The sequence below is a fragment of the Notolabrus celidotus genome, chromosome 20, assembly GCF_009762535.1.
Source record: "Notolabrus celidotus isolate fNotCel1 chromosome 20, fNotCel1.pri, whole genome shotgun sequence".
Lineage (NCBI taxonomy): Eukaryota > Metazoa > Chordata > Actinopteri > Labriformes > Labridae > Notolabrus > Notolabrus celidotus.
The window spans coordinates 9,294,345-9,425,734 of NC_048291.1; the positions used below are offsets into that span (position 1 = coordinate 9,294,345).

Here is a 131,390-nt window from a genome sequence, read left to right on the forward strand (position 1 = left end):
AGCTCCAGGCCTGTAGGGGGTGCTCAGTAAAACAGCTGTATTATTGACAGGACAGAAAAGAAGACTGTTCTGGATTTGGGTTGTTTTAGCATTTGCTGCATGTTTGAACCGTTGTAAATTGTCTGCAATGTAGCGTGGCGTGTATGTTTACATTTTACAGCCATACTCAGTCTCTGCAATTTTCTCCGTTTCTGAATCTCACAGCACTGCACCTGTATTTCCAGCGACTGTTGCAAATGTTTTTCTTCTCATCTTGCTATTTAATGCAGTAAACATTCTTCTCCTCCTGTTAGCTACTTAATTCAGTTAGCAAACAGCTTTAAGACGCTCTTTAGCCATGATGGAAAAGTGTACTTTTTAAAATGAAACAATATTTGCATTAACTCTTCGATTTTTAATAAATGAATGAATTTTCGAGCATTCGAAAATCATGTCCCATCCATAGACTGTATAAAATATGGATGTAGTATCCCTGAAGTCACCCATCTGTTTCTGAAGCGCTGTTTTGAAGCCAATTGGCTGCAGCAGCCATAATGCTGCTGTCGAGCAATTGTGACGTAAAGAGGTGGGCTTTGAGCCTCCTTGCCAACAGCTACAACGTTCCCGCCTGTCAATCAAGTCAGCTGTGCCTCTCATTGGAAAACTCGTTATCTCAATATCTCCAAGATTGCCGCATTAGAAAAAAATCACCCCCCTTACAGTGTCTGCCGATCGAGAAATGAGCTATCCAGACTACACTGGTCTTTTGTACCAGGCTGTTAGCGTGTATTTCTGCTGTAAAGATCAGCTTTTTTGAATTGGTGTGTATGTGGTTTCCTTGACGAACTGCAGCTTATCGCCCAGGTCGTTATTGCAAATGAGAATTGGTTCTCAATTAACTCACCTGGTTAAATAAAGGTTACATAAATAAATAAATAAAAATCGCACTTCCGCATTGGACTCATATTTTTAGATTGGAGGTTACCGCTTGGTCCCAACCCACACTTTGGGAACCCATGGCTTAATGGACACTGTTAGTGACTTCTCGATCTCCCTCCAACCAGCTGACAATTTATTGAAGTTTTTGAAATGTATACAGATGCATTTTCTCTGTCCACCATCCACTCTTTGTAAAATTTCGACACGAGTGACAGGAATGAAAATAGAAACAAGAAGTAAGAGTCAATATGTCATGTAGTGTCACCTTGCTTCACATTGCATCACTCAGGGGCAATTAGGATACTGACATAGGAAACAATGCTGAGTTTGTTGCTGACACATGCATTGCATCGCATGCTGTTAGGATGCACTGTAAGACCATCTGCAAGAATAATCAGTAGCAGCAGTAGCAGCAGTAACATCACCATGATATCAAAGCTCCTATATGGAACTTTTGAGTTTAGTTGGTTTGGGCGATTTTTCTCTTTGCTGATCTTGTCCTATAAATAGTGTTTTCTGACTTTTTTACTACCAGCTAAAAACCGCACACAAGCTTTAAGCTACTGAGTCTCTAAAATGAGGTTTTGTTAAGAGAAAGTTAATCTAAAAGTGAACAAACAAACCAAAATAACCTCAGACTTTTGATGTGTTATACCTTTAACAGTAACACGTGTAGTGTTTCATTAACTTAAGGCACATCTGTCCAGGCAGATTTTGCATCACCAAAAGTAAAATTTTTTAAGTTAAGTGACACACAAACTGAAATGCTTGGAGACTGAGTTGGGCTCCGACAAAGTGAACCCAAAGAGCTTCAAACAAAGGAGTAAATCCCTCAGATAGATTTTGTGTCTGGAGGTGAAGCTTCACATCTCTCTGCTCCTCTCTCTCAGTCGGGTTATTTTCTGAGTTTCATATGAATCCCTCAAGGATGACCTCATCTGGTCCGAGTGTTTACAGAGCAACGTCAGCGCCCTCCCCCCCTCACTGTGAGCCCCACACTGTGAGCAAGCAGAACAGAGAGACATAGAAAATGGGATTTCCATCAAACCCACATCATTGATATTTAACAAAGTGTCTTTAGAGTCAAATTGGCAGTTTGGTGATTCTGAATGGATAATAGAAGTGTTAGAAAACAAAGAGGTGCAAGAGAGTCTTTTCTTATACTAAATATGTACCGAAAAATACATCCTGGTGTTTCTGACGTGAGCTACAGCAGCATCACTCCACTTAACCAGACGAACTTTTCATTTGGATACAGTTTATATTTTACATATTAAAGCTACATAAATAATGAGCCTAGTGATGCTGCTACAGTGTCAGGTCAAAGCTGCTGCTTTTGTTTTGCTTTAACAAGATTAAATGTTGTCAGGGTAATCATCAACAAAAATTGAGTTATGGTTTTAAGTAAGCTGTGACCCAATTCAGGAGCTGCAGCCTTCAAAGGCCGCATTTTAAAACTGAATGCATCACTGCAGTGCGTAGAAGGCCGTCTCATTTCGAAGGCTCTTCCAAATGCAGCTGATGAATGTGTCCTAATTTTCCATGGATGTATCGGGTGCATCCTTTCAGCCCAACATATTCTGTGCTGCTTTGCGCACCAATTCAAACAAGATGGCGGATTCTCAAACAGCCGAGTAAAACACTTAAATAATAGTATTTAGTTGCAACTCAATAGCTGTTCAAATGTTACGGAAGACAAATGCATCGAAACTTGGAAATATCTTTTAAATGTTGGCGAAGGTGTTAAAGTTACGTGCTAACAAGTTAGCCAGCTAGCAAGCTACAAAGGCTGGGTCCTTCAAAAGCTGCCGCCCCTGGTTTGGGGCACAGCTTTAGTTGTTCTAGGCTAAACATTTGTAAGTTTGTCCTTCTGGAGTTTCGGCTTCTTTAACGTCATCATATAGTTTTTATCTGATGCCAGAAGTGACTTGGTTTTGGACAAGAAGGCAGATACACTTTATTACAACTCTAATTTTAACAGATCCATTACTGTGAGAGCAACACGTCAATCACAGGAAGCCCCGCCCTAAATCCTCCTCTGCTTTGCGCTCCATTTGACTCTAACATCGGACTTCCACCAGATCCGTTGTGGTCCAGCTCCGTGCTCTCTTGTACGTCACCACCCTCAGTAATTACTGAATCAACGAATAGATAGATAGATAGATCTTTATTTGTCCTTAATAAGGCAATTTGTTGTCACCGTCTGTACAAAAAATACATATATAAAACACAAATAAACAATAACATCCACCAAGCCCCACAACAATGGTGCTTATCATCCCACATATATACTTACTTATAGATTATCCAACTCTTCTCCTCATCCATGTTGCCTTAATTGGCCTTTAAAAACCTCTGACCTGTTGACTCCAGGCCTGGCTCCGCTTATCATGACGGTTTGTTGTTATAGTAAAGTGAAATATGAGAAGTGTTTAATTCTGAAAAAATTAACCGGATGTTTTAAATTTGTTTTGGTGTCTGACTTGTCTTGTTTTGCACTTCTGATCCGGAGGGCTCCAACCTGCCAGATCAGATATGCAGCTGGAGCGCAACGGAGCGGATCCAGAGGAAGTGAACACAGTGACTAGATGCAGTAAATAGAAACCTGTCAGATTTGACGCTATGACGGATCGGAGACAGACCGGAAACGCACCTGGTGAAATTTGGCTGAAAATGGGACTGCAACGTACAAAAAGTGCATCATGAACTGAGATGCAGGCTCGTTTTCTAAGTGACTCCTTTTTGTAACCAGTACTTACACAATAAATATATTACATTTACTATATATATTTGGCACTATAAATGTAAATTTACAGAGTGATGGATTGGTTATACGGTAGTTTTTTAGCCTGACTTTCAGGAGGACACTGTACATTAAGGGTGCGGGCAGGAGAACAAATCTGTAGTTAGAGAAACAGAGAATATGTGGTATAAAGGCAGGCATGTTATACACATTATACCTCTATAACTCTGATATAAAGAGAAGGTTGGATATCAGCAAAACTTCCTCTAACTCTGGCCTCACCCTCGGGGCGCTTTCCATTTTAGCCCCTGTGCTGGCAGGCCTCTGAAACATGTGAAATATATCAATATGCTTGGCAAGAAAATCTCAAGTCAAGTTCTATTTATCTTTTGACTCAGAGTGTTTTTTCTGTCTGTATCTGAACACCGTGTTCCAGAGAAAATAGTTCCTTTGTTTATCAGCCAGCCTTTCACCGCTTTGTTTTCTCCAGGTTAAATTTTATCCTCTCTTTGTGAGCGCCTGATGTTGGCCATCATCTCTGTTTGATTTCTGCAGAGTGTCTGAAGCAGCTTCGCATTCAGACTCCCATTTCTCCTGATTCTGACGCCAAAAGCAGCAAGATGAGCCGCTTTGTCTCTCGGTTTGTTTGTTTTAGTTCTTCTGTGGGAGAGGAGGCGACGAGATCTGCACAGATGGCAGTGCGTGTGTTTGTATGTGTGTGTCTCTTTGTACACCCCTTTCCATATGTGCTGGTGTATACCTAGGCGTTGCGTTGAAGACTTGCAGTATGCTGGCCTTATGCTGCGTCTTTGTAAACACACACACTCACACACACATGCACACACAGGTTGTATTTTTAGCTGGCTTGGATTCTGACACTGTGTTGGAGCTTAAGGAACAGATAGGAGGAGCTGAAAACACTACTTGTTGTGTGATTATAATTTTGGAGTGCTACATGTGAGTTTGGCAGCAGTCTTCATCTTTAGTAAAATGTCTTTTTAACCTCAGAGTGACGTCAACTCCCCCAGATAAAGTCACGTTTCTATCACAGTCTGCATTGAATGATCAACACCTCTCTCTTGTGTCAGAGACGCAGTGCTGAGTAATTTCTTTGTTCTTGGCCAGTGTTATGAGTTTGTCCTGCATTGCACTGCATTGAAATCGTATATGTTATCCTCCCCTGTCACTATATAAGAGGATTAATTAATAAACAAGATTTGTAGCTCATAAAGACTCACCAACAGTTTGTTTAACACACACACTTGTGTTGTGAGAGGACACAGTGGAGTCCTCTCTTGTTTAACAGCCATTGATCTCACTCACACTGAGAGCTAAAGGACAAACACAGACTGCTGCTGGTTCTCTGTGTCTGTGTGTGTATGAGCGTCTATTATGTCTGTGTGTGTTTGCATATTTTAACCCTTTGTAGTTTGGACTCCTTTTCCCCATTCATGCACCATTTATAACTTCGCTCTAATTCATATGCTCTGAGGATCAAAGCACTGAGCCGTGACTCTGTGTTTTCATGATAACCTGAGTTGTGACAGTCTACCTGAATACTCTGTGCCGACATACCTAACAAACCTGGGCTTTAAAAGAAATCTATCAAACATTAAATACCACGTGTCTCACTCTGATTCTAGGTGTCCTGGATAGGATGTTTAAGATCTCTGGATTTCTGGAAGAATTAAATAGATATCTGACTCCATGTTTGCCAACACAGCACTATTTATGTCTGTGCCTTGTTCTCAAAGGGGTTGGAATCTGAGGCATATTTCTGCATATTATTTGGAGTCTAGACAGAAGAATAATTCGACAAGAATCATTTGGAAGGACTTAAGTAATCAGGGTTAGATTCTGTTTTAATATTCTACCACAGTGAAAATAATGAACAAACAACATTGTTGTATAGTGACTAGTTACTGAATCAGATTGAGCTATCACAGAGCCATGAATTCATGCCATGACTGCACGATGGTACCAACCAATGATCACGGCCAACATAGGCTAGACTACACCCGGAAACACAAATGAATGTTACTCATCAGTTTGGTGAAGTACGTCTGCCATTTCTCTCACTAATATTTCTCCTTCTTCAGTCTGTCCTCGTTAAATCGCATGTTTAAAGTTCAATTATTTTACATTTAAAAACAGTTTTTAAGCCCATGCAAACAATGTAGAGCTTTCACTCTAGTGTCTTTATTTCAGAGTCAAATGAATGCAATGAAATGTACTTTGTGATCTCGTCCCCTAGTTTATTATTCAAATAAATGCTGCAGTGCTCCACCAGTGTCGTCTGAAACAAGTTCAATTATTTTACATTTAAAAACAGTTTTTAAGCCCATGCAAACAATGTAGAGCTTTCACTCTAGTGTCTTTATTTCAGAGTCAAATGAATGCAATGAAATGTACTTTGTGATCTCGTCCCCTAGTTTATTATTCAAATAAATGCTGCAGTGCTCCACCAGTGTCGTCTGAAACAATGACTGAGAGATAGGACACAGCTTGTCACCCATTAAGCAAGCGCTGTGGTTAACTTCTTCGACTTACTTTTGCCCACATACTCCAAAATAATTCTCTGCTAGCTTTCTTGGTGCCCACTGACTTCAGTCTGATTAGCAGCACCTGTATAGTTAGCTTGTAGGGGGTAACTCAAACACACAGTACTTCTTTTATATCTTAATTCTGTTTGACACAAAGTGCATAAGCAGTGTGGGAGTTTTTAAAGTGAGATTTGCCATTCAAAAGTGCAGTGGTGTCGGAATTTTCCATCACGGCATCAGCAGGAAGAAGCAGGATGGCACAGCAGTGACTAAACCATTGTTGTCAGGGTGGGAAACATGGTGGAAGGAGGACCCAAGTGCAGGTTTAAAATGAAAGGTTTTAAGAAACAAAAGGTACCAACAAAACATACTAAAAACTTCCAAGAATTAAATCCAAATAAAACACAGAGAGAACACAAGATAAGAAACACAGAGAGAACACAGTAGAGACAAACAATGATCCAACACAGGACAGGGGATCACAGGGACTAATTACACAAAGCCATTAACACAGGTGTGGAACACAGGACACAGGTGAAACTAATCAGGGTAATCAAAAAATGCACACAGGAAGTAAAACTAAACTGGAAACACAGGGATCAAGAACTACAAAATAAAACAGGAATCACAAGGCTAGACTAATGGCCCTTTTCCACCGGCCCGTCTTTACCCTACTCTACTCGACTTGACTCGTCTCTACTCGGTTTGTGTTCCGTTTCCATGGGTGCGGTACCTCGTGTCAGATACCAGTTTTTCGTAGCTGCTCTGCTCTGGTTCGAAGCGAGCTGAGCCGATACTAAAAGGTGACGTCAACGGACTGCCGGCCACTGATTGGTCAAAGAATGTTGTCACCGAAGAGTCATGAGCGCGACGCCCAATCGCGCCAAACACAGGAATCAAACACGCCATTTTTAAAAAATGACATCAGTACTCTTTTGCTCTTCTTTTGCTTTTCTCTCTCACTCTGCCTGCGACAAAAAAGCCACAGACCGAGCAGCAAGTACACCATTGCCTCCATGTCCTCCATTGTTTGTGATTGTTGTGTTTGTGTTGTGTTCAAATTGACGTGAACGCAGTTTCGCGCAGCTTTGTTTATGACGACCCCTCCCAGCGTGAGTCGGTACTCGGGCTGGTGGAAAAGAAACCCAAACTGAGTAGAGTCGAGTCGAGTCGAGTCGAGTCGAGTCGAGTAGGGCTGGAACTGTGTAGTGGAAAAGGGCCATGAGAAACACAAATACAAGAATATACAACACTAATACAGAATAAACGCAGAGAGTAGGCAAGGCATGAAACACAAGCGAAAAACTAAACTAAGCATCAACTCATGACAATTGTGTGACAAAAGGGACAAAATAGCATGCACTAAAAAAAATAATTTCAGAACTTACAATTAACATAGCATAACAATTAACGCCTTAATGCTGACAGCTCTAATTTTAAATATTTTCAACAATATGTAAATAAAAAAGATAAAGAGATGCTTTAGATCTTGAGCAAACTTTATAGTTCTTCTTAAAAATGCAGACATTATTCCTGAAAGTTCTTCCGTACATCTTTTATTTCTCTCTGTCTTTCTGTGTTTTCCAGCAGACAGATGATTCTGCACAGACAGACAGTCAGACATCATCACAGACTTTACCTGAAAGCACAGACAGCAAGACCCAGCCCAAGAGACTGCATGTCTCCAACATCCCCTTCAGGTTCAGAGACCCAGACCTCAGGCAAATGTTTGGTGTAAGTACAACAATGTGAAACCTTATGGTGTGTGAGAGATCCTTGTCAGGATATTTGGGATAATAGTAAGAAAATATATCAACATACAATATTTTAACGATTGCTTTAACAGGATTGTTTCTCTGTTTGTTTCTTTGCAGCAATTTGGCAAAATCTTAGATGTGGAAATCATCTTCAACGAGCGTGGCTCTAAGGTAAAAGCTTTGTGTTGTTGCTGTTCATTGCATGTCTCTAAATGTATTATGTATATAATTTATATATATCTTTCTAAGAAATGTTTACTACTATCTTTTTAAAAACAATAATTAATCAAAAACATGTATTTAAAGAGCATAGCTGTTCCTGCTTCTTTGTGTTTGATATAACCCTGACCTTTGTGCATAAAACTGAAATGTCTTCTTTCATTGTTGGGCCCCTACTTGATCAGTATGAATTGTTATGAATCCATATTATACTTCAGACCTTTCTCAATACAGTTTTTACAAAGTTTGAGGTCCTGCTGTTAGGAATTTAATTTCAAAAGTTGAACCTGGGATTTGGACTGACCACTAAGTTCAAAAAGTTTTCCAGTTGTTGTAGATTTCTTCGGCTTGCAGCAGTGAACCAGGCTGTAATAGCTCAAATGTAATCATTTGGGGTAAATTCTCCCCATAATTCTCTTTTTTTTTTCACTGACAGGCTTAGATTGTTATTCAAAGGGTCTGACAACATTACAGAAATGATCCCTACAGAGATAGATAGATAGATAGATAGATAGATAGATAGATAGATAGATAGATAGATAGATAGATAGATAGATAGATAGATAGATAGATAGATAGATAGATAGATAGATAGATAGATAGATAGATAGATAGATAGATCTCCCTCTTTGACAGCAGAGTTTCACTTTGTAGGGATTCTTTCTGTGATTAAGAGATTCCAAAAAACAACATTTGAGCGTTTCAGTGAAAGAAATTAACTCTTAGAGAACGAACTTTAATTGACGTCTTTTATCCCTAAGGATTATATTTCAGTAGGCATCATTCCGAGAAAAAAGACGAAATTCACAACAACAACAACAACAACAACAACAACAACTGCAATTTTATGGTTTAAGAACATTTGCAGAACAAAATTGAAGCTCACATGTATTAGGTTGTCCTTCACAACCTAAATTCTTCTCCACCAAAACTTCACCCAAGTCAGCTCAAAGTAATCCTTCATTAACTGGGAGAAGCAAGGACACTTTATTGGGCTTTACAGGCTCAATCTTAATTTAAAGAGCTGGTGACTGAACAAGGACATGAGAAGAACGATTGAGAAAGGCCTGATATTCAAAAGTTATGCACAAGATATGCTCTGTCAATGATTTTTCACATGATTAATGAGGCAAAATTAGATTTTGATATCGATAGAAATGTTGCAGATTGATGGTCAAAGTTAATTAAGCATCTTTGTTCTCTGTTTCATTAACAAACCAGAGAGTCACGCCTGATCAATACTGGGCTATTAAAACGCCCTCTTTAGAACAACATCCTTCTTTTATACTTGAGCTGAAGTCATTAAGTCCTGTTGAGAGGTTTCTTATGAGATTATTTGCTGTTTTGTGCCTTTAATTGTGTAAATACATACTGCTCTATGTTATTATCTTGGTTATTTTTCTTATCGTTTATGCCATAAAGAAGTTAATTTTCCTTTCACTCTTTTGGTACTTTTAATATGCTACATTATGACTTCATCAGAAAAATCTAATTGCCATACCACCCTGCAATAAGGGAGCGCTGCAGTACATGATTTATGTCCAACTACATTGTATGCAATTAAACCCCTGCTATTAAAGTAGGCATTTATTATTGAGGCATGTTATTAACCCTGGAGGCCTGAATATACTGAAGGATGTAGGTAATAATTTGGAGAGTACATTAAAAGCCTTCAATTCCAATAACTAAAATCTTTGTTTTTTCTATTTCTTGACTTCCTAACTCACTTACGTTGATTTATGTTCCCTGTGAATTCTGTGACCGTTAATTAAACCTTGCCTGAGCAGCTATTGTCCAATCCTTCCTGAGCAACCGTAACATGTGATGACAGGCCTGTCAAGCTTTTTGATTCCTGTGTGAGACATAACAGTACGAGGGCTTACCTGCAGTAGTAAACCTGCATTACAGCCTTGTAGAAAATAATTGCCTATAATATATTGTGCTGTGTCCACTGAACAAAAGCTGGCTCTGAATCATGTTATAACAGATGGCAGGCCAAAGATGTGATCAGACCAAAATCTACACTGCAAAAACTCAAAATCTTACCAAGTGAAAGTGTCTCATTTTTAGTCAAAATTTCTTATCCCACTTAATTTAAGATAAATGTACTTTTGAGCAAGATAGAGGGACTTGTTTTAAGACATCTTAAATATTGTGTTAAGTCAAACAATCTTTAAATAATCTTGTTTTGAGTTGTAATTTAGAAGAAACAAGGTTTATTTTACATTTCATACATTTTTCAAGCGGAGATCTTATTTGTGGAAGACAGATAATCTTGATTTAAGACAAACACTTTACTTGATTTAAGTAAATGCATTTTGTTGGAGAATCTATCAGAAAACAGCTCCATTGATAAAAGAGAGAAAGACATAAAAGTTGTTTTTTTAAGGGTGGGTTACAGTTTTCAGGCACTGTTTCTTCTAAATCAGATCAAAATATACATCCTCAAACACTATGTGAGTAGAGCTGGCTTTTCTTAAAAAAACAACATGACTGAATATTAGTATATCCAACTCACTATGATAACACATTATATCTCAAAATGCTCAAATTAAATTTTGTAATCTTATTTCAAGTACAAGATGGTCTTAAACCTAAAGAAGTGCCGCTTTAATACAACTCAAATTAAGGTGAATATATCTCAAATGAAGAAGTTGACATGAAATGTATTAGTGCAAAAATTTATTTTTGAGTGAAAATTTGCTAAATGTTCGCATTCCTGGTTTATTCTGAGACACTAAGCTTTAAAATACTGGTAACATATTGCTTGAAATAAGTTTTCCCTGCTAATTTTAAGATCACAGTTTTCTAAATACTACATCTTAATTTAAGAAATCTCACCAACCAATTGTTTTGCTTATTTCAAGGTAAATATTTGAAATAAGTTTTTACTTGTTTTTGGAGGGGCATTTTTTCCAGTGTACTAACATTTTTCTGAGGGGCAGGTTATTTATTTATCATTTATTATTATTTATTTTTTTTCTATACATATTCTTGTTGAAATTCTTGTACTGTACACCTTTTTGTTTGCTGCTGTAACTCCATGAATTTCCCTGTTATGGGACGAATAAAGGAGTATCTTATCTTATCTTATCTTATCTTAATACGATACAATGCAATACAACACAATGCAATATAATTCAAAAGGATACCATTTGACATGATACCATACATTATTATAAGATACAATACAAAACAATACGGAACAATATGATACAATTGGAAAAAATGACAAGATAACATTTGTAACATTGCAATATAATACTATATGATACGAAACAATATGATTCAATCCAGTATGATACAATAAGAGGCAATTTGATACACTCCCATACAGTACTGTTCTTTAAAATTCATACAGTCACAGTTTATGGAGAGGGAGGGAGATTAACCAGACAGTATACACAGGGACAAGTACTTGCAGGTTGTAAATATACATGTGCTACACCACAGCAGAAAGCTTGGCAGGCATAGCAAAAGTATCTGAGAGTGAAAGGCCATCAGATGTGTTCCTAGATGTGTTATTTTAATGCATACTGCAACCAAAGAATGTTGAAGAAGAATATGATATTATACTCTGTGCTACTATTCACACAAGCCTTTGTTCCCTGAAATGTTAAGCATAAACTGTATGAAATAATGTGCATGTCCTCTCTCCGTCCTGCATGCAGGGTTTTGGGTTCGTAACGTTCGAGCATAGCGTGGACGCCGACAGGGCCAGAGAGAAATTACACGGCACCGTGGTAGAAGGCCGTAAAATAGAGGTGCATGTTCTTAAATATTTCTACCTCCTTCTCCCTGTCCTCCTCTTCCTTTGTGTGTTTGTGTGTGAGTGTGTGTGTGTGATGTTCATGTATTTGTGTGTGTTTTTGTGTGTGAACATTTGTCAAGTCTCATTCCACCTTGTCATCTTGCATCAAACTGTCAAGTCATACAAGCATCATCATTACCCTTTCCTTGTGCTGTTTTATTAACCCTAACAAAATAAATCTCTACATGTACCTACTCAAACATTTCTGTATGTGAGAGACTTGTTCAGTTTGGGTTTATTTACTTTTTTGTTCTTTTTTTCTGTTTGACTTGATTTATCAAAGGTTTACAAGTGAAAATTCACTCTGCCCAGCATTTTTCAGTTTTAAAGATGTTTATGTTGAGAAGTTTGCTTTTGAGCTTGTCTTTAAATGCCCAGAAGAAAATATGAAGAAGAAGCTTTCCCCCTTGATAAGTCCTCCTAACTTGCTGATCCACGGACTGATTAGGAATTGGATAAAAGCTGGAGAGAGAAATGCAAGGTTCACATCTAACTAGAGTAGCATGATAGCAACCAAATACTATTCCAGTGTGTTGTGTCCACTCAGAGAAACAGCATGTGGACACCACCGGTCTTGAAGCATAACTCTGTCCATTTCAATGTGACGAGCTTACTAAAACCATGACCTGAATCCTCATCGTTGGCCCTATTGTAGGGTCTACAAAGCTGATATTAAGACATATCAGGAAACCCAACATGGACTGCCCAATCAAAGTGGATTGAAGGTTTTGGGTAGAACTTTGATTTATCATAATTCTGGGCTGTAAAGAATCATCACATCATAAAGCTTCACTTAAACCACTTTTGGTTTTGCCACCATGCATTGCAGTTTACGTAGATCTTTCATTGTTAATCCTTCACAACAAGCAGGAACTGGAAGTAAGCAGTAGATGTAGGATTGTTAGATATATGAATCACATACCAGAACACCTTGTAGACGAGTACAAGAGTGTGAAATCAAACCACAGGGCAGAATCGAAGGCCTTATCTTTACATTTCAAGACGCTCATTCCCTCCCACCAAGGCCTCTTTCCATCCACCAGCCCCTCCACACTCCTGTGACATTCTCACAAAGGCAGCTGCAATTCCCTATCCACAACGAGCTTGTCCTTGACAAATTATGCAAATGTATTCAACAAAGAGGACATATTCCAAGAATATTTGTGCTTCAGATGTACAGTACCTTGTGTCCACAACAAATGTTCCCCCTGTCCTTGCTTTCTTTGATTTTTACCGTCCACACTGCCATCCACAGCTCACTGTTGTTAGAACAGTTTATTCCCTTAGTTAGTCTTTTCTGATTCCAGACTGTTGGCACCTTTACAACCCTTTTTCATACCACACATTACTAATTGAATGCCATCAGATGTAATGGACCACAACTGAAACTGCCTGACTACATCTCTACTCTCTCAAGCTGTCCGTCAGAAGAGTAGAGATGAGCTCTTTTGTTCAAAGGACTAGAGAGAGCACTGACAGCAGGACCATACCAGATGAGATATCTGTTCCCACAGGAAAAGTTCTAGGTTTGCTCTAGATTGTCCAGAAACCTCCAAAGAGAGGAGCCAAGGATGCAGGCCATATATTCAAACACCCACAGCTGGCTCCTTTCCATGCCAAGGGGCAAACAAAGTCATTCATCCATCCATCTGTCCATGAATGTTTTCTTTTATGGGGTTCTCAATTTGTTCCCTGACCAAATAAGATATTTATTTCCTTAAGAATACTATTGATCTCAAAACCAGATGCTCAGAACACCTTTGCTGACTCCTTTCGGCACAAAGGACTAGGCGCCGTCCTTCTAGATCCCTTCAGATGTCGGATCCTCTTACCTTTCTCCATCCATCCATTCTCATTCTCTTTTCTGGAGTAGGGCCAAAGCAGCATATGCTTCATGAGGTATTTCAGCATGCCCTCTCCCAACCGATGACTCTCAGGAGCATTCCCAGGTCAGATGATCTACATATTCATTCAGACAAGTTCAAGGTCCACCCTGATGTAGCCACTAATCAAGAGCTGCCCTGAAACCTCCAAAAGGACGCACCCAGGAGGAGACAAAATCAGATATAAGCTGGCTTTTTTTTAATAGAAAAGAGCAGCAATTATACTCTAATGTTCTTTTGAATGCCCTACCCCCACACCTCATCTCTTAAGCTCTGCAAACCACATTTGAATGAGATCTCATCTGGAAACGGCATGCCATTGGGACTTAAGGTTTGACCAAGATGTTCAGGTGCTCCCTCAAAGCCCAATTGAAGGAGCTTCTTTTTGGAAGTAAAACATGAAGACTCTTCCAGCCTTCTACCCAGATTATTGTTCCCAGCTCAGCTGACACTAGAAGAACTGAGGAGCTTGACCATCTTTCCATCCAACCATCCATCCATTTTTCCCCATACAGGATAGTCGGCTGCATGCAGAGAAAGGTTTTCAGGGGATTCCCTTTAACCAGCAACTATTTCCAGGTCCTCCTATGTATCCCACGGTTTTTGTAACCAAACATCTATCTGTAAAGCTCTACCTATCTTGTTTGCTTGTTGCAATTTAGTCCCTCTAGCTGCAGGTTAGTGCCATGAGGAAAAAAAGGGGATTAGCTAAAGTACAAGGTTATCTCTCAAAGCTGCCCCAGATGCAAAGCTATGGGTCTCAGAAACAATACTAAAAGAATGGGGCCCTTAATTTGTGGGAAAGCTTTACTGCCTTCATGGACAAAAGCGTCCCTTCTGTTTCTTTGTAGTTTGATCGAGTATCTAATCCAACGTGATGAAGTGAAGTTTTGGAGTATTTGTGTCTTTGGCTCAGTTAAGGATAAAGAATTTGAGTAGAACCCTTATCAGCCTCAGCTCCTCTAAATCTCTATCTATTTGCATGATGTGAGATAAGAGTACATACTTTCCTGCGTACCATTTAAGACCAATCAAACGACGTGTTAGAATATAACCCACTCTCTGTGCTGTCAAGAGTGCTCAATGGTTCCACGGGACTCTATTTGAGGGCAGAGCCGATAAGTAGTTATCCTCACAGTGCACAGAAAATGGTCCGAATCAATCAGTATGGTTGGAGAAGACAGCTTGTCTGGACAAAACGGTCAGAGTTATGCTTCAAGACACCAGCCAGCTGATGTATAGAGAGAGCTGAAAGAGAGAGTTTGTGCAGTGGAATGATTGCAAAGTTTTCTTTGCCACCTGAGTAAGATGCTGCTTATTCCTTTCTCATCCCCTCCTTCCCCAACATCCTTCCAACGGTAGCTTGTTTAGGGCCCCATCCAACACAGTTACAACCGTAACAGTACACAAACAAGTGGGCGGGGCCTAAAGGTTTGGGAATGGTAAGTGTGGGCGAGCAAGCCATTCTGCCAGCATTTCCTCTCTCTCCTTCTCTCTCTTTGGAACGTTTGCAACGCTGAAACTCACGTGACATTTCTTTTTGAATTGTGGTTGAGTTGATGCTGTACATGGACATACATATTTTCTTGCGTGTTGGCGTGCGTGTCCATTCACTAAGTGTTCTCCTGAAGCTGCGTGTGCGGGATACTGACTATGATATGAATTCGTTTGCACATCTATCTAAGATTGTTGGAAACCCATTTATTAATTTGTTTTATTTATTATTTGAAGACAATGCACCCTTATTTTGATTTACCCTGATAGCTATTTTTTGGATTTGGAATGACATGATTGGTTGATTGACTGACTTGGTTGGTTTATTTGAGTATATCTGTTTTATTTGGTTGGTTTTTCGATCTTTTTAATCATTCTTGCAATGAATTAGAGAGGCTGTTGTCTGAGTGTGAATGCCTTGTGTTGCTTTTGTCACAACAGTTCTTCTCACGTTTTAAGGTTGACTTGATGTTGCATAATGCTCCCAACATCTTCTCCCCTTCCCCAATGACATTTTCTTTGTTGTTTTTTTTTTCTCCTCCTCCTTCTCCTCCCCACCGCATGCATCTACACATTTACAAAACATCACTTTGCCGAGTGCATCTGTTGTTTCTTTTGTCTGTGCGTTATTGAAATGTCACAATAACTGGGAAGAGCATGCTGGAAAACCTCATAAGATGGAAAATATGCAAATGAGAAAGAAAACTGATTTGTTTCGGATGTGTTTTTAAGTGTTTCTGAATGCAATTTTGAAAACACACAAACAACATGGATGTTTGCCATGATACAGTGTACTGCTTTCTTTGTTTACAACATGAGGAAACTATGCATGCAAAATTACTGTAAGAAATGAAGCCTCTACTGCTAAAGCATAAATCTCATAACTCATGGACGTGTCTTTATCTGCTGTAGGTCAACAATGCAACAGCCCGAGTAATGACAAATAAGAAGACTGTCAACCCATATGCAAATGGTAAGCTGGAGTCCCTGTTTGCAGTACACCGACAGAAAATATATACATCTTTTATTGATAGGAAGATTGAATCAAATGGATTTACTACACAAAAGAAGATACAGGTACATGCAGCTACACAACCAGATGCATCATGAATATAACTGCACACATACTTGACCATGCACAACGCGTCTTACTGGAGAATACATCTAGAGAGCACACCAGAGAGCTCAGGCGATATGCAACTACCACATTTACAGGATGTAAACAAGAGACTTGACAGAACTCCTTCCTGAACCAGCTCAGATGACGGATGACTGGTGGACAGAACACAACATCAGAAGCGCTCTGTCTCAGTTTTTCCCCATTATTCCCCTCCCTGCTCAGAAGTAACAAAACTTCTTCCCATGGATTAAGACTCACACATTGAGTCTGTTCTGTGTTGAGTCTCAGTCTGAAGCTGGCTCAGACCTCTTAACACCCCTGCAGGGTGCCCTGAGCTATTGTGAGTTAAAGAGGTGGGCCTTTAGCCTTTTCGCTAACAGCTACAGGATGCCTGCCTGTCAATCAAGCCAGGCATGAACTTATTTAGGCAAAACTAGAAGTGTTATCTCCCAAAAATACAGATTTATAAAAAAATTCACCCCCCACAGTGTGTGCTGTTAGATAAATTAGCTATTCAGACCTAAACCGTTTTTTGAACCAGGCTTTTGAATGGATGTGTATGTGGTTTCCGGTGTTTCTGCAGCCAGCCTCAAGAGGACGCTCAATGAACTGCAGTTTTTAACACTTCCACATGGGCTTCATATTTTAAGTCCAAAGATTGCCACTTGTTTGTCTACAAAGCTTTCTGCCATTATTGTTCCTGCTAATGTGTTGACTTTGCACCATCCCCTCTGCTTCTACACTGCCCCTCCTGTTAATGTGCATACTGCATCTTGCGTCTCCGTCAGTTAATTTTGAAGACATGCACAGCCAATGCACCAATCAGATGCAGCATTAGTACAGCCTTGGCTCCACAAAAAGTGTTGAAAGTCTGAAGCAAAGATGATCAAAAACACACCATACCATATCTTATTTCAAATGGAAATACTTTCTCATCAAATGCAGACCTCATGTCTTGTATTAACTGTGACCTATATGAAAGTTTTAGGCGGATAATTAAGTCCATCTCTGAGTGCCAATCAAGGAAGTGATTAATACCCATGGCCATGTGCCTGAGCATCTCTTGAAATCCACATAATTTGGTCATTAAAAACATCCCTCCTTACTTTTTGCTCAGGTGTTGACATCACATCACCGTCACCCACATCTCAGGTTTCTTCAGTAATCTGTATAGATTGGGTGATGTGCTCATTGACAGCCACTTCCCTTATTAAAGAAAAAAAAAGGAGCCACTCTCGGGTTTGGAGACTGGATTAAAAAATGAGACGCCATCTTTCTGTGCCAGAGTCAGATGGATTTTGACAGAAAATGGCTACAAGGCAGCGAGCGTGGGTCAGATCGACAACAATGTCAGACTGGATAATGAAGTGTTGAAAAAATTCAGTCAGGCAGTCCAGTCTGATTATCAGGCTAGGTTAAACACGCACCATCTCGCATGTCTTAGATTATAATTTTGACTGACTGATTTAGTTTTAAGTGTACTTTTCTTTGTGGTGTTAGAGGGAGCCTGAGAATTAATGATTTCATCGTGAACAACTGGTCTAGGAACAGAGTAAGTTAAAGGAGCTGATCTGGCCTCCGAATTCCCCAGATCTCAATCCAATTGAGAATCTGTGGGATGCACTGGACAACAAGTCTGATCCGAGGAGACCCAAATTCCCGGACTTAAAGGATCTGCTGCTGACGTCTTACTGTCAGATACCACAGTACCAAGACTTCAGAAGTCTAGAGGAGTCCATGTTTGTCAGGGCAGGGCTGTTTTGGTCCTGACCTGATGAGCAGGCAGGGGGCCATAATGTAATGGCTGATTGGGGCATACCGCTGAAGTAAGATCTTAAAGCTTACCTTATAAAACAGATTAAAAGCATAGACTGTATAAAATATGGACGTAGTATCCGTGACGTCACCCATCTGTTTCTGAAGCGCTGTTTTGAGACCAATCGTCGGCGTGAGCCATATTGCTTCTGTCGAGCCAGTGTGACGTAAAGAGGCGGAGTTTGAGCCTCCTAGCCAACAGCAACAGTGTTCCCGCAGGCAGCTGTGCCTCTCATTGGAAGACTAGTAATCTCAATATCTTTGAAATTGCCACATAAAAAAAAATTCACCCCCCTAACAGTGAGAGCACATTGAGAAATGAGATATCCAGACTACACTCATCTTTTGTACCAGGCTGTAAACATGTTTATTTCTGCTGTAAAGATCGTCTTTTTCCCATTCATGTGTATGTGACTTCCGGTACTACCGGAGCCAGCCTCAAGCAGATCCTCAGTGAACTGCAGCTTTCTAACACTTCCACATTTTTAGACTGGAGGTTGCTGCTTGATTAAAAGTCAAGAAATCACAACCATCCTGCAGTGTCTTCCAAAACTTTAAACGTTAATTATTGTAGCTGCTTTGTTTTCGTCGTTCTTTTAGAAAATGGACAACATATAAACACATGAACAATAGAAATTAAGCGTCATGTAGTGTACTTCATGCCTTCTTGATATGACACAAACTCTAACTGCAACTTTGTCTGTTTTAACTATCTAAATGTATTCCCAAGTAGATGAGCTCACAAAGCAGGCAGTCCGATCACAATCATGTCTCTTTTTTTTCACCGGTCTCTCCGTCTCTGTCTCTCGTGTGTCTGTTTTCAGGCTGGAAGTTGAATCCAGTGGTCAGCGCTGTCTACAGCCCCGAGTTCTATGCAGGTAGGAGGACGTGCCCTTCTCCATCTGTCACCATCTCCTTTGTCCTTATCTTCCTCCTCCTCCTCCCTTTTGTTCTTCCATTTCTTCGACATATTCATTTTCTCCCAACCCCCTCTTTTCTCTAACCTCTGTCACCCCTCCCTCCTCTGCTTTCTTTCTGAGCAACATGCAACCCGGCAGAGTCTGTTTTTAGCCTCAGAACTCTGCTGAGTCGCTCGAACACAACATCAGACTGTCAGATCTGCTGAAAAACAAACATTCTGCAACACAAGAGACATCTTCAATCTCCCCAGAATTCCCCTCAAACCTTCCCTTAACTACCCCCCCACACCCCCACCCTGTCATTAACCATGGCCATTAAGGTGAAAAATACCTGGATTTTGAGATAAGAGACAGATAAAGAGTGTGACAGAGCAGAGGAGGAGTGAAGGAAAGTGGAGGACAGGAGAGAAGGAAATCTAATTGTCCATTTCTACAAGGGCATTAAAAGGTATGAAACATAGTTTGTAAATTAAAATCAATATTTTCAATTTCTCCAGACAGTCGTTTACCTAATTCACCGCCACATTATTTTAATTACAAAATGGTTTTCTATTGATTTACCTTTGTTTCACCTTTCAAGTACCAAAACTGCCATTGGAGCATGTGCGTGTGTGTGTTCAGAGTGTTTATGAGGGGCTTGCAAGCTTCTCAAGGCCTCTTCTTCTTCATTAGTAATCAGTGATGTTATGATATTAACAGGTGGTACTTGGAGACATTCAGGGCAGAGGCCAGGGACCTTATTTGTTGTTAAATGGTTCTGTTGTTTTGAAGCAGAGATTATTAAGAATCAATAGAAGACTCACAGAATACAGAAACAAAAGATTTGGTTGGCAGGCTTTTGTGATTCTCACTCCTCAGAATATTTTGATTATTTGGACATAGAAAGACAGAATCCATCATCTTCCATTAGAGACTCTGCAGCTGACTTTGTATGATAGTTAAGGAATACACAGGACAGGTGAACCATGGTTAAAGACAGACCACGTCCACCTGTCCTGTGTATTCCTTACCCATCAAATAAATACATTTTCAAGTCATAGAAGCTACCAACCTAGTTTCAGTTTTCAGACTGTTTCACTGTTTCAATCTGAAACTGAGACTTTTGAAAACAATGGTGCAGATACCCATGGGCAAAAAAAATGCACAAAGTACTAGGGGTGTAACGATTCTTTTTAACAACGATTCTACTCGTTTCATGGTTCGTGGTTGACGATACGATTAAAGGACAATATTGGTTCATTCAGATTGTTCCGAAACGATTCAGTGACTTGAAATCGATTCAGTAACTTTTTAGCCAAAAATTCAACCCGTATGACTGTGAAATAAATACATTGATACCAAGCGGCAACCTCCGGTTTAAAAATATGAGTCAATGCAGAAGTGTTAAAAGCTGCAGTTCATCGAGGATCCGCTTGAGGCTGGCTCCGGAAGTAGTGGAAGTCACATACACATGAATGGGAAAAAGACGATCTTTACAGCAGAAATAAACATGTTTACAGCCTGTTACAAAAGACGAGTGTAGTCTGAATAGCTAATTTCTCAATGTCCTCTCACTGTAAGGGGGATGAATTTTTTTCTAACGCGGCAATTTCAAAGATATTGAGATTACTAGTCTTCCAATGAGAGGCACAGCTGCCTGTGGGAACACTGCAGCTGTTGGCTAGGAGGCTCAAACTCCGCCTCTTTACGTCACACTGGCTCGACAGAAGCAATATGGCTGCCGCAGCCGATTGGCTTCAAAACAGCTCTTCAGAAACAGATGGGTGACGTCACGGATACTACCTCCATATTTTATACAGTCTATGCTATTGATACTGGACAGTCCTAGATTCCTGTTGTTTCTTGTCAGGGAATCAGGCATAAATTAATTATGGATATAAACAAACAAGTAAACAACAATTAATGGCAAATGCATTCACATTTTATTTGAATAAAGTGCAATCAACACTTCAGGTTGAATTAACAAGAGGTTAACCTTTTACCTTGAGGATTCTGCAGAGCTGATGTTAACTTGCGCTGCTGCTGCAGCGGGAACGCTGCAAGAGGTGCCTGGACAGTCGGCATTATGTGAAATCCCATGGCGCCTTAGTAGGTTGTTGGATAGATTTGTCATGTTGCCGTGGTACTTTACTTGACCTTTACATATCCTACAAACAGTGAGCGACTTATTTAGAACATCTCCGTCTTTGCAAAAGCCAAAGTGTTATATAAAGTCTGCCATGCTTAAATCCAATGTGTTATTTCCTAGTATCGATACAATATATGTATATGTCGTCTGGAAGGCCTACTTGCCGAGCACAGATTGATGTAGTCGGATCATAGGAAGATATATCCATACACCGATGTAGTAGATGAATTGTTACACCCCTATAAAATACCAAATATAAGACAACCCTGATTATAGCATGATCACCCTTCTCAAGACAGATTTTTAGAAAACAATTTTGAGGACCAAATCTTGTTTTTATAAAGAAACTATTTTAACACTAGAACGGTCATGGGGGTCATTGGTTTCACATCTGAATGTAACTTAGTTGAATTAAAGATTACAGTGCTGCTGGTTCCTGACTTTACCTACAGTTGTATTTTTATGTATTTAAAATGTAATTTATGCAAATTGCACAAAAAGAAAACAATTGACAATTCTATTTTGGCAATTATGGCAAAGAGAAGCTTAAAAAGAGAGATGACTGTTGAGGAAGCCTGACAGTTGTTCGCAAGTGATATGTCAAAATAAGAAGCGGATTAAAGTGACTTGTCATGGAAAGTTTCATCCTATATATATTATACAGTATATCCTTAATCAATATTCACACCACTCTCTATATCGGGTATTTATCATAATAGATAATACAATTTGGAATCCGGCAGTCAAAATAACCTCTGGTGGCCTTTCTAGTATAAATGGAATCCGGGCCTTTCTAGTGTTAATAATGATAAAACAAATGTGAAAAAACAGTGAATAACTCCAAATTGAGTTGTCAGATTTAAATGCAAGAAAATGTTATCACATGTAAATGTAGCACTTATGGTATCAGTGTTAAAAAAACACGATAATTATAACAACCTGCAGTCAGTCAGACAGATGATGGGTCTGTTAATGGGTATACTTTTGATCCATTCTTTAGAAACAAACTCGCATTTGAAGACTTTCTTTTCGTGTTCGCTCTCTCTGGACTTTGCACTCTGTGACATCATATTTCTCGGCTGTTTGTCAGTCGTTTAATGTCGCTGCTGCACTGAATACTGTTTTCTTAAGAAAGGCATCACCTCTGCCTCAGTCGTTGGTTAATTAGTCTGACTTTTCGCACAACGTTGTTCCTTGTATCTCTTTATTTTGATCAAAAGGTGGCCTCAGTGGTAAGGGGTACATTTGCTTTACAGATAGGTGACAGTCTGTTGTAATGAATATTGAACTATAATTTTTACTATACAAGTGATTGGGTTCAGCCAAAATTTCTAACTCTTTTAGAGAGCACTACTTGAGGGGCCAAAATATGACAAACTGTTATCAAATATGTTAAAATGTTACATTAGTTAAATGCTGATTAAAGAGCTAGTTATCCAAAGGAAATATAACCACATGTTCTGAAGCATTGCTCAGTCTCAGTCCTCAGGAGTGGTTCTCTTAGAATAAATGCCACCCAGTCCTCTTCATATCACCTGTATCCCCATCAGAGTGGAGTGGCGCTGAGGAGAGTCATCAGTGTGACTTTAAGGTCTGCCCGGCCACTCGCTCCCAAAATCAAGGTGACAAAAGATGAATAGGAACAATTACCTGCCTCACTCCTCTCCTTGTCTCTCTTTGAGAAACTCTTATCCTTTGGCTCAAACCTTCCATTTTTCATCAGGTCAATGAATGATTCACTGTTTCTATTAGCATTTTATTAGATCTCCTTTTTGAAGAGATGTATAATTAGGGCTGGAAATGGCACCTCGATCTCCTTCTCAACCTTCACTCACCCTCGCTCTCAAATTAAGCTTTGTGTCAGTCGTCCCCATTAAGATTAATGATAAGTTAATAACAAAAGCACTGCAATAGCTCACTCCACTCCCACTCCCTCTCTCTCTCTCTCTCTCTCTCTCTCTCTCTCTCTTCAGTCTCTTTCTCTTCACATTTTGTCCACAACATGAAACTGAAACACTTCACACATTCTCTCCAGCAATCAAAAGCTGGTGTCAAATGCAGGTGTACAGCTCTATGTCCAACACGGTGCTCTGAATACTATTCATACTGCTCAGTAGAGTCAGCTCTCTGGAGGTGTTTTGATGGGAACACCGGGCAGCCTACGTCCCTTTACCCCCTTAACAAAACAAGTTACATTCATCTCAATTGGGATCCACCAAAGACTGTCGAGGAGCATTGGACATAGCTAGCCTGAGATCACTTTTTGGTCTGTTGACAACTGTTTAGACTACTGTTTGGGGTTTTTTTGCCAGAAGTGACCATATTTAGACAAGAAGGCAACCTCTGGCCACGAGAACAGTGTTACAAAACTGCAGTTTTTCATATGCGGCTGGTTCCGGAAGTACCGTAAACCACAAAAGGTTGATTTTGCAGCATTAGTTTGTAAAAAATCTCAAAGTGTAGTTTGATTAGTCCCACAAAATGTTTCATTCATACTTCATTTTTTAACAAAAAGTATATTGAATCCTTTAGACCAGTAAAGCCAATTCACCAGTATAAAATGCAGAGAGAGGTACTCTATCATATTACCGTGTTAAAGCTGCGGTTGGTAGTCAGATTTAGATACACTTTTTTTTATACTGGTTAAAATTATGAGACATTAGTTGACGTAGTGCAAAAAAAAAACGATGTGCCGAGGACTGGTCTGGAATCAGTCACGATTATATAGTCGCGAAGCAGCAGCGCTCGTGCATGTGAGTGGGGGCGTCATTTTGGATGGAGCCCTGAGGAAATGCTACATTCAAATTCATGCTAGTTTTCTGTGACTACCAACCCTAGCTTTAACCTTAAAGATGGCGCTAAGCTAGCTAAAGCTTTGTCACGAATGTTACAAATAACACAAATCACAAATTTGTCATGACAACCATTCCAGCCGCCACCCGTTGTACGTAACCTGAAGTGGTTGAAAATTTGTCCCCATTCAATGTGTATTGCAAGCAGCAGTTTAACTGCACCCATGTGGACCCTGCTGGAGGTGCCACTTTTTAACAACTTTCCTCCCTCGTTAGATCATAATCATGCAGCATGCTGTCTATTCAGAATAAAAAGAAGGTATATTACAAAGAGAATAAACCATGTGGAGTGCTGCTTTGACTAAAATGATTCCTAAATTTAAACAAACAGAGACCAGTAAGTATACAGATAGCCTGAGTCCAGGCTAGTTAGTCTCGGTGGTGGGGCTGTCCGTACCTCACAGCTTTCAAAGTCACACTATCACACTGCGTCCTATAAACTGGATAAGCTCATATTCCAGATTAATGGTTTAAAGTAGTTAAAAAAATACTGAATAAGAGGTTGTTGGGCATACAGGCATAAATGTGCACAAAAATATTAGACCAATTGGTCAATGATACGTAGGATTTGCTGTCGACCCCAACACCTCTAACCAGCCTCAAGCAGGAACTGTGTGTTCTTCTCATGGACATCGTGACATCAGGGCAGCTGTGCATCATTCTCTCCTCTGGGTCTCCAGTTCCAGGTTTTCCATACCCAGCAGCCAGTGCAGCAGCAGCAGCATACAGAGGAACCCACCTACGAGGTCGAGGACGGACGGTCTACAACACGTTCAGGGCGGCCGCTCCGCCCCCCCACATCCCTGCATACGGAGGGTGAGCTTCTCGTCATTTCTTCTTCTTCTCCTCTCCTTATTTAAAAAAAAACAGCCCTGAATCTGTGCGCTCAGAGTCAGCGGAGTGCTGCATGCCGGCCTCACCTCACAGCAATAACACACTCCTCACCTCCACAGCATGCTCGACCAATCAGAAAGCATGCTCCGTGACATGTGCCTCTGCAATGACTCATGGGAAATGAACGTCAATCTGGCCTTGTACTGTGGTGTCACTAAGCGGGGCTGTGTTCATGGTGGGATGGGAGGTCCTCCATGAAAATTTGAACTGGGATCAAACCAGTTGCAAAAAATAATTACCATAAAGCAGCAGCACTGACTCAGCCTCGGTGATAAAACATGAGCTGAGCTGACTAGAGCTGGGTGTGTGCAGGTCAGGTCTGATTTTACATTTTTCTGCTGGTTCTTTTTATTCATTTTGCATTTTATGACCACAAGCAAATGGACATTAAGGAGGTTGGCTGAGTGTCTTTTTAAGGAGGGATGGAGTTTTTATTGTGCTCAAAACAGAACAACCTTATCTCCCCTTATCTGCATTTATTAAAAATTTTAGGAGATGAGTGTACTGAGATAATCTGGAGGGGAGATTACTCTGTTAGGTAGCATTACATTACTGCAGGAGACAAAGATATACAACAATATGGCATAGATAAAAAAAAAAGCAGCAAATTCTAGAAACCATGTGCAAAGTGTTGAAGAAGCATGACATTTACATTTGGATTAATGAACATTTTTAAAATGCATTAGCTTGAGCAGTCATTCATTCATTTCTTCTTTCTTGTCATAACTTAATACTGCCATAATAAAAACACAGTCAATCCAGCAGGAATGGAGGAAGTTGTGCGGGTACTTTTTGTTAAAACAGTGAATATTATCTCGGCCCTTCAAGAGTACACTTGCTGTTGGTATCTCCGGCAGCAGAGAGCCCATCACACGGGGTGAGGAGGGTGTTTGGGTGACACTCCTTCGTGGTCCTGTCAGAGAGATTTGTGCCACAGATTGTACTTTCATTAACGCTGCTGCACCGTTTAATTGCCCCGGTGGCAGTCTGATGGTGAATTATTAATGTTAGTCGTGATGTATTTTTATTAAAACTGTCTCGAGTGGTGACGAGCCAACTTTAAAATACATCCTCAAGCACACAGCTTTGACTCTGTGTGTGTGTGTGTGTGTGTGTGTGTGTGTGTGTGTGTGTGTGTGTGTGTGTGTGTGTGTGTGTGTGTGTGTGTGTGTGTGTGTGTGTGTGTGTGTGTGTGTGTGTGTGTGTGCGTTCATATAGCTTTCCTTATGTGTGTCAGAGGTCTATAGTATCAATAAGTCTAAATGTTCACTTAGCTTTGCTGCAGTCCCACAGAGAACATTTTAATGAATCAAACTGCTCTCTGGGCCAGCTTGACATTTGAGAAGTTATTGATTATCAGAGATAACACAGATGGTGTGAGGCCGGTCTATTGGCAGGTGAAATTGAAGCTCGACCCTCTGTGGGGCTCTTCGTGTTAAATGGAACTCCATCCTGCTTGTTTTATTGGAAGCTGGATAAGGATCGCTTCTCTTTCTCACTTGCACAAACATGCATGCAGCGTGCACAGAGAGAGATTTTTAATCTCTGCATGAAATCTCAAGAATCTTATTTAATCTCTTATGGAAGCTCCGTATGTCTGTGGTCATACAGGGCTTTCATATCTGTAGACAATGAACTCCTCATGCACAGGTTCGTTTCACCAGCTGATAACCAACAAAACGAATCTCAAGAACCAAATACCAAAGCACTCAATCAAACAGGCAGGATAAAAAACCAAGCCCCACTTTAGGGTGCTTTTTTTATTTGCACAATTGGAACATGTAGAAAAATTCCCTGTTTTAATTAAGCTATACTAACAGCATTATACAGATTCTCACTTTGATGCACACCGAAAACTTTCATGTGTTTGGATTCTTTTTGGACTGACGCATCAATTTGTGTATCCAAGATGTGGTAAGAGTGACTGAATATGATGTCATTGACATCACCTATCAGTTCTGAAGAGGTGATATGAAGTCTAAAGACTGCAGTTCCCATATTGGAAATATTGACTCCAACGCTTAACCTAAAAACCTGCAACAAGGAAAACCAGTCAATAACAATGATTCTTATACATTTTGTTAAATACAGGATGAGGTAAAGAAAAAAACATTTTTATTTACTAGTCTGTGAAGAAATTTGATTAAGTTAAGCATCCTGACATGGTCCTTTAGTGGGGTTTCCTAGGCTTTCAAAGCAGCCTCAAGTGGACACTCGGGGAACTGCAGTTTTTTTGCACTTCTACATTTACTTCATTTTTCAACACTACAAGTTACAGCTTAGAAAAAACACATAAAATGCACCATTCATTAATGCATTATTTGCTTTATGTCAATTGTATAAAATGTGTGTAAATTCAATTTAAATAATGACTTTACCAGACATTAGAATGTAAGTCTTTTCAGCTTGGGACCTTATTAAACACAATTGAAATTTGAGGCAGATGAAACACACTGCTTTAGTGACATAAACTCCCCCAGAGCAGTGTGCAACTAAAAAAACCTTTATCAACTACTGATTGCCAGACGTTGTCATTTGCATGACCATGCTTCAGCCGACTCAGCTGAAGAGTAAGCTCTGTAAATAACCAGAAGTACAATCAAATGTGGATAAAAGATGGCTGACATTCTGACAGGGTTAGTTCACCCTGAGGTCCCTAAAAAGGTTTTCAAAAGTTGCAAAAATAAGCGTTCTGAATCTTTATGTTTTTGAAAAACTGAACTGCAATATTCTATTTTCAGGTTCAAACCCTGAAAAAGACAGTTTTCAATTTTGCTAAATCTGCAGTGAATTCAATGTTTTTATTTTTGCAAAATATCATAGTTTGTCGAACAAATGGATACACAAAGTAAATTGATAACACACTACATAAAATAATGTTTTATAATTGAGATATTGGGGAAAAAAAACATTTAAAAAGATATGTATCACCCCAGTGGTTTGCATTAGGTTGAGGGGGGTTTAAAAGTTATTTATAACTTTGTTCATATCCACCCAAACAGCATCATAAGTGATGATTGGATGTCAAGTTGTAAGATATATTTTTTAACGTAAACAGTCAGAGTGAATTTGGACCTTCCCAGCCTCCTTACTCAGCCATTAGCGAGCAGAGGGGCTGCCTGCTGAGTATCCTCTCTGCCCTCTCCGTCTTCTGATTGTGCAGACGGGTTGTTAGCTCAGTGCCTGCATGTCAACATGCACTAATCTGGATGTTTTTGTTTTATTGTGTGTCTGTTTGTCTGTTTGTTTGTGTTTGCATCCTCTGCAGTGTTGTTTACCAGGATGGATTTTATGGTGCAGATATTTATGTAAGTATTATTTACTGGAATGACATTGCATGCCACACCGCCATCTCTCTGGTTTCTGCACTGATGCTGCGAACACGCAAGCTCCCCCCGAAACACTCATACATGACTACACAGCCCGCAGCAAAGATGGCCGTTCTGGAAACTGAAGGATACTAACACGAGCAAACATTGAGAGAAAGACACAAGCTGCACTTTAAGCAAGAGACACAAAAAATGTCAACACCTGCAGAAACAGGGAGGAAAAAACGACTAGACTTAAATGTGCGAAGATAAGTAATTTTAACAGTTTGATTCAAAGTCAATATTTGATTCACTCTTTCAGGCTCAAATCACTCATTCATGCTTTTAATATCCTTAATTGTAACGAAATATTACAGGTATCAAAACTTTATAATGTTAAAATATAATGTCAAAGTAAAATCGTTGCTGTCCAAAAGTCATATAAGATGGAAAATAAACCACTCTCAACTCAACCAATCTTTTTTTTTTATTAGTGTTGAACTTTAAAAAAAGTTACTGAGGACACCTGGACAATGTTGAACTGAGCATTTAGTACTTTTAAAGATGCAACAAATGTCTTCCAGTCTTTGATTTCCGCTCTACCTGCTCTGTTCACGTCTGGTCTCACCCTATCAGGATTCTATTTCCCATATCGACCTGCTAAACATGCATTATCCTGCTTATTACCTGGCTACAAACCCAAAATACAAACACACTGTCAAAAAACTTGATTAAGAGATCATTTTATAAATTTAGAATCATTTATGTGTACAGTTTTTTATAAAATAGTCCCAGTGATTTAACATTAAACTGTCCTCATTCAGCTCTCCTTCTTCTCTGAGCACCTTTAAAAATAAACGATGCAAATGTCACAACTTTGAACACTGCTGCTGTCATCACCACCGCTCATGGTTTAAGTTGCACTGTAGTGACCGGTAATCTAAAGTTGCATTCACCTGCTCCACTGCCATGGCTAATATTGCTGGACAGGATGCTCCAACATGAAATGTCTGTAGCCTGCTGATGTAGCATGCCAACCGAAACTAATGCTTTAGCCACATTGTTTACTAATATAATGCGAACGGAAACTAACGATTTTACCCATAGACTGTATAAAATATGGAAGTAGTATCCTTGACGTCACCCATCTGTTCCTGAGCGCTGTTTTGAAGCCAATCGACGGCGGCAGCCATATTGGAAATGCAGAAGTGTGACGTAAAGGGCCGGAGTTTGAGCCTCTTAGCCAACAGCTATGTGTTCCAACCGGGAGTCAAGTCAGTTATGTCCTTATTTGGGCAAAAAATCGTAATCTTAATATCTTCTGAACTGTCATGTTAGAAAAAATTCACCCCTCGTACAGTGTGTGCCTATAGAGAAATTAGCTATGTAGGGCCAAGCTGTTTTTTGAACCAGGCTGTAAACATGTTTATTAATGCTGCAAAGATTGTCTTTTTCCCATTTATGTCTATGTGGTTTCCGGTGTTTTTGCAGCCAGCCTCAAGCGGATTCTCGATGAACCGCAGTTTATAACACTTCCGCATGGGCTTCATAGTTTGAGACCGGAGGTTGCGGCTTGCTTTTACCTCATCTTACGGTCGATGGTGTCAACGAGCAGAAACAAAATGTGCCGGAACTGTTTTCCACGGATTGATTTGACATGGTGTGTGATCAGTTTGCCTCTGGTATTGCTCATGTTAGTGAAAATTAATAACCATGGTCAAGGTTTTTTTTTTTGGTTTTTTTCTTTATCAATATTTGTATTTATTTTTCAAAACAAAAAGCAATACACTCGTACACCACTTATACAACACAAATCAACAAACTCATCAATCACATAAGACAACATAAACTACAACATACAATAATAGACAATAGACAGTAAGGGGGGCGCAGTTCATTTACAGAAAATTCAATCATATAACATTCAATCAGAAACGAGTATCTTATACAGCTGGATGATCAGTAAGATAGCTATGTAAAAATAGCTGATACTAAAATTTAAAAAAACTATCAATATTTCAGTCCAAGATAATAATGACGGCACACATCAAGTTGTTCTTATTTCTGTCATATAGCTGAAACTTTGATGTGTCCTTCTGTTGCTCAGCATTATTCATTGATCCCATGTTCACTTGTGAGTGCTGAATATTAGTCTTTGTTCCATTGTTGTCTGGAAGGTTTATGAAATCATCAGAACTGAGAAATATCAACATGACTTATAAACTGAAAACATCAGTTTGTACACAGAGAAAATCTCACAAACTCTACAAATAACTCAGTCCAATGGTCCCAGACTTTAAAATGTGATGGTTCTAGTTCCCATTTGATACTTTGTGAGTGCTGGACATTAAGCAATCCTAGAAATCATTGCACAGTTGCAGTTTAATTATGTTTCAGTACTTAAATTCCTTTATTGATTTAATATAAAATATCATGGTTTGGATTATTTGGGACTGTTTTACATCAAACTCTAGTCCGAGGTCCTGTGTTGTCTTACACATCCATCTTTGTGCTGGCCAATCAAAATTACGGGGCCCCTAAAGTCCCACAAAGATGATAATTTTTATCTTGTGCATAATTGATGGCAAGTGGAATCATTACTGTTGCATTTGCGAGTTTATAACTTGTGCCCACAAGATAATAACCTGTGCACAAGGTGAAGACGATCCTCGGATGGGACTTCAGGAGCCTTGTGTTAATAGATATATTTTCACTTCATTTAACCTCACCTGACTTTAACAGCACTTCAAAACAAACGAGCAGAAATGACTACTGAGGTGAACCTTCAGAGTCAAGTGTTGGGGAAACTGTCCTCACCTCTGTATTTCAGGAGTTCGAGGTGGGAAGAGGATGGTTTAAAAATGTAGAAAAACACAGATATAGAGCCAGGGCTATATTTTTTAACAGGGTTTCTTGCACTATTACTGCAATGGTAAACAAGCAGAAGCTGAGCACACACAGGTGAGGACAGAAGGTGATGCGGACTAATGATGCAGTGTGTGTGTGTGTCCAGAGCGAACTCCCTTAACATTCAGCCTGCTTACCTCCCATTAGCCCCGTGCTCTGACACCAGGGATTGACTGAAAGCTCCCGTCTGAATATTTAGTTTTATTATAAAAAGGGAACAACAAGCTCTGATGCTGTTTGTTAAAAAGGAGGAAGTGTAAAGTCTGCACATTAAGTGGGATTACCTATTTTACCTGTGACATGTAAACACAGTCTGTTGCAGTCTGCAGTGTTGTCTGAAGGCGGCTCAGCAGGAGTGTGAGTCTGCAGCGCCTGACAGAGGAGACGGATGGACAGACTCACACTCCTGCTCCGCCTCTCTCTCCTTCAGTGCATCAGTGAATGTGATGGATTGTTACGTGTGTGAGAGCGTGTGTGCGGACTGGTCGAACCTTGACCTTATGTGCACACGCACTTTCCTCTCCTTTACACACACACACACAAACAGGCGTACACACATGGAGTTGTAGTGCTGTTATCAGTCACTCAGTCAGCGGTGACAATCCACAGAAGCTGCTGACTAACCCGTTCATCTTCCTGTCCGCCCATCATCACACACACTCAGCATCACTTACTCGCCTCCTCACTCCATAGAGGTAATAATACATCGCTCATGTCAGGACACACACAGCATGGACATACGCACACCAGGCCTGCACAGGATCAGGGAAACGTGGTGTGTGTAACTCACAGTTTCTTTATCTCTCTGCTGGGACCGTTCATGCATAAAGTCATTTGTAGACGGTCCCTGCACACTCGAGTCATGGCCCTCTGTGCTCAGCTGCTAATGCAAGTTGTCCGGTTTAGAGGACGGTTCGTACTGATGGAAATCAAGTTGTAGCTCGATGTCTACCTCACTAAGGGTGAAGAGTGGTGTCACTACAGGAAAGGAATGTCCCGATGATGAGTTATTGAGTCATGAAGGCCGAATCTGTGAATAAACTTTCACTACCTGTGATCTAAAATTGGTTTAACTGAATTGTGCCCACTATACAGAAGCTAAAGTCCTCATCACAGAGGTCGCTGGTTCGACTTCATATGGCAACCATTTGCTGCATGTCTTCCCCAAGCGGCAACCTCCGGTCTAAAAATATCCAATGCGGAAGTGCTAAAAACTGCAGTTCATCGAGGATCCGCTTGAGGCTGGCTCTGGAAGTACCGGAAACCACATACACACCAATTCAAAAACGCCGATCTTTACAGCAGAAATAAACATGTTTACAGCCTGGTACAAAAGACGAGTGTAGTCTGGATAGCTCATTTCTCGATTGGTACACACTGTACGGGGGGTGATTTTTTTTCTAACGCGGCAATTTCGAAGATATTGAGATTGCGAGTCTTCTAATGAGAGGCACAGCTGACTTGATTGGCAATATGGCTGCTGACGATGATTGGCTTCAAACAGCGCTTCAGAAACAGATGGGTGACGTCACGGATACTACGTCCATATTTTATAAGGTCTTTGGTCTTTTCCTGTCTCTCTTCAGCTGTCCTGTTAATAAAGGCAAAAATGCTAAAAAAAAAAAAATACAAGTTTAAGAAAGATGATAAATAAACAACATTTCCAAGATCCTTAGGAAATTACTTGGGATCAACCTTAAAAAATAACTTTCAGGTTCCTTTGAGGGCTTCTTAGTCAAGTCGCTTTTACTGGCAACACACTGTAGGTTTTCAGTGTAAACAGAAAAAACACCAATGGTTATTTAACTCCTTGTTCCTTAAAAGTTAAAAAACACTGAGAGTTTTTGATAAATTTAATCAACAAATGATGTTCTTGAAGTTTTAACCAAAGACAGCTCAACGCACCACAGCGTCTGAAAGTGACACATTTACCATTCAGACAAAATCTGTGCATCAAAGAGAGAAAACTCTGCAGAAAAACTTGAACAACAGAGGTAGACCAAGTCATTATTTAATAATTAAATCAAACACGTATCAGGTCCATTCAAGCCATTAAAATGTCATTTGCAGCTCACAAACATAAGAGCATGAGCAGCGTCCAGAAGGGGACCTACTGAGTCATATTTTCAAACACTGATCGAGGTGTTGTGTCTGCAGAGTTTGGAGTAAGAATAAGATGATACCAAAACACAAAACAACACTGAGTTTCTGCTTTCACCAAAATGTTAAGGAATAAGTCTTCAAGCACTAACCCTTGATTCCACTGCATGCGTTTAGCGCCGCGTTCACTTATGGTGTTTGTAGCAACCAGTTTGCGGCATACCGAGCTTGTGCCACCACAGCATTTGTCCATCATCATGTTGAAAACCATCCATAAAAAGAAAATGGTAAGACGAAATAAACCCTTCTGGGGTGCAGACGCATGCTGTGGAATCGAGCCCTACAAGTTCCTCCTGTGGTGAACTTTCAAAATATAAGCTGACGTTGTTTAAAACTGACTTGTTAGAAATCAAACTATGAGTGCAGGTTTAGTGTTTGCTCTTCGTGTCTGTAATCAAACATTAAAAAAAAACAGCAGCATGTTTCTGTTTGTGAATGCAATAATGTGAACACTGTATTCCTGTGCCTGCTGCTGGCATGTCGGGTGTGTGTTTGTTCCTGCATGTCTTAATGTCTTAATGATAAGTGTGATGAGTGGAGGAGAGAACTGATCCTGCAGTACTTCAGGATTATTTACTCTACAACACTTCTTCATCCCTCACTGACTGTTTTAGTGTGCGGAAATGAAAAAGAGGAAAAACTTTTTTTAACCCTCCGGTTATGTTTGTTTCTGTGGAACAGCAATAATGTTCCTGGGTCAATTTGACCCCGGGGCATATTCAATTATCCAAAAATGTCAGAACCCCCAAAAATCCCAATACACATTTTTTTAATCTAATTCTAACTCCATTACTAACCATCTAAATCAAGATTTGGTTCATTGGTGTTCTTTAATTCTCACAGATCACGGTTCAATGAGGATAACTCACTCGCTTTTCATTTAAATTAATGTTAAAACTTTTTTAAATTATATTGAAAAGACCTAAACATAAATACAATAGTTTTACATTACATCAATTTTTATGAAGTGATGTTTATAAATTAACACGATTCCTCTTCTGTCACATGCTGCCCAGATTTTGATGCTGCATTCAGCTGGTTTGGAAGGCATATATTGCCTAAAATAGACTTGAAAAAGTGTCAATTTGACCCGCAACATAAATGGAGGGTTAAAAAACAAAAAGGTAAAAAAAAAAGTCTCCTTCGTTCTCCTGAGCTCTAAAAATGAAAATATGAAATAATTAACAGAAGAGGGCAATTATTTGCTTTTGGTGATTTTGAAATTCAGCAAAAAAAAATACGGCTTTCAAATAAATAATGTGGAAAATAATTCAACAACTTTTAATTTTTATTACAATACTTATTTTTAAAAAAGCCAAATATAGACAAGATATGTACACCCTCACATTACCTGACAATCCAGATTCTCAGAGGCATAATATGAAGTCATCTTTATAATTTAATGTGTTTCCTTTTCTTTACGTCCTTACGTTCTGATTTTAAACACCCAGACACATCTTATTGAACACTAACCCTGTTTGCATCTGACATCCTCCCCCTCCTTTATTACCCTATTATCAGACTGACCTGAGATCAGTCGGTCAGCTCCCAGCGAGCCTCGACCTCATGCAGGGGATTCTGGGAGATAATTGGTTTATTCCAGCAGGTCTGACGCTAACAGAGAACACTGAGGTCAAGTCCTTATTATGTTTTTTTTTTTTTTACAGTTCATATTTTAAATAAAGTTTAAGAGGAAAACATATTAAAGGATCACACTTCAACAGACGCTTCACAGCCTCGCAGCCTGGTACAAAGATTTACAATGTGATGTAAGAGACGGTTTGGGAATCTGAAACCGGGAAACAAATCTTACATTCGATTCTCATCATGCAGAAAAATGTATACATGAAATATCATATTTTTGAATTAACGTGAAATGTAGGTGATATATATTTCTATATTTTTTATGTTTGTGGCCAGGGCGTAAAATTAACTTCCAAATAAAAAAAATCATGCCTGACACTGTATGATTTAAAATAATACCATACATTTTTATTATGAAAATACAACGTAAGCATCACTTAAAGAATACAGTTATGTACAGATAAAATTAGATTATTGATATTTTATTAGGTTATACTTCATTTCAAGGTGCTGCATCATCATGTATTAGAAATATTCAAATAAATTTGTCAATTTTCCAGTTTTCTTTGAAATGTCGTATAGTGAGATTAATCCGTTTAGCTGTCTGTTCCTCTTCTTCATCGCCTCCTGCCTCTTTGTTTATCGTTTTTGGTTGTGGTGTTTTCACGCCGGGAATGTGTTGCCACATCTTCCTCGAAACGCTCTTGCTGCCGTGCTTATTCAAGCAAAGGGAATGAATAGAACTCCAGTAGCTGACGTCACGTTGTTCCCGAGGTACCAAATCACAACACAAGTACAGCGTGCAGCGAGGGTCAAAATAGCCTGACAGTAGAAATGGGTGAAAGTATGAAAACAAAACCTCACATGTGATACAAAATTTTCCATCAGCCACTGGCGGGTGTGTGTTTTTGTTTTACACACAAAACTAATTTTTTACCCACCATTGGCGCTTGGCTTGTGGTAATTTTACGCCCTGTTTGTGGCTGAATCTTTGGATTAATGGATCAATAATATTTAAGTGTGAAGTTGGCTTTTTACAGCTTTGAGTGAGGAAGAGTTGAAAGTGTGGAAACACCATTTCTACAAAATCGAGCGCCTCATGCACCTTTGTGTTTCTTTTGTTTGTCTGTTTTTGATTTAGCATGAAATGTTTGTTCATTGTGTTTGTAGATTTGCTTTTGCATTGATTTACACTCCTTTATCTGTGTGCATGTTTATTCTGAATCTTCTATGAGAAACTGTACAAAAAAAATGAAAAGTCGACTTTTGATTAGAAAAGAAAAAACAACGTGGGCCAATTTAAATTCTTAGTGTTTTTCAATATCAGTGTAACAGCTCAATGATCTCATAAATGTGAGAGCAACATGTGAAACATTGCTTTAATTGTGTCAAGGCAACTTTTATTTCAAAACTCACCATCTGAACTGATGTTCTTTTGCAGGGTGGTTACGCTGCCTACAGATATGCCCAGCCTACTGCTGCCACAGCTGCTGCATACAGTGACAGGTGAGACGTGAACTGACACTGCTGCATAAGAGGAGTCTTTGTTTCCGTGTTTTAGAATATTGATGACATGCAGAGGTTAAAATAAAACATGTTTGATGTGATCAATGCTGCACTGACTCTTAAACTGCATTAGTAAGGTCAATGACCTGCAGAGGAAAGTGTGTTCAAACACATGATGTTCATGATTCATGTGTTATTTGTCATCTTGGGGTTTTTTAAACAGTAAAGTTGCAGTAAAAGAGAAAGGTGAAATCTAATTGGATACACTTTCTCTGCACACTCCTACTACGATACTCCTTCCTCCCTTCCTTCCCTAGCCCCTCCTCCTTGTCCAGTCCATACACCTATCACATGATTTAGGATTGGGAGAAGCAGGGGGACTTCCTGCCAATGAAAAGTAGGGTCACATTACTACTTTTACTTTCTATGCTACATTTGTTTTGTATCTATGGTCACTGCAATGAGTTGTGTTTCTCTTTTGAACCCATTCCTGAGGCAAATTTCTCCTTGGGAACCATAACTTTATCTAATTTGACCTGATAAGTCTTAGGTAAAATGAAAAATAAACCAGAGGATGAAGATTAAAAGTAATCCTTAAACTCTTTTGAAGATAAAACAGACCTAAAAAAAAACTACAGAAACTAAACCCTGCAGCCTAAACTATCAAATTATTTCCAGAAAATTATACTTTTACGGAATCTGTAGTCTTATCCGGCCTTGTGAGAAAGAAAAGGAAAGTAGATTACGCATTGAATGTATAAGTTTTGTTTTGTAGTTCAAGTATAATAGGTATAGCTGTGTTTTGCAGTTTGTTGGTTACGTCATGTGTCTCTTTTGAACAAGTAAAGATCATGCACAATTCTGTTTTTCTACCCCTTTACTACACAGAGCTAATATAACCACTCTAAAAAATGGTACCACATCTTCTAGAACAGTTTTGAACAGTTTAAACTCTGATAATCATTCAGTTTTAAAGCATCTTCAAACTTCTTTGTACTAAACAAAAAATTAAGCAATTGATGGAAAAGGATAAGAAAAATGTTAGACCAGGACCCTGTTAGGTAGAGCACACAACTTGTGCTCAGAGGCTGTAATATTTGCCAGTTACCTCATGTTTGTCTACAACTCTCGGACCTTTTCGGCATGTCATCCCCCATCTCCCGATATTTACCTTCCTATTCGACTCTTCCATCTTATTAAAGCAAAACACCCTTTAAATGCGAGACAGACAGACAGAAAGAAAGAAAGAAAGAAAGAAAGAAAGAAAGAAAGAAAGAAAGAAAGAAAGAAAGAAAGAAACTCAACTCAACTTTATTCATATAGCACCTTTCATACATAAAAACATGCAGCCCAAAGAACTTCACAGAATAACAGAGACAGAAAACTATTATAAAAGGCAGGATTATAAATAAAATACTTAAAAATAAAATAAAAGCAATACAGTAAAATTAATAAAATAAGTAATAGTGGAAAGAAAACTTAAAAATAAGGTTGTTTTAACATGATCAGATGAATACAAGAAATAAATAGATAAATAAATAATTAAATAAGATAAATAATTTGTTAAAGCAATGATTAAAATAATAATGATTAAAATAATAAAAATAATAAATACTCCAAAAATAAATTACTCCACATTAAAAGCTAGATTAAAAAGATAAGTCTTAAGTTAACTTTTAAAAGCACCCTGAGAGCTCGCCGTTCTGATGTCCAGAGGTAGAGAGGGCTTAGGGGCTTAAAAACAGAAAGCGCTCTCTCTCTGTGAGACACACGAGGAACATTTAAAAGGGAAGCATTCGAGGACCTCAGTGATCGGGCTGGAACATTAAATGAAAGGAGATCAGTGATGTATGAAGGAGCAAGGCTGTTAAGAGCTTTAAAAACAAGTAAAATAACTTTAAAATCAATTCTAAAAGAAAAAGGGAGCCAGTGCAGAGTTTTAAGAAGAGGAGTTATGTGATCAGTTTTCTTTTTCCTTGTTAAAACTCTGGCTGTAGCGTTTTGAACAAGCTGCGGTTTCTTGAGAGACTTTTTGGTCAAACCAGTAAAAAGGGAGTTGCAGTAGTCGATGCAAGAAAGAAAGAAAGAAAGGATCCCATACACAATCTGTCCAACTCCTAAAAGACATCAAGAGACTATAACCTTAACATTGTAGAACTTTAGCAGATAAAGAGACAGGTATGCCCCCGGAGGTGGTGGAGACCAAAAACAGAGATAAAAACGTTAGCTTAAATTCAGCATATGGACACGAACTGTGTCTGCTGGCTGTGCAGCTGTTTGCTCACAAATGATTGTAGGTGTTAATCTATCAAGGGTGGGTTTTTTTTGTTCTGTTCTCAGTCAGTCAATTAATGAAGCAGCAAACAAACCTGAATAAAATCTCTTTGTGGACGCGTCCCCTCGGTCAGGTGTGTGTGTTTGATGACCTGTGTGGACGCGTCCCCTTGGTCCGGTGTGTGTTTGACCTGCTGGTGTACCTGTGCAGCCTCGGTGTGTGCATCTGTGCGGGGACACACAGGCAGCATGTGGGTCATGTTCACACAGCGAGGGTCACAGAGAGAAACACCAACAGCTGCTTTCATCAGGCTCAGAGTGGTTAATGTGACCAACAGGACAAATGCAGAGCAGACACTCATGCAGAAACAGAATGGGCTCTTATATGTTAGCACACATGCAGCACAGATGCTGTTTTATTCAGAGCAGGGACTTTTGATATCAGAAACTAAATGCTGCATTCATGATGACATTTTTAGCAATGAGATCATTTTTAAATGATTAAGATTTGTGTTTTAATGTGTGGAGTGTGAAGATTAGTTCTTCAAGGGTTAAAATATTCATCTTGACATTATATTTCATTTTAAAAACTATTTAAATCAGAAACGTAGGAGTGAATGTTATACTGGAGGATGGCAAGCTTTGTAAGAGGACAGGATGGATAAGCATGCAGGATGATAATGCAGATATGTACTGACAGTTGTTCAAGGGAGATACACTTTGGTGTAGAGACATGAGGCTGCTTTACAATCAAGTTTAAAGGCAAAAAGTCAAAACTACTGACATTTTTTTACCTCCTGTTAACCAAGTTTAAGTTTTTTGTGCATTTTTACCTTCTCATATGTATTCTGTATGGTGATGATCTGCAACGGCCAAAACGCTCTTCATCTGGAGAGACGTGCTGCACATTTAAAATTGATGCACCTGCAAAAGTCAAAAACAAATGCAGTGGCAGAAACACACTACCAATCAGAGGCATTTCTAGCCCATTTTGGGGGGTGCTGAAACCCCTCTAAATTGAATCCAAGCACCCCTAAAATGAGAGATTTTAAAAAAATCTTTACTGTATGTCCTTTTTAACAAGCTAGAAAAGTTTCAAAAAAATGCAACACTTGGTTGGAAACATAATATTTAACAACAAAAATACAGCAGCTCCACCACGCTTTACATGTTGTGCATTGCATTTAAAATGAAAGTCCAATGACTCCAATGTCAATTTTTGATATTTTTGGTACTTACTGAAGGGGGCTGGTTTACTCCAGAAACATACATACTGTTTATGTATATGTTTAGGAGCTGCTGTATCAAAAGGAGGTGTCTTTCCCTAGAAATTAGGGTTACCATATGTTTCTTTCATGATTCCAATCCATTTCTCTTTTGCTATGGCTCAGCATTTAAGTAACCTTTATCAGATTTGATGGATTTAGTCACAGACTTTCCCAAAAAGTGTTATACTCTTCTTTCACAAATGTGGGAATGAAATAGCATTAAAATGTACAAAACAGTGAAATGTATCTTGCCCAGCTCAGCACCCCTAAACATCCGATCCAAAAAGCTGAAACAACTGCATTGACAGCAAGCGTGCTGCAAATATATAAAGAACGCACAAATACAGAAAACAATGCTGCAAATGAGACATGACAGCAGAAGTGCTCCAGTCCTGTAGGAGGGGGTGGGGGTTGGGGTTTCCCAACAGCCTCAGGTATACATCGGTTTTTAGACTTTGAACACGGACAATTTCCAAACAACATAATCCAAAACATTTTCAATACAAAAGGAGATATCTGGTTAACCCTAGAACACTATCACCTGGTGATTTTCACCCAAGCAAACACATTAACATGATTTTCATTATGTAGCGTTTGTCTGAGTGTCATGGGTCCCTGGGTAGCTTCAGCATCATCTTTGACGTCTTTGAAGGCGTGGGTGTTTCCCTACTCCAAAACACGCTTTTTCCTATACTCACATTTCACCTGGCAATAGTGATTTTTAGTTCATCTCTCCTGCAGCTGTTTGTGTGTCAAGGAGACTGTGCCTTCACCAGGGAAGTCAAGTTTCCACTTTCATCTTTTTTGAGGGGGGGATTTTTGGTCCCGCATTCCAAATTTTTCAGTAATTTTGGAGCATTTTTATAGGGTCCCCCCATGATAAATTTTTTTCATTTTGTTAGACATGGCACAGTTTATAATAAAAGAACACTACTCTAATTTGTCATGTATTGTCATATTTTGATATATTTTGATGACATGTACTTTTTATTGGGTATATTATATCAGGTAAAAAACACCCGGCGTTAGTGATGGTGTTACTAATTTTAGCAATAGTGTTCTAGGGTTAAGTCCTATATGTATATCTTTTTCTCTGTTGGTGACACTACATGAATATTAGTATTAAAATTGTTAAAAGGTAGATACGTTCATGGGAAAATGAAAGTGAACATTATTTTCACTTCTTTTCAGACATGAATTGTTTGCTTAGTGTTGAATACAGCAGCTGAGATTGTCCTTTGGGTTATCTTTTTGAATTTAGTTTGAGTTATTTATTCTATTAACATGTTCAAAAAGGATAGCAATCCATCAATTAATCAATCAATCTATGCAACATCGGTGTTAAAGCATAATCACAGTTAGCATGTTATCATACAGATATTAATGTTTAGCTGAGAGTACCACTTGGATTTTCCCTGAGAAAGAGATCAATGTATAAAAAGTCACATTACTTTGAAATAAACATCAAACAGATGTGATTCTCTTCTGCAAAACATCTTAGAGAAAAGATGTCTGTGTTGTCATATTGTAGTTTTTTTTAAATATGATACAAAGAGATTATTTTAGTTGCAGAACTGTGAGCACTGCAGGACAGTTTTTTTACTCAGTGAATTATTCACTCTCCCAGAAAACTGTGTGCATTTGACCAAACTGGGAGCGCTCTGTAGAGCTGTTAAAAATGTTGTTTCCATGTTTATCTGCTCACCTCAGGGTCACTTTAAAAATGCATTTCTCTCAAATTGCATTTGAATTTGTGTCGAAGCTGCAGCTTACCGCACATTCTCCTGCACACACGCACACACACACACACAATGCCTCTGTCTCACACACTCTTACACACTCCCCCTCACAGTGATGATGGGTTAGGGCTCTGTGCGAGGAGATAAGATAGGTCAAACGCGGTGCCGGGCTGAGTGTGGGTGTTGGGGGGGGCCGCACGGTGAATAGCAATGTCCAAAACTAATCGGGATTAACTTCTAATCGCTTCAACCGCTGGGCCGCTATGCAAATCAGCTCAATTATGGGCTCTGGCCCCGGCCCCTGATTGGCTCTTATCACGAGCAGGCGAGGACATGTGAGGGGGAGGGGGCTGCTCACTCCGATGAACACTAAATCTGAAGCTGTACATTTTATTCCCTAAAATAGAAAATTCATTGTTATCAGTTCTTACATCCTTTTCTTATTTAGTCCATCCCTGTGGTTTTTTAAGTCTTTCTCCTTCTTCTTGTAATTTCTTCTGACTGATTCAGAGAATATTTATTCTCAGTCCTTCAGATTACACCATTGAATGGGACTGTACATTCCAGAAAGACACACAATTACAGTAAAATGTTAGATATCTTAACACTCTGCTCCAGAACTGTAACCACCACAACTTCATAGAAATAGGGGAACTATTTCAAATCATTTCAACTTTGCCCAGGCCTTTTTTAGTGGCTTGATCAGAACAAAATTCTGATAATAATAATTAGAGACGATCAATAATAACTAGCTGATTCCCATAATATGTAGTAGGCCTTGATATCATCGTATTTCCCAGAGGATACGCCGTCCACATTTCTGCAGCAAGATGAAATGTCTTATTTTCCTACTTAAACTCTGAACACACTGATAATTTATTTTTCAAATAAGCCTTGACACTTCAAGATCTTGTACATAAAATGTCAACCTTAAAAAAATCAGTCACCTGTATCCTTCACTATCTAATTAATGCAATTTTGTGCCTAAACATGACTAGACATACGTAAATAAAGATCATCTGGTTGAAGAAAATTTAACTAAACTTTTCTTTATTTGCACTTATTGAATCAAAATTTCCAAACACTATCTGGGAGTTTTGATTTAACCCTCCTGTTATGTCCGTTTGTCTGGAACAGCAATAATGTTCCTGGGTCAATTTGACCCGGGGCATATTTAATTATCCAAAAGTGTCAGAACCCCAAAAAATCCCAAACACATTTTTTTTAATCTAATTTTTAGCTCCATTACTAACCATTTAAATCAAGATTTAGTCCATTGGTGTTCTTAAATTCTCACAGATCATGGTTCAATGAGGATAACTCAAACATTTTTCATTAAAATTAATATTAAAACTTTTAATGTACATCCGAAAGCCCTTAATATAAATACAATAGTTTTACATGACATACATTTTTGTTGATTTTATTTTACATTTTGACATTTTGACATTTTTATGAAGTGATGTTGATTAATTAACTCAGCTCCTCTTCTGTCAAATGCTGCCCAGATTTTTATGCTGCCTTTAGCTGGTTTGGAAGGCATGTAGTGCCTAAAATAGCCGCAACATAACAGGAGGGTTAATTTGTTCATGTTGATTTTTAACGCAAATATTCCTTGTTGTTGATGCAGATTTTAATAGTTTGATTTATCTTGACATTTTTTCCTGGTATGATATTCCAAGATTTTTTCCAAGTTTTTACTTGAAATGTTTTCATTTTTACTTTTCTTTCTTTGCAATCTAAATTTGCCTGCGTGTAAAACAAAAAAAAAAAAACCTTAGTAAAATAAATATTTTAAATGAACCTTAACCTTTGCGGAGAGAAGTATTATCACTAAAGCCATCAAGAGTCTTCATAATAAAGTCTTGATGAGCCTAACGAGGCGTGGAATCTCTGAATATGTGCAGACTTTCCACGATCATTGAAGGTCATTTAATTCCTGATGATGTTTGGCGGCATGTTTGTCATCAATCTTGACATTTCTCTGTGCAAATTAAGTGTAACTTCAGTACATTCACTTTAGATATCACTGTTCACCATGGATACATTTTTAAGTAAATAAAGTGGAGCAATAATGAGTCTAAACATTGTGTGTTATTGTGTTTCCATAGTTACGGACGAGTATATGCTGCAGACCCCTACAACCACACACTCACTCCAGCAGCCACATACAGCGTTGGTGCCATGGTAAGACCGTCAAACCTCACACGTTTCCTCTGTCCCAGATTGTGCATCATCCCAAAGTTTCGTTTGCAGAATAACATCTTCACAACGCTCATTAACGCTGCACGGCTCTGTTTCTGTTGGATGTTGTTTCAGAGCTGCACTCAGCCTTCATTTATTGGCATCATGATAGCTTTGTTGAGTGTTTTATCAGCTTCTATGCATGTTTTGTATATATGTATTTTCTACATGCATGGATGGAGCAGTTAGGAAACATTCGGTCCCTTATCATCAACTCTGCGACATCTGGCGTACCAGCCATGATTATAAATTGTACTCGTTGGTTTAGACCAGCACCAGAACTTTCTGCTGAGGCTTCTGGACAAAAAGACTCTGTGCAAAACACCAAAGCATAAATACAGTACATGTTGCATGAGGTAAGTGACAAGCAAAAGACTTCAGAAGTAGTTTTATTTTGCAAACACTGAATACTCAGACAGAATAATTAAACAATATATTCAAACTAAAGAAACGGATTATGTTCACTTTCAGCAGATACTGATTGGCTACGTTTACATGAGACTTTTAATTCCTCTTTAGTTCAGAACAAAAATTAAATCCTCTTTAAAAAGATTAAAAATGACCTTTTAAACACCTAATTCTGAATGAAAATGTCCATTCTGAATTAAACTTAAATCCGAAGTAAGTGGCTGGTTTATTCTGATTTTAAATCCAAATTGAATAATTCCTCGATCATGTATACGTTCATTCTGCTTTAAATTAATTCCGGTCGTTCTGCACATGCTCGTTCCCTTGTCCTGTCGCGATGACGCACATATTCCAGGATGGCCGCCCGAAGCAAGCGTTGGACTCGAGCTGAGACTATTTATTTCATAGGAGCCTTAGAAGAAATTAATATCATGAAAAGAGAGGGATGTGGCAGTGGGCTGAGGTAGAGCAGCCTTTGCACTAACCGTTGGCTTTGATTCACCAAAGTACGGTCTTCCGCCTCCCTTCTCCGGTCCTCTATCTCTCTTCTCCTCCTCAGCTGACGAAAGTGAAACAGTATGTTTGTGTTGAGCTGCTTATTTAAAACTATAATCAAAATCAAAGCGAAAATTGTACTTATTGTGTGGTCTTCCATATTTGTAACCAAAATAAAAGAAGCAGGAACTGGAGTCTGTTTTCTTTTGGTAGACATAAATACGTCATGCCCGCCCCTGTCCAATCAGAACCCTTTCCAACCCCCAGACGTTAAGCGAAATTGAATAAAGACGATTAAACATGTTTTCCATGTAAACCTCAATTCGGAATTACTATTTCCAGGTAAACACGAAGGAGAATACTTTAATTCCGAATTATTTAATTCTGAATAATTAATTCAGAATTACAAAACATCATGTAACCATGGCCATTGATATCAGGAGCATAATAACCAGATGAGGGCCTCAATATATACGTCTAAGCTCCCTCACTTTCAGAAGAAATAGTTGCTGTCTACAGAACATGAGGTGACCTGCAAAAACAAGCAACTAAATCAAGATATTTCACACGTTTAAACACTCCTGTTTACTATCTACAAACTATTTATCTTTGCAAACACTAGAGGTCCTGATTTACATCCAGGTTTTTATAGTTTTTAAACGTAAATGTAATATTCATGTGAGATTCTCCCGAAAGTGACACACTCACTGATCATTTCTACGCAGACAAACAAAAAATGTTCAAATAAGATGCAGAGAATATTTGGAAGTCTTTGCATTCGTCTTCGTCTATTATACTTTAATGCACATATACTTTAAATAGTCACAGTGGTAGCTTCGTATTAAATTTAACCAGCCCCCACCCCCCTCACCCCTTCATTCTTCAGCCAGTGCAGCGCTGACATCTCCTCACTTAAACTTAATTGAATTTGTCTGTGCTGCTAACGGCGCTCCAAATGACACATTAATCCAGCCTGTAAAAGGTGATGAATGTCTTCATGCCTTTGCAGCCCAGTCCATGTTAGTTATTATATTTCTAATTTGGTGGATACCGCCTCACCCCGCACTGCCTGGTAATGAAATAATTACTCATTTTGATAATTAAATCCCTTGTGTTGCTGCGAACGTTGAGGGAGGAGAGGAGAGTGAGAAAGCTAAAGGCAGACTGGAGGGGAAGATTCCGGTTTCTAGCAGATGATGCCTTCAAAGGCAAACAGAAATTCATGCTCAGACACTGAGAGATAAATCAACAAGCCGAGTAATGGAAGTTTATAAAATACAGGAAGTTGCCTGTTTCAAAAGTGTCAGTCAAATTTTATTACATTATAAAAACAACTCTTGTTACAGTTGTCGCATTTTGAACACTGACCATGTGGTCACCACAGTGAGGAACTTCTCTGGACCCCACTGATTGATAACTGAGAAGTTATGTTGTGGTGCGCGCCGAGTTGTTGAGTTGGTGAGAGAGAGATTTTTGTCATGAGTTGTAGCAGAGAAATCTGCGTTGAGATTCTCTTGACATCCTGACGTTACATCAGAAATAGTCAAACTAAACTCCATTCAACCAATCGATCTTTGTTTAAATCACAACAAACGTTTTCTCAAGACACTTCTACACTTCTACGGTCTAAACCGTACTCTATCTTTACAGAGGGAGAGAGGGGATCTCAGTGTGTCTGTTCCCCCAGCAGTCTAAGCCAATAGCAACATAACTAAGAGCTGGTCCAAGCCTGAGCCAGCCCTAACTATGAGCTTTATCAAAAAGGACAGCTTTAAGCCTACTCTTAAAAGTAGAGAGGGTGTCTGCCTCCAGGTCCCTGACTGGTAAATGATACCAAAGGAGAGGGGCCTCATAACTGAAGGCTCAACCTACCATTATGGCTGCACAATTAATGGAATTTTAAACGTGATCACGATTTTGGCCGCCACGATTAAATTAGCCTTATATTCTGCGATATTTATATTTTATGTCAAAATGGGAGAGCTCATAAAAACACATTCACGAGCAGATAACAATATTTCACAGAGAGCAGAGCAGAGCCTGCACGAGTGCGCATGCCTCACTGAGCTCTCTCGGACTGCTCTCTCCGCGCATAGCTGATTTGTGCTCGCACGAATTGTCCTCACCTCACCTCATTCCTCACCTCTGTCACTATGCTTTTATGCGCTAGCAGCTGCCTAAATACGTCCCGGTTTTTGAATTTCCTCTCGAGGACTTCATATCTGCTCATGAATATGTTTTTACGAGCTCTCCCGTTTTGACATAAATCTAACGCTATTATTGCCTTTTCTGTTTAAGCTATAATTGTTTCCATTGAGTTGTGATCGCACTCCGTAATAGCATAATTATTCAGTTAGCCCTTGTTAAATTTCAAATTCTTAGGAAAATTTAATTTTTTCATTATTTGTCATTTATTCTTATTTAAAGTTTCATTTTGCACTGAAAACAGTTCACATATTGTTTGTTTAAAAGTAGTGCAATAAAAAATACAGATGTTTTCCCTATATTAATAATCGTGATTAATAATCGTGATTACTATATTGGTCAAAATAATCGTGATTATCATTTTGGCCATAATTCTGCAGCCCTACCTCCCATACTGCATTTAGAGACTTAAGATGTTCAAAAAAACAAGCATTTAAAAAAAGAATTCTCTTAGTCTGACAAATTTGTTTCAGTCTTTCTCTAAAATAAATTGCATCATGGTATTATTTTAGCATCATTTAGACTCATTCATTCAATCATTTTTTTTCTACAGTTGTAAAAAGTTGAATGAATGCTGGATTTGGTGTTTTAAGTGAATTGCAGTTTCTCCACTCTACATATTTTGGCTTGAATCAACAATGAATGATTCATGTTGTCACATATCTCAGTGTGTTTCTAAAATAACTGCTGCCTAAAAACTGCTTTTGTCTCAATCTAAATCTACCAAATCTGACTCATCTGAATAATCCAGCCTCTTATGATTCACACTTTGTTTATAACACCATTTTCACCACAGACTGTTATAATGGACTAAACCCAAATGACCTCACCCTTTGATTTGTTGACCTCTGTTTCAAGTCGTTGAGTTTGGTATGTTTGAGGTCACCGTCTCTATTCAGGAATTACAGTTGATCATATTCGCAGCACCATGGTAACTGTAGACTTTATAAATCTGACTTTATTGTACAAGCAGTAGTGTCTCCTTCTGCTGGACATTAGAATTCAGGTTTAAGATACTTCTGCATAACGTTGAGTTGGTTGAGTTTTTATACACAGTCTTTTATTTTGAAATAATTTCTGTCTTCATCATTTCCTCCATGTTTCCACGGTTTTATTGACTGCATCTCTTTCACATAGCATTCTGCATGTTCCCGCGGCATGAAGCATGTCGCTGTGCTTGCTGCATGATGATCTCTCCAGTCATTGGTCAAATCACCAACACCCGTTCACACTGGAATGACGGTAACGTAATGTTGGAACTCTGGTTGTAGTTTGTGCAGAACTGAAGAGGCTAATGAGGTCTATGTGTTTGTGTGTTTGTGTGTGTTTCTATGAATATTTGTGTGTTTTGTATTTTTCTGTGTGTGCGAATGTGTGTGTTTCAGAATGCGTTCACCCCACTGACAGATGCCAAAACTCGGAGTCATGCAGACGACGTGGGGCTGGTTCTGTCCTCTCTGCAGGCCAGTATATACAGGGGGGGCTACAGCCGCTTCGCCCCCTATTAGCAGCCCCCCCCACCCCCCCACCACCTTTACTCAAGCTTCCAACGGGACAGAAAGAAAGTGTGTGTGAGCGTGAGTGTGTGTGTTATCAGAGGAGAGGTGTTACTGTGGCCTGGGTTTTGCAATACATGTAGTTTGTGCATCAATTCAACGTCTCCTCAGAGAGAAGTACAAAAAAAAAAAGATTAAAATGACAGCTGATATTTTTCATCTTATACCTCAGATATTTTGTGCTGTGTATTTTGATATTGTGGGTTTTTAATTTCTAAAGATTTAAACCTAGATTATCAGCTGTAGAGGTTTTTCCATGGTACTAATAGAGAGCTGTTAGAGCAGTGATTAGAACACAAAGTGAATATTTATCAGATTGTTAGGGCTGTATAGAACCCTGTAAGATAGATCATAGTCACACTTTAGGGTTTTTATGTTTTGTAAGAGTGTTAAAGTGACTATGGTAGTCAAGTGTTGTCGTTTAACTTCTCTCAGCTTCCTTTGGCACTTCCTCTCTCAGTTTCAAAATATTATTAAGTCTTTTTTTTTAGGGAGGAAGTGAAGAAGCATTGACGTAGACAAAATGTTTTTGAGGTCAGGTTTGGAATATTTCAGAGGCCAAGAGCAGCCATGATTGCTGTTTTCATATCAGTTTCTTACTACAGAGAGAACATATTATTCACTTGCATACTGCAACTTTACTGTAACATGATGATATTTATTCAGTCTAAAGATCAGTCCACTCCTCAATTGAGGCCCCATGAAGTTTTTGTGTTGTACGGAAGCCCTGAGAGGCAAATGAGTAAAAAAGAAAATACTGGTGAGCCCTTTTCTGTGTGTTCCAAATAGTTCTATCTCTTGTTAACAACCTAAAAAAAAAAAGAGAAAGACTTTATTGGATATAATATTTCCAATTTGTACTTTTCATCAGAAGACAGAAAAAGTAAAAAAGATTGTGCCAGTCATAAAAAAAAATACAGAAGGAAAACTTTCTTGTTTTTTGCATTTTTGGAAACAAATGTCATAAGCATTAGTCCAGCATTTTTATTTTTATTTTTAACTTATATTTTTTGGCCTTTTTGCCTTTATTTGACAGGACAGCTGAAGAGAGACAGGAAATGTGGGGAGTAGAGAGCGGGGTAAGACATGCAGGAAATTGTCAACCGGCCGGGAATCAAACCGGCAACCCCTGCGACGAGGACTGTAGCCTCTTAACGTGGGGCGCTTAGACTGCTAGGCCACCAGTGTCCATAGTCAAACATTTTTTAACAAGGGCCAAATAACAGAAAATTCAAATCAAAAGTAGGAAGAATTTTTAATGTTTTATAACTTTTATCTTAAAATGCTTAGAAGTCCCTCTCATTTGATTTAATTTTGAAACAGCAGATAGTTTTCTAAATTATAAATGAATTAAATTGTATTATTCAATTATTTACTCAAGTGTTTCTTTTTCCACTTGAGTGCAACAAGCTGAAAAAAAGGCAATCAAAGCCTTCGTTATAATACATTTTGTCCCCTGTTTCTGTTATTGATCCTTTCCATACTGGCCACAAGAAGCTCAAGTAAACCACTTACCTTAGTTTTAAATAACATTACACAGACTCGTTTCCTTGTGGGTTCAATTTCAAATAAATTATATTATTTTTATTCTGAAAAAAAGACATTACAGCTATGTAGATAAACCCACTAACATGCAGAATAAAGTATGTAACTACCTCGTGTTTCCACTTTTTTTTTTTTTATTATTCATAGATTTTTTTTTTCACTTGCCTCTCAATGCTTCTGTGGAGTTGCTGAAACTTTAATTTACTGTAGCCAGAGTTAATACGAGCAAGGAATAAAATGCAACAAATAGTTCCTGCAATAATGGCATCTCTTCTTTTTTATAGTTTTGTTAGGTATTAAGATTTGTTAACTTTATGATCTCTTCATGAAAAACAAGAACACCACCAGTATTATCCATCATGGCTGCTCTGGGCTTCCGAAAAAAAACAAACATGTTTTGTTTTCAGGAGGAGAAAGATGTGAGTTCTTCAGGCTGTAGATTTAATGAATAATGAGGTTTTATCTTACATTACTTCAAGCCAAAGGTTCTGGTGGACGTATCTGGAGTGTTTATGTGTACAGTCAGGATTCTACATTCAAACATACGTCATGTGACAACGAGAAAAAAAAAACATTGAATGGCAACTAAACTGTTCAACCATTTCATGCTCACTTGAAATGATTTCATGGAATAAATCAGATTAAATGCAAAGTTGTAAACAAAACAAGAAATATATGAAGACTGGTTAAAGAAATTCAAAGTTCCATTACAGAATCTGACTGACATGGTTATTATGGAGACACGTTTTTTGGCACTAATCCTCTTCCGTACTGAGCGGCGTTGGCCATGCAGGCGTAGATGTTTTTTATATAAACTTCCAATGTGTTTATTGGTATAAATGATGATTTTTATATTACAGGAGAGATTTAAAATATATATCTATATCAGCGGCTGAAGCTGCTGTGTCTGTTATCTTTTTGTTAATTTTGTTTAAATTTGTTTTTTTAAAGAATTAAAAATGTAAGGGGATGGGGTAAAGTATAATAATAATCCAACAATGTATTATATTTGACTTGTGCAGTGAAGATGTTCTCTTATATAAAAATACACAATAATGTTCAAATGTTTTAGATCTAGACGAGTAGATGAGCTGTTAGGGCGAGCGGTCTCATTTTCTATGGAATCATATTCTGTTTTTTATTATCAAATCATGTAATCACTTTGTACATAATCTCAGTCATTATCATCTTACTGTCAGCTGTACCATTTTGCACATGCAAACCTGTATTTTCCACACATGTACCTGAGACATATCAGTGCTCCAGATGTAATTTTTATTTGTTTTTTATTAGTTCTTTGGTTTCAAGTCATTCTTAATGTGACCTCCTTTTTTTGGTTCTTTTCTAGAACTTAACCTTTCCTCTTTGAGAATTAACTGTTTGAATATTACAATACTAAATGAATATGAGAAATAACTGATTTGTGAAACAGGCTAAACTATGCTGTAAATAGAAGATACTGGAATAAAATCTGTAGTGTGTTTTAAAGGCGCTACATGGCAGCAGAAGCTCCGCCCACGCTGCCAGATTCTGTTTACAACTCCTCCCAAATTAGTGCTGGTGTCAAATATCTCCTTTTTTATTTATCACAGATTAGACAGGACAAACTCTCAGATGCATCACGCTATAAAAAAGCAGAGTGAGAATCTGTGTGTGTGTACGTATGTGTGTGCGTGCGCGAGTGCGTGTGTTCGTGTGCGTGACTTCACTGAATGTCTGGCAAACACTTTATACGAGCTCTGCTTCCAGTAGGTGTCGTGGTTCAGAACGAGGCTTCCTACCCGCTCATTGTATGTGCATGTACTCTGGTTCTTCCACTAATCAATAACCATCAATAAAGTTTTCTTTTCTCAACTGGTCTCACTGGTTTCCTTTTTGAAATGCTTTCAAAATAAAAGACCCTTAAGAGCAGCTGTGTTCATTACAGCCTTTCAGTACTTTTAATCAGAGGTGTCAAAAGTATTCACAGTCATTACTCAAGTAGAAGTATAGATACTAGGGTTAAAAAGACTTCTGTAGAAGTTAAAGTATCAACTCAAGCTTTTGACTCAAGTAAAAGTGTAAAAGTACAGGTTTCAAAACTACTTAAAGTATAAAAGTTAAAGTAATATAACGGGGAAAAAAATGCCATTAAGGACAAAAGCTTAGGCTGCGCCACAGGGGCCTATAGTGCACTACCCTACCTCCCTCAAAATCATTTTTCCAAAGGCCACAATGACTAAAATGTTATATTAATATGTTAATGTTGAAATATTTGGGTTGCACCTGTTTCAGCTGCATTCATGCCCATTGAAAATGAACACATTTTAGTACAATGCAAATACATGAAAGAACCATATATGTGTACTACTGAGCATTAACGTGTTTCATGGAGCAGAAGATATGATGACTCGTTGCCTATAAGTATTGTAATGGTGCAAAAAAGTCAAACTTCACAGGCATGTTTCCTTTATTGGTAATATGTGTATCCAAGCATCAAGCACCTATACTCATCCGAGAACTGGAACTGCTGGTGTTGACCAATAGGGTTTTGCTTAACACGAAGGCGAGATCGCTTCAAACCATAGACTGTATAAAATATGGACGTAATATCCGTGACATCACTTATCTGTTTCTGAAGAGCTGTTTTGAGACCAGTCGGCGGCGGCAGCCATATTGCTGCTGTCAAGCCAGTGTGACGTAAAGAGGCGGAGTTTGAGCCTCCTAGCCAACAGCTGCAGTGTTCCCACAGGCAGCTGTAACTCTCATTGGAAGACTCGTAATCTCAATATCTTCGAAATTGCCGCGTTAGAAAAAAATTCACCCCCCCTACAGTGTGTGCCGATCGAGAGATGAGCTATCCAGACTACACTCGTCTTTTTTACCAGGCTGTAAACATGTTTATTTCTGCTGTAAATATCGTCTTTATTGAATTGGTGTGTATGTGGTTTCCGATGCTTCCGGAGCCAGCCTCAAGCGGATCCTGATGAACTGCAGCTTTTAACACTATCGCATTGGAAAAGTACAGAAAGTACAGATAATTGCGTGAAAATGTAAGGAGTAAAAGTAAAAAGTTGGCTGAAAAATAATTACTCCAGGAAAGTATAGATACCCAAAATTTCTACTCAAGTAAGGTAATTAAGTATTTGTACTTCATTACTTGACACCTCTGCTTTTAATCCATATAAAACCTAAAACATGCTGAAACAGGGCAAGGATTTTTTTTAAAAGCACACCATGATTTCCTTTGAGCGCTTTTCTTTTCTGTGTCAGATATTATTTAGAGAATTTCCTTTAAAAATACATTCTTCTTTTTTTAAGCAGACGTTCAAATTCTTTTATGTAGATGAAGTTGGGGGATGAATTGCAGATCAGGATTTTTCCTTGGTTTTAAAAGCCTGAGGTTGATATTAAAATTCATTGATTTATTTTGGTGCAGTCTCAGCACATTCATGCTCCGCATTAATCTGTATGAATCATTACTTCAGCTGTTTTAAATGTGCTTTATAAATAAATGTATATCCAGGTTTTTGAGCTTTTTATTACCTGCAGTCTGAAGGAGAAAAATTGTCCATTATTCATCAGCTCGCTCTGTGGAAGTGAAGCGCTCTGGGATCAGGTGAAATATGCATGTCATCAGTGTTTTCTAATTGAAGCAAAGAGAAGAATTACTCTGCAGCTCACTTTGATTGGTGTAATTAGAAAAATTTAGCTGGCGGGTTGTGCAGAAAGATAAGCTATATAAATGTTTAAATGTGATGAAGGGTTCACATTACAGAAGGTAATTATGTCGCGCTGCTGTAGAAGCAGGTGATCAATAATTAATGCAGAGCGGGTCACATGTGAGCGAGATATAATTCAGAATGATTATTAATTCTGCAACTCAGGAGAAAAATGTGCAGAAAGAGAGTCCTTTTTTTTCTTCTATCCTGCGATAACAGAAACACTGAGCTGCTCTGGGATTTGACTTTATTAGAGTTGCTCTTAAATGAACACACTGAACAAATACAAGAGGAAGTGTGTGTTTGTGTGCAATCAATAAAATGAATGTGTGTTATTAACTAGCAGAATTCTGATATAATCTGACCCACAACATTTTTATTTTGCGTAAAAGTGCTCCAATTTGGTCACATTTAGAGATTGAAAACAGTGCAGTGTAATGTGTTAGTATCATGTTAGAATGCATGTTAATTAAAACATACTGTGAAGCTTTATTTCAAATGTCCTGCAGAGATGATGTGGGGAGAAGTAATGTTTTTTATAAGACAAAGTCCAGAGAAACAGAAATAGTAAAACAGAGAATTATTACATAATTAAAAACACTACTAGTTCATTATCTGAAAATGTTTTCTGATGAATGTTCGGGTCCCATGAGAGGCTAGCGTCACCTGCCTTGTTATAATGTGAGAAATAAATAAGTGTCTTTTAAAATGTCTTGTCTGGATTTCATTCCTGTGGTGTGAACAAGGCTTCAAACAGTATTTAGTCTTTCATGTTGGGAAATGACATTTACACAAATTATAATAATGACTGGAAGTCTGTCTTGGTACCTGTGTTGGTAATCAACGACTCTAATCAACACAAATGGATGCAGAAATGTGAGAAACTTTTACCTTGCTTTACCTAAAATGACATTTTTTCTGTCAAGGAAACTTAAGGAAAAGTTCTAAGAAAAAAAATGTAGCAACAAAAACAACACCAAATAGGTGCTCTTCCTTTTAGCCTATCTTCTCCATTAACCCTCCTGTTATGTTCGTTTCTTAGGGACAGCAATAATGTTCCTGGGTCAACTTGACCTAGGGCATGTGTAATGATTCAAAAGTGTCAGTATCCAAAAAAATCTCAACAAACATGTTTCTAATCTCATTATTAACGCCCCTACTAATGATTTAAATCAATATTTAGTGCATATTTAATTCTTACAGATCATAGTTCAATGAGGATAACTCACTTATTTTTCATAAAAATTCATGTTAAAACTATTTTTAATGTACATTTGAAAGTGATTGGGGTTAAATATGTTACATAGTTGCAAAGCAATTTTGTATTTGACACTTCTGACCCCTTTTAGCTTCCACTTTGACTGCAGGGTCAAATTGACCCACAAACCGTAATATAAGTAATATAAACATGCAGGGGGGGGGACATGAGTATTAAACGTTGCACTTAAACAGGTTAAATGAAACACAACAATTTGATTTATATGCTGGGACTTTTTTGTAGATATTGGCAGTGATGCCAAGCAGTGATGTTAACTGCTTAAAGCCCCTGAAAGCAACTTTTGGTTTGCATGAATTTTGGTGCCCTGCATCAAAATATCCTCTGATAGAAGAGACTGAATTTGAATCTCTGGCAGCGCTCATGTTCTGAAATCAACACATTAGCAGCCTTTTCTTCAAGTTTAAAAGACAGGAAGTGTGTTCATCCAATCAGCGGCGATTCATGTCGTCTGCAGGTACCTACCGTTTCCAGTAGACTACTGTTGTTGTGTTTTGTGATTTGTCGTAGTGTTTTGCACTTCAGGGCCACCATAGGAGCAAAATATTTGATGTCTTCACTGATTTTTTTGTCCGGTTCTTTAGCAAGAAATGTTCTCCCATTAAAAAAAATGTTATGCCATGTCAAATGACCCTCCAGTTGCAGTTTTTAAACTTAGTAAATATTAACAGTCTGTCTTTATACTGATGGTCTGGTTTGCTTTTCTTGCTCAAAAAAGGCAACATTCATTTGAATTGGTTTCTTAACCAGTTTTAAGTCCTAACAGGAGATAAAATCAGATATTGTATATTTGGAGTGCAGTGATATTTCCACACCGTTTACTCAATGTTTACTCGTTTGAGAGAGAGGGAGAGAGAAAGAGGTGGAGAGCAGGTTGTGGTATTCTGTGTTGCAGCTCGCCCCAGTGGACAAACAGGCTCATTACAAGTAGAGGTTCAGGTCTGCTGTCTAACAGGTTTAAACATCTTTTTCTAAGGTCCACAGAATGGGAAAAAGAATAAAAAACACCTCTGTATTCAGTCATATATATTTACCACTCTGTGTTACCATGCTTGCTGAGATTGTTAAAGAACGCAAAGACCAACTCAGCTGCTAAGGAAACATATGTCTGCTGCTGTAATATGTAGACTCTGTCCATAAAAGATTAGCCTAAATGAGTTTGTGGTTATGAGAAACATAATGTGTTTGGTGAAACTGCATGCACCGTTACAACACAACATGAACTAAAACATGAACTGCATTATTCCCCAAGTCAGTTGATGGTATGATTAAATATTGTGTATTCTTTGATGAGTTTGTTGTCAATTGAAACGAAACTACAAAAACGACAGCTAATTAGCATCACCACCCACGCACTTTACAACATCTCAACTAAACCTATAAACAATGACGCAAAATGTTGGTTTAAAGATGATTATATTGATTTCTTGGTATGCACCAAGTCATAAATACCCAGTGGTGGACAAAGTACACAGCTTCATTACTTAAGTCAAAGTATAGATACTCAAATATTACTCCAATACAAGTGAAAGTTGTTCTGTCAGATTATTACTTGAGTTTAAGTACTGAAGTACTTGCTTCTAAAAATACTTAAGTATTCAAAGTACTTCTTCAAATATCTCAAAACTTTGTATTATCACAAAGCATGAGTGCAGTCAAGACTACATAGAAATACATTCTGTTACATTATGTTATCTAGAAACCATTACTTGAAATATCTAAACTATACCATAGATTAAAAACAGACACTAGGTTACTCCAAGCACAGACAACTTAGTTTGAAATGTTCATCTGAAATTTAACAAATGTTACGTAGCTCAACACGCTTTCTCAGGTTGGACAGTGAATGTCTGTATGTTTGGGAAGAGTGGGAAACAAGGAGAAAGCTTCAAACGATACGTATCATTCTTCATTTCAAAAACCTCTAACATGGGCTGAAGATATGGCCATGGGTGCTCAGGTGGAGAATTATAGCCATCATTACCACCTCTTAATGAACTGCCTGATCTGAGTGAAATTTGCTCTGTGTTTGCTCCATGTTCAACCGTGGAGACGCACGATAAACCACTGAGACAAACAGAACTACACAAACACATTTTACTGTCTTAGGGATCAGATTTTGGAAAGGAGAAGGAAATTCATAAGCTGACTTCAAAGCAAAAGTAGTGAGTAACTAGAGTATTGATAGAAATGTAGTGGAGTAAAAGGTACAATAATTGTCTTCTGAATGCAGTGGAGTAAAAGTAATAAGTATCCCCAAAAAATAATACTCAAGTAAAGTACAGATACTCAAAAAATGTACTTAAGTACTGTACTCAAGGAAATTTACTCTGTTACTCTCCACCACAGAAAATACCAGGGCACTTATACCATAATAATACCCTGGTACTCAAACTATGATAAGAGTATCAGAGTAACATTTCTTAATGGTTAGGAGGCTCTTAAACCTGGCCCTGAAATAACTGTAGTAACAAAAAAACATCACTATCTTCTCAAAACAAGATACATAATGTAATTAATTTAATCTGGATAATTATACAAGGTAATTATTTTGTTAGTAAACCTTGGGTTAATTTGTTTCTAATGAAGTACATGGAGCAATAACTTGATGCTTTTATCTTCTTACTGACTGACTGAGCGCCCTCGCCCCACTGATAAGGTTTGATGCTTCAATTAAGGACACATGGAAAACATGAACTGAATACATTTTTCTTTTAAATCTACATACAGGCAAACATATGAGTTTTTTTGACTGGGGTCTCAAAGAGGTCTGCTTACACCCATGCATTTATCTTTAGCAGACTAGACTACTGTAACGGTGTCTTTACAGGATTCCCTAAAAAGGCCATCAGACGACTGCAGCTCATACAGAATGCTGCTGCTCGAGTCCTAACAAGGACCAAAAAAGTAGATCACATCACTCCAGTTCTTAGATCTCTACACTGGCTTCCTGTCTGTCAGAGAATATACTTTAAAACCCTGCTGATGGTTTATAAAGCACTGAATGGTTTAGGCTCAAAATACATTGCTGACCCATCTGGACCTCTGAGGTCATCAGGTACTGGTCTGCTTTCAGTCCCGAGAGTCAGAACGAAACATGGTGAAGCAGTGTTTAGTCATTATGCACCACATATCTGGAACACACTCCCTGGAAGCTCTAGGTCCTCTCCAACTCTCACCTCTTTTAAATCAAAGAATAAGACTTTTTTATTTGCCACTGCTTTCCTATCTTAGCTTATTTGAACTCTAACTCTTTTAAATTCACTTTTAATATATTTGAATTGAATTGAATTGAATTGAATTGAATTGAATTGAATTGAATTGAATTGAAAGCCTTTATTGTCATTGTACATAGTACAAATTAGATTTGGGAGAGCAGCTCCTTTAAAGTGCACACACAACATAATATAACAACACAAGAGGTAGATGTTGCACAAAGAAAACAAAGACAAGACAAAAAGGGCAAGACAAGATATCAGTGCAGGGTGGTTGAATTATTAAATAAATGAATAGCGAATATTGCACAGAGAGTGGAGGTAGTTATTGTACGGGGGAGCGTGTCATCAGTCCGGGTTATGTCCGTGCAGGTTTGAGTTGAGTATGGTGACAGCTTTGGGGAAGAAGCTGTCCCTTAGTCTGTTGGTTTTGGACAGTATAGACCTGTAGCGTCTGCCAGAGGGCAACAGCTCAAAGAGGTGAAACTGGGGTGAGTAGTGTCCTTCAGGATGTTCCTGGCTCTGCTATCCTTTTCCTTTCTGTTTTTTTTATTTGTCATTTTAATTGTGCTCTTTTATGTTTGTCTAAATGTTCCAGTGCTTTTAATGTTTTAATGTAAAGCACATTGAGTTGCCCTCGTGTATGAAATGTGCTATACAAATAAACTTGCCTTGCCTACGTTGGTGTTTCAAAAGGAAAAAAAAAACGTTCTTTTTGACAAACTAGTTGAAAAATCGTATAAAATCTCATTAAAATTGGGATAAAAATAAAGGAAATTTCAACCAAGATGCTTCAGCTGACTGTATTTGTCATTTCGATTGTTTTTACTGTACCTCCATTTCTAAAACAGTCACCTCCATTTGTGTGCACCTGAGGGAGATGTTGTCATGTGATCTATATAGACGGCAGCAGGACAAAAAAAACAGACATCAACCTGCACAGTTTGACTTTATTTCATGAATATATACATGTAATAAATTAATACAAATACATGAATAAAAACATGTCACTAAGATGATAACAGTATAGCTCTTTCTGATGCTAATGGTTAGCCCTCCAGCGGGACATGTGAAGGAGGAGCAGCAGTGAGGTTTCACCTGCAGACACTGCTGAGGGATGCAGTGACCCACATGACTATGATGACGATATAAACACTGAGAATATTTTAAGATTACATTGAGAGAATAAGTTGCCCTTTAGTAACAAGATGCTGAGGATTATTAAACACAGGCACGTCTGACAACAAGCAGCTCACTCCAAATCTCTAAGAAACAGGAAAGAGGAAGAGGGGCGGGGATTCATGAGGAAATTCCGGTAACACATGTTTGGTAGGCTACTTTGGTTTTGCTTCTCGTCTATGGTCTCTCCTCCCACAGGGGCAGAGAGACAGGAGGAGGAGAAGGAGGAGAAGGGGAGGATGAGGAGGATGGAAGATCAGCCCCTGGACTCCAGAGACCTGCAGAGAAACACATCATATACACCATTATAAGATGGATTATTGTGAGCAACGGATTGTGAAAATCAAACAAATAAACAAGATTTTATTGGCTGCTTTGAAAAACGTATTCTCTTCTAAAACATGCTGGTCAAGTGGTGCTATCCATGGTCCTGAAAGTGTGATTCAGCTCTGTTTGGATCTCATTCAGATTGCACAGCGGTGCACTTCCATAGCCCTGACCCTAATCATAACCCTAACCCTAACCCAAACCCTAACCCTAACCCAAACCCTAACCCTAATCACAACCCTAACCCTAATCATAACCCTAACCCTAACCCTAACCCTAACCCTAACCCTATTCAAAGCAGCAGGTCAGTCCTCAGTTCTCTTGCTGCTGGATCTGTCTGCTGCTTTTGACACAGTAAACCACCAAATCCTCCTCTCTACACTCTCCTCACTTGGTATCTCAGGGTCTGCCCTCCAGTGGTTCAAGTCCTACCTCACCATGGAGATCTTTTAGAGTATCTTGGAGTGGAGAAGTGTCCAATATGCATGGCTTATCAACAGGGGTACCTCAAGGGTCAGTGCTTGGTCCCCTCCTGTTCTCAATATACACCACATCACTTGGTGCAGTTATCCGCTCCCATGGCTTTTCCTATCACTGCTATGCAGATGATACACAGCTCTTCCTATCTTTTCCACATGACGACACAACTGTCTCAGCTCGGATCTCATCCTGCCTTGCTGACATTTCTAAATGGATGAGGGAACGTCACCTACAGCTCAACCTGTCCAAGACTGAGCTTATTAACATTCCAGCCAGTCCCACTATGGACCCACAGATCAATATCCAGTTTGGATCTCAAAATCTCATGCCCACTAAGTCTGCCCGAAATCTGGGTGTCATCATCGATGACCAGCTAACCTTCAAGGTTCATGTTGCCTCGATTGCTTGGTCCTGCCGTTTTTCCCTCTATAACATCAAGAGGATCAGACCCTACCTGACAGAACAAGCAACACAGCTTCTGGTTCAGGTTCTCATAACGTCACGCATTGACTACTGCAACTCTGTACTGGCAGGCCTCCCTGCATGCACAGTCAAACCTCTGCAAATGATCCAGAACGCAGCAGCACGTCTGGTCTTCAACCAGCCTGAGACAGCTCATGTCACTCCCCTGCTCATTTCGCTACACTGGCTTCCAGTTGCAGCTCGCATCAGCTACAAAACTCTAATCATGACTTACATAGCAGTAACCAAAACCGCTCCAGTTTACCTGGAACCCCTCATCCAAGTCTACTGCCCTTCTCGCCCGCTACGCTCAGCCTCTGAAAAGCGCCTAGTGCTTCCAGCACACAAGGCCTCAAAATCACTAGCTCGACTCTTCTCTTCTGTTGCCCCTAAATTGTGTAATGAAGTGGCCAACTCCATTGATCTGCAGAGTCCCTCTCTACTTTCAAAAGGACAGCTAAAGACCCAGCTCTTTAGGAAGCACTATGCACTTAGCTAGACTGTTCTCCACTGTTGTCCCAGTGGCAGAGCATGTCTTCCAGCTACAGTTGACTCACGCTGTCCTGCTCTACTCTGGGAATCTGTGTTCAGCTCTTGAGTGACCCAGCACTGGTACTTGGTCATTATTGTGGGGATGTTAATTGTTGATGATGAAAACGGAAAGTCTTAAATGGTTTGGTTGCTTCATTGTAGATGTTCCTTATTTTACAAAAAATAAAAATAAATAAAATCCTTATTTACTTTTGTGCATTGCCTTTACACTGCTTGGCAGTACCTGCACCCAAATGGACTTGAAGCACTTTGTTACCCGTTCTGATCTTGATTCCTCTTGTCTAGATCTTTGCTTGTGTTGTTCTTGTTCTCGTATGTACGGCGCTTTGGATAAAAGCGTCTGCTAAATGACATTGTAAATTGTAACATTGTATCATTACCCTATAAACCCTATAAGATAAATAATCTTGAATGGTCATGCCATATGGGTTTTCAGGTGTTTAAGTGTGTATATGGATTTCTGGGTATTATTAACTGAACGACAACGGGATGTTGCTTTAAATTGAAAATAGATGTGTGTGTGTGTGAATGTTTTTTAATTGCAACACAGACTGTGGACAGGGAAAGACTTCGGCTGTTCCGGTCAAAAAGTAGCTCAGTAGGGGGCCCCTGCTGTATGTGGCCCCTCTGACTTTCAGAGTGTAGTGGACCACCAGCTTCAGTAGTGACTGTGTGCATCCTCACGAGTAGCTGGTGTGCTGCTGTCGTCTGCGGGCGCTCTCATCTTCTCAAAGCGAGCCTCCATCTCCTCCAGGACTTTCGGGGTGTAGCGGACCACCAGCTTTCACTGAACCCTGAGCGCCTTCAGCAGCTCCACGGCCTTCTCATGGTGCTCGCCCTCCACACTCTGCAGGGACACACACACACACACACACAGACTCACACTGTGTCCTGTGGAGCTCCTCCAAGTGATTTTTTAAGTGGTTATCACAGAGACCAACACAGAGGAGACATGGATCACAGGACTCCTGTGGACAATTTCATTACAGTGAATCAGGGATTTGCACCAAAGTGTTTCTTTGAAATATTTAGGAGCTGCTTTTATCTGACTTACAAGTAAAATGACTAAAAGAACATGCTTTGGTGTCACTACATGACTGCCCAAGTTAGTTTTGGTCCCTTTTACTTATTAGGTGTCTTGGATCTAAATTTGAGCCTCCTCTTACGCTGATTTCTAACAAACTGACTTCAATCCACCAGAATACAAGACCATAAACATTTTGTGATCTGATATATTAAAGACTTGAAATGAGGTAATCGGCTGCATTTCCACCGCAGCAGCAGTCCACCCTCAAATAAACACTTCAGTGTAAGGAATAATCAGTGTGCTTGTAAGTTAAAGATCAGAAAACCAAAGCAATTATCTGTAACAGGAAGTGGTGAGTAGGAAAATGTCCATTCCATCACAGTGTTTAAATCCATAATGAAAATATAAATTAATTCTTCCCATTGTCTTGGTTTGAGAGAACAATGTCTACTCGGTGTCAATATGGCGCCTAGAAAATGTGAAATAATTTGGATTACCCACTATTGTCCTTTTTTAAAAGTAAATATCTCATTGGAAAGGGCAGTGTTGTCGTAATCTACCATTATGTAGGCAGGAAGAAGCAGCGTCTGCTCTCTACAGTGTGCCAAAGTGGACAAAATGGCATGCAATGTAAAAAATTGCGTCGATTTCAGGTTTTGCATTGAGCTACTGAACATTATGGTTAAACACTGTTTGCGTCTGTTTTTGGGGGGCTTTATCTACAGGTAACAGCAACCTTTTTAATTCTCTATATCAATGGCATATGCAAAGTTTCTCAGGTATTTAAAATAGTACCTTTTGCTGATGACAAACTTAGTTTCTGGTGAAAATTTCCAGCAACTTTTTGATTTAATCACCTTGGAGATCTACAAATTAAAATGTGGTTTGACAAAAACAAATTATCGTTTAATTTAAACAAAACTAAAATCATGGTATTTGGAAAAAATAAATTAAACATTAACATACAAGTACAGATTGGGGGGGGTCAACATAGAAAGAATACATGAACACAAATTCCTCGGTGTAGTAATAGATGAAAAAATTTGCTGGAAACCTCACATGAAACACATTCAAATCCAAGCTGTCAAGAAGCATATCAGTTCTCGCCAAACCATTCTGGATCATAAATCACTACACATTCTCTACTGTTCACTTATTTCACCATATCTAAGTTACTGTACTGATGCTGGTGGAAACACTTAGAAAAGCTCACTACAACCACTGTTAGTACTACAGAAAAGAGCCATCAGAATAATTCATAATGTTGATTTCCGTGAACACAAATTAATTGTTCCTCAAATCCAAAATATTGAAATGATTTGACCTTGTAGATTTGAAGAGATCATTTTGCAAAAACAGATAACTCACTTTTTTTAAATTTAAAAAATGTTTCAAAAAACATATATTTTTGTATTACTAGCTTAAGGTATTATCAATCAATGTAGTTGGGTTGCTTTGACTAAGTCAAATACATTACTAATCAGAGGCATCTTAAAATGTAACTCTATCAAAATCTATGTGAAAAAGACATTTGTTTTTTGAAAATGTATAAAAACTGAGATGTCTGTTTTTGCCAAATTAACTCTTCATTTTAAAAATGCACAAATATGTATAAGGCAAGGAAAAGTCTACTGCCAGGACATATTCAAAGATTGTTCTTTGAAAGAGAGGGGGTTACAACTTAAGGGGGAAGTTAAGATTAAAGATGATGAGTTTTCGGACCACAAGGAGAAGTTTTTGTATTTCAATCTGTGGTGTAAAACTGTAAAACAGTCTCAATATGGAGCTACAGCAATGTCAGAACATAATCCAGTTCAAGAAGAGGTATAAAGAAGTAATTTTCATGAGGTAGAAGGAGGAAGACAAGTGTTGAGAATCACGAGGGGTTTACTTTTGATTGTAGGTGTAAGTATGAAGATACGAGATGAAGATTTGACTTGTGGGAGTGCACTTGTATAATGCCAGAATAGAGTGAATAAAGGGGTAGGATTAGATATGTTTGAACTTCTTCCTACTCCTTTTTTTCACATGTTAAGTCAAATGTTTCAGTGCTTTCTAAAAGATTGATTTTGTTTATTTTGTCTACCATTCCGTTTTTTTTTGTATGTTTGTATAACTATTTCTTCTTTTCTACTTATATGTTTTTTTTTTCTATTTTACTTTTACATGATCGAAATAAAGACATCAAATCAAATCAAATCAAATCAAATCAAATCAAAAAACCTAAGATGTTCTGTTGAGCAGACAGGATGGTCAGTAATGCATTGCTTACCAGCTGAGTGTTCAGTGACTATAATTGCTTTAGGATATGCAGCAGCAGAAATACACCTGCAAGTGGTTTGGTCTTCATATGTTGTTTATTTTCATTTGTTCTTGTAGAAAATGAGGTTTCTGATTAAGTGTTGGCTTCGATCAGAGATTTTTATGTTGCTAAATATCAACACTGATAAAATGTGTGTACAATTTCAGCATAAGTGGGCGGGGCTTCTTACCACCCCGTTGACGGACAGCAGCTGGTCTCCTCTCTTCAGCCCTCCTTGGCGGTCGGCCACACCCCCTGGGATCACTCTGGAGATGTAGATGGGGGAGTTCTGCTCTTTGCCCCCCATTATGTTAAAGCCCAGACCCTCATCCGTCTTGGGCAGCTCCACCACCCTTGGGTGGGCGTGGCCTTCGCTGGCAGCAAAGGCCGCCACTGTGGCCTGGAGAGACAGTGTGATGAGGAAAATTAAACTCCATCAACATATAATCTTCCCTGAGAGGAGCTAAAGTCCCTTCACTGTGCCGAGACATGCTTCCTCACAGCTGAGTCACATTCATCTGTAGTCTGGGAAGCAGTTGGACATCATGGACCTTATTTTAGTGTCTGTACAAATATAAACGCTGCCACTGTTAATTATAACTCAGTAATCTGCCTGTTTATATAGTGGGCATCAGATTAGCAGCCCTCATTAATCCTGTGTGTCTGGGATTTATTTACCACTTTCTTTGCAGTGAAAGAAGGGAGCATGAAAGAGCCAGAGCTCAACAGCCTCTGGCAGAAAAGCAGTAAATAGTCACAGCACAAAGTATGGGGACGTTTGTTTTTGTACAGAACGTTACTTTCACTGAAGAGAGGGAGGATACAGAAGATAAAGAATCAACCTTGAGGGGAAGTGGATGCCTGAAAACTGACTATGAGTTGTGTAGGGGGATTGAAAAGCTCTGCATTGATAGAGCTTGGGTGTGGTAACCCAGGTAATATTACATTTGACTGTAAAATAATCCATCTCCTCCAATAAAGTAATGTACAGTTATTATTCTGCATGTGATACCTTTGCTGTAGCCTGGCACGAACCTCTGGACCTCCAACGATGTCCAGAGTGTCGTACAGCTGCTCGTAAACCTGCAGACAACAGACGGCATGTGACTTTTACAGATGTGATACTGAATCACCACTTTGTACATTCCACTCTACAAAACAGACACCAGTTGTTACAATTGAGGGGTCACACTGGAAAAAAATGCCCCTCCAAAAACAAGAAAAAAAACTTATTTCAAGGTACTTTTTTACCTTGAAATAAGCAAAATAAACTGCCAATAGAACAAGTGAAAATTGCTTGGTAAGATTTCTTAAAAAAGACACAATATTTAGAAAACTGTGATATTAAAATTAGCAGGGAAAACGTATTTTACCAGTATTTTAAAGCTCAGTGTCTCAGAATAAGCCAGGAATGCTAACAATTAGCATTTTTTCACTCAAAGACAGATTTTTGCATTAATAAATTTCATGTCAACTACTTTATGTAAGAATATCCACCTTAATTTGAGTTGTATTATAGAGGCACTTCTCTTTAAGATGGTTTAAGACCATCTTGTACTTGAAATAAGATGACAAAGATTAATTGAGCATTTTGAGATATGTCTTCTCATAGTAAGCTGGATATACTTATAATTAGTCATGTTGTTTTTTAGGATAAGCCAGCTATGCTAAAAAGTAGGTGTTTCATTGAGTGCATGTAGTTTGAGGATGTATATTTTGATCTGATTTAGAAGAAACAGTGCCTGAAAACTGTAACCCACCCTTAAAAAATATCTTCCTTCCTTTTTTTTATCAATGGAGCTGCTTTCTGATAGATTCTCCAATAAAATGCATTTACAAAATCAAATAAAGGGTTGTCTTAAATCAAGATTATCCGTCTTCTAAGATTCTCAGCTTGAAAAATGTATGAAATGACAAATAAACCTTGTTTCTTCTAGATAACAACTCAAAAGAAGATAATTTCAAGATTGTTTGACTTAACAAGATATTTAGGATTGCATTGTCTTAAAAAAAAGTCCCTCTATCTTGCTCAAATGTTATTGTTAAGTAAATGTATCTTAAATCAAGTGGGATAAGACTTTTGACTTGGTAAGATTTTGAGTTTTTCTAGTGCAGAATACACTCTCACAGTGAGTATATGAAATAGTTATCACTAAATTAAACCCTCAGTACACTATGGAAGTGAATACTACAAAGATGCAACAAGCAGAAACACATCCTGTGTGTGTACCTCTCTAATAGCAGCACAGAATTTGCTCTGCAGGACTCTCTGCAGCGCCTGCAGTTTGGGAGGAGGCAGCTCACCGCTCCGCTGCAGCCTGTCCAGTAGCTCGATCACCCTGCACACATCTGACACACACAAACACATTAAACAGGAACACACACATATAAAGAAGTCAAGAGTAAAGCACAGTGGGCTGAGAGGATCTTCAGGGACGAGGCTCACTGTGACAGCCTATCACTTCTGATTCAGTCAACACAGGCCAGAACAATAAAAGCACCGCTCTACCATCACAGACCATGCCTGAGGGGATGTTTACATGTGGGTTCGAAACTCTAACTAACTGTATGTGAGTGAAAATGTTTCTTGAAAACTTCATCGATCAATTCATCTGAGTAAATTGGACGCTGTTTATTCCCAGGCTGCATGAATGTACCAAAGAGGCTGGTGTCTTCTTTGTCTTAGAGTGTTGAAGTGGCAGAAGAACTAGCTGGTTTCAAATGAGGAAATATGTTGCAGTGCAGTATGCAATAAGAGTACCAAGTATTTCACCATATACTGAGAACTACAACTGAGATATGTAGAGGAGTGAATATAAGTTTCAGATAAATATGAAGCTGTGGGAGGAGGTCATGTCACCTTAGTCTAAAACTGCAGCAAGTAACGCTGAGCTAACAGCTGAGTTTAGAAATTGGCTGTTCAGATTTCCTTTTCAGTAACATATGTTCAACGTAAAATGTGTATTTCTCTGATATTGAATCGTATGACTTAAACGGGTGTACTGACTGATTCGGAATGAGTGCATCAAGACTTGAGAGTCAGAATGAATCAGTGAGAGAAAGAAAATTTGAAGATAATAGGAAAATAATCTTGTTTTATAATATAATTTGGGTTAAATTATGGAGTGATGCCAGTATACATTTAAAAGCTTGTGATTCACCTTTGTTGTGTTCATGATTGACTTATTTTTGTTTTTTTCTTACACTTTGAAAGCTGTTATGCTTAATTAGATAGAAAATGTAGGCTAGGCTTAAATAAGCATTGTGCTTCTGCCTTTTCAGTCGTCACTGAATCCCTGTCTGTTGAGCACATGTTTAAATTGTATCTTTATTTGGAATGGATAGGTAGATACAGCAGTGTCCAACATTAGTAAAAGTAAAAAACAAAAGTCCTTCCAGGTTTTTGTTTGTTTTGAGTCCAGAAAAAACACAACATCAGCCATCCTGGAATAAGAGTCTAAAGAAGGTAAGGTCATAGACCATGGATCAGATTTGAATCCTCCATTATGGTGTCCACTCTTCTCTGATAACTTAAATTTCCCCGCAATTGTGAAAAAGGAACAATAATAGTGGATACACAATGACCTCTTAAGGACAGACCAAGTTATACCTTTTAAGGTGGGGATGTAGAAGGTGAGTAAATGGATGAGAGGCAGCCTGAACTCAGCCAGGTGAGCACTTGTAGGTGAGGATTTCTGTCAAAGGACTGGGCAAGGGTTAGGCTGGAAATACATGACATTTGTTGTGGCATGTATCATCATTTTTTAATGCTGCTCATATTTTTTTTAATTACTTGCAGGTATCAATCTATTATAAATTAAGGGCCGGCCCCTCAAAGAACCATAGCTGCACCTGGCTGCAGGTACGGTATAGTCATGACGACATTAAAGACACGGTTTCATTCAGATCTGTAAATACTCTGCAGCATACTGCACGCGGCTCAAGGCCTGCACTCGAACACCTCTGTGCAGGATTAGATGTAAATCCTGTTACAGGACAATAGCTCGCGTGCTTCCTTGTAGAACGGTAACAGAAGCCCGGATCCGACAGACAGCACGAGAGAACCGGACCGGGTTCGAGGTACTGATCGCGCGACAGGCCGAGCTATGTAAACATCTGTTCACCGAATAACTGCGACATCCTCTGATGTTTATCTGAGATACATGATCAGAGGTTATTCTCGTTAATTAGAGAGCGAACTGCGCATGTCAAACATACAGTTTAATATTTAATGGATCACAGTAAACCGGGTCAGCTGGTTCGGTACCTCTCTCCAGGCACAGCGGCTCCGTCATGGCCGCCATCTCCGCCTCCTTGGTCGGATGATAGTAAGAGGACATCATGGTGAGCTCCTCCGCCTGCAGCCTGATCCTCGGGAACTGTGCGTGAGCAGGAGGTGCGGTTTACAGCGATGCGGAGGTCATGATTAAGGATGACAGGATGAGAGGAGAACTGAGGGAGGACCGGGGTTGAAAGGCTAGAACCAGGGACGGAACCAGTACCAGCAGCAGCAGACCAGGCTTCAGTGCGTGACGCTGTGAGGAGCAGACTCAGCATCTTCTGTGTTTAAAGAGCTCACAGGCTGTATGGAGGCTCAGTGGGGCCAAACGAACAAAAAAAAAAAAATCGGTTTTAGACATTTAAATGGAAACCTTATGGTTTTAACCAATGAGAAGATATAAATGTGAAATTATTAAAGAGAAATACTTCCTTAACATGTGCTTTTACCTCTAAAATATATATGTTGAAGACTAAATTGATAAATAGCTAAAAGTTAATTTAAAAAATGAGATTCATGCATATATTATTTATGCACTTGTTCATTTATTTATTTTAAGTATAGCATCTTATTTTCTTTAATGGTTTAATGTTTTAGTATGTTATTATCTTAGAAATCTATTTTATTTTGGTGATTTTAATTTCCTGTGTTGATTTTTAACATCTTATTCTACCTCCAGTGTTTCCTCACTAAGACATCATGAGAGCATTTCCTCAGTTTGTTCAGCAACTTCTTTTTTATTTTATTTTTATTACTATTGTTGCATATACTGTGTTCTTAACCTTAGGATTGCGGGGTGGGTTTGGGGTCCGGGCTGGGATATTTTTCTTAATTTATTCTATTTTAGGTCGTTTTTATGTACAGCTCTTTGTGTAACGATGCCATTGTGTGAAAAGCGGTTTATAAATAAAGTCTGATTGATTCTTTGATTGATATATTGATAACATATAATTACAAAATAGTAAATGTGGAAAAACATAACCGAACCCCTTCCATCAAACACATCACCCCTGTCCTACAATAACTTCGCTGGCTGCTTGTCAAATACCGCACAGACTTCAAGATCCTTCTTCTCACATTTAAAGCTCTCATTAACCTTTCACCTCCATACTTCTCTGATCTCCTACCTCCATGCTCGCTTAACCTCTATGGGATCTTGAGCTGTCAGCCGTGCAGACGCCTGTCTCTGGAACTCCTTATGCCTAACCACCCATCACTCAGACTGTCTTCCAGGTTCCATGTCCCGCCTCAAAACTCACCTGTATAGAACCGCATATTCCCTGTAAACACGTCACATGAAGCGTTTTTATAGTATTTTATTTCATCTTTCCATTCATTGTGTTCTTTTCATATTGTTTATTGTTTCTTTTATCTAGTATTTTTTTTATATACATTAAGTCTGTTTTATCATTGTTACATTTGTAAGGTGACCTTGAGTGTCCTGAAAAGAGCCCATAAAGAAAACATATTTATTATTATTTTATTGAAAAAGGTTTGACAGTAATAATATTAATTTATTGTAACAGTTTCTATTACATGTTGTTTTTAACTAGTTTGTTCTCCAGGTTCATATCTCACATTGTGTTGAATCCATTTAATAGTGTAGTGTTTCAGATGTTCCTCCCCTTTACTGAAGCTCATTCATGAATAGGGTTGCAAAGGGGTGAACAATTTCCAGAAAGTTTCCATGGGAAGTTAAACTGGGGAATTTTGGGAATATTCCAAATTGGAAACTTTCCATGGGAAATTATGGGAATTAACTGGGAATGGAGGGTAATTTGATAGAAAGGTATCATATCCAAGTATAAATATTTGTTTTTGTTATAATATAAGCAGACATCCAAGTAGAAATGTATCAAGTGTTAAATATTTTATTGAACAATCAATTATTTCATTGAAGAACAAAAACATGAATGTTGAGTTAAATATTACTCCTCCCCCCGACCCAACCCATTCAAAAAAATTAACAAAAATGCAATCCTAACAGCCCCATTCAAAATGTTAAATGAAGAGCTCCTCTCCCTCCAAAAAAGTCCCATTCAACATGCAAATAGAAAAGCATCTTCCCTCAAGCCTCTGCATTTTTGCTAAACCCTTTCAGCTCAACTCAACTTTATTTATATAGCACCTTTCATACATAAAAACATGCAGCCCAAAGTGCTTCACAGAGTAACAGACAGTCAGAAAACAACAGCAATGGTAAAATTATAAAAGGCATAATTAAAAAAAGAATACTTAAAAAATAAAAGAAAATCAACACAGTAAAATTAATAAAATAAGTGTGGAAAGAAATGCAGTCCAGGGCGAAAATAAGCTACTCCAAATTAAAAGCTAGATTAAAAGGTAAGTCTTAAGTTTACTTTTAAAAACACCCAGGGCGCGCTGTTCTAATGTCCAGATACAAAGAGTTCCACAGCCTGGGGGCATAAAAACAGAAAGCTCTCTCTTTGTGTGAGAAACATGAGGAAATTTGAAAGGGAAGCATTGGGGCTGGAACATAAAATGACAGGAGGTCAGTAATGTATGGAGGAGCAATGCTGTTAAGCGCTTTAAAAACGAGTAAAAGGACTTTAAAATCAATTCTTAAAGAAACAGGGAGCCAGGTCAGAGTTTTAAGAAGAGGTGTCATGTGATCAGTTTCTTTCTCCTTGTTAAAACTCTGGCAGCAGCGTTCTGAAGAAGCTGCAGTTTCTTAAGAGACATTTTGGGCAGGCCCGTAAAAAGGGAGTTGCAGTAATCAGTGTGGCTTGTAATAAAAGCATGAATTAAAACTTCGGCATCTTTCTGCAATAAAAAAGGTCAGACTTTTGAAATGTTTCTGAGATGATAAAATGAAGTACTTATGACCTTGTTAAAATGAGCATTAAAATTAAAATCTGAATCTAAACCACTCCCAGGTTTGTGACCTTTGATTTAATTTGCCTGTTTAAATCTCTGAGTAGTCTGGAGTTGTTCTGCTTTCGGTCCTAAAAGGCGATGGGCTCTTCTTGGGTCTCATCAACATCCTCCATGTCCAGTTCCTCAACATCCAACTCCGACTCTTCCTCTTCAGTGTCACTGTCCAGTCTTGTTGAGGATGGCTCTGCATAGATACTCAACTGAACTTGCATGAAATCTGGTTGTTTTAGTCTGGATTATGTGAAATACATTTCCCCAACTATATCTAAGTTCCCTATTAAGAGCCAACCTTCAATTTAGTAAATTCCTGATTTATTCGCGTTTATTCCCATGGAAATTTTCCAGCTTTGAAAATTCCCGGAAATTTGCAACCCTATTGATGAAGCATTAAAAGCAGCAGTTATAATAAACACACAGATAGACAGAGTTAAAAAAAAAAAGAATTTATTCCAGAATGAATAAACAGAACAGCCTCTTGGTCACATTACTACACTTCCTTCTATTTCACATACAGAGATCAGAAACTGGGCCAGTAAAATCGAATGGCTTCATAAATCTGGAAGTCAAACAGTCCACACTTTGTCAAAACAAGCTGGTATTTTTTACAGTTCATCCAAAAAAATAAAATGACGTCACTGATCTGAGGACATTTAGTGGCACGGATTTCGTTTTGCGGAGGACCAAATCAGCTGTGAGCGGTGAATTATGCAGACAATAATTATAAAATACGTCCTCACTCACTTTATCGACAGTATGAATGGACTTATTTGTGTGTGAGGAGGTCTCAGTACTCATCTCCTGCTGCCTCTATCTTGTATCCGTTCTCTCCAGAGTTGTAACCGTCGGCTGAAGGCACCGACTGCGGCTCAGTCATCCCGTCCTGGCTGTACTCCTCCATGTTCGGAGGTGCACCCCCCTCCCCCTCCTCCTCCTCAGGGCCCAGCTCGTCCTGGGCGCCCATGTCGTCTCGCAGGTGCCTTTCCTCTCTGCGCTCCCCTTTCTCTCTATCCCCCCTCTCCCTTTTGTGCTCCCGGTCTCTGTCCCTATCTCCCTGCTGCGTCTGTCTCTGTCCCTGTGGCTGCGTCTGCGGTCGCGGTCCCTGTCCCGGTCTCTGTCCCTGCGCTCCTCCACACCCTCCCCCGCCTCTCCATCATGCTCCTCCAGCATACGCTCCCCGCCTTCAGGGGGCCCGTCTCCCTGTCCTCCCTCTTCTCCATCCATACCCTTTCCTCTGTCCCTGTCTCTCTTGCGATCTCTGCTCCTGCTCCTCCTCTTCCTTTCTCGACTCCTCTCCCTGCTCCTGCTGTCGTCTCCTCCACCGCGCTCCCTCTCTCGCTCTCTACGCCTGCCAGTACCCGCCTCCCTCCTCTCCTGCTGGTACTGCTGGAGCAGCTCTTTCCCTCTCTCTGGAACGAGTGCGTCTGCGGCGTTCCCTGGATCTGGACCTCCTGCGCTCTCTATCCCTGTCCCTGTCTCGCTCCCTGCTGCGCTCCCTCCGCTCTCCTCTTTCTCCTCGTTCACCTCCACCTCCACCACCTCCTCCTCCTCCACCTCCTCCTCCTCCTCCTGCTCCTGCTCCCACACCACCAGGTCCTCCTCTCTCTCGATCACTGCAAGGGGGTTAGGAAAACTGTCACCACACGCAGCACGGTATTTCATATTAAAGGACAGATGCTTTCTCAGATTACTCACCCCCCAAGAGGACGATCATCGTAACGTGAAGCATCGTCTCGGCCAGAGTGCTTGATGTTGACATCAGCTCCACCTCTCCTGGTGCCACCCAATCCTCCACCTGGACAACAACATGAGAGATGGTCAAATTCATTTCACAGTGTGTGCTGAAGTCATTATGTCCTCCTACTTGTCCCAGCAGCCATCTTGTTTTCAGAGAGAAAACAACCTTGAGTGCTGCTGCAACAAGATTAAAGATAAGCAGAGGTCAGATACGACACTCAGACAGTGTGTGTTTGTGATGCTGCGTTTTACAGCTTGAATGAGGCTGAAATTAACAATGAACTTCACTTGACTTCATTAATGTGATTAATGAGGACTTGCACTTCACAATACAAACAGACTTCAAGTTCTTTAATTGGCATTAAGTTGAGCCAAACAATAAATATTTCAAGAACAGGGCCATTCAAGTCATGAAGCGTTATTTACTTGTGTGCTACTTTGCTGCTGTGCAGGTTCACTGGACTGGACTTTAACTGGAGAACAGCTGTGAACAATATTTATTATTAATACCTTAGTTTTTAGTACTTTTCAGTCACATGGCTGAAGCAGCATTTAAAACCGACAGATGGCATCCTAACTGATCAGACCAAAGGTAAAGAGAGTTTGGTCAGTGGGATAATTTCTCATGATCAATTTGGCTGAACACCTAGAGTTGCAAAATTCGGGAATTTTCAAAGTTTGAAACTTTCCGTGGGAATTAACGGGAATTTATGGGAATAAACGGGAATAAACCAGGAATTTACTAAATTGAAGGTTGGCTCTTATAGGGAACTTAAAATAAATTGGGGAAAATATATTTTAGCATAATCCTGACTAAAACAACCAGATTTAATGCAAGTACAGTTGAATATCAATGCTACTTCCTCAATCACATGCACATAGCACACTGCTTAGTGCAGGGATATTGAGACCATGCCCCCTACATGCACTGTGCATTCCTCCATCACATGCACAGAATCCTGAAGAGGCTAGGCTTGAGAGAAGATGCTTTTTTATTTGCATGTTGAATGGGGCTTTTTTGGAGGGAGAGGCAGTTTTTACAATTAACATTTGAATGGGACTGTTGGGATTGCATTTTTGTTAATTTTTGAATGGGTTGGGTGAAGATGGATGAGTAATATTTACTCAACGTTCATGTTTTTGTTCTTCAATGAAAGAATTGATTGTTCAATAAAATATTAAACACTTGATGAAGTTCTACTTACAAATAAATCCTGTTTTAATTGTATTATTTGGATGGATGTCTGCTTATAACAAAACAAATATTTATGCTTGGATATGATACCTTTCCATTAGTTTACCCTCAATTCCCAGTTAATTCCCATGATTTCCATGGAAGTTTCCAATTTGGAATATTCCCAAAATTGCCAAGCTTAACTTTCCATGGAAAAATACCAGAAATGCTCCATGCCTTTGCAACCCTAAACACACCTCATGATATTTGCCTTCTAGAAATGTCAGAGGGGCTGCATGGTGCTTTACAGCAAAATCACTATCATGATGCAGATATATGTATATTTGTCGCCTCAGTCTGCAAAATCTACAGCAGACACTTTTCCAAATGCTTGTTTTTAAATGGAGTGTTGTTCGACTATTCCTGACGTCAGGACGTTTGGAGAATCATAACACTAATAGAATTTTGTCAACTTGGGCAATTTCGAATATTTCAGCACCAGGACTTCAAATTTGCAACTAACCTTTGGTCCGAACACACATTCAACCTATAAGCTCCTACATTTGAAGCTGTATTTAATTATTTAATATAAAAAAATTCAGCTGACCTAGCCTGCGAGGATGCCATCCTTTGACAGTGCGCCCTCGCTCCACGTCCACCAGCACTCTCCTGCCGTCAATCTTCTTCCCGTCTGCGTGTTTGTAGGCGGCTGGAGGAGAGGAAGGGGAGAGGAAAGACAGGAAGCTGAGATAGAGAACGAGCGCATCAGTGTGGTCAAAGGAAACAAACAGTGCATTATGATACTGACCAGGAGCAGGCGAGGCCGTGATGGCTGCTCTCTGGGTAAAAGCCGAAGGATAACGGGAGCAGACTTCCTTCCACCCGATGAGTGATTGATACATGTTTATCGACTAGATTTCTTTACACTACATGTTGGACAGAAGTGGTGAACAAAGTGTGGTGCAAAGAGTATAAATGTGTAGTGGTAACTTACTTGTCTTCTTTGAAAACATGTATTCTATGTTATTGTAGTGAACTAGCAGAGCGGCAGGGCGCTCTTTGTGTTGATGAATTCTCACTTCTTGACACAGACAACACTCAAAACATTCAGGTTTAATGTGACAAACTTATCTTTACTCGCATCTGTTTAAGTTAACCCAACAAACCCACCCCTCTGGGACGGCTGATGATGTCGTCATCTGCATTTAAAAGCACTGCCGTTCTAAGACTTCAACTACAAGTATGTACCTGTGCAAATGCAGCGGCACATTACTGATCAGAATAAAGATCAACAGTAGAGTAATTAAATATAAAGTACAACATGGTGTTGTTGTATATCAGTCTGTTACAGGAGCTTTAATGTACTGCTGTATAGTGGTCGTAGGTTATGGAGGAATCTAGATTTTATATTTGTTAAGATTTAGGAGTAAAAAACAAACAAAGCTTGATACCTCTTTTGATGCCAGGTAAAGGAGACATAAAAAAGGGAGGAGTCACTTGTTTTATGTTTTGCAATGTTGCAAAAATGTGGTTAGAAATAAAACAGAAGTACATTTTTGATTTTGCTTATAGGCTCAAAAAGTGCCAGCTAAGTTCAATATGGCTCGTTTCCACCAAGCGGTCTGGTATGGATCAGTACAGTTTGGTACGGGTCGGATCGGTAACGCCTGATCCTGTTTGCGTTTCCACAGCCAACCGTGCCCTACTTGATGGGTGGCTTGTAAGCCGGATGCTGATAGCCGCATCAGCTACGTAATAGCGTGACACCATGGCAGAGCGACACAATGTACCCCTCTAATAAATGCAACGAAGAAGAAAAACGGGAGGGAAGTCTGCACCTCCACAGTCAACCACGGAACGCTGTTTCTTGGCGCCATTTTCCAACAAAAAAAGTTACCTTCCCTAAGTCCACTTGAGATTTAAACATGGCGGGGTTATGTGTTGTTCTTAATAACCGCTGTTTCACGGGAAGTGACGATTCTTTCGACCAATCAAAGGACTGCAGTGTTTCTAGCTCTACCTTCTGGGGTCGGATCGGTATGTCTGGCACCCCAACAGAAGGGTACCAAAAAGTGGAACAGTACGGCTTGGTTTTAGTCAATGGAAACGCCACAAAATGCGTGCCATACCGAGACGAACCAATCTGAACCGCTTGGTGGAAACAGGGCTTTAGTAATCATTATGACCTGGCAAACGCACGTGACAGTGTTTGCATCTCCAAAGAATCCCCCCTCTTCCAGGTTTGTCTAATTCTCTTACAGGTTTCTGGTACACCGGTAGTGCTACGAGTCCCCGGCAAAGAGTCTGCAGGGCAGGACTAAAAGAACACAAAGCAACCAGGTGCTTGTGTCGCAGCCTTGTCTGAATCTCTAAATGTAGCTCTTTATTTCTATCCCGTGTCAAACTTACCCAGACTTCCTGCTTCTTAAAAAGTGGCAAAGTAACATTTGACAACCTGTAAGTAATGTTTTGCATTCAGACGCTGTTCCCAAACCCATCCCAGTATACCACACAACAGTCACTGATCCATCCCGTATGAGATCTCCAGGGCAGCTCATTGGTGATGATCCCTGAACGTACAACCTTTCAGTCCATGAAGAGGGCCTTACCAAAACCCAGCAGTGACAGAACACAGTCTGAGGGTCTTACCAAACTCCCTCAATAGTCTCTACAGCAGAATGTCTCACTCACAGGTCACAATGAAGTCTCTGCCCCACTTTAAGGGCCTTACCAAAGTCCGCCTGCACACACAGTGTCAGCACACCGCCAATGTTCAGGGGCCTTACCACAACCCCTCCACTTCCTGTACTCTGAGGACATCCTTGTCCATCAATGATCAGGGCCTTACCAAACCCCCACCGGAACTACCAGAACTTACCGGCTGAGAGGAAAAACAAGCTAAAAGGAGTGACGGGGCTTCCCTCCTTAAAAGGAGTTTTCATCATCACAACTCTAAGCAGCTAAAGGTAAAGAAACTGTCTGTGTGTGTTTAACTAAGAATTCAGTCCTGATGTGTCCTAGATCTAAACTACTCTGACATATGAGCATGTCTTAAACTGCTGGAGTGGTTTCTTTAAAACATCTAAAAACTAACCACTGTTGTGAAGAAATCTGTGTGGCTGCATGAAGAGTATCTATCTTTGGTTGTGTAGGAGTAAATTATGTATGAACAGCCCGTTTGTTACCAACAACATCACCCTCATCTGCCTTTTCTGTCAAAGCCAGCTCCACATACTGATTCTGTAGGATCCTGCAGCAACACTGTTACATAAAACTGGGTGTGCAACATACAGGAAGGGATTACTTCGATTACACTTTTCTCTTTGTAGCCTGATAGGAATCAAAACTTGAAATGCTGTAAAAGTTAAACATCTGTTTCCTGGGCAAATAGTCAAAGTCTCCTACGAGGTAACAGGATGGTTGTATGATGGAGCAAACAATGAGCTGCGTAACTTCTTCCCTTACACTCTCATGGTTCTTTCCTGCACTCTTATTTAAAACTAAGCTTTTGGTTGCCTCCTCCTTTACTTGTTATCTCTGCCTCTCTCTTCTCTGCTGAAAACATACAAACCAGAGACAATAACAAAAAACAGTTATGGAAACTGTCAAACTTTAAAGTAGGCTCTGTGCACTGACTTTTCTTTTATTGTTCAGATGACTGAATCACTAAAATATTGGCCAGTGTGCAGAGGTGGCTTTCACATAAAGTGCAGAATCATCAGGCGATATTTCACACTGTCAGGGTGCATTCAATGGTCAAAGCCTAACGACAGAGTATTAGAAATAGCAGTGGAAGCAGTTTTCCACTTGATTTATTTGAGATGCTTTAGCCATTGAACGCAGCTCATCTGCCCTATGTAGGAGATGGAGGGTGGAAAGAAATCTTACCCATCATACAAACCCATTATACCAACCATATACTGAGCTGTGGTAGTAGGGTGTAGATGTATCATAACCATCATCATCTGCCAGCCAGCTTTGGCCAATAGCCATCACAGATTGGCGGCTGCAGTGGCAATGAGAACAACACACAGTTAATATAGTGTTTATCCCCACGTCCCCCCTCAGTCCTCCCCCTGCTGAGACTACATGCTGCTGTGATTCAGCAACTCTGGTCTGAACAGCTGATCGCACTAATGTCCCAGAATGGTGTCCATGTGTTAGATGGCACCATTCAGTGTCTAAAGAGACAGTTCTGCTTTAATCTGAGGCATCACCACCTGCTTTAATCTCTACTAGCGATCGTGGTGACGCTGCACTAAACTCAGCATGACCAGGGTTGAAGACCACCAATAAAAAAAAACTGTCAAGACAGGCTCAGAAACTATTCATACAACAGTTCTGGACACATGATTGGTCGCTGCATAGGCGACCATGTGACCTTGTGCTTACCAAGAGAGTCCACCAGAAGAGCTGCTTCTCCTTCACAGAGCTACACGCCTAACAGTTAAAACACAATGTGCCCTTTGACAGGCAAACATGTTCAGCATCAGAGACACACTGCTACCTCTGGCTCCTCCCACTTTCCCCATCATGCCCCCACTGAATGACGCAGTCGACCTCCTCAACCAGACTATTAGTCAACTGACGACACAGACACACACATCACACAACCACCAGACTGGGATTCAACATGCAGACGGTGACATGTCGAAGTAAAGATGTCACCTTCTGGGACTTAAAGAAAGCTGCCCCCACCCCAAAAGTAGAGTTACGCTGGTTTCCATGAAGAATTAAGGAGGGGGCTAAGTTTCTTTATAACTTCACATCACAAACGAGAAAAGTGGAGATTGATGACAGAGGTACTCACAGTGCATGTCCCGCTCATGCTCATACTCAATGAAGGCGTAGCCTCGAGGTTTCCCCGTCCTCTTGTTGTACACAATGTAAATCTGAAACACAAGAGCACACTCTGGTTAAGAGATACACTGATATGGTTTTTTTCAGGGCCGATACCGATTATTAGTAGTCAAGGAGGCTGATAATCGCCATTTGGAGCCGATATTTATGCGGAAGAGCACGTCTGTGTTGCGGTCATAAATAGTGCAAAAACGAACTGACTTTCTGGTGGCAAATTAAAGTGCTGAAAAAATCCAAGGGGGGCGTACACGTAAACAGAAGTGAGTGCTCAGGTTGGAATCTTTCAAAATTTGCTAAATCGCTTGGCAGAAATGACACCCTCTGCAGAAATGGTAGCCTAGCTTTCGTTCCATTTCTCCCTGCAGTTTCTCATTGGCTTATTGGCTGTTTCCTGTGCCATAGCTCTGCGTGTAACCAACCACATGGTGCTGTGGGTGGGACAATGCTGGAGATAGAGTAGTGACAGCAGACAAAGAGGCGTGGCTGCATCAGAGCCAAAATAACCCAGTTTTAAATTGATCGGCTGTTGGATTGTTAAAAAAGGCAGACGACAAAAAGCGTCAAAATGCTGAATATCAGCACAGATAAGCGTCAAAATGCAGAATATCAGCACCGATAAGCCCCAAAATGCCAAATATCAGTGCCGATAAGCCTCAAAATGCTGAATATCAGCGCAGATAAGCGTCAAAATGCAGAATATCTGCGCTGATAATCGGCCCAGTGGATAACCGGACTATCCCTACTCAGGTTGGCTGTTGGATTCAACACTCCACACACACATAAGACTGTTTGAAATGTGTCAGTAGAGAGAAACTCGTGAAGCTGGTTTAATTTAAAAATCCAAAAGTGGGGAAAGTTATACCACAGAAGCAGCCAGAGCTAAACTTTGACATACAGGCTGCAGCTTGCAAGAAATACAGGATCTCAGCATGTCAGGGGATTGCTTTAGCAGCCTGTAAGTGCATCTTTTAATCTGGTAGACAAAGTGAATATCGTCACTCTGTCTCTGTGGTAATTGTTTGATGGAATCAGCAGCTAAGAACATCATATAAGATAACAGAGATCAAGGTAAGCCTTGCTTTGCTTAACAATAGCCTAGACAGTGTAGCTGAGAGAATCCCATATATAGATGCTTCATGTCTTGTGGTACGGACCCACCTTGTCTTCTTAATGGTTCAGAATGTCTGATTTAATGACAATGAGACCTTAAGTCTGGGTTCTTTACATAATATTTCATCTCTTTTGCACCTCAGCTTTCCCAGAAGTTTTAAATTTTCCAAATAGCCCTGACTTTTGCACACTGGGATAAAGAACCTGCACCATGCTTCACTGAGGGTTTAATTCAAGTGTAGTCTGACCTCTCACAACACATGTACCAGTCTGGATAAGAGATATGGTGCGGCTAAACTTACCCGTTTGATGGGGCCATAGACCTCAAACTCACGGCGAAGCTTGGACTCTGTGGTATCGTAGTTCTGTAGCAAAGACACAACTCTGTTAGAAATCAACCGTAAACAGCCCGAGAAAAAAAAATCACATGTGAATATTTTACATTGACATACTCACCACTCGTGCAACAAACAGTGTCTTGAAGGCATCCCCTTGCGCGTTAGGGTCATTATGTGGGTCCCCTGATGAAAACACACACAGAGGAGCAGGATTAGTTGGAACAAAAACAGAAAACAGCTTGTATGTATGTATATATATATATATATATATATATATATATATATATATATATATATGTGTGTGTGTGTGTGTGTGTGTGTGTGTGTGTGTGTGTGTGACTGTGTGTGTGTGTGTGTGTGTGTGTGTGATTGTAAAAACTTACAAAGCTTCAGTTCTGTCTCCATCACAGTTTGCCTCCTCTCAATCTTCTCTCGCCTCTGCAGAGACAAGAAAAGGAATTCATTATCTTGAACTTGACATCAGAAATCTGGCACTTCAAAGTGTTAGTGTTTATTCCCTTTTTAGTATGCAAGACTATTTTGTTCAAGTGTCTGCAAGTGTTCAACTTTGAAATAGTTCATCCATATTAGCCAATATTTGTGAGTACAGGTGAAGCTGATCATGTAATACTGACATTTCCTTATATCGCGGATATGTTCTTGACTTTTTGTAAGTCAAAGCCACATTATAACATTGCATGTTATCAACAAATACTGTATCTTTGTCCAAAGCAACAATTGAACATTGTAATACGATTTAACTTCTAATTGACATCCCCAGTCTGTACTGTCACACAACATGCCTGTGGACGACCATGCTATCTGACTGATATGTCTGAACTGTTATTATTGTTCTTTTTTGAACAGATGTGCAGTCTTACAGTTTGTGGTGTATTGTTCACACAAAGGAAAGATGTTGTTAGGTCACATGTTCTGTCACACATTGAGTACTGTCCGCTTATCTGGTGAAGTGCTGCTGAAAAACATTTTAAAAAACTTCCAAGTTGTACAAAATAGAGCTGCCAGATTGGCTCTTAATTGTTCTTTTCGTACTAATGTGCTTCAGATGCATAAAAGATTATATTGACTAACTGCGGAGGCTAAATTAAAATCACGTCTCCTGTAATTTCTGCAAACTGTTATATGGAATAACACCACAGCTATTTTGTGATAGACTAAAATATTCTGGTTTTAATCACAGGTATACAACACGTCATGTGAGCACTAGTTTTCATCTGTTAACACCAAGTCCTAGAACTTGCCTGGAATCAACTCCCCACTACCATTAGAATGATCAAAAACAATTTTTCTTTTAAAACATCACAAATGCTGATGAATTTTTCATAGACTTTATTATGTAATCCCTGTTTCAAATTGTTTGTTTTATTAATTTTTGGGGCCATATGTTTGTGACAATTTTGTTTTTGTTTCCATTGTTTTGTGGTTTAATGCTACTCATTGTTTATTTGATCAGATACTAAGTTTATTTTTCATTTTCATTCTTGATTTTTATAATTGGCTGCTATTGCATCTTTGTTTTATGGATAATGTGTGATTTTAAATAACTGTTTTCTTGTTTTTCTTGTTTTGTTGTGTGGACCCCAGGAAGACTAGCAATCACAATGTGGAAGCTAATGGGGATCCTAATAAAGAAATACAATGAATAGGTGCTTTATCTTGGCGGTATCTCACCTTTCTCTCCAGCCGCTCCTCTCTGGTCTCAGCTCGGGTCGGAGGTGGGGCATCTCGTGGGTCCTGATTATGAATAACAGTCATCATAAAAAATGGGGACAATTTAAAAAAAAAATGTGTTTGGATACGTGTTTAAGTTAAAATGTGTGCAGAATAAAGCCAAACCTCGAAGTGCCTGATGAACGGAGCAATGCCGCTGTATGGCTGGTTGTGATGCTTCTCATGGGGCAGCTTCGCAAGCTGAGGCAGGAAGGGAATAGGGTCCCGTGGGGCAAATAAAGCCAACAGGTTCGGGGGTAGAAACTGCGTCATCTTTCACCTGTACAAACACATATAAAATAATTATTAATAAAAACAGTGCACAGAGAATAACAGTGTGAACCAGCAGGAGGCCAACCCTGGGGCGGAAGCTTGCACGCTTGTCAGCTGAATATGCTAACTGTTGTTTTCATATGGAGACTCATCCACCGTTAATACAGTACTTAAATACAGCCAGATTCCACATTATTAATGCAAATGATAACACAATACTTTATATTTGTATTCAATCTCTCGTCTAACCAGCGTTGGTGCAGACTTTGGTCGAGCCCTGTGCATTAGCCCTCCAGCTAGCATGCTAACACGCTAACACAAGGCTAACAGGGTTAGCCTGGTTCTTACCTTCTCTCCTCCGCTTTACAGACAAAATTCAGACCATGGACCGGAGGAAGGACCGGGCTGTGTCTGCAGGTCTCCGGGACCACCTCTCTCTGAATAAACCAGTTCAAATTGTAGGTAAAACACACACCGCGTCTCGGGGCCCCGCGCGTGCTCCGAATAATACCTGTCTGCCGCTAGCTTAGTGTTACTGTGATCACAAAATAAAATGGCGGGCTGACGTAAACTGAAGACAAGTGGTGTAAATAGCATCGGGTTGCGATTTACGACAACACGTACCGTCGTCATCATTGAGACGTCAACACATGTGTTTACACAAGTCTATACAGCCTGAGTTTTTGCAATATTGTTGTAGAAATCAATTAAAAATAAAGTGAAGAAAATGCTTACCATACAAGTATGCGTTTCTTTAGAATTTTGATCTCATAATTTTGACTTTATCAATAGTTCTTACTTACTAGAATAGAACAGAATGTACTTTATTCATGCCCTAAGGGGAATTCAGGTGTTTGGCAGATAAAATTATAAAAATCACATAAAACAAGTAATTCAGGTGTCTGGCAGCTCATCTCCCATTGGCTAGAGAGTTATGAAGCCTAATGGCTGCAGGGATGAATTAATTTCTGTATCTCTCAGTCCTGCAGCACAGAGAGATGAGCCGTCCACTGCTGCTGTTTCTCTGGTCCACAAAGAAGTTGTGAAGTGGATGATCTGTGTAATTTAGCTTCTTCTGTGTGCATCTCTCCACCACAGCCCCCAGTGAGTCCAACTTGGTTCTAATCACAATGCCAGCTCTTCTCACTAGTTTGCAGACTGCAGCATAGAATAACACACTTGCCACCACAGACTGATAAAACATCTGCAGCATCTTACTGCAGATGTCCAAGGATCCGAGCCTAACTCAAGAAAAAGAGGCGGCTCTGCTCATTCCTGTAGAGTGCATCTGTGTTTAGGGACCAGTCCAACTTGTTGTCCAGGTGTACACCTAGATATTTGTAGGTTGGCACCACCTCAATGTCCACCCCTCGAATGTTAACTAGTTAATGGCAGAGCCTGGATCTTTGGAAATCTACAGAATCTACCATCATTTCCAAATAATACTATCTCATAACTTTGACTTGTCTCATATTTATTACTTGTTTTATCCCATCACTGAATCACTTTGTCATAATTCTTACTTTGTATCTCAACATTAGTTGTTTCCTTTCTTTCATCCAGGCCTTGTCAGCCCTGTTTTTGTACCTTCAAAAATGGGTTTACAGGGGAGGTCTTGATTTCCCTTAAAACTCTTTTGAAAGATAAGTCATGTATGAACTCTAAAATAATTTTTATACCACATGTAATTCAATAAAAAGGACTTTAAGTTTTATTGTCAATTGAACTTTAAATTGTAACCCTTACCTAGAAATTGTAGTAACAGACACTACTGTTGTCATTGCAGTGAGTCCTGTAATAATATACATCTATATTTCTCCTACCATGAATAAAGTTAGCAATGGTCAGGAGGTACTTAACTGATAAGTGTTTCTGAGGGAACTTACAAAAAAAAAGTAGATTGACCAGCTTCGGTTAACCAATAGAATAAACACCGTACTAGCAATGCTGCAAAGCTTCCAATGAACACAATCACAAGAAGTGAACTGACTGAACACACTGAGCTTCACAAAGGTAGCATTTATTGCAGGCTTGGTGCACTGGACCTTATCAGACCACACAGGTGTGCATGACAGCATCCACCTGCTCAACATTGTTTACATGATACATTTTAATATGTGAGACATATTTACAGTGAGATCACAGACTTCCATAAAATCACATAAAGCATAGACGAGGTGGGCCGTGAAATCATAAAAACATTAGATAATAAAAATGGATGTTGAGCTGAATGCAGGGGGAGGGGAGTGGGGGGGAGGTCATGTGTAAAAGTCTCCTCTCAGGCAGAAGAGTGCAGCTCTCTGTCCTCACGCTCTTCGTCATCCATTTTGCGTCCATGTTCCGAAAGTATTTGTAGCGCTGGACGTACAGCTTCACCAGGTTACTCACTTTGACCGGGTTGATTTCTCCGGTGCGGCTGTGGCAGATCTGACATGGGAATAAATACACATTAGATTATATTTGAATTATGTGGTTTTATAGTGATAGCAGTCATGTTTGAGCTCTAGTATATAGCATGAGATGCACATCAATTCAAAGAACTGATCAGTGCGTGTGCTTTGATTCTGACCTTGTGCACAGCTTTCCTCAGGATGTCTTTGTAATCGTCCTTGTTGATGTCTTTGCGTTGATAGTAAGGTTTGATGGCCAGCTTCACCTCCTCCACTGCTCGCTCCTGAGTGTGCAGCTTCTTCAGGTACTATGAGACACAGGCAACACATTTTAAATCAGTGATACAGAAATAAAACTTCAATATTCTGAATTAATAAGGATACTTTAAGTGCAGAATTTCAAGTAAACCTGGAAACATTAAAAGACTATATGGACCTTATCAGGGTCTTTGCTGTCAATGTCCCATCCAGTGTCACCAGAGCTCCCAGTCATTCCTGACAGCCCCCCAGGTAACATGGGGGGCGGCGTCTGTGCGCATCCACCACCCATAGAGGATGCAGGAGAGACGGTGGAGACTTGGTTGCGGCCGACCAATGGGAGGGAGCCGTGGAGAATGAACTGGGCAGGGCTCAGACCAGGAGGGGGAGGAAGAGAAGGAGGAGGCGGGATCTGCGAGGAGCCCGACGAGCCGGAGGAGGGCGCGGCATGCTGCTGAGACTGGTTCTGATTGGCCTGGGAGAGGATCTGCGAGCGAGACAGGAGACAACATAAGTTAATTGACATTAAAGCCTGGTGTATACTTCTGCATTGAATTGACGCCATAGCCTATGCTAGGTCTGCTTAGCCCTTTGCCAATGCAGAAGCCTTAGCCTTTGCGTGTAGCCCGACGTGCGGTGATTATTTATAAGCCTGCTCCTCATGTTGACATCAGCGTGTTTAACATTTTGAACACCTCAATATGATCCATAGCTGTTTAATACCGTCAGTATTGTGTCATGAAGGGACATTTAATTTAGAGGGAAGAAAAGACATTTGGCATTCTTTTTGACATAGAAAACCTTCACATTTTTAAATGATTAAATGATAATTGATGGTTAACCATTTCCAAAGATCGATCACAGAAAATACCTGAAATTTACATCCCTAATTTAAAGAGATTTACCTTATTTTTTTTAAATATTTAATACTGTAATTTGGGAATTGCTCACTTTCCATTTTTCTATAATTGTTCTGAGATTTCCAGCAAGGTATTTTGAATGGTGATTTTAGTTTTTTTTGCAAGGGTGCTGAAAAAAAGTGTGCAGTGGTTTTATTTGAGTTACAACACACCTTAAAAAAGAAAAAGGATTACTTTTTTTACAACGAAATATAAGAGAAAATATATATTGCAACTGTCCATATCTAAAATAGAAATAAAATAATAGTTATTTAAATTTTGAGTTCAATCCAGTTTTCTTGAAAACGTTAGAGAATCGTGAGTGAATCGTATCGTGAACCAAAAGTCGGGCTTCGAATCGAATCATGGGTTGAGTGTATCCTTACATTCCTATTGCCTAAGCATTTACCTGTCTGACTGCTGACAGTTGCAGGTGATGTAGTACTTCAACAGCACTATATAATCCTAAGATAGGAATGGGTTACATTCTTATTGGTGTGCAAAATGTCTTTTAAATCATTTAAATATTTTTACAACACTAGTTTGTATCAAGTGAGAAAAAGTACAGAAAAATGTGTATTATATTTTAGGTATCATGTCAGGTACTAACGATTACTGGCTCCAGTAAGTTTAGTAAGATTCAGAAACGTGACTGGAGTTCGATTCAACAATGGAATTAATGATGGATTGTTTTTATAAAGTTAAGACTGAGCAGACTTTCGGCTCACACACAGAGACCGTCACTCTGCATCACTGCCTCACCTGGCTGGTGGCTTGAATGAACTCTTGTGCTTTGGCTCTGCTGGCAATGTTGGCCTCCTCCATCTTAAAGAGCAGAGCGGTTACTGAGAGGAAAAAGAGGGACATAAACTTGTTTAGTCAAAGTGAAAGTGAATCTTACTTTGATTGAAACTACTTAAATAAGTCTTGATAGACATACAAGTATCTCAAAGTTTTACTGAGATCATTCTTTGGATTAAGGCAGCTAACAGTCTGTAGAATAAGCTTTGGTCCCCAACAGTGTGAATGCTTATAGCAACATGGAAGACTTCTCTACATGTGTGACAAAACTCACAGGCCAGGACTCCTCCAGTGGTGCAGTCCACGCCACTCTGCAGACTCCAGGGGAGGGCAGGTGCTGCTGGAGGGGGTGGAGGAGGGGGAGGTTTACTAGCAGAGGAGGAAGACACAGAAGAAGAGGAGGGGTCTGAAGAGGACAGCGGCAGAGAGATGGAGGTGAGGCCAGCTGACGAAGAGGAGCAGGGAGGGGAGGACAGAGATTTGGGTGCTTCATCTGGAGGTGGGGGCTTGGCGGTGGGTGTAGACAGGGCGATGCTGTGGCCTGCCCCCCTGGGGTGCAGACATGCTGGATGGACTGGATGCTGGGAGGGTGGGGCTGGTCTGAGAGGGACAGTCTTTCCGCTAGGAACGAGGGATCAGGAGTCTTGCAGCTGCTGTCGACTGTCTGAGAGTCCGGGGAAGACTCCCTGGTGTCCCGCAGGGGGGCCATGGAGGGGGGAGGAGTGTGAGGGGGCGAGGAGGAAGGTGGGAGCACACTTGTGGAGGAGGAAGAGGAGGAAGAAGAGGAAGAGGAGCAGGGTGCAGGGCCAGCCGGGCCAGGATGCGGACTGACGGACTTGTTTCCGTCTCCAGCAGCTGACTGATTATCGAGGGAAGCTCCTCCCCAGCCCTCAGACGAGGCTTTTGATTGGCCGCCGTCTCCAGCTGTCAGCCCTGTAGCTCCGCCTTATCCCGAGCCTTCTTACCGAGGCGACGGCGGCGTTTGGTAGCCAGAGATGAAGACGGAGAGGAAGCGGAGGAGGAGGTGGATGTGATGGAGCTTGGGTTTGGTCTTCTTGGGTTTCAGACCTGCAGGACTCGTCAAGGAGGACGGAGGAGCAGCCAGGCTGCTTCTCTTCCCCAAAGCCAGATCTTTACCCCGGCTGCTCAGAGACAGCGGCTCCGAGCAGGGTTTGAGGAACGGAGACCTGCTCTCATTGTCCCGGCAGAAGACAACCGCGATGGATCCCCCCACCACGGAGCTCCCAGAACCTCCTCCTCCACCTCCTGGTCCCAGCAGGTCCATGGGCATCTTTCCAGAGCTGACAGAAGCCCCAGTGGTGCTGCTCACACCCTCACGAACCAGCACTGACACTTTGGACTGAAGCTTGCCCTTCCGACTGCCGCCCTCTTTCTTGGATTTTCCAGAGCGACTCAGTTCCTTCCTGCTGCCTTTCTCTCGCTCTTTTTCCTTCCCGATCTTCCTGGCTCGTTTTGTCGACGGAGGACCGGATGAGACAGAGGTGGAGCCTGAAGTCACCATCATGGAGGAGAGGCATTTGTTGTTGGTTCTGTTGGAAGAAGAGGAGGAGGACTCAGATGGGCCCGTTTTCTTAAATGTGCGTGATTTCTTTTTCTGATGGCGTCCGGTCTTGGGGGTCACTTTAGTTTTGGGGCTGGGGGCGGGTGGCGCTGGAGGAAGGACAGCAGGGGGCGTGTCCTCCAAAGAGGGGTAGTCGGAGTCCAAAGCCTCACCATCCAGAGACAACACATCGATCTCCAGTTTGTCCGAGTAGTGGTCTGACTCGTAGCTGTGATACCTCGGGGGAGAGAGCGACTGCGAGCGGCTGTGGCAGCTCCCTCGCTCCTCTGTTTCTCCGGCAGAGTGCCATTTTCTCTTCTTCTTTCTCTTGTGGGGTTTGTCGGACTCCTGCGCAGGCCGACAGGGAGAGGAGGAGTTGAGTCTCGGGGAGCCGGGCACGGTGGTGGTGGTTGTAGTGGTCGTGACTGTGATGGTTCTCTTGATGGCGAAGAGATCGGAGCCGTTGAGATCTTGGATAGACGGAGGAACGACAGGTCGACCGTCTCGTCTGCGCTCCCGGTCTCGCTGCCTGTCCCTCTCTTCATCTCTCTTTTCTCTGCTTCTCTTCGACCTCTTTGAACCTCCTCGCTCTCTGCTGCTAGAATGTCCCCCCTTCCTGTCTCCATCTTTCTTTCGAGGGCTAGCATCTCGCTCTCTGTCGTCTCTTCTCCGACTACTGTGCTCTCTGTCTCTATCCCTCTCTCTGTCTCTTCTTCTGTCTCTCTCCCTGTCCCTGTCCCTGTCTCTATCTCTGTCTCTTTCTCTGGTTCTGTCCCTTTCTCTTTCTTTATCTCTGTCCCTCTCTCTCTGTTGTTCTTCAGACTGACTGGAGAAGGAGTGTCTGCTGTGTCCGGCTCTTCCTGCAGACGCTTCTTGGCTGCTGTGGCGCCGTTTCTTCCTCTTCCTGCTGCTGCTCCTGCTGCTCCTTGTCGCTTTTGCCTCCTTCTTGTGTCCTCCTTCCTTTTCTTTGCTCTTCTCCTGACCTCCCTCCTTGTCCTTCCTTCTCTTTTTCCTCCTCTCCTCCTTCTCACCCGCCTTTCTGTCTTTGCTCTTCTGCGGGTCGCGGTCCTTGGAGCTCTTGGACTTGCTGGACTTGCTGATTTGCTCCACAGGAGGAGTGAGAGGGGAAGAAGGGGCAGACACTGGGTGGGAGGGGAGAGGAGGTGTGTGGGGAGACAAGGGGGAAGTAGGAGGAAATGAGAGATATCTCTCCTTTCTCCTGCTGACCAGCTTCCTCCTCAGATCCTCTACTCCTACCACAGGCTCCTCCTCTGGCTCCACCTCCCAGGTACCCTCAGTACGCACGGACACAAAGCCATCCCCATCCAGCACCCGAAGGATCCTCTCCGGCTTAGATCCAAAGAAGGAGACGCTGGGAGAGTTCAAGGGGAGGATTTCTGCTGCTGCTCTCTTGATGCCTCCCTCTCTGTCAGCAGCTCCCACTATCTCCCCTCTTCTATCTCAGAGTGCTCCGACTCGACCCCCTCCCTCTGCTCTCCACGTTTGGAGGTGCGACAGTCCACTCTCCTCCTCAGGTGGAGCTTGGGGGTCAGACGAGGGCTGGGGAGGCTGGACAGGTTGTCAGTGGAATCTGGAGGTTCTTCCTCTTTCTCCTCGTCATCCTTTTTGTCTAGATTTGTCTTCCCCTCAATCACTTCGCTGCTTCCATCCTCAGCGTCTGATGCCGGGGATCCTGTGGGGTCAAAGGGGTCATATTTCTCCCCCTCATCCTCTTCCTTCGCGCCGTCAGTTGGACTGAAAGGATCGTACATCTCCTTTGTCCCGCCTTCCGTCTCACAGTCATTCTGCTGAGCCGAGGTGTGAGGGAAGGAGTCCAAGGAGGTGGTGCTGGGCGGAGGTGTGGAGTGAGACTGCATTGCTGTCGAGGCAGAAGTGGAGGAGACCCGGGGCACCTCTGGCCCTGGGGTCTGACCCTTCACATGGTTCTGATACGCGGACGTGTTGGCGCAGATGGAGGAGGAGGTAGACAAGGGTGAGGATGAAGGAGACGAAGGAGAGGACACGGATAAGGATGGAGAGCAGGGAGGAGGACTCCTGGCGACCTCTCTGACTCCACCCGGGGAGGAAGAGGCGGCTGGCCTCCGTTTGAAGTCTGATGATGGAGTCAAGTCCATGAGCTGGGAAATCTGCTGCTGCAGGCAGACGGAGGGAGCTGGAGGTCCACTTTGGGGAACTGGAACCAGGAAAAATCTGTAAAAATGAACAAAAGTCAACATCAGTTTGGAAAGATGACACTCTGCACAAAAGAAATGAATGCATTGAGTAAATTAATCGGACATATTATAGTCCAGAGCAGCCCCAGACTCTGTTAAAGAAAAAAACGAAGTGATTGTTTTTGGAGCCAAGGAAGAAAGGTTAAAGGTTACTGCTCAGCTCTGATCTGCAAAGATGAAATGTTCAAACCAAGCCAGAAACCTTGGTGTAGTCATAGACTCAGACCTTAATTTCAGAAGCCACATTAAGACAATTACAAAGTCCGCCTACTATCACCTTAAGAATATATCAAGGATTAAAGGACTTGTGTCTCAGCAGGATGCAGAAAAACTCGTCCATGCATTTATCTTTAGCAGACTAGACTACTGTAATGGGGTCTTTACAGGACTCCCTAAAAAGTCCATCAGACGACTGCAGCTCATACAGAATGCTGCTGCTCGAGTCCTAACAAGGACCAAAAAAGTAGACCACATCACTCCAGTTCTTAGATCTCTACACTGGATTCCTGTCTGTCAGAGAATAGACTTTAAAATCCTGCTGATGGTTTATAAAGCACTGAATGGTTTAGGCTCAAAATACATTGCTGATCTGCTGCTACTTTATGAACCACCTCGACCTCTGAGGTCATCAGGTACTGGTCTGCTTTCAGTTCCTAGAGTCAGAACGAAACATGGTGAAGCAGCGTTTAGTCATTATGCACCACATATCTGGAACACACTCCCTGAAAGCTGTAGGTCTGCTCCAACTCTCACCTCTTTTAAATCCAAGATTAAGACTTATTATTATTATTTATTTGCCACTGCCTTCCTATCTTCGCTTATTTAACTTGCTTTAAATGCAAATTTTTAAATTTACGTTTAATATATTTCTATTTATCTTTTTATTTTCTGTTTTATTATATTTGTCATTTTAATTGTGTTATTTTGTGCTTGTCTGAATGTTTCCAATGCTATAAGTGTTTTCATTTTAGGAGAATACTATGAAAAACGGGTTTGATTCGCATATTAGTATCAATAGCCTCTTAATAATATCCATCCTTCTTAAATTGGTGCTTTGAATCAGAGGAACAGGACTTCACTGAGTTCAGACATACCAGCCTCAACATGAGCTCTTATAGGCCCAGGTCAGCACTGCTGTATCGAAAGAAGCTCACCGGCTTTAATGATTAATAACTTGTTTTTCTGACATTTCAATCAAGTGATCAGAGCTCATTAAGTGTGAGAGTTAAAAGGAGGTGACAGCTTCAGGTCTCCTGCTGACTTCCAGTCCAGCCTGTGATAACCTGACCCTTTGTGTAACATCATGTTCGTTACATCATGCACATGAAATCATCTCTCTGCAGCTAACTGACTCTGTGTGTTGTTAATCTGACACTACTGACTCTATATTTGTGTGTTTTCTGACTCTTACTGATTAAAGAATGAACGTTTCAGCATTAGGAAAAAAACAACTGTATGTGTGCTCACTGTAAGCTAATGTTAGCATGATGTACACCCCCTTTGGTTGGCAGTGATGTGACATCTTCAGGTTCTCTAGTCGAAAATAGTTGTTGCTAACACTGCATGCAGTCACTATATCACGGGTTCTTCCCTGCTCTTATCTTAAAATGATATAATCAAAAGGTGTAAAGTATCTATATGAATGTGTCGGCAGCTAGCTAGGTTAGCTAATGTAGCTTACTGTAGCTAGCTTGCTAAAGGTAAGAAATGGAGGAGTGTGGGAGTAAATTACCTTTAGCTATTTAATCCGAAGTCACAGATTAAAGCATCCGTCCCGCATGGTCTACTGGCTCTTCCCACCGCATTCAATAAATCGTAAAAATACAGAATAAACTGCCTTTTTCGTTCAAAACCGCAGCGGCATCCCAATTCCATCAATGGACGCCATCTTCCTTTCACTCAGACCGGACAACAAAGGATCATGGGTAATGTAGTTTTGTGTTATCCCTGGATAAAAAGTGGAAAAGCTGAAGTTATCATCAGTAAGGAATGACCTTGTATGTTAGCCTGGCATCTGTAGACCATTTCTCAAAGATGAACGAGTCTGAAAGTGCTCTGTTTATTTTGATTTACTGAAGGCGTCTCTTTCAAACCAGATAAAGTTGACCTTTTAAGTTACTTTTACACAGTGGTGGACAGTAACAAAGTCAATTTACTTGAGTACTGTGCTTAAGTACATTTTTGAGTATCTGTACTTTACTTGACTATTATTTTTTGGGGAACTTATCACTTTTACTCCACTACATTTAGAAGACAATTATTGTACTTCTTACTCCACTACATTTCTATCAATGCTCTGGTTACTCACTACTTTTGCTTTGAAGTCAGCTCATGAATTTCCTTCTCTTTTCTGAAATCTGATCCCTAAGTCAGTAAACTGTGTTTGTGTAGTTCTGTTTGTCTCAGTGGTTTAGTCGTACCTGTATATTGTGCGTCTCCATGGTTGAATGTGGAGCAAACACAGAGCAGATTTCACTCAGGCAGTTCATTAAGAGGTGGTAATGATGGCTATAATTCTCCACATGAGAACCCATGGCCATATCTTCAGCCCGTGTTAGAGGTTTTTGAAATGAAGAATGATACGTATCGTTTGAAGCTTTCTCCTTGTTTCCCACTCTGCCCAAACATACAAACATTCACTGTCCAACCTGAGAAAGTGTGTTGAGCTACGTAACATTTGTTTCATTCCAGATGAACATTTCAAACTAAGTTGTTGGTGCTTGGAGTAACTTAGTTTATGTTTTTATTCCATGGTATAGTTTTTAGAGATTTCAAGTAATGGTTTCTAGATACACATAATGTAACAGAATGCACTCCTATGTATTCTTGACTGCATTGATATATATTGTGAAAATACAAAGTTTTGAGATATTTTAAAAAGTACTTTGAATACTTAAGTATTTTCAAAAGCAAGTACTTCAGTACTTTAACTCAAGTAATAATCTGACCGAGCAACTTTCACTTGTATTGGAGTAATATTTGACATGGAGTATCTATACTTTGACTTAAGTAATGAAGACGTGTACTTTGTCCACCACTGCTTTTACATATGCTTTTGTTTAGAGCTCTCAAAGTAAAAAAAATAGTATCTTCTGCACACATAATGTAATGTCATGTAGTCCACACATACTGATAATAGATAAGTTAATAACTTGTTCCTACAAGATAATTACTGTTGGATGGTCAGATGGATATCTCTCTGAACATGAGGACAAGACAGTAGCTACAGGTTTTTACAGAACTAATAACTTCAAAAACAAGTTTCTGAACAGTTTGTTTAAATAAATTGATTTAATTAATTGTAGAACCCCTGAAGATGTAAGATCAAACATATTTCTGTTATTTCAATTATAACATAGCATATGTGATTTTGCTGTATTCAGATTCTATAGTACATGATTTTCATTACACTGAGTACGTTGTCTCCGCCACAGCTTGGTAGAAACAGAACAAATCCAAGCACAAGCCGTTTTTTTGAGGGAAAGATACAAAATCAGAATATGAAATAAGTCATGTTTTTAACATGTAAACACTCGCTTGAATGAAAACAACAGGTTCTTGAATAAAGGTTGGACTCTAATCCCAAAAAAGACAGGCTTTTAATTTCTTTCGAGGTGTTTCTGCCGCGCATGGACTGAGAAACTTGGATTTTTCCATCCTTTCAGGAACTCCGTTTACACAATCTCTCATAAAAAACGTGTTTATACTCAAAATACCTTTATTTACTTAAAATAAAACACACTTACACACAGCAATACAAATAAGTTTAACAACAAAGACAGTGGTCAGAGACTTTGAGAACATTTTTTTAACTTGTCATTTTTTGTGTGTAGTTTCACTTTTTACCTGTAACTGATCCACAGATATGCACTGAGTACATTAAAAAAAATGAACCAGGAGAGATCATAACGTGCATCTAGTGCACATTCAGTACCTCTTGACCTAATAAACAACCTTTATTATAGAGTACAGCCTCATTAACTTAAAGCTGGACACAAAAAAACAATAAATAAACAATCAGCGTTGCATTTGAAGTAACAGTCCAGTGGATACAAGTGAAGCTGCTCCCACATTTTGTGCGCTTTTTAGCTTTTGTCAGATTTATGTGTTTGGTCTGTGACATCAACAGCGTACCTCATGTTTTCGAGCAATGAGCTGCTAACACCGCCACCTCCTGATCATAATGATGATGCTCTGATGCTCTGCCCATTTCAGCAGTCCCTCTAATATATCTTTTTACGGCATATTTGGCACTACATGGTTTAAACTTACAGGTCAGCTGTGAACTCTGTAAGAGACAGACTGCAGCAATTCTGTCCTAAGACAATAAAAACTCAAGCACAAGTACAATCCTCTGTCAAAGTAAAAGTCTGAACATGCTGCCCCTCTCTCAGGAGGAATGGCAGTGAAAAGATGTAAAAACAACGTCAGTTACAGGAAGTACATAGGCATGATCCAGGCTAACAGCGAGTTGCGGTGTTGTGTAAAAAAGGAGAGCAGAGCTGGTTGGACCAGACCCTGAGTTCTCTTCAGCACCCCTCATTAAACTGTCAGGCACTCTATTTTGAATCTACTCCCTCCCCTTCTCGCTCTCTGACTCTGGACCTCCTTGGCAGGGGGCCGGAGGAGCTGGAGGGGGCTCAGTGGAGCAGCTGGACCAGGTGAGGACCGGTGAGCACCTCCAACCGTTCAGACCAGCCCAGCATCCTTGGCCATCTTATAGAAGGCTCCTTTCTGAGCGGTGAGGTTAGAGGGGGAGTCGAACTCTGCCATCTCTCCTTTATCCAAAACAAGGACCCTGAAAGAGACAGAAAATGGATCAAACCAAAGACCAGGACCAGGACTATACTGCTAATATTATTTCCTCTAGATAGTATGAGACATAGTATCGTCTAACGGAATGAAAAAGCACTGTGTAATGTATAAACAGTGTTTGTTACCTGGTGTAGTCCATGATGGTGTTGAGGCGGTGAGCAATGGTCAGGACGGTTGAGTCTTCAAACTGAGACCGGATGGTGGACTGGATCAAGTTGTCTGTCTCCATGTCCACAGCTGCTGTGGCCTCGTCCAGGACCAGGATCTTCGTCTTCCTCAGCAGAGCTCGAGCTAAACACAGCAGTTGCCTCTGACCCACACTGAGAGAGAACACAGAGAGGGACGCGTTTAACCAGAACACCTGACACAGCAGCCGTAAAAACTGGGGTGCAGATTTAAACAGAACACCAGAAAATGATCATTGCACTCAACCTGCATGATTCAATTTGACGTGAAGTATCTGAGCAGGAAAACGTAACTGTCATAGATAGATGGTTAGCAGAAGAAGAAAAAAAGGAGAGGTGGGTAGAAATCTGCAGTGTGCGTGTTTGTTTACGTCCTAGGTTACCTGAGGTTCTCTCCTCCCTCGCTGCACTCGTGGTTCAGTTTGTCGGGCAGACCAGATACAAAGCTTTTAAGATGCGAGAACTCCAGAGCTCTCCACACCTCCTCGTCAGAGTAACTGTCAAATGGGTCCAGGTTCATCCTCAGGGAGCCTGAAAACAGGACTGGGTCCTGAGGGAAGAAGGAGAGCAGGTATTAATCATATCTGTGCATCAAATCGTGAGAACAAATGTATCATCTCTAAGACGATGGAGAAGCTTGCATGATTCTCCCAGATGAAAATGCGCTTGGTGCATGTGCATATGCAAGAATGTGTGCTATACTTTAAGCTCTGTATCTATAACAGCTATATCAAGGTGTCTGTCCTCTGTGCACTCACCTGTGGTATGATGGTGATTCTGGACCGCAGCTCATGGAGGCCCAGCGTGGAGATGTCCACACCGTCGATGAGGATCTGTCCCTCTGCTGCCTCGATGATCCTAAACAAGCCGAGTGTCAGAGACGACTTCCCCGCTCCGGTGCGACCCACAATGCCCACCTGGTGATGGAATAGCCAATGTGAGATGACATGCAAAGCAGATAATACATGCAGCACACGTACAGAAATCTACCCATTAAAAAAGCAGAGAATGGTAGATATATGGTGGTAATCTGACCTTCTCTCCTCCCTGGATGTTGATGCTGATGTTGCGGATGGCCGGGTCTAGGTCCTGTCGGTACCTCAGACTGAAACCTCGGATTTCGATGCAGCCCTTAGTGGGCCACCCTGCAGGGAGAGAGGACGACTCCAGCTTCCACTCCGCCTGAAAAATCAGACAACATCATTAAGACATCCACTTTTGATTGTGCTGTAGGTTTTAACCTCAAATGTTTGAACTGAAGGGGTTTATTTTAGTACAGGATGCCTTCATCAGTGTTACACTATCATATGAGAAATTTGGAACAGGTTTTAAGTATTTTAACGCTTTTCTTAGCTGATAGAAGTTTTCAACATAGGATGGCTGGCTGGTTTATTCTTCAACAAAGTATTTAGACATTTATGACATGTTCATCTGCATTGTTTAATTTTAAGTGCTTTGTACTGTGAATTATGTGCATACTTACTTATTTGTGCCATGAAAACAGCAACAACAAGATTTTAAGTCCCTCTCCCTGCATTTTTAATCATAAACCAAAGTCCAAATCCAGTACGGAAAAGAAGTTAGCAGGAGTTCAGAAAGTCCTCTCTCTCAAACCACGGATATTTGAGAACTGGATATGAGCATGTTTGTACCTCTTTCTCTGTTTCGCTGTACTCTTTCACTCTCTCCACGGCCACAATGTTTGTCTCCACGTCTGACGACATCCTCACAAGCCAGGTCAGAGACGCCGTTAGCTGCACACAGAGGACAGCAAGGTTACAACTCAAACCCAACATACAAATTAATCACATCATCTGAAGTTAATGTGCATGCTTTGGTTTTATTTGTCTGAGTTAATTAGTCAGACTGGGATGTACCTGTGTCCATCCCAGTACAAAAGAGGTGCACAGATTGTTGCACAGAAAAACTTTACACTGAAGCTCATAAGTTGTTAATCCCACGAAAGATTCAACTTACTTCAAGTTTAAAATAAAAAAATCAGCAGTAAGTTTGAATGAATTGCTGCTTGCTTACAATACTCACAACCTTATCCAGGATTAACTGGATTATCTCCTAAATCTGATGGGATTATACCAGAAATAATAACCCTAATACTATATTTATGGTAGGAAAGCATAAGATCATGAAGCAGGCACTTCTGTAACACCTTCTAGTTCAACGTAATATCAGTTGTGCAGTTTTGAAGTTATGATATATTATCCATCTTCATCTCTCTTCGAGGAATTTGCTCTGCATATTTAAGGATCGTAACTTAAAGAAAAGATAGAAGCAAGTGCAGCCGGAGCAAGTTGAACAGGTAACACAAGAATGTTCACCTGCAGGGCGTAGGAGATGGACAGTCCCATGATGCCTGGACTTAAACTCTCTCTGGCGATGACAGCAAACAGAGCAGCAGACGACACGATGACGTTTCCTACAAACTCCAGACGGATCGCCAGCCACCTGCAAAAAAAAAAAAACATTCACACAACATGAGAACAAAATCATTACAGGATGACAGTGTGATAAAACAACGATCTCAAAGATCTGAAGATAGACTCTATGTTTGCTTTAAGAGTCATCAGTGGCAGAATCTCTCACCTATTGGCTACGATGCTGGGGAAGTACGCCTTCTGGTTGTGGTCCACTTTCTGGTCGCTCTCTCGGATGAAGCGCTTCTGTTCACCAAAGGCTCTGATGACAGAGGTTCCCAGCAGAGTCTCATTAAAGTGCGTGTAGATCGGAGAACGGCTGACCGACTCCAGACGCTTCAGCTGACGGGATGATGCTACATAAAACCTCTGGAGAGAAGAGAGACAGACGTCATTCATCGTCAATCACAAACTGTACATACACATGGGATGTTCTCATGTTTAGGGCACACTTTTAATGATATACTTGATATAACTTCTGAGAAATGACCTGCACAAAGAAGTAGAGCAGGCCAAGCACAGGGATGATGATGGCGACCAGCGGCGTGGCGATCAGGATGATGACACACGAGCCCACCACGTTGAACATGGAGCCCATGAACATCTTGAGGATGCTGGGGATCGTCGCATCGATGGTGTCCATCTCTTTGGCAAAGCGGTTCACCAGGTTCCCGCTCGGTGTTCGCTCGAAGAAGGCCATGGGGGACCGAAGGACGTCATACAGCATGGACTGATGGAGGAAGCGAGAGGCCAGGATGCCCCCGATGGACATGGCGAGGGAATACCCAAACACTGCAATACCTAAAACACAACATAGAAGTAAGAATTAGGAGAGGATGTTTATGAAGCTCTCCTTTTGTTTTGTTTTTTATTCCAATCACACAGAACAATGGTAAAAGCAAAACATAATTTAATCAATATAAACCTGAGAGCAACAGTGTTTATACTAAAAAATATTAATGAAATAATACAATAAATAAATCTAATAAATAATTATAAAAATGTACTTCAAGTACACTCAATTTGCAATAAAAATCAAATTCATGTGCATGAAAAAAATTGTTTGAATTAAATAAAACCCTACATTTGCTTGTGTAGAAGTTTTGCAGTCAAGTTTAACAAGAAAGATCATCTCTGTTTGCCTGTGTACAAAAGTCAACTTTTAGCATTTGGGATTTTAATGCAAAGCATGTAGATTTGGAAACACAAAATCGATTTGCATTAGTTTTTTAAAATCAATTATTTCACTTTCAATTAATTTTTCTCTTGATTTCAGTTACTAAAGTTCTGCACATGCGGCACACCAAAAAAAGATAGGCCCATGGCGCCCCATGTGCAGAACTTTTGACACTGAAATCACGAAAAAAAAGAAGTTCAAAATAAAACAGACAGCGGTCTTCATTGCAGCAATCACTGGTTTGACTCCCAGCCACGAATATCTGTTGCATGTCTTCCCCGCACTCTCTACTCCCCTCTTTCTCTCTCTTTTTCTTCAGCTGTCTTTTTCAGTGATGGCAAAAATGTCCCCAAAAATAACCTGAAGTTTCGCTATCTTGATTACATATCCGAGACAATGTGTGTTCAGCGTTTGTGTGCAATCCCTTTTGTTTCTAAGATTTCTTTAAAGCCTACAGCAATTAAACTTTAAAAAATAGAAGTATGAATATATGGGGTGCTAGTGGCCTAGCGGTCTAAGTGCCCCACATACAGAGGCTACAGCCGTGACCATTTCCTGCATGTCTTCCCCCGCTCTCTACTCCCCACATTTCCTGTCTCTCTTCAGCTGTCCTATCAAATAAAGGCAAAAAGCCCCAAAACCTAACTTTAAAATAAAAAAGTATAAAAGTAAAAATATCATAGTTTGGACTCCATCTACAAATATATAAGTGCAGTTAAAATGTCACAATTAAACAAAAAACAAAAACAAAAACAGATTATTTGGCTGTTTAAACCATTTTTTTCTTCATGTTTTGATTGACATCAACCTGATCATGCCCGCCCCGGCTCATGGGATTATTAGTGTAGCCCATCTTTTCATGCGTCAGTTGTCTCAGTCAAAGTCAGAGGAGGAAGGGTGTCAGTTTAGTTTAGCTTAGCGGTTAAAGTGTACACCTGGTGTGCAGAGGCCACAGTCCTCGTCACAGCAGTCAGTGTTTAATCTCCTAGCCTTGACTCTCTTCTGTAGGTCATCCCCCACTCTCTACTCCCCACACCTCAGTGAAGGAAGCAGAATCCATCTGAAATTTAGAATCTAATGCACGCTTGCTGAGATGCTGCTAATCGATCTTAGAGCTATCAATCTAAAGCTACATGATGGCTCTGAAGTGCAGATCAATAACTGAACTGATCAACTCCTGCTGAACACTCTGCAAAGAAAGAAGCTTACCAGTCAAACTTAAAGTCTACTCAGCTAAAAACAGATCATTAACAACAAGATAGCTGAGATAGCTCAGTAGCTGCCATGTTATTATCGTTATCTTTCTTTCAATGTGTGCTTTGGTTCATGTCCCCTCCCTGCTCACCCTGAGACAGTCCGAGCCCCCCGTACACCCCCAGCCTCATCAGCCTGTTGGGCTGCGTGCCGTTGATCACGGGGTCGTCCGTCCACAGACTCAGCCAGTAGTTAGAAAAGAGGGAGACGAGGTGATGTACGAGGAAGAGGATCAAGCTGATGATGGACAGGATGATTCCGATAGCTTTCAGGTAAGTCCAGAACACAGCCAGCTTCACCTGGGGAGGGAGAGGAACAAGGTTGGGGTCAAGAAGCAGGGATTTGATGAAGGATTCTTTGCTCTGGTGTGAAGACTCACCCGTCCCGTGCTCGCTTTGTCTTTCTCCGTCAGCTTTCCCACCTCAGGGTTCTTCGCCGTCTTGTTCAGCGACTGCTCCTCTTTCTCTGTTTGTTTGGATGAGGTGCTGAGAGTCGGGCTGCTGCTCTCACATGGAACGACACACAGAAAGGTCAAAAGAACAACAATAAAAAAACAGGCATTAGTCCAAATCTCAGTGCAGACTCAAGAAACCAAATTTTCTCCTCAAACAGAAACTATCTGTGCATCCAAAGCTGAAGAGATTGAATTCTCTGAGCTGTGATGTTTGTTTTTCTCAGTTTCACTCACCCAACAAGAGCAGTCACGCTGCCGTTCTCCAGAGCTTTGGTTCCAGTCTTTGGGGTAGATTCTACGTGTTCTACAGATACAAAAAGATTTATTTGAATCACAGAATATGTATTCCTGTCTGCACACTTACCCTAGCTACCCAAACATATTTGTATCATGAAGCTTTTTAACACTGAAGTAAAAGAAAACTTAAAGAAACATCAGCGTGTCTCACCGTCGTCCTCGGTGTGTTCACCAGCTGAGTACGTCCGCAAAAATTCAGCGAAGGCTCCATCTGTGTCCATGAGCTGCTGGTAGGAGCCCATCTCTGTGATCTGACCCTCCACCATCACCAGGATCAGGTCCACCTGAGGCAGGTAACCCAGGCCGTGCGTGACCAGCACACGAGTCTACACAAACATATGTAATATAGTTTTTGTTTTTATGAGATGTCAGTGTACGGTTAAGTTTTACACGGTGCTGCAGAGATCACACACACCTTGTCCTTCAGGAGTCCCTGCGGGCCGATCACCTGATCGAAGATGTGTTTTCCTACGTGAGCGTCCACGGCGGACAGCGGGTCATCTAGCAGGTAGATGGATCGGTCACAGTAGACAGCGCGGGCCAGACTAACTCTCTGCTTCTGACCTCCGGACAGATTCACCCCCTGATCACAACAGAGAGAAAGATAGACAGAGACACAGAGACACAGAGACACAGAGACACAGAGACACAGAGACACAGAGACGCAGAGACGCAGAGACACAGAGACACAGAGACACAGAGACAGATTTGTTATATAAATACAGTTAGTTTAGAAGACTCGGAACAGCCTGTGTGTTAGCGAGTCGGTACCTTCTCTCCGATCTCTGTCTCGTCTCCAGCTGGGAGTATCTCCAGGTCGGGTCGGAGCGCACACCCCTCCACTACCTCCTGATACCAGGCCTCTCTCCTCTCCTGACCGAACATGATGTTGTCTTTTAGCGTGGAGTTCTGGATCCAGGCCTGCTGGGGAACATACGCCACAGAACCCTGCAGGGACAAACAGAAAAAACAGAGCCAAGTCTTACACTGCAAAAACTCAAAATCTTACCAAGTGAAATTGTCTCATTTTTAGTTAAAATGTCTTATCCCACTTGATTTAAGATACATTTATTTAACAAGTAACATTTGAGCAAGATAGAGGGACTTGTTTTAAGACAATGCATCTTAAATATCTTGTTCAGTCAAACAATCATGAAATGATTTTGTTTTGAGTTGTAATTTAGAAGAAACAAGGTTTATTTTACATTTCATACATTTTTCAAGCTGAGATTTTATTTGTAGAAGACGGACAATCTTGATTTAAGACAAACCCTTTACTTGATTTAAGTAAAAGCATTTCATTAGAGAATCTATCAGAGAACTGCTCCATTGATAAAAGAAAGAAATAAAGAAAAGTTGTTTTTTTTAAGGGTGGGTTACAGTTTTCAGGCACTGTTTCTTCTAAATCAGATAAAAATATACATCCTCAAACTACATGCACACAATGAAACATCTACTTTTGAGCATAGCTGGCTTATCCTTAAAAATAAGAACATGACTGAATATAAGTATATTCAGCTCACTATGAGAAGACATTATATCTCAAAATGCTCAAATTAAACTTTGTAATCTTATTTCAAGTACAAGATGGTCTTAAACCTAAGGAGGTGCCGCTATAATACAACTCAAATAAGGTGAATATATCTCAAATAAAGAAGCAAGACAGAAATGTATTAGTGCAAACATTTATTTTTGAGTGAAAAAATACTAATTGTTAGCATTCCTGGCTTATTCTGAGACACTAAGCTTTAAAATACTGGTAAAATATTGCTTAGACTAAGTTTTCCCTGCTAATTCACAGTCACAGTTTTCTAAATATTACGTCTTATTTTAGGAAATCATACCAAGCAAAATTTCACTTGTTCTATTGGCAGATTTTTTTGCTTATTTCAAGGTGGAAATAAGGTTTTTTTCTTGTTTTTGGAGGGGCATTTTTTCCAGTGTAGTTAGTTAAACAAACACATCACATACTGTCTGCTCATGACGGGTCGAACTGTTTCCTCCACAGACATAAATATCTATCCTGTGAGAGATGACTAAGCTGCGTCACATGTTGCTCTGAGGAGCAGCAGCTCATGTTCGGGGATGTTCAGTCTCCAGCAGAGAGTGTCTGAAGTAAAATCAGAGCTAAACAAACTCATTTCATCAGCTGGTTTCACTGCACATTTGTTTTATTTTGCCTTTTCTGTCATCGTTGACTCATTCCTCACTTTAAAGACCTCAACTCTCTTCAGTGAATGCACTCTGCGAATACATTCTGTGTGTGAGAGCAGAAGTATTTACCTTCACAGACACACTTCCTTCCAGTTTGTCCATCTCTCCCAGCAGGGCGGAGAGCAGCGAGGACTTCCCTGAGCCCACGTGTCCCACCACGGCCACCAGAGAGCATTCTGGGATACACACATTGAGCCTGCAGACGCAAAGGGACACAAAGTTTAACTAAGAGAAATGTGTTGTTTTAAGATGCTGTTTGTCAGTCTAACATGATGATGGTGCGTTGAAGACTACAGCAGATCTTTCAAATGAAGGAGTGGAGAAAGACGACATACTTTTTCAGAGTTGGTGATTCACTTCGAGACCAGCTGAAAACTGCATCCTCCATGGCGATGCTGTTTAGGGCTGAGAGGAGGACAGAGGAGAGGTGAGAAAGTGAGATAACCTTACATTTAGTACAAATTAAATCAATCAGGAAAAACGGAGGACTCACAGTCTGCTACTGCTTTGTGATCAACACTGTCCTCCTGCAGCTCCTCGTGAGACAGGAACACTCTGAGACGCTGCAAAGACACGCTGGCCTGCAGACGAGAGCAGAGGGAGGCAGCAGTGGGAAGTAAGACAAGAACACACACTTAATATTTATTTGGTTGTTTGAAAGGCTGTTTTTTTCTCCTCTGACAGAAGAAGTGTGTGATGCACTGAACAGAGAGCACATTAGATCACTAGTGTCAGGATGTATGAGGGAAACTGGCTTTACTTTAAGTCCCCCCCCCCCCTCATGTCATAAAGTCGTCTTAAAATAATCACAGTGTTTGCTTTGATATCCTGAGCTTATAGCAGACATAGCAGTCATCTTAACACAATGTAAAGTTCATATCAAATAACATGAAGCTCATCAAAGGATTCGTTCACCCAAACAAAGATGTCAAAACTCTCAAACCACACATAAATGCCATAAAGTCCCTGGAACAATGGACGCAGACGTACCTGCACCATACTGCTGATGACCATGGGCAGCATGTTGAGTGGGAAACGCAGGATGTTGAAGAGCGCCAGAGACACGAACGCCTTCTGAGCATCAAGGATGTTTTTTTCATCGATCAGCACATAGACAGAGAACGTGGAGAGAGCGACCTGCACAGAGAGAAAATGCATGCAGAGTTAATACAGCTCTGTTTGTTTTACTCTGACGGCATATATATAAGGGTATGAAAGCAGAGTGTTCTGTATCATTATACAAGCCTCAGACCATCAGGCCACACTGTAGTTTTGCCCAAGAATATGCTGCAACATAATGATACCAAAGTCTCCAATAAGCTGCTGTTGGGGTCTTAATATAAAGTTGCTTTTAAGTTCCATTGACAGTGTATAGTTGTTTAAACTGAGTGTGATAGGCAGTTTAATTTCAATACCGACACGTAATGATGAATACGATAATGTGCAAAAATGTTGCAATAACAGATTAATCAAAATGGAATGTGCAATAACTCTGACAAGACAAATCATATTTTTTAGTGTAATTGTTTTGTTTTTTGTGAGAATTTTTTTTTTTTTTTTTTTTTTTTGCTTTTCTATTGTTCATAATCATGTTATCTTTTAGAACACACTTCTACTCTAATCTTCTGATATAGAACATTTAGTCTGCTCATTTTTCCTTGATAATTTGTTAGTAGAATTCTGATAAATGTACTTAAATGTCGTCTATAAAGATCAGAGACTGTTTGATTCAATCCTTTTTTGTTGTTGTATTTCTGGATAAAAAAAAAAAGAAATATTAACATAAAAGCTGAACGTAAAAAAAGCAGAACTAACTCAGAATGCTGTTTTTTGTCAGTAATGAAAGTACCTACCATGCTTTATTGGTTCACTTAAAGGTTATAAACCTGACAAAATCCAACAGATTCTACTGCAAGTGTGTTTCTTTTGGAAAAACATCATTAAAAACTGTGGAATTCTCCTCCCCTCACCGTAAGGTTCTCCCCCTCTGTTGAGATTTTTCAAAAGTCATCTTAGAACACTCTTATTCATTAGCTTTAAAGTTCCCCTGATGAAACAAGCTCAGATGCTTCTTATGAGCACTTTGGATCAAGTGCTAAATAAAAGCAAACTCAAAACCCAACTTTTTAGTCTCACTTTTAACTGAGTTTTATTCTTATAACAATTTTATTTCACCTTACTTTATTTGTTTATTATCTAGTTCAAATTTTTGGCACTTTTTTAAGTACAACATCTTAGTTTCTTTTAGTGGTTTAATATTTTAGTGTTTTATTTTCTTAGGAAATTATTTTATTTTGGTGAGCTTAATTTCCTGCTTTGAGTCATCATCTTATTTACATCTTATTTTACCTCCAGTGTTTCCCCATCGATATAGCATGACAGCGTTTCCTCAGTTCGATCAGCAACTTCTTTTCAATTATTTATTTTATTTTTTGTATAATTATCATTAATATTATTATTTTTGCATGTATCCTGTTCTTAACCTAAGGATTGTGGGGTGGGTTTTCAGCTGGTCATCAAACAGACTAAATTCAATACTAATACCTCTAATGCCTCTTTAAAGCGCTTTGAGTAGTCAGACAGACTAGAAAAGTGCTATATAAGTACTAGTCCATTTACCATAAACTTTATGATCTACACAAGCAAACAAAGCAATGCGTGAGAAGGTCACTTTTTTCTATATAGTTATTTTTAACACCTGAAACCGCTTTGGCAGGGTAGGTGTCGGAAAAAGTTATTACCAGACTCTGCCAAATTAGACAGACAGCAGGATATGACGTATTGATAAGTAAAATACTTTTTAGAACTGCACAGGACAAGATCAGCAAAGACCATTTTGTCCATGGGGCTTTACAAATTAAGTCTGATTAATTGATAGATATAAATAGAGTTGATTTGATTAAATGCAAAATAAAAGAAAGAAAAATGTAAAAAGTTATGTTGTGTGGTTCCTTTGTTGCACCACCCACAGCCCTTTGCCCACTATCTCTTCCAGCCTCTAGCCTCCGTCCTGTCCTCTCAGTAAAGACATGATAGCCCTCAAAAATCTTTTCATGTGCTGGACTCACCAGGAAAGGTGCGCAGACCCAGGTGAAGGTGGACATGGCTCCCAGGTATGCAGCCTTCTTCAGGACCTTGAGCTCGCTCTCTCTGATCTCCGACACTTTGTCCCTGAAGGCGAGCTCCCAGGCGTACAGCTTCAACACCTTTATACCATTCAGCATCTCGTTCATCAGCTTAATGCGGCTGTCTTTGCTCTTCATCTGAGCCACCTGATCAACACACACACAAGACTCACATTAGAAAACAATGGAAATGCCCTGGACCACTTCATGGACAGAGAGAGAGAGAGGTGCAGAAGTCCCACCTGGTAGGTTTTGGTCTTCATGGCGATAACAGCGTTAATTGGGACCATAAGGACCATCACAGCGACTCCGGCCAGAACTGACGGGCCCAGGTTCTGAAGAAACAGAAAACAACAGCACCTGACATTACCCACCTTCAATAACAGTCAGGTTCAGTTTTCAATCAGGGATTCATGCAGCTTCAAAAAAACACAACAAGCACTGCTGAGTACAAGATGCCAAAGTCAGGACCTGCTCTGTGATCTCACCTGCCACAGGAAGTAGAGGGCAAGCACCACCTGTAGGGGGGCGGACCAAATCATGTTGATGTAGGTGATGAGGTCCATGAAGCGCTGAGCGTCCACAGACATCAGGTTCACAATCTCTCCAACTGTGGAGGTACGACGAGCCGCACTGCTGATCACCAACGCCTGACACAGCAGAAAACACACAGGGTTACATTTACAGCTACACACAACTGAGCAGAGCATGAGCTGCAACCTTCAAAAAAATCATAAAAGCTGCATTAAACAAGGTAAAGAAAGAGGTTAACCTCAATCAAGTATTTCTTTACCTTTCTATACACGGCTCCGATGATGGCAGAGCGCAGACGCATGCCTGACACAAAGCAGACGTGGAAGTATCTCTGCAGGATAAGCGACTGCACGCAGGTACACACAAAGAGCAGAGCCGTGTAGAAGAATCCCTGCCAGGAGGGGGCGCTGGAGTCGTTGACGAAGCGGATGAGCAGTCTGAGTGGCATAAAAAAAATAAAAGATTATGATGAAATCACCACAAACCGCTGCTCGACTCCTCTGAACCACAGGAGACATTCTTCAAGTTCTGCAGCAGGGAAGTGTTGCAGCTGATTATGTGAGCGCTCATTCTCAGTTTGCATCGCTCAAAGAGATTATACGCTTTGTTTTAAGACAACAGGCCAACACGTGACTTCAGCTGTGTCTCCTCCACTAATCATGACTTGTGTTCACTTCCTGTCTGAACTGAACCACATTTAAAATATGCACTGATCCAAACTGTCCCAGTCTTTGTCATCACAAGGAAAAGATTTCCAATCCTGGGCTCCTGAACAGAGATCCTGCTACTTACATTAATAAGTTCTTATCTAAGCTGGGCTGCTGTTTCATTATTACATAAGTGTCTCCACTCATAAAACATGAAATTACAAAGATGAGAGTAAAATTACAGCCTGGCAGAGGTGTGCCTCCATCATCAAGTCCAGTCTTGATTTACACAAATCAATGTTTCCATAACCGATTGTGTAACTGAAGCTAATAAGCGGTTATATTTGTGTTTTGTCAACACTTCAAGGAGTGCATCACTGTAGTGAGAGGAGAAGTGTCCGACACATTCAGAAACCAATCCACTGCATACTGTTTTGATGTTGTTTTGTGTGAAATTTGTTAAATGGTTTGTGCTTTTCCCTTATTTTTATTTTAATTATTTGGTTTTTTTTCTTGTATCACCTTTACAGCCTTTGTTGCTGCTGTTGTGACATTATTTATTTATTCATTACAACTGATCATGTTACTTTTTACTGATATGGATAGATGGATAGAGTAACATGATATATATTGCATACTGCATCTTTGCTGTCTCACAGTGCATGTTAAATATTGTCTTTTTATATCACCCTGGATTCTGGAATGACCCTGTCGCCATCTGCCATAAACACACCATATGAACCTGTCACTTCCTTATAACATGTCCTTACTGCCTGTATAATTGGGACTATTTATACCATGTGTAACATTTGTATATACCTTTACATTTTATTTTTATTTTATATTATTGAAGCATATATGTACCAAAATTAAAATGAAAAAGCAAATTTGAAAATTCAATTGAATGAACAGAAATGCTTTTTAATGCATTATTTGATTTGGTTTGGATTATTGAATATTAATGTTATTTATGAGTCAAATAATGTGCACATATTTAGAAAATTAAAAAGCATTTCTGTTAATGCAATTTAATTTTCAAATTTCCATTTCATTTTAGTTTGGGTACATATATGCTTCCATATATTTGTGCTATTTGTTCCCTATCTCCCCCCGGGAATCAATATAGTATTATCTTGTCTTTTCTTATCTTGTTACTCTGTCTACCCTGTCTCTTTTGTAAAGCACATTCCTTAGATAATAAAGATTACATTTTTTTTTTCTTTTAAAAACAGACACCAAACCAATTTAAAAAACAAATAAAAAGCTAAAACACATACAACAACAGAAGGTGTTTGCAGAAGGCCACGGCAAATATTTCAACAGCATACACAATGCTAACAGGCTGTCCTTGAAGGCTTATTTCTCCAGAGGGAGAAAAAACACAGATGTAGCTGGATTCTTTACAGGCGTTTGCAACAACTTGACATCTAAAAGCTGTTTAGAACAATATTTTGAGTTATTTTTAAGTTTACTTCTACATTTACCTGAGGGACACAAGCAGTATATCCTCTCAGATCTTGCTTGGCTTTTATCAGGTGGTGGTTTACATGTGGCGGTGGCTCACATAGGTGGTGGCTGCAGGTGTGCGATGGCCCGTTCATCACCGCTTGCGGCTTTAATTATATAGGGCAGCTGATCAGAGACAGGAAATGTGGGGAGTAGAGAGTACGGCGAGACAAGTAATAAGGTAGCAATAAGGACTGTAGTCTCTCTACATGGGGCGCACTTTATCCGCTAAAAAAACAAATGCCCCCTTTAGGTCAAATTTGTGTTGTGTATGTGTTTGTGATTTCTCGTGTCTGTAAGAATGGGATGACATCCTGTTAAAAAATAAGCATACAGCTCGAGTCAGCTGTTATTCGTATGACGTTGATCAAAATGCAGAACTTGACTCTGCAGAATTGAAAGTATGACTTGCAGTTCATCTGCAATTATTGTTTTTGCAGCACCTGCTGCTTGTGTTATGTCTGTCCTGATGCTGCAGCTGCTCTGTTACACTTCACTGGTGTTGCCTCCTATTTGGTTCAGTATCACCAGAACGCAGTGTAAAATCAGACACTGGAACACCACTAATCACTAAAAGAACAAAGACTTAATGATGGCAGGGCTTTGTTTTGGAGGTGTTAAAAGGGAAAACTGTATGTTTGACTTCGACTTTCTCACCTCAGGATCTCGGGCCCAACGAACATGAGGATGTCTTGGATGATCTTATACAGACAGGAGATGAGGAAGTAAGGGCCAAAGGTGAGGCACAGGGCCCACAGCAGGGAGGGCTCCTTCATTTTCTGAGGGTTCTTCACGATGAGGATCTCGGACTCCTCCACAGGTCGTCCCTCTTTGTTCTCCGCATGAGGGACTCGTTTGGGAGAGTACAACATCTTCTGCTCCGTCCTTAGAGGAGAGAAAAAGGAACAGAAATTAGACATGTGACAAAAATGATTCATTGGAAGTTCCTCATCATGATGTTCAAACTTCTTTTAAACAAAGTGAGCATCAGATGAAGGTATGAAGTGTTACTTCTTTGAATCACTGTTTGATGTTCGTTCAATTAGAAAAACAAGTGAGACTTCTGATCTGATCTCCTGACCTCTTGACTTTCTGGCACTCGTTGTTCCAGCGGGTCACAAGCTGTGGAACGACGAGGTGTGAGCGGTCCTCAGGGTTTAGAGACCACAGATCCTTCTCCTCCAGGGGGCGCCGGTATCCTATCACCATCATTCTAAAGAGATAACGCAGGGTTACGAAACAGGGGAAGGAAAATCCGGAAGGACAAAGGTGTCTTCCTCAGACACATAATTCATATTTACTCCCACAGTTTTGCTTATTCTTGTTTGTTTCCTTGTTTTGTTAATCAGCTGATACACACATTCAAATATCAGTCACAGTCATAACAGTATTAAAAGAGTCAGCGTTCCTGTTCCACGTGCACATTGTATACATTTATTTGATTGATGGACATCAGAGCATTTTCACAGAGGAGTTTGGGGTCAACTCACTTGGTGATCCACCAGAAGGTGACTCTGGAGAGGAAGGAAGCTCCAGGCTCCGGACATGGATTCTGAATACAAACACATACAGAGCTGAATCAAGCTTCTGATGACCACAGAGCGACCACTTTGTCAGCTTATAATACACAATCATCTAACAGTCAGGGTCCGGGAGGCAGACACCCTCTCTACTTTTAAGAGTAGGCTTAAAACTTTCCTTGATGTTGGGTATTTGTTAATAATTTAAAATAGAGTACGGTCTAGACCTGCTCTGTTTGTAAAAGGATCTTGAGATAACGTTTATTGGGATTTGGCACTATATAAACAAAGATTGATTGATTGAACCTGCACTGCTTATTTATTATCTTTGCATCTATATAAGATATGAAGCACCTGCAGGTGATGTGAGAAAACATACTGTATGGTAACAGGGCCAGGCGCATGATCAGCCTGTGTACACAGCTCTGTGTACACTTTCATGATAACACGTATTTATCAGTCTTGACTGGACACTACATCCACTAGACGACGGTCATTCTGTGGCTGCGAGGTTAAACAGAAAAGGGTGGCGAAGTAAAGAGAGGCCACGTGAGCTACAGTTGCAGGTAAGGAGGACTCACCTGGTCTTTGATGGCCTGGGAAAAGAGGGGCGGCTGGTCAGACAGACAGGACAAGATCAGGGCCACCAGCAGCAGAGCGTAGTAGATGTAGAAGGTGGTGAACCTCCACACGCTGACTGACGACAGCTGCAGGGAGAAAGGTTTAAACACAGGTGTAACTCCACAAACATCAAGATCTTCTTTACAACTGTATTAAAGCTAGGGTTGGTAGTCATGGAAAACTAGCATGCATTTGAATGTAGTATTTCCTCGGGACTCCATGTAACCCCTCCCCTCGGAGCTCCTCCAAAACAACGCCCCCACTCACATGCACGAGCGCCGCTGATTTTCGACCATATGATCGTGACTGATTCAAAACCGGTCCTCAGCACATCGTTTGTGTTTTGCACTACGTCAACTCATGTTTCACTCAGTGGTAAGAAAACACCAAAACATTATCATAGTGAAAGTTAAAAATGCAAACAAACATGAAATGTACGCGCCGGAGGTGGGCAGAATGGCTGGACGGGATTTGATAGGTTTCATAATTTGGCTCCTGATGGCGGGGATTGGTTGGTGTTTTCCCAGGTTTACTTCGGCTGTAGATAGCGGCTTTTTTCATTCTTTTTTAAGAACACATTATGTATTGACTACCAACCCCAGCATTAACAGTAATATAGTAGTGTGGCCTTGCAACTCTGACCTGGTCCAGCGCCTGCAGGATCTTGGACCTGAAGGTGATGGTGGCACACAGCAGAGCCAGCAACCAGAAGATCAGCATCATCCCAGACGACTGGACCCCTTTCATCCGCTCATACTGGATTAAAAATGTGGCCAGCAGCTGGAGGACACATACATGGAAACACACATTTAAAGATCAGGACCAACACATGTCTGCTTCCACACCAACATTCTTTCTCCATGTAGTGTATTTATAACACAGTAAGGACCTACAGTTCAGCTGAAACAGGTTCATCAAGTCCCTTTGAAAGAGTGTCTACCTGGCAGTCTGACTGCATCTCTATAAGAAACTTGAGAACAGAATACATAAACTGGATCCTGCAAATGATTCCCTTTGAGCTCTAAAACTACTGAAATGATTCATCAATTATCACAATACTTGGCACCAATTTTCATTCCAAATGGTCGTTGCATATTTCTCTAAAAGCTCAAAATCTGTTTAATGGTTTAATTTAGGGTTTCTTTTTGTAACATGGACTTGTTACGTTTCCCATCAGGCCTTGGGTTTCCACTTGATAAAACCAAGCAGGAATCCGGAGAGGAGCAGGTTTGGTACGGTGAACACGCCAAGTGTGTCAGAACAAGATGAGATAATCCTTTATTGATCTTCAGAGGAGAAAATCAAGAATGCAGGAGTAGACTTCAACAGTCCTCCTGATTCAGAGCAGTCCTTTTCCTTTTTTTTGCACTGTAGTTGAATATCTTAGAATCCTGTTTTGCTCTGCACCCAGTTCAACACAGTTAACACAGAAAACATGCAAATTGACTTTTTTTTTTCAAATGACTCCTTCCATCTCTGTTCTTTATTCTGCTTCAGCTACATAAGATACATTCCTGAATCACAAAGAAGAGGTGATTTATACTTTCATCTGCATATAAAAGACAGACGTAAACTCTCACCATGGTCAGGCCCAGGACAGTCGGGCTGACGAGGAGCACCGGCGGAGGAACGCTGCTGCCGTGACTTCTTTCCCAGAAAGAATAAAATACATCTGACCAGCAGATAATCCACAGGAGGACGCCGACCGCCTGCAGAGACACAAACAGATCACTGCTCTGTGACTGAGATACAACTTCAGGTCAAATATTCATCTTTTACTGCGCTATTGTTGAAGAGCTAACATGATATGTTTAGCACAATGATGCAAACCACAAGCTGAAAGGTTAAACTGAGGGTGCGTGTCGTGTGAATGTGAAATACTCAATGCATTTGAAAAATGTAAATGATTTAATTTATTTCCGTAGTGTTCCTCTCTCTCCTGTTTGGAGTATAAGAAAAGTAAGAACTACAGAAAGGGTTTTAACAGCAAGTAAGGGCGAGTCTTCAATCACACTGAATACAGAGGAGTTCTAAAAATAACTTTTTATTTCCAACAAAACAGAGCAAAAAAGCTTTAAAAACACTCGTAATAATAAATGCTCTGAGGGTGGAGCTGCAGCCAACAGTTGTTTTCCTCAGCACAGTCTCAGCAGATGTGTGTCTAACCTGAGTCTGGTTCTGCTCGAGGTTTCTGCCTGTTGAATCGAAGTTTGTCCTTGCTGCTGTAACTAGCTAAATGCTGGAAAGTGCTTTACTCATGGTGGATTAAAATGAGATCAGACTGAGTCGTATCCCGTCTTGATGTTGGGTCTTTGTTAATAATAGAACATAGAGTACGGTCTAGATCTGCGCTGTTTGTAAATGTGTATTGAGATACCGTTTGTTGTGATTTGGCGCTATACATTTAAAGACTGATTGTTTGATTGATTATGTATTAATCTACACTACCGTTCAAAAGTTTGGGGTCACTTAGAAATGTCCTTATTTTTGAAAGAAAAGCACTGTTTTTTCCAATAAAGATAACATTAAATTAATCAGAAATACACTCTATACATTGTTAATGCGGTAAATGACTATTCTAGCTGCAAACGTTTGGTATTTAATGGAATATCTACATAGGTGTATAGAGGCTCATTTCCAGCAACCATCACTCCAGTGTTCTAATAGTACATTGTGTTTGCTAATCGCTTTAGAAAGCTAATGGATGATTAGAAACATCTTTAAAACCCATGTGCAGTTACGTTAGCACAGCTGAAAACGGTTTTGCTGGTTAAAGAAGCTGTAAAACTGGCCTTTCTTTGAGATAGTTGAGTATCTGGAGCATCACATTTGTGGGTTTGATTATACTCTCAAAATGCCCAGAAAAAGAGAACTTTCACATGAAACTCCACAGTCTATTCTTGTTCTTAGAAATGAAGGCTATTCCATGCGAGAAATTTCCAAGAAACTGAACATTTCCTACAATGATGTGTACTACTCCCTTCAGAGAACAGCACAAACAGGCTCTAACCAGAGTAGAAAGAGAAGTGGGAGGCCCCGGTGCACAACTGAACAAGAAGACAAGTACAGTAGAGTCTCTAGTTTGAGAAATAGACGCCTCACAGGTCCTGAACTGGCAGCTTCATTAAATAGTACCCGCAAAACGCCAGTGTCAACGTCTACAGTGAAGAGGCGACTCCGGGATGCTGGCCTTCTAGGCAGTGTGGAAAAGAAAAAGTCATATCTGAGACTGGCCAATAAAAGGAAAAGATTAATATGTGCAAAAAAACACAGACATCGGACAGAGGAAGATTGGAAAAAGGTACGGACGGACAAATCGAAGTTTGAGGTGTTTGGATCACACAGAAGAAGATTAGTGAAATACAGAACAAGTGAAAAGATGCTGGAAGAGTGCCTGATGCCATCTGGCAAGCATGGTAGAGGTAATGTGATGGTCTGGGGCTGCTTTGGTGCAGGTAAAGTGGGAGATTTGTAAAAAATAAAAGGGATTTTGAATAATGAGGGCTATCACTCAATTTTGCAACGCCATGCCATACCCTGTGGACAGCGCTTGATTGGAGCCAATTTCCTCCTACAACAGGACAATGACCCAAAGCACACTTCCAGATTATGCAAGAACTATTTAGGGAAGAAGCAGGCAGCTGGTATTCTGTCTGTAATGGAGTGGACAGCGTAGTCACCAGATCTCAACCCCATTGAGCTGTTGTGGGAGCAGCTTGACCGTATGATACGCAAGAAGTGTCCATCAAGCCAATCCAACTTGTGGGAGGTGCTTCAGGTAGCGTGAGGTGAAATTTCTTCAGATTCCCTCAACAAATAAACAGCTAGAATGCCAAAGGTCTGCAATGCTGTAATTGCTGCAAAGGGAGCATTCTTTGATGAAAGCAAAGTTTGAAGGACAAAATTATTATTTCAATTAAAAATCATTATTTCTAACATTCTCAATGTCTTGACTATATTTTCTATTCATTTTGTAACTCATTTGATAAATAAAAGTGTGAGTTTTCGTGAAAAACACAAAATTGTCTGGGTGACCCCAAACTTTTGAACAGTAGTGTATTTCTCATTTTTAAATTCTAATTCTGTACTCTGTGCAATAACGTGCAATATCCCTGCCACTTCAACATCCTGTATATAATACCTTCATTCCCAGCGCTTTTGTACATAGAAAATTAACTATTCTGCGTTTCTGTATATACTTATTAATCCAATTTATATTATTTCATTTGTATTTATATCTTATTTTATTCCTTCTCTCTATTAATATTTTGACTTTTTCATTCTGTGTATAAGGGCATTCTGTAACAACTGAATTTCCCCCCGGGATAAATAAAATATTTCTGATTCTGATTAATCTATTTCTCATTTTTATATTCAAACAAATAACAGTTTTATTGAATGCCAAAATGGTCTTTGCTCAAACACAGTCCATAAACCCAAAGATTCTTCATAAAGTTTCATAATTACAAAGAAAAACAGTCAGCCCAATCAATGACCTGTTATTGACAAGACAGAATAAGTAGATACAAGTTGTAGGAAACTTTTTCAAAACAAAGATAACAAAACAAAAAAAAGGTTATACTGTAGTGAATTTTTATAGGTATGTTTTAAATAGATAAAGACTGGTTGGATCAAGTCGATGAACCTCTGTTTTTAGGGTTGTTTGTTTCAAGCATCCTGAAAATCTCTGACAGCTCACATCGACATGTACACACTGATAAAAGAGAACAACCACTGAGTTGACCATGGCCACACGTAACATGTGAACAAGAAGCCTTACAGTCCTAAAAACACTAACGCCATGTCAGTATATGTAATGAATTTTCTCCTGCAGATGCATCCACATGCTTCATCTGAGATTTGTGATGAAGATAACACATCTCACGAACACACATTTCTCCTGTATGAAAGATGTGGTTAGACTTTTTCTCAGATTCTATAACCTGAAAGTAATGGTGGGTCACATGACTCACAGTTTTGGCCTTGTTAAGGTGGCTCATGCAGATGTAGCCTCGATCATGGCTGCGGAGGTAGATGAGGTAGATGGGAGCTGACAACCAGAGGTAAAGGCATGGCAGCCCCACCAGTACGGTGTTCTGGAAACACTGGGTGAGGTCTGGGTTAGAGGTGTGCCACGTACGGTTCCAGTCCTGAGAGATGAACAGGAGAGAACAAGATCAGATCACAAACACTGGTTTTCTCTTTTTTGAAGCTGCAGTTGTGCATTTTGGACACTAGGGGCAGCAGAGGGTGAGAGGGTTAGGTTGTAAAACAAAACATGAGCTAAAAGAAGCTTGTGGGTTCATACTACTCAGAGTCACCTGATGCATTATCAAATATCAAACAATAACACATCAGGCCTCTCCCATGTTTAAGTAAAGGTGGGAACATGTTTACACAAACAATTGCACAACTTTTTTCTGTATCCTCTTAAATAAAGAAATACAAATAGAGTCAATTACTCCTTAACATGTTATGAAAACACAGACAGAAACAGATATCTTTGAACTCTTAAAAACTGTAAACAACAGAAACTTTATTTCTATTGTTTTTAAAGTTTCCACATGACTTCCTATAGGTTTTGGAAGAGTATGTCTGCAGAATAAAATAGGGAAGACTCCACTTCTCACTCAAGTTTTTATAATCCAAATTTACTTTGCAAACATGCAGCAGGATGTGCTCCATAGAACAAAACACAGTCAAAAACTGAGGCCAAAATTAAAGGTTTTTTTCCAAGGACTAAAAATTCAAAACCTAAAAAACTCTAATATACTTTATTGGCTGTTGTTCTGTACAAAAGTTTTGAAAGTAGAAGTATTTATTTATTCATTTTTACAGTTGCCAGTGTGCAGAAGTTTGCTTTCCATTTATTACATGGATGATTTGGCTCTTTCAGTTTCAGATATTATTGATATTATTTTATTACTGGGTAAATATCACATCCATTGTGCAAAGTGGATAAATTATAAGCTCTGCTTTCCTGGTTTTAAAAATGATTTTAAGTTATTTTTTTCCACCCTGAAAAACCTACGGACAAGAAAATTGCGAGCAAGATATGTTTAGACATAGCTCATAATTTATTCTTTTAATTTGAAATATGTATGTATACATGTGTAAATATAGGTATGTGTATATTTGTATGTATGTGTGTATTATATGTATATATATTTCGTCATCTTTTCCCACTATTATAACAGCAAAACATGAAAATAAATTTGAAATGAAATGTCCCCTTGTCCCAAACTGCTTAATATATACAGACGGACCAATCAGCTATCTGCTACGCTTTGACTGCCTCTTTTTGTGCCTCTGCTCTGCTTCATGTTGCTTTTGGATGCCTGACTCACTCAGTAGCCCTGATGCACCTTATTTGTTGTTTTACAATATTTTGTTTTGTTTTCCTTACATGATTCTCTTTTTGTTAATTGCACTGTAATTGATTGTAATCTGTGTTTACCATCCTCATTGAGAGTTTGTAATTTTGTAAAATGTTCAATAAAAAAAAAAAGAAAATTATAAATATAAAAACAAATAAAAAAATAAGTTTGCTTTCCTTCCCTACACATCTGTCTTCGGAGAAAGTGGGCCAAGTATTCTCCTGCTCAAAAATCAACATATGATAAATCAAAAACGATAACAGAAAGATGTTTTTAAAAAGCCTAACTGAAGTAAAGACTTTCAGTGGTGTTTACGAACACATGTAAAGAAGCAGCAGATGGATGTTTAAAGGTCACCGTGCGGTTTTGTCTGACAGTTTTTCTGGCACCGTGTTGTTATCAGGTAACAACACGTGCACACGCTCACGCACAGATAGTGATGTTTCATAGAAGTTGGAGGGGCTTTGACTGAACATGTACTGACTCTCAGGTTATCAAGGAATCTTACTTCAATGTTTTTATTACAAAGTGCATTTTGCATGCTATTTTCCTACAACTGCACTGCTGTGACTCTTTTTCTTAAACATCACAGTACAGCAGGGGTTCCCAAACCTTGCAGGCTGCGACCCCAAAAGTATAGGTGCCAAAGACTCGTGACCCCCCCACCCCTCAAAGTGATTTAATGTGGCTTCATTTAGCTGGTCTGCAGAAAATTAGCCTACCTACATGAGCATGTGGCCGTGTTTCCTGTACCGTTATGAATTAAGGTTCAAGGATTCAAGGTTTTTTTATTGTCATACCAACACAAGCTGTCGCATGAGATTAGGGGTGTAACGATTAATCTACTACATCAATGTATCTATGTATATTCTGTATAATCTGTGCTCGGCAAGTTGGCCTTCCAGACGACACATATCGATCTAACATCGTTTCAAAAGGTAATAAATCGATTGTATCGATACTAGGAAATAACGCATTGGATTTAAGCACAGCAGACTTTATATGGATGTGTTTATTTTTACACTTTTAATGATAAAGACGTTAAACGTTACTCAATTCAGGCTGCCTGTCTGTGAAGTCATCGCCACGCGCCAGCAGACAACAAAACATAGCATGGCGGATGGCAGAGGAGAAGACGGTGAATGAGAAATTATCATGCCACCGTTGCGGTCCAGCGTGTGGAAACACTTTGGCTTTTGCAATGGCGGAGATGTTCTAAATAAGTCGCTCCCTGTTTGTAGGATATGTAAAGGTCAAGTAAAGTACCACAGCAACACGACAAATCTATCCAACCACCTACTAAGGCGCCATGGGATTTCACACAACGCCAGCCGTCCAGGCACCTTTTGCAGCGTTTCCCAAGGTAACATCAGTTCTGCAGAAGCCTCAGGCCTCGCCAGCACGTTAAATCAGAGACTAGGACAAAACCTGGCTTGGGCCAAAAACATCACGGCAACAACAGGAATCTAGGACTGTCCAGTATCAAGGGATTTATTTCACAGTCACACGGGCTGAATTTTTGGCTAAAAAGTTACTGAATCGATTTCAGGTCACTGAATTGATTCGGATCCTATGATTCTAAATGAACCAATATCGTCCTTTCATCATATCGGCAACCACGAATCGCGATACGAATTGAATCGTTGTTAAAAAGAATTCTTACACCGCTACAGGAAATGGAACCAAATTTTGATTAAGTGTGGTTTAAAGTATGGTATAAAGCCACAATAAGACACACAATTAAAAAAGAAAAAAAAAAAAAAGCAAGAGCTTTAACCTACTGCTACTGATGCTTTTGATAAGTAATTATTCACTAACCTTAAACTTAGGAGTCATCTGGTAAAAAAAACAGGCAGAAAACTCATTACATTTTCTATTTTCAAGGTTTTATTTCAAGTTTAGCTACTATTTCTGTCGGTATTTTTTACTATAATGGATTAAAATCTACTATTTTTTAGATCAATTAAAAAAAGAAACATTCTGGAAGACATCTCATAATCCTCTATTTGTGTCCCACACTTTGGGAACCCCTGCAGTACAGGAGCAGAAGTCTCCATCAGCATCTGTGCAGCTTCAGTACATGAGGGATGCAGCGGTCAATGCACTGGTGTGTTTTCACCGGCATTGATGGAACACGTGATATGACATATAACGTACTAAAGCAGTTTATGTGTATGTGTGTGTGTGTATGTGTGTGTATGTGTGTCTGTCATGTAACCATGTGTTTATAAAACAGTAAAGGCGCGTGCTCGTGACGCGTGCCCGGTCTCCCGGTTCAGCCGGTTGTTACGTGAAGCTGCTGTCACGGAGGACAGAGTAACTTACCGGGGCTAATCACGTTAGCATGTGTCCCCCCCAAAGACTAATAACAACAACCGGACGGATTGAAAAAAAACAAGAAAACAACAGGAGACTCACCCAGAACGGATCGGAACGGTCCAGACTGCAGAACTGTTCGAAGCCCATCCTGGTGGAGGGTCAGGTCTGGACGGGAGAGACTGTTATGAGCTCAGCTTTGGTTTTGTAACCAGACTGAAGGCAAAGCGGAAGGCTGCCTCCTTTTCTTCCTCTCTGGTGGTTAATATGTGAACATGGGAGGTGTACAAGCCCCCTGCTGGAACAACGGGGTATTGCTGCCCTCCTTAGGCCGATGATTCAAGTCCTTACATCATTTCTTAGATTTGTTCAGTGGTGGACAAAGTACACGTCTTCATTACTTAATTCAAAGTATAGATACTCCATGTCAAATATTACTCCAATACAAGTGAATGTTGCTCTGTCAGATTATTACTTGAGTTAAAGTCCTGGAGTACTTGCTTTTAAAAATACTCAAGTATTCAAAGTACTTCTTAAAAAATCTCAAAACATTGTATTTTCAAAAAACTCAAGTGCAGTCAAGAATACATATGAGAACGTTCTGTTACATTATGTTTATTTAGGAACCATTACTTGAAATCTCTAAAAACTATACCATGGAATAAAAACAGAAACTAAGTTACTCCAAGCACAGACAACTTAGTTTGAAATGTTCATCTGGAATGAAAGAAATGTTACGTAGCTCAACACACTTTCTCAGGTTGGACAGTGAATGTTTGTGTGTTTGGGCAGAGTGGGAAACAAGGAGAAAGCTTCAAACGATACGTATCATTCTTCATTTCAAAAACCTCTAACACTGGCTAAAGATATGGCCATGGGTGTTCATGTGGAGAATTATAGCCATCATTACCACCTCTACATGAACTGCCTAATCTGAGTGAAATTTGCTCCATGTCAATCTTGGAGACACACAATATACAAGTATGACTAATCAACTGAGACAAACAGAACTACACAAACACATTTTACTGTCTTAGGGATCAGATATCAGAAAAGAGAAGGAAATTCATGAGCTGACGTCAAAGCAAAAGTAGTGAGTAACTAGCGCATTGATAGAAATGCAGTGGAGTAAAAAGTACAATAATTGTCTTCTGAATGCAGTGGAGTAAAAGTAATAAGTTTCCCCAAAAAATAATACTCAAGTAAAGTACAGATACTCAAAAATGTACTAAAATACTGTACTCAAGTAAAATTACTTTGTTAGTCCACCACTACTACTGAATCTCTTCTTTTGAACTTAACATAACATTTTTCTTTTCCCACTGTACTCTGAATTCCAAAATATGACCTCTCCTTACTTTCATTTTCCCATTCATCTTTAACCCTCTTATTTATAATTTCTTTAAATTCCTGCAGCCCATAAGGCAAACACATTCCAACGCTTTCCAACAGCTCTGGTCTGCTGCAGAGAACAGTTATTTAAAAGTAATTTAATCGGATTTCAGATATAATTTCGGATCAAATCTTGGTTGTTAAAGAGAAAAAAATTTCTAACATCGGATTAGATCAAGTAATAGTGTTAAAGATATGATGTGGATCATAACTGTCAAGTGTGTTTTTAAAAACCTGAGTGATATTGGAATTAATGTAATCCCAAAAGAAAAAAGATTATCCTAATCCTAGCATGAAAGCATGATCCAGGGTAAATATCAAGAGTGAAATGCAATAAATTCCCTTAATTAGTCAAACAATCATACTTATGTTTAATATACACTACCAGTCAAAAGTTTGGACACACCTTCTCATTCAATGTTTTTTATTTATCTGAATTATTTTCCACATTGTAGATTAATACTGAAGACATCAAAACTATGAAATAATCTGGTTTTGCCTTAATATGGATTATAACAGTTGTCAAATAGGGCTATCCATTGTGTACTAACCTTACCTCTGAACAACACAACTGATGGTCTCAAACACATTAAGAAGGAAAGTCATTTTACAAATGAACTCTTGACAAGGCTGATGTTCATTAGAAACCATTCCAGGAGACCACTTCATGAAGCAGACTGAGAGAATACCAAGAGTGTGCAAAGCAAAAAGGGGGCTACTTTACAGAATCTAAAATATAAAACACATTCTGGTTTGTTTAACATTTTTCTGTAAATAACCCCATACATGTTCTTTTATAGTTTTGATGTCTTTGCTATTAATCTAAAGTGTTTCAAATAATTAAAATAAATACAAACCTTGAATGAGAAGGTGTTTCCAAACTTTTGACTGGTAGCGTAAGGGCAGAGCCTGGGGTGGCAAGGGATGCAATACTTTTATTTTATTATTAATTAAATACACCATTTGGACTGTGTTGCAGCAGGCTGCTAGCAGATCATTTTTTTGTTTATAAGAAGGGTAAGAAGATTGAAATGTGGCCACTATGTTGCCTGTGCTTTGTCTTGATTTTGTCTGCCTGTGTTTTGTTAGTCTTGATATTGTCTGCCTGTGTTTTGTTAGTCTTGATATTGTCTGCCTGTGTTTTCTTAGTCTTGATTTGGTCTGCCTGTGTTTTGTTAGTCTTGATTTGGTCTGCTTGTGTTTTCTTAGTCTTGATTTGGTCTGCCTGTTTTTTGTTAGTCCAGATATTGTCTGCCTGTGTTTTGTTAGTCTTGATATTGTCTGCCTGTTTTGTTAGTCTTGATATTCTCTTCCTGTGTTTTGTTAGTCTTGATTTGGTCTGCCTGTGTTTTGTTAGTCTTGATTTGGTCTGCCTGTGTTTTGTTAGTCTTGATTTGTCTGCCTGTGCTTTGTTTTGTAATTGTCTATCGTATGATTTGTAGCTGTGAGGTCTTACTGTGTCTGTGTTGTGTAGGTACCTGACTGGGGACTACGGATGACATTTAGCATCTGTGCTAAGTCCGGTGCATTTACATTGATGCTCAATGCATTAATGTTGATAAATGTGCATTATCCCAACTCAATAAACAAATAAAGGAAATGAAATTACTTTTTTAAGTTTAAACAACACAATTCACAAGAATGTATCATTTTGGGATATTTTCATTGGTTAACAGTATTAGTAGTAGTAGTAGTAGTAGTAGTAGTAGTAGTAGTAGTAGTAGTAGTAGTAGTTAAGTGGTGATAGAAGGAATAAATCAATGCTATTTATTATGTGTGGACACAAACTGAATGCCACCCCCATCAAAAGTCAGTACCCCTGTTTGGCCACCCCTGTCAGCCCCTGGTTGGATTTACAGTTTTCTTTGTTTTGCACTTGAAATGCCAAGCCGTCAGCATCAGACTTGGAAGATAAAGTAGGCCCTGATGTCAAGTTAGTATGAATATAATACAGAGCCATGTCCCTTTATAATATTCCACCAAATAACTGTCAGTATCAAACAAAAATGTTAAATTTTTAGCTCTTAGTGATTCCTTTGTTTCATTTACAATGATAAAGGCAAAAGTAGGAACCAACATTAGTATTTTTCATCACATATTAAACATCTTTATTAAACTACCTCAACCTAGGTTGGGGTTAGGGTACAGTTTAATGCTTCATTATGGTCAACCAGGTTCAGCTGTATTACTGCATCTCAAAGGTCTCATAATGTACGTTATATATTTGTTTGTTTTTATGTATAGGTTGAGGGTCAAATCAGATCTGATGGCTTAAAATACATTAAAATGGAAGACTAGGTTTTATTGCTTTGTTGTTTTCTCTGTCAAAATAAAAACTCTTCAAATTATCTCATGCTGGTGTTCAACCTGTTGTTCCTGGCAGAGCTAAAGCCCACAGCTGGGTGTTTATTCAATTTTAGGAAACTTGAGCAAAACCAAGCAGAAAGGTAAAATTGATTAGCTGATCCAAGTTGGGAAGTGACTAGATTCCTAAGTCTGGATTAGTCTGATACAGTTTATTTTTGTTTAAACCCCTGAGGGCCAAGTTTACACATTTTGTCATGTTCCAACACAAAAATGGTTATGTATTATTAGTTTCTGTTGTGTGAACTTGGAAACACTGCTTGCTTGAATGATGCACCAGTCTCCCCAAAAATATGAATAGAAATTGTGGTGTTAAACAAAGAAATATACCTCAAAATCTTGTCCTGTGGATTTGTCCTTCAGCCCCTCGGGCAGAAATTATAGAGCATATTCATGTGTTTTATGAGGGAGCAGCTTTGGAAGAAGACCTGAAGTGAAAAGTTGAGGTTTGTGCTGTTCCACATGTTCAAAAACAATTCGTCTTTCCTAAATTACTTACCGAAGAAGCCGCTCACACGTTCGCTGTCTTTTTTAGACGATAACTCTTCATATGAATAGTGTGGTGAGCATTTAAAATTCAGGAAATGAATCAACAAAAATTTCCCCTCCTCTTTATTGAACATATCCCAAATATAAGTTCAGTTATTTTCCTTTAAAGTACATCTTTGACTTTTTAGTGAACAACAGTACACAAATATATTAAGTTAGTCTTTTAACAGTTCTTTTCAGTCACTGAGAGCAAACATTTCATGTTCTCAAGGAAAAAGACATAAATAACAATGAAACATATCATCTGGGCCACATGGTGGCGACATATCATTGTGTTCATTTGTCATCATCATCATCATCATCATCAAAGACGTCGGCTACAGTCCTGTGGAGGAGACACAAACACAGCTCAGAGTCTGAGGTTTTCTATGTTTGATGTGCTCTAAGGTCAGTGTGAATGTGACTTACTTGTAGATGGATCCTGTGACTTCATCCAGGAAACTTCCTGCAGAAAAGAGACACAATGAGAAACAGCTGGATGCACTTTGCAAACTCCTCAGAGGGAGCTCATCCCACCAAACTGATCAATCCTCTGATTGATAGTTGCCAACACATCAACTTATACATTTCAGTCTGTCTCTGCTGCTGCATGGTGAACAGTCCTACTAAAATTTAAGATGTGTTTTTATTCCCTGTGGGAGGTCCTGCGGGCTCTTCTGCTGACTCTTTTGGGGATCTTTGTTCTCTTTATAACTGTGAATTAAGCCCCAGGTTTACAGCTTCTAATTATTAATCTTACATAGCAAGAACTGAGCAAGGAGAAAAGCATATTTATAACCCTGTAAAAGTGTGTTTTTGTGTGTCTTGACTCACCTGGCTTGCAGACAGTTTCGCAAACAGGACACACATGACAGAAATTGCACATCTGTGAACCAGACAGAAAGTTAAACAGAAAAGTTAAAACTTGTCAGAACTTTTCTACAAATTCATAAGAGCCATGATATATCTGTCCACAAATAGCACATGTTTATTCTCTTGTGTTTGATGTATGGAAGCAGATTGTCATCAGGATAAAACAGTGCGTGTTTGGACCAAGAAACAAAACTTTTAATGCTGAAAACTTTGATTTTGTGCAAAGTTGGCAGGAGTAAATGAAATTATTATTACCGTATGTGCCCAAAATAAACAGATAAATAATATACATTTTCGTCGTTTGAGGAATTGTTGGAAGAACACTGATCTTCATCATCTTTACAGACTCAGCTCCACTTCAAATAAACCAGATAAAAAGTGAACCCTGATGTTTTGATTTTGTTTTTTGTCCCTTTAGACTGAGATTAATGTTCTGTTCAATCAGGTGTAGTGCTGCATGTTTGTATCATTATCGTCTCACCTTGCAGTCATCACAGTGGTCAGACTTGTCTCCCTCTTTACAAGGACACTTGTCACAGCTGTCACAGTGCTGCAAGGAAAAGTCATAAAGAAATATAGAGATCAGATCTTATAAACCCATGAAGAGTAGATATGAACAATGTTTCACTTTCATCATATCAGTTATTAACTGCACACTGTGATATTTTTTTATTTCAGGTTTTATATTACTTTATCATACTATGTATAAATCATCATGAAATCATTTTACAAAAGCAAAACATACCTCACAGAATTCACACAATGAGCAGAGAGAGCCCTTATGATAGTCATCGTCATCATCGTCGTCGTCATCATCATCATCATCGTCGTCGTCATCATCATCGTCATCATCATCATCATCATCATCGTCATCATCATCATCTGCAAAAATAACACAAACGTGCCTTACAACACTATACAAAGTGAGAAAATATAGCTATGCAAATATAGGCTAGTTTGCAAGTTATTGGTACTCTAAATAACTTAAAATGAAGACTACATTGTCTATGTGCTGAAATGCGACCAATATATCAAATCTAAATTCTTAATACAAGGATTTGGTAAATTTGACTGTATTCAACTTTATTGGGATGATTTTTTTTTTTCCTCTGTCCAGTCCAACTAAGTCTGTTTAAACAAAAAAAAAGTGAATATTCTCCAACTTTACTGTAAAAGTGTTGTTTTAATAAACCAGCAAACACAGCTAATCATTCAGAGGAGACCTACTGTGTAGTTAACACTAGTTACCAAATAATTTAGCCCCTCCTCCAACAGCTAATAGCCAATCAAAGCCTTGGCAACGGTTACAAGGCACAGCCATAGACTATATATAATGAACAGCGTCACTCCGCCCTTTCCCATTGTGCGGTTTTGAAGCCAAAATATCCCGCTCCAGAACGCAGACATCTTTTAAATTTTCTGCAGCCAGAGTCTGTGCAGTAGGGATCTTGTGTTTCCACGGTAACGAGCTCCGCCCTACAGCGTACCGTCACGAGGTCCTACGGAGTTTCTCTCTATGGCAGCTGTCAATCAAAGCAAACCCAGAAGTAAAACCCTGTTTTTTAACTTCTGATAACTAACGAAAAAGACACTTTTCAGAAGAAAGAGGCCTTGAACACAAAACAGTCAAATAATAACTACATATCACCACAGCATACAGATGTAAGAAACATTTGTATGATGTGTATTTATTTTTTACAGTTTGACCACAGCCCCATTCAAATGAATGGGGGAGCTCAGTTTTTGACCTATACTGCAGCCAGCCACTAAGGGGAGCAGTTTTTGTGGCAGCCTCACTTCCAGCCGAGCAAGATGACGTCCATTTTATATGCAGTCTATGGGCACAGCAGGCAGGTCCATTATCGCTGATCTTTTATCTTTTATCTCCACACCTTGAAGAGCGCTTGTTTGATAAGAATTGCAGAATTTTTCGAGATAATTGAAAGACTTTTGAGGTTGGTGACATTTTTTCTCTCGAGCTTTTCCAGACCCGACAGCAAAAGTGTGACAAATGAATAAAACTGTCTTTTTTCTGCTTTAAAGTAAGCAGCAATTGTTAGCATATCTAGCTAACCAGCTTATAAGTTTAAGTAAACCAGCTCTCAAGACCAACCAGCACATCATTAACTAGAGTCACCTACATTTTTGATTTTAGAAAAATATTTAATTTCATTCCTATCATAACTAACGCAGTCATTAAGTAGGTATTTTTCAGCAGTGTTAAAGGTGACCCACGATTGTACTTTTGGATAACCTTAGAAACTCTGTCAATCTTTGGTTTCACATCAGCAATTCTGGCAGATTCTAACAAAGACAGCTCTATGTTTTATACAGTTTAATGTGAAAACGTAAACTCTGTAGGACCTCGGGATGGTACGCCGTAGGGCGGAGCTCGTTACCGTGGAAACACACAAATTCCCTACTGCGCAGAATCTGGCTGAAGAAAATTTAAAAGATGTCTGCGTTCTGGAGCGGGATATTTTGGCTTCGAAGCCATTCAATGGGAAAAGACGAAGCGACACTGTCCATCGTATATACATTCTATGGTTGACGGTTGGTTAGCATCGCTATCCTTGTTTTTGTATCTTGTAGCTTTAGCTTCAGATTTTAGCATTCAAATCTTGCATGTAGACATCAAGTAAAAATCAGGATTCCACTTTTAATTCAGCTTTAGACATGAAAAAAAATCCTTTTTTGTTTTTAGACCAAGCTAACGGAGCTAGAGCTTGCTTAATTAGCATGCTAGCTGATGCAACAATAAAAAAAGTAGTAAGTTATAAAATGAGCTGATTGTATACTCAGCTGTCAAAATACATTTCTTTCATGTAGGCCTATGTTTCTATCTCAACAACGCCTTAAATGACAGGAAAATACCAGGTTTTTGTTTGACAGTAGCGTTATAATTTTTTGCTGACTCATGAAATATGCTTAACCACACCTCATTAAATGATTAGTACAGTAATAGGTTCGTAGAGAGGTGGAAGTACATTTTCTACTCAGTAATGCTGGTAATGATAATGGAAGCTGTGTCAGATGGAAACGAGACATAACAGTTTTCCTGTGCTCACCTGAGCTGGATGTAAGATATCATATGACCTATTTTGTTTTCAATATTGCGAGGAACTTTAGGAGTTAAATCTGCTGAGATTTAATCATTAATAACATCATGTGCTGTGCAAGAACTGTAGATCTTGGCAGACATGAGGACAGAAAAAAAGAGGGTCAGGACTTAGTGTGGGGTAATCTAACAGCACATTCAAACCCTGCAATGAATTAACATTACACATATTTTAAAAAATACTCTATTGGAACCATGTGTATCACCTATAGACTGTATAAATAATGGATGTAGTATCCCTGACGTCAACCATCTGTTCCTGAGCGCTGTTTTGAAGCCAATCATCGGCGGGAGCCATATTGGAGATGCTGAACTCAACCTAACTTCTGTCGAGCTAGTGTGAGGTAAAGAGGCAGGCTTTGAGCCTCTTAGCCAACAGCTACAGTGTTCCTGTCTGTCAGTCAAGTCAGTCATGTCCTTAATTGGCAAAACTCGTAAATAGGGATGCACGATATTATCGGCACATTACTGGTATTGACTGATATTGGCTTTAAAATGAACTATCGGATATCGTCCAACACGCCGATATCCGCCGATATAATTAACCGATAAAATAATGGGCTGCTGCACACATGTTGGGCTCATGTTTGAAGTTAAATTAGAATTTAGGCAGCAATCTGTAAGGTACATGTAGCTGACTAATTTAAGCACATTTACTGTCAAAGAGTAAACCATTTTATTTAATTTGTGTTTAATTGCTGTACAGCTGCACTTTTCACATGTTCCCTGTGAACAGAGGTTAGGTTTACTTACTATGTCAAATGTGAAATTGGCCAAATTTGCCCTGGTTGTGGGTATTTTTATGATTGTCTCAGGGAGAGCATCATCCAAGTTTTAAGTAGGATGTATCTTTTTGTATGAATTTTGTTTGAAAGCAATTGTCATAAATAAATATGCATCTAAAAGTATTTTTCTTATTTTGCACAAAAAATGAATATTACATAACAAATGTGATAAGAGTATCACCATAATACTGTATGCTAATTCCAATACAGAAAATAATTGATGATCTCTGCAATTAGGTGTGTGGAAAAAAATGTCAGTATCGTTAATCGGCTAAATGAGTTGTAAAATATCGGCATTTCAGATATCGACAAAAAATCCGATATCGTGCATCCCTGCTCGTAAGTTTAATATCTTCTGAACTGTTGCGTTATTAAAAAATTCCCCCCGTACACTGTGTGCCGTTAGAGAAATTAGTTATTCAGACTGAAGCCATTTATTGAACCAGGCTGTAAACATGTTTATTATTGCTGTAAAGATCGTCTTTTTTGAATGTGTGTATGTGGTTTCCGGTGTTTCTACAGCCAGCCTCAAGTGGACGCATGATGAACTGCAGTTTATAACACTTTCACATGGGCTTCATATTTTGAGACTGGAGGTTGATGCTCGGTATCGCCACTTTGGAGGTTTTCTGTGACCACTCAGTTAATGCATATAGGTTGACTTTATCATTTCTGTGTAATGTGCTTATCTTTTCCAGGATAGCCAAAGAAAATATTCCACCCACATGTAAACACCTCTCCAATGATTAATTTTAATAAAAATGTCTGTTGTTTTTTTTACATTGATTCGTCCTCTACTATAATGTCCCAGACAGGCATCTACAAAGGACAGAGTTCATAAAGAAAACATGCTGTGGTCAGAAGAGATACTTACAGGTTTGTGTAGCTCATCACTCTGGTCCTCATGCAGGTAACAAAGCTGAGTACATTTTACAAGCCTCTGGCAAAGTAATGGTACTGTGCATGCATTGTTAAAACTGTAATACAATTGCTATGCCTTTGGTAAGAGATATTCATTTGGGTAGTTTATGATCATTTGATTTATTTAATGAATGAAAGTAGGTTAAAGACATATGGACAGTGATGAGTGTTTACACACATAAATGTTCACAGTCTTCACAAATCACAGCTTTGTCAAATAAATAGAGAAAAACCAGACAACCATTTCATCTCTTGACAATTTGACAAATTATAATTTATCTCATTAACATCCTCTATACAAAGAGATGTTTCTCTCTTTTCCCAAACACTCCCTCCCTGAAAAATCATCAGCAAATTCACTGTTGTAGCATTTCATAACAATCTACTCATTAATAGCATTGTTTCACTAAGACTCAAATGACTGTTTTACTGTATCTGTGCCAAATAATCCCTGAATAGTCAGGGAAAAGTTGCATCAACTTAAAAGCATCAATGCAGGCTAATGACATGAGCATTAAAAGTTATTATTTGATCTAATAGTTAAGTACATCAGTGTTTAGAAAAAAAAAGAGGTATCA

General features: G+C 39.8%; 6 protein-coding genes across 6 annotated transcripts in view; 1 reads left to right on the forward strand and 5 right to left on the reverse strand.

The window, feature by feature from the left end:
* The window catches only part of LOC117831780 (RNA binding protein fox-1 homolog 1-like), a 272,572-nt gene extending 223,882 nt beyond the window's left edge, over window positions 1-48,690 (forward strand). The window contains exons 5-14 of the mRNA XM_034710617.1: window positions 7,792-7,938; window positions 8,079-8,132; window positions 11,852-11,944; window positions 16,281-16,341; window positions 19,128-19,181; window positions 24,884-25,019; window positions 28,366-28,405; window positions 36,498-36,562; window positions 43,955-44,030; window positions 48,333-48,690. Of these exons, the coding sequence (XP_034566508.1) occupies window positions 7,792-7,938; window positions 8,079-8,132; window positions 11,852-11,944; window positions 16,281-16,341; window positions 19,128-19,181; window positions 24,884-25,019; window positions 28,366-28,405; window positions 36,498-36,562; window positions 43,955-44,030; window positions 48,333-48,383 (777 nt within the window). The 3' untranslated portion in view covers window positions 48,384-48,690. The remainder of the gene's footprint in view (window positions 1-7,791; window positions 7,939-8,078; window positions 8,133-11,851; window positions 11,945-16,280; window positions 16,342-19,127; window positions 19,182-24,883; window positions 25,020-28,365; window positions 28,406-36,497; window positions 36,563-43,954; window positions 44,031-48,332) is intronic.
* Window positions 48,691-59,417: 10,727 nt separating this feature from the next.
* Window positions 59,418-69,414, reverse strand: lin7b (lin-7 homolog B (C. elegans)). Its single transcript, XM_034711637.1, is given in 8 exon segments — window positions 59,418-59,945; window positions 62,173-62,206; window positions 62,209-62,335; window positions 65,008-65,217; window positions 65,830-65,843; window positions 65,846-65,900; window positions 67,048-67,166; window positions 69,085-69,414. Coding segments are annotated over 8 exon segments (657 nt in total). The 5' UTR covers window positions 69,161-69,414; the 3' UTR covers window positions 59,418-59,923.
* Window positions 69,415-72,421: 3,007 nt separating this feature from the next.
* Window positions 72,422-83,786, reverse strand: snrnp70 (small nuclear ribonucleoprotein 70 (U1)). Its single transcript, XM_034711120.1, is given in 12 exon segments — window positions 72,422-73,053; window positions 73,056-73,350; window positions 73,352-73,604; window positions 73,687-73,786; window positions 75,510-75,611; window positions 79,713-79,794; window positions 81,175-81,237; window positions 81,329-81,393; window positions 81,594-81,648; window positions 82,903-82,965; window positions 83,068-83,221; window positions 83,563-83,786. Coding segments are annotated over 11 exon segments (1,500 nt in total). The 5' UTR covers window positions 83,215-83,221; window positions 83,563-83,786; the 3' UTR covers window positions 72,422-72,778.
* A 1,427-nt stretch (window positions 83,787-85,213) lies between these two features.
* scaf1 (SR-related CTD-associated factor 1) lies at window positions 85,214-91,258 on the reverse strand. Its single transcript, XM_034710960.1, is given in 13 exon segments — window positions 85,214-85,554; window positions 85,557-85,641; window positions 85,784-85,912; window positions 86,041-86,156; window positions 86,159-86,189; window positions 86,191-86,349; window positions 87,524-87,606; window positions 87,837-88,110; window positions 88,112-88,177; window positions 88,179-88,505; window positions 88,508-88,606; window positions 88,608-90,577; window positions 90,580-91,258. Coding segments are annotated over 13 exon segments (4,080 nt in total). The 3' UTR covers window positions 85,214-85,492.
* Window positions 91,259-95,057: 3,799 nt separating this feature from the next.
* abcc1 (ATP-binding cassette, sub-family C (CFTR/MRP), member 1) lies at window positions 95,058-121,342 on the reverse strand. The gene is made up of 31 exons (XM_034710961.1): window positions 120,934-121,342; window positions 117,112-117,288; window positions 113,719-113,847; window positions 112,781-112,918; window positions 112,099-112,224; window positions 111,488-111,549; window positions 111,079-111,210; window positions 110,655-110,882; window positions 108,104-108,281; window positions 107,799-107,960; window positions 107,553-107,645; window positions 107,254-107,457; window positions 105,176-105,322; window positions 104,679-104,766; window positions 104,521-104,590; window positions 104,255-104,381; window positions 102,743-102,919; window positions 102,387-102,554; window positions 102,123-102,297; window positions 101,909-101,978; window positions 101,600-101,720; window positions 101,312-101,519; window positions 99,280-99,590; window positions 98,959-99,158; window positions 98,694-98,820; window positions 98,010-98,111; window positions 97,393-97,539; window positions 97,116-97,274; window positions 96,741-96,907; window positions 96,298-96,492; window positions 95,058-96,155 (listed from the first exon to the last, which is right to left on the reverse strand). The coding sequence occupies exons 1-31, from the start codon at window positions 120,979-120,981 to the stop codon at window positions 96,047-96,049; spliced, it is 4,545 nt and encodes a 1,514-aa protein (XP_034566852.1). The 5' UTR covers window positions 120,982-121,342; the 3' UTR covers window positions 95,058-96,046.
* A 3,861-nt stretch (window positions 121,343-125,203) lies between these two features.
* Window positions 125,204-131,390, reverse strand: part of LOC117832805 (acidic repeat-containing protein) — a 7,951-nt gene continuing 1,764 nt past the window's right edge. The window contains exons 2-6 of the mRNA XM_034712089.1: window positions 126,734-126,871; window positions 126,470-126,538; window positions 125,950-126,001; window positions 125,545-125,581; window positions 125,204-125,461 (exon numbers count right to left, since the gene is read on the reverse strand). Coding sequence (XP_034567980.1) covers window positions 125,413-125,461; window positions 125,545-125,581; window positions 125,950-126,001; window positions 126,470-126,538; window positions 126,734-126,871 — 345 coding nt within the window. The 3' untranslated portion in view covers window positions 125,204-125,412. The remainder of the gene's footprint in view (window positions 125,462-125,544; window positions 125,582-125,949; window positions 126,002-126,469; window positions 126,539-126,733; window positions 126,872-131,390) is intronic.

Bases quoted from the DNA above. Each gene is read 5' to 3' on its own strand.
- abcc1 (XM_034710961.1), bottom strand. From the start codon at position 120,981: ATGGGCTTCGAACAGTTCTGCAGTCTGGACCGTTCCGATCCGTTCTGG. The intron at 107,646-107,798 runs GTGAGATCACAG...CTGTTTCTTCAG, and splicing joins CCCTCTACTTCCTGTGGCAG to AACCTGGGCCCGTCAGTTCT. The intron at 96,156-96,297 runs GTAACAAACACT...TGTCTCTTTCAG, and splicing joins ACCATCATGGACTACACCAG to GGTCCTTGTTTTGGATAAAG.